We start from the raw sequence: 144,179 nt of genomic DNA on the forward strand, positions 1-144,179 counted from the left end.
TCTTGCAACTGATCTTTTAATTCTGCCAACTCTGCTGGCGCTATTCGGTAAGGTGCTTTAGAAATCAACGTTGTACCTAGAAGCAAATCAATGGGAAAATCTACCTCACAATCAGGTAGCAAACCCAATAATTCATCTGGAAACACATTTGTAAACTCCTTTACTAATAGCGTACTAGTGAGCTTCACTTCATTCCTCGGTTTCCTTCATAGAGGCCACAAATCCCTGACAACCACTCAGGAGCAGTTTCCTCACCTGCATAGCTGAAACTATATGAGGTAAAGATTGCACTCGTGATCCTATAAATCTAAATTCTGGTCTTCCTGGGGGTCTGAATATCACTTCTCTTGAACGGCAATCTATACTGGCAAAGTTAGCTGCTAGCCAAACCATGATGAATATGACATCAAACACGTACATGTTCAGCATTATCAAATCAACAGACAAAATTCTCCCCTAAATATCAACTGGGCAGCCTCGGAGCACCCTACTACACCTCACTGCTGACCCGGTCGGTGTAGTCACTAACAGTTCAATGTCTAATAATTGTGTGTCTACCCCACATAGTTTAATACACCCCAAAGACACAAACGAGTGTCTGGCACCTGAATCAAATAATGCAATGACTTTAAATGAAAACATACTAACCACACCTATCACCACATCACCGGCTACCTCAACATCACCCGGCGTCAAAGCAAAAAGTCCTGGCTAAAGCCATATTCCTCTACTGGCCTCCACGTGGCACCTGATAGCCTCCACGAGCAGGTCTAGGAGTGAGAGTAGCCCCAATTTGAGCCTGACAATCTCTTATCACATGCACTGGCTCTCCAAACCGGTAGCAAATACCTTGCCCGACACGGCACTCACCCGGGTGTTTCTTCCCCCAAGTCGGGCAAGCTGGAAGTGGCTGCACACCCTAGAAACCATGATTCCCTATCTTCTGCCTCCAATCTCTATAGTAGCCATCTCTCTTCCATGAACCACGACCAACCCCCTGTTGGGAACCATAAGGTGTGAATCTCTTCTTCTATCTCTACTCCTCGGCCTCCAATCGCTCTCCAACCTCTGCTATAGTGGCCTTATCAACCACTTTGGCAAAATCCTACAATTTCAGTATTAACACCTGCTTATATATTTCTCTCCTCATACCTCTTTCAAATTTTTATACCTTTTTCACCTCATTTGGAATAATGTACGGGGCGAAACGAGATAACTCAATAAACCTCGCCATATACTGCTGCACCAACAGTTGTCCCTGCTTCAGATTCAGTTACTCCTCAATCTTAGCTTCCCTGGACGAGGCTAGAAAATACCTATCGAAGAATATCTTCTTAAACCACTCTCATGTCATCTCCATAGGTACTGTCCTCTGCTGCTCTAAAAGTTTCACTGTCGTCCACCATCTCTCGGCCTCTCTAGTCAATTTATATGTAGCGAACAGCACTCTCTGCTCCTCAGTACACTATAACACTGCAAATACCCTCCCGATCTCCTGCACCCAGTCCTCAACAACAGTAGGGTCAGTTCCCCTTAAGAAAGTCAGAGGATTCATCTTAATAAATTTCTCAATCGAGCTGTCATAGCCTACAAACAAACCACCCAGCTCCTAAGAATTCATGACAATTTCAGCCATAACCTGTTGTGTCACACTACGTAAAACTACATCTGAACCACCACCCATAGTGCCTGAGGGCCCAGCACCCTCATTTCCACTAGCATGGGCACTACTGCCTCCAGGGTCCATCCTGAAAAGACAATAAACTTAATTTAGGACCCTATCTCCATAACATATCATCTAACTAGTATAATATATCCTTAACTATTTCATCACTCCTGATCTCAATTCAAGGTTCAATCCTGTAACTTAGATACCCCACTCAATGATAGTTTACCATGACTTTCTTGAAATCATCACCCTATGAAAATCAGACAAACCATCACGGAAGTCCTGCATCTAGACTACAAAACCAGACCTCAAATTCCCTTATCCTATACTCTGGTATTATTACTGCTGCATTCTAGAGTCTACAAAACCTAGCATCCTAGGCTCTCATACCAAACTGTAACGACCTGCTTAACTTACTACATAATAAATCACATATAATATAGTCAACCTGAACCTGTGGGTAACGGGGACACACCTGTCATGCACATTGGAAACCTAAGCAGTAGTAAATTAAATTACATCACCAAATCATATAGTGCATAATATTAGAGTTAATTACAATCCATAGTAATACTATGTTTATATACAATCTCTAAAACATCCAAATATATATCTAGGATCCCACAACAAAAATCTCTTGATCCTAGTTCAAAACTTACCCTCCTAGTGGGGTAGCACAACTAACTCAACGGCAGCCTCGATCCCCCTGTCTTTCTGGGTTTCCTGAAAATTATTTAAGTTGGGGTGAGACACCTCTCAGTAAGGGAAAATAAACTAAATACAACTATGTGGCAACATGAATATTTTATACTATAATAGATATACAGTACATTTCACATACTAGAAAACATTGATCATAACATAGCTGAGTAAACATATAATTTCATAATTCTAATAAATCATACTGTTCATGAATTGTCTGATATAACTAATAATACTAAAATTTATTCAGGATGTATAGTTAGCTGATGTCATGTATTATCCCCTATAACAGGTTGTGTGGCCCGAAGGTGGGACCCGACAATGGCCGACCAACCACTGCCGAGTTAAAAATGTCTGTAAGTATGATGGGCCCGCCACACCCTGGTCCGGACTACCAGGTGGACGTTTATAAATCTACACTAAAAGCCACATCAACTATCCATCTCCCACACTCTCCACTTGTAGGGGCGGTTTGCATAAGTCTGAACTGTAATAATTTGATTTATATAGCTACAGTATCGTGCTTCTGAAACTAAACTAAACTATCATCCGGGTTCTGATAACATATAATACATGATAATATATTTTTTAATGTAAATAAATTGATAGCATTTTCTATAATAACATACATACATACGGCCTTGCACCGTTTACTTTCATATCTGCAGCCTTGCGCCAAAATCATACATATATACGGCCTTGCACCGAAATCATACATCATACACGGCCTCGCACTAGCTATCAATCACAGCCTTGCACCGAACATTTCATACATATTAATCTGAATAAATAATTTATTTATCATGTATTTTAAAATCATAATGTGCTACATTATTTCATAATCTCTGAAAATCACTAAAATATACTTTATTTGCAAAACTACTTTGACATCATATAACCTGCGTAAAAATAATATTCATGCCACACAATGCAGAATAAAACTATACATTCAATACTAAAATCATATTTTCTGGCATTTTATACTAAAACATACACTATAGTGTAACAGTCGTATTTTCCCAAATATACATTCTCTCATTGATACTCACATATAATATATGCTTCCTGAACATAAATTTGCTAGTAATTTCATAATAATTTTCATGGAAAAATCATTGCTCCCTTACTTGATTTCTGAAAAGAAACCCCCTAAAATATACAGGTCCTACACTCGCAAGGTTTCCCGTTCAATACCCTGAAATAAACATCTCTCAGAACTAAATTTCAGTATTTCTTCGTATATAACATTTCCTATAAATATGGAAAGACTAAATTTCGAAGAAAAAGTCTTACCTTGAGTTTGGGATGAATTTCAAGGTAGCTCCACCGACGATCCACTCTAATAGATTTGTAGAGAACTTTCCCAGGAGTGTCATGGTGGCTTCAGATCATCGAATCAGCGAGAATCTAGCCTGAAATCTTAGAGAGAAGGGAGGAGGGATGAATTGAGGAGAGAGAAAGGAGTTTCTCGCATGATTTTCGGAATCTAGCCTGAAATCTTAGAGAGAAGGGAGGAGGGATGAATTGAGGAGAGAGAAAGGAGTTTCTCGCATGATTTTCGGCCGAAAATGAGATTTACACCTATTTATACACTAGCCTTCGTCGATGAGCCACGTCACTTAGTCAACGAGGTCAAGAAGGAAATTCGTCAATGAATGCTCACTTCTCGTCGATGAAATTTAGAACTGTGATACATCCCCTTGGTATCTTCTCGTCGAAGTGATGTGTCCCCGTCGACGAGCCCCTCTTGTGTTCTCATCAACGAATCCCCTATGCTCGTTGACAAATCCCCTATGCTCATTGACGAGGCCCTGAATAATTTTCTTACCCTTCTGTTATTAAATAACGATAATTATTCGGATATCTACACCTTCCCTCTTTATTCCTCACCCTTTTCCTGGCTCAATTGCTCCTCTACCTTATTTTCTATCATCCTGCCACTCTTAAGAGTGACCATCGCCTAGGTCAACTTATGAAATGATGAGGGATCAGCGTTCGGTTCACATTCCACCATGTATTGTCCCTTGGGGTTCACTAAGGGCTAATTCGACAACTTGCCCTCATCTCTCTGACTCAAGGTAGTAGCTAGTTGCCCCATGGTGGCTTCTAGCTTTGTAATAGATAGGGAGTGAGGGTGAAGGAGCTATCGATCTACTTGGCAGTCAGTCTCAATGCTCTTAAGGGCTTTTAGCATCGTTTCCTAAAATGTATCATACTTGGGCTGAGGAGGAGGTGGCTGCTGAAATGATGAAGTTCTCGAGGTAAGCATGGAATGATTCTGAGAATTATGGTATGGGTGAGGAGGTTGAGCATTAGGGACATATGGAGGTATTTGGGATTATAAACTTGGAGCTTATGGCCTCCATGATAAGTTAGGATGTTGTTTCCACTCAGGGTTGTACATATTAGAGTAGTGGTTATTTTGATAGTCTATCATACTAATTATAGATAGGGTTAACTTCTTCCTACACAAGCTCAAACTGGGATGGCACATGTGGACAATTATAGCTGGAATGGAAGGGGTCGGAACAAATCGCACACACTTTTGCACAAACCTTTGATTGTTGTTGTTGTCTTAAGTACAAGCACTGATCTAGCTTTTTCGATATGGTGTGTAAAGTGGGTGCTAGGTCATGGTCTGTGGTCAGCTCATAAACTCCCTTAGGTTTGGAGGTGGATAGGTTGGGGGGTCTACGAGTAGCAGCGGTGTGCTGCTAAGAATTCTCATATAGGTTTCAAAGAGAACCCATGCCTCATTCTCATGCTTTGTGAGGAAAGCACCTCCATATGATACATCAACCATCGACCTATCTCTCTCAGCTAACCCTTCATAAAAGGTTTGGACTAATTGCCACTTTGGGACTTGATGATGTGGGCATTTACAAAGTAAGTCCCTAAAGCACTCCCAAGTCTCAAAAAAGAGTTTCCCATCCATCTGTGTGAAACTCGTGATGACTCTTTGAAGCTAGTTCGTCTTCCCAATTAGGAAGTGTTTTTTTTTAAATTTGTGTTGCATGGTGGGCCAGTTGGCCACCGAGTTTGGCTCCAAGGACATCAGTCAATATTTGGCCTTATCCTTTAGAGAGAATGGAAAGAGCCTATGACAAAGAGCATCATCACTAAAATTGGGTATGTGGATGGTGGAGCAAATTTCCAAGAATTCATCCAGATGCTGGTAACGATTTTCAATGGAGTTCCCACAAAAAGTGGGCAACATCGAGATGATAGAAATCTTTATCTCGAATTAGGTCACTTGATCATTTGGGAACTAGATGCAAAACGGAAAAGTGTATGCATTAGGCACAAAGTAATTCCTAAGAGGCTGAAGTTATTGCCCTCCCACCACAGGTAGGCGGGGAGCTTGGTGTTCCGGGATTTGGTCAGCAGGAATTGGTGGGTTTTGTTAGGCCATGACTTTTGGCTTAGAAAATTTAGCAAACTCAGGAATCGAGGTTGGCTTCCTAAGTGACCTACAGGATTTCTCAATCTCAGGGTCTATAGGAATCATCTTTGGGTCCAAAGAACACAAACCAAACTGTTGACCTTATAGGTCATATCCCATTTTGATTATGAAAAATACTCTGGTATTTAATGGTTGATGAGTTTGTGTGCAGGATCAATTGGAAGTTTCATATGGTGCACACACATGGACTTGAAAGAAACTGAAGACCCAAAGTGTTTATTTTGTAATTTATATTTCATATTATTCAAGGTCTGTAATATTAATTATGGTCTGTAATAATTAATGTATTGCATGCATGATAGGATAGATAAGTTTAATAACCATAGTTTGACCATAGGGAACCACAGGACCGTTGGGATCACCTTCGATCAACTGACATCCGATTTTTTGGAGTTAATGCTTAAGGCTATAGATTGACTTTAGGTCACCAAAATATCACATGAAAAGTCCCTTATAACTTAGAAGTTATAATTATGTGAATAGGGGTGACTTTAAATGAAAATTTGGACTTTATTGCACAAACTTTGTGTGTTCGGTCGACCAAACCAGAACACACATAGATCTTCAGTCGACCGAACCTCCCAAAGGCCAAAAGCTTGACCAGTTGGTCAACCGTCCTTAAAATGAGCGACAATGCCCTGGTCGGCCGAACTAGAACGTGGGAAATCCCAACATCCTAGTCGACCGAACTTCCAGATGTAAAAAGGCCCAGTCGACCGAACGTTCAACTTTGGTCAACTGAACTTAGCCCGGTCGACCGAACCTTGAAAGTTAAAAAATCGCCTCATATCTAGTCGACCAACACTTCAGTTCAAAAACTCCCTAGTCGACCGAACTAAGCAATCTGGTCGATCGAACCCTCAAAATGGTCGAACGAACCTCTCGAGTTGCTCAAATTTTACCAAGATTAAAATGTGGTTAACTTTCATTAACCCTATTTAAACTTTATCAAAAATACCGAATAGGTACCGAACGGTTATAATTTTTGGGGTATCTATATATACCCCCTCATTTGGTTGGATTAGCAACCGATTAGCAAATATCATTAGCAAAATATCCTCTAAAATTCCTTAAGCCCTATTTTCACATTCAAGCTTACATACTCCACCCATTCTCATTCCTTTGTAAAAACTACTTTGGTGAGAGTATTTTTGAGATAATCTACATTGCCATTACAAGCTTACATTCTCATTGTGTTGATTGATTTTGTGTTTTTATTGAGAGTAAGCCAAAATTTTTCCCCCATGATTTAATCCATAAATATATTTCATGGGGAAACTTTCATAAGCTTGTGAGTCTTTGCATTCTAGTTGCAAGACTCAAGAGCTTGTCCTTTGTTGTGAAGAAAATATTTTTTGGCAAACTTATTTTCTAAATATCTCATGAGCTTATTTTTGAAAAATATTTAAGAGATTTTTGCTTGGGTATTTCATATCTTTGATATTGAGCATTGTGATTGATATTGTTATTTTGAATCAAAGATCCCTACACATACACTCTCATACTCTGACTGCTATACATACATTATTTTTTAGAGTAGACATTTAAATTACATTGAACTTATCATATCCTATCATATTGTAGTGTGTTGATTATACTGGTACAAATCTTCTTGTTAGAGAAGCATTCATTTTGTACACACTTTGTATTTTGAATTGGTTGTATTCTAGGCATGGCCTAAGGGGGCGTTAATCCAAATTGGAAAGATTGATTATAAAGGCTGAGGTCAGCCTTGCTTTAATTTGACCTGGTTGTATTAGGTGCCACTCCACTCATTAAGTGAGCCATAGTGGAATCCCTGTGCTTGTGAGCCAACGCGGGGACATAGGCAGTATCGTCTGAACCACGATAACATATTATGTGTCGACTCTCTACTTAATTTTTGTATTTTCAATTCCGCACATGTATGTTGTACTTGAACAACTGTGAATGTTTTAATTGCTTTAAGTAATTACATACATACTTGCTTGTAGAATTGAGTTTGTTGGGCTAACAAGGCTTTCACATATTGTTTTGATGGTAACAAATAAAGGAAAAATTTAACGTGTTTGTGCTCAAGTGATGATATTTCAGGAATTTCAAAAAACCAAGATTCAAAAGAACTTTCTGAAGATCACTAAGGCCTCAAAGACATATTCATAGTTCAAAGAGAACCTAAAGAAGCTCAAGCAACACCAAAATGTACAAAGGATGATGAAACTAAAGCTAATTCAAGCTAAAGTCCAGGGAAACACAAAGTGAACATGACATGAAGGACTTCAAGCTTAGAATATAGGGCTTTAGGACATGAAATGTAAGTACTCCATAAATGAAATATCATGAGAAAACATTTTGAAGCTTACTAGGGGTATTATAGACTTAGAGACCTTATTTTTAAAACCTCAAAAAATATTTTATAAAGTAATTAAAATAAGAGAGCAAGTTGTGTTTGGAAACAAATCCGAAAATCATATTTCTGTCTGTCCAGATGACTGAAGGTTCACTTTAGACATCTGAAGAATTTCCTCAGACGACTGAAGATTTTATTCAGACGGCTGAAGAATTTCCTGAACAAATTCTGAAGAGGGAGTATACCCTCGGACATCTGAACTGGATCCTCAGATGACTAAAGTGTCACCTCAGACATCTGAACAGGATATTCAGATGGCTAACCTTGTATAAGTTCAAATTATTCAGAGCTTTTGAACTGTTCAGACGATTAAACCCGAAGGCCCAAACAACTAAACACTGTTAACGGCTAGAAATTTTAAAAGCGTTAAAATTCTAATTTAATTTATTACAACCCAAATTTGATGAAAACTTGGAAAATACTCCAAGTAATCCTAGGCAACACGAAAACACTTTTCTTAACCTATAAATACATGTGTTTACAAGATCAAACTTACCAAGAAATTGAAAACTCTCAAAGCTCTCTAAATTCTCTCTAGCTCTCACTCTTGTTGATCTGAATTGCTGAGAATCTCAGACGTACTGATTATACATCACCTGTAGTCTAAGTGCTAATCTCTCATCTTGAGGAGATATTGGTGATATCAATTCTAAGCTTCAATCTTTACTCTTTTGATATTTGAGTTTGAAGTATATAGTGCTGAACTTGTACTAACCTACTCTTGTTTGAAAGTGTTCTTGTACACAAAAATTCTTTTTGATTCTCTTGTAGATTGTGACAAGTCCAAGGTCTTTGGATCGTTGAACCAAGCAAGGGGATATCGCTTGGAGAGGTGACTACTCTAGCTTATTGAAGGAGTGTTGAGTGTGGGGTATTGCTTGTAACGGTGTTGTTCTGCCCGGAAAGGAACTGATTTAGTAGAATTCTTTGGTGGTTTTCCAAAGGTGAGGACGTAGGCTGGGGATAAGCCGAACCTTATAAAAATCATGGTTTCACTCTCTTTCCTTACTCTCTTTAATTTTCAGCAAACATATAAACTACGTGGATGTTTTAATTTTCATGATCATATAAGCTACAAAGTTTGGAAATTAAATAAACTGAAGTTTAATTTGTTTTTGGGCTTGTGAAAACCGAAAGGGAGTACGTTGGTTGATTAATTTGAAATCTGAATTTTGGAAAGAGTGTGGAAGTTATATTGATTATTATATTGAGAAATCTAATACATTCACTGAGAATTGCGAATAGAATTGCATAGCATATCTTGATTGAATATTGAGTGGTTATTTGATTGGTTACTTATTTATGGTTGATTGATTTGATTGGTTGATTAAGTTTTGTGGTTGTGGATTGAATAAGAACTAAGCATTTGTTGTGTGATTGCTACATCAACAATAAGTTAAAGAATTCATAAAAAGAATTTAAAAGAAATTTTAATAACCCAATTCACCCCCCCCCCCTCTTGGGACTACACCTTTGTTTTCAATTGGTATTAGAGCGATGTTATAGAAAATCTTAATTAGTAGCTATTCAAAGATCTTAATGATTTAGATAGGCGTAGCTCCCTTTGGAAAGGGTCAATCCTCAACTAGGCCTCCTATCTTTTGTGGTTTAAACTACACATTTTGGAAACAACGCATGAGGATCTACCTTCAAACCATGAATTGGAAAGCATGGAGGGTTGTCACACATGGTGACCTTATCCCCACTAAACTTGTAGATGGTAAAGAAGTACCCAAAGAAAAAAAAAGAATGGACCGACCAAGACCATAAGATGTTACAAATAAATTCTAGAGCTATGAATGTTTTATATTGTGCTCTAGAAATAAATGAATTTAATAGGGTCATGGCTTGCAAATCAGCCAAGGAGATATGGGATAAATTAGAAGTAACCTATGAAGGTACTATTGATGTAAGGGACAATCGAATCGATATGCTCACTAGCGAGTATAAAGCTTTTAGGATGAACCCAGATGAAACCATCACTAGTATGTACACTAGGTTCACCTACATAATAAACTCCCTTGATGCATTAGAAAAAACTTACACCACTTATGAAATGATTATAAAAATTCTTAAAGGGCTGCCACCTATATGTGAACTAAAAGCCATAGCCATAACGGAAGGACAAAATTTGAAAAACACCTCCTTAGATGAACCTATAGGTTCTCTCCTCACATATGCAATGGCAATGAATGAAAGAAGCGGAAAATCTAAAGCCCAAGAATCTGTTGCTTTTAAAACATCAAAAGAAAACTCTAGTCATAGTGAAGAAGAGATGGATGAAAATGAATTAGCCTATATATCCAAGAAGCTAGCAAAAATTCTTAGAAGGAAGAATAAATTCAAGAGAAAAATCCAAAACTTGGAATTAGATGAAGAAGAAACCAATACAAAGAAATCAAAAAATAAAATCCCCATATGTTATAATTGCTAGAAAAATGAAACATAAAACTAGAATGTCCACTATTTAAGAAGGATTCCAAAAAAAAAAAAGCAATGAAAGCCACTACTTGGGACAATATGAGTACAAGTAGTTCCGATAATGAATCAAGTGACCAAGAAGTTGCTTATACTTGCTATTTGGCATGGGACGATGATGAAGAACAAAGCACTTCATCCAAATCGGTTAATGATTATAGTAGTGATTCATCTAATGAATCCAATGATGAAAGTATGCTATCTTATGAAGAGTTACAAAATGATTTATTCAAGGCGCATAAGATGTTAGTTAATATGACCAAACGATACACATCATTAAAAAACAAGAATGAAGAAGTTATGAAAGAGCTAGAAACGATTAAACTTTCTGAAAGAGAAAAAGATTCAAAAATCAAGAAAATAGAAAATAAGAATGAAGTTGTGATGAATGAATTAGAGTCTAAAAATCTTACTAAAAAAGAAAAGGATTTGAAAATCAAAAAATTAGAAAGCAATAATGAAAAGTTGATGAAGGAAGTAGAAGATTTGAGATCTCAATCCTCTATGGAAAATGAAAAAGATCAATATATCTCTGAATTAGAGAATAAAATCACAAAAATGTCTCAAAATCAAGAAAAGGATAAAAACATACATAATTCAAAAATCTATGATCTTAAGAAAGAAATCGAGGATCAAACCAAAATCATTCACAATTTCACAAAAGGAAAAGAAATTTTTGACAAAATGATTGGCTCACAAAGAATGTCTTTGAATAAAGAAACATGGGATTCAATGGAATTAAGAATACAAAGAAAAAGAATCTCTACATTGGACACTTTACAAAAGCCTTTAAAAATTATGCTAGTACCTCTTCGAATGCCTACACTCATACCACATGCTACCTATATAAAAAGAAGGGACATATAAAGTTTGAATGTCCATTAAAAAGAAAGGGTGTGAAAACTAAACAAGTATAGAAAGTAAAAGAAACATCCCTTGTGAAACAATCCGGACCCAAGATAGTATGGGTACCAAGATGAAATACTATGACTAAATCCTTCAATTTCAATTGATATCAAATCTATGGAAAATCATACAAGGATATTAAAAAAAATTAAGGATAAAATTTTGTTTTCAAGCTTATTAATGCTTATCTTATTGAAACTAATGAAAATTGTTGGCCTCAATTAATGAATGAATCATACAAGGCTTAAATTAGAAAGTATTAAGTTTTGAAAAGAAATATGAATATTGGGAATCCATGGGTAATAAAGAATCTGAGGATGATGATGATGAAGAAGAAAAGGATGATGATGATGATGATGATGAAGAAAAAAAGGATGATGAGAATGAAGAAGAAGAGGATGATGATGATGATGATGTTGATGATTGAGTTTCTCATTTCTAAGTTGTATTCTTAAACAATTCTATATTTTGATTTTGCTTAGTTGACTTTTGTGATAAGTTTGGTTTGTATGACTATTGACTCTTGATGCCTATCTATCTATATATCTATGTTTTATGCTCTTTGTATTACTCTTGCTTATTTCTTTTTGATTGATGTCAAAGGGGGAGAGATGTTTTAGAGAGCAAATATATACAAAAGTATGATTTTGACATAATCCATATGCATATGCTGAATTAATGAATATGAGCAATGTTACGATAGATATGACTTTTTAATGCATATAGTATAGAAGAGGATGTCAAACATATTGAATATGCAAAATTATGAGTATCCAATGATATAAGTATGTAATGATATGAGTAATGTTATGATAGATATGACTTTTTGAGTTTTGGACTAATATATGAAAAAACAACACTTTAAATTTGTTAAACAATATGCTTATTGTAATGGGGAGCCTATTTTTTTAGGTTTTCTCAATTTTTGCTCCTTATTTGTCATCATCAAAAATGGGGAAATTGTTGGCCTAACAAGGCTTTCACATCTTGTTTTGATGGTAACAAAAAAAAAAAAAAGGAAAAGTTTAACGTGTTTGTATTCAAGTGATGATATTTCAAGAACTTCAAAAAGCCAAGATTCAAAAGAACTTTCTGAATATCACTAAGGCCTCAAAGACATATTCATAGTTCAAAGAGATCCTAAAGAAGCTCAAGCAACACCGAAATGTACAAAGGATGATGAAACTAAAGCTAATTCAAGCAAAAGTCCAAGGAAACACAAAGTGAACATGACATGAAGGACTTCAAGCTTAGAATATAGGGCTTTAGGACATGAAATGTAAGTACTTCATAAATGAAATATCATGAGAAAATATTTTGAAGCTTATTAGGGGTATTATGGACTTAAAGACCTTATTTCTAAAACCCCGAAAAATATTTTATAAAGTAATTAAAATAAGAGAGCAAGTTGTGTTTGAAAAAAAATCTGAAAATCATATTTTTGTCTGTCTAGATGACTGAAGGTTCACTTTAGACGTCTGAAGAATTTCCTTAGATAGCTGAAGATTTTATTCAGATGGTTGAAGAATTTCCTGAACAGATTCTGAAGAGGCAGTATACCCTCAGACATCTAAACTAGATCCTTAGACAATTGAAGTGTCACCTTAGACGTCTGAACAGGATCTTCAAATGACTGACCCTATATCAGTTCAAATTTTTCAGAGTTTTTGAACTGTTCTGACAACTGAACCCGAAGGCCCAAATGACTAAACACTGTTAATGGCTAGAAATTTTAAAAGTTTTAAAATTCTAATTTAATTTCTTGCGTCCCAAATTTTATGAAAACTTGGAAAATACTCCAAGTAATCTTGGGAAACATGAAAACCCTTTTCTTAACCTATAAATACATATGTTTAGAATATCAAACTTACCAAGAATTGAAAACTCTCAAAGCTCTCTAAATTCTCTCTAGCTCTCACTCTTGCTTATCAGAATTGATGAGAATCTTAGACGTACTAATTATTCATCACCTATATTCTCAGTGCTAATCTCTCATCTTGAGGAGATATCGGTCATATCAATTCTAAGCTTCAATCTATACTCTTTTGATATTTGAATTTGAAGAATATAGTGCTGAACTTGTACTAACCTGCTCTTGTTTGATAGTGTTTCTTGTACACAGAAATTCTTTTTGATTCTCTTGTAGATTGTGACCATTCCAAGGTATTTGGATCGTTGAACCAAGCAAGGGAATATCGCTTGGATAGGTGACTACTCTAGCCTATTGAAGGAGTGTTGAGTGTGGGGTATCGCTTGTAACGGTGTTGTTCCGCTTGGAAATGAACTGATTTAGTAGAATCCTTTAGTGGTTTGCCAAAGGCGAGGACGTAGGCTGGGGATAAGCCGAACCTCGTAAAAATCATGGTGTCACTCTATTTCCTTACTCTCTTTAATTTTCAACAAACATATAAACTGCGTGGATGTTTTAATTTTCATGATCATATAAGCTACAAAGTTTGGAAATTAAATAAACTGAAGTTTAATTTGTTTTTGGGCTTGTGGAAACCAAAAGGGAGTACGTTGGTTGATCAATAAATTTGCAGAAACCATAAGGGAGTACGTTGATTGGTCAACACCCCAAAACCTATTAACTGAAGGTTTATTTGAAATTTGAATTTTGGAAAGAGTGTGGATGTTATATTGATTATTATATTGAGAAAGCTGATACATTCACTATAGGGCTTGAATCAAAATTCATATATACATAGGGCTATATACAACCAAGCTAAGAATTGCCAAAAGAATTGCATAGCATATCTTGATTGAATATTGAGTGGTTGTTTGATTGGTTACTTATTTGTGGTTGATTGATTTGATTGGCTGATTAAGTTTTGTGGTTGTGGATTGAATAAGAATTAAGCATTTGTTGTGTGATGGTTAAATCAACAAGAAGTTAAAGAATTCATTACTAAATAAAAAATTGGCTAACAACCGTACCCTAGTTCCCAGCAACAACGCCAAAATTTGGTAGGCTTGCAAAGGCTTGGGTCCTTAACTACCAAAAATAATATTTATACTGCCTAACAATCCCAAAGTTTAGTAGAAAGTGAGGAAGTCGGGTGTTGATCGACAGGGACTAAACCATGCAGTTATAAACCTTCTCTTAATTAGTTTATTGTTGCCTCGTGTAAAAGAAAGTGAGAAAGGTGGTATTTAGCAATGAATGTTCTAAAAGCTACTGGAAAGCATGTAAAATCTAAGTTACCCTACTTCTACAAATCGATGCTTAGATATGAATCAACCACTGGAAGCCATGCCTCTGACTACGCTCAACTAGCTATACATAAAAGTTATAACCTGAGAATCTCAGGCCAAGCAGGAGAGGGTCATTCGAGGGCACAGGGTAGCAAGGGTGCACCAACCGTCCGGAGCATGGTCAGGAACTGAATTATGCCTTATCTCAACAATCACACAAGCACCTCCATGGTTCCATAGCTAACTACTTCTAGTTGGTTGAGGTTGCAGTAGTGTTTATCCTTTCATGCAAGACTTCATCAACATCAAAGCATTAAATCAAAGCATGTAAATAAAAGCAAGAAAAATGGTTTCTTATTACAAATGGATTCGTCTGTTACTAACGATCAAAAATACAAAAGAGAACCACAACAAGAATGTAAAGGAAAGCAAGTAAATCTACTCTATGGTGGTTCTCAATCGTGTTCTAGGTCTGTCACTAACCCAGAATTGGCCAAAGAGAACCCAAATCTCATGTTCATAGTGAATATTTATAGGCTCTATGGTTCACAAGGTTTGATTTTCAATTTAGGAAAGTTTGCAGCAAATCTCGTACAGAAGATCGTCGCTGTCGACCAAGTCGCTCCCATGCTTCCCTTGTTCGCACCCTAGTCGTGACTCGTGGGAAATCAGGGATTTGAATCTTCAATACTTTCGACTAATTTGTTCTATAGGGTCTTGCTAGTCGAGTTGATGGTCGAGACTTATAGTATCTCAAACTCCAGGAACTCGACATAGTCGCCCTTCATGGTCTCTCTGGTCGAACACTTCGTCGATACTCTTGGTAGTTTTGGCTTCAAAATGCTTCAGTATCTCGACTTGGTCGCCCCTTTAGAGTCACTTGGTTGAAGACTTGGTCGATCCTTATAGCAATTCTTCTTCAGTTTGAAACCTTGGAGTCTGCAAATGATGACTTAGTCGCCCCTTGTGTTGCTAGTTGCACCACTTGGTTGAAAATAGTATTCTTTTCTATTGGTGGTCTGAGGCTTTAGGAACTTGGCTAAACATCTGAACTAAGATTTGCGGACTCCAAATTCTCCTTTTGCTTCTCGTATGCCTAACTCCTTGGTTTTAACCTATTTTTCCTAAAAAGACCAACAAACCTTACATAACTCTAAACAATGATAAAAATGAGTAATTATATAATAAAATATAGATAAATAAAGGTTGATGAGGGTCTAAAATCATGCATTTTAGGGACTCATCAATATGCTCCTAGGATTTCTTACTTAATTTTTTTTCTTCCTTACCTATCATTTATGTTTATTATTTATTATGAATAGATGGAAATCCTTTTTGACTTGTCCAACTTCAAGAGAAAAAGGCTAGACAAGCTCTAAGTCCAAGAAAAGGAAGGGGTATGGAGGGTGAGTTTTTAGAGAAATAATAAATTAAAAATATAATAAACACAATTGTACGATTGTTGGTGGAATATATACATAAATGTACCTAAACGACTTTCCATAAGTCAGTTCTTCCCTAAAATTGACTTAAGGAAAGTCCGTTTTTGTTCAAAATAATGGCACGGTTAGCGCTTCAACTGAGTTGGTACCACGTCGCTTCATGTTAGGGAGAATCGACATTCCAAAAGTCAATTTTGGGGAAGAACCAACATATGAAAAGTCAGTTCAAGTTCAAAATTTTCAAATGCTCACTGATCGTTCTACCCATTCATCTCATCGCGTCAATGCCATGTCGCTTTGTTGTTAGGGGAGCCAACTTTCCATAAGTTAGTTCTATGTACTCAAACTGACCTACAGAAAGTTGATTTCTTCTTCTTCAATATCTGCCCTCTTTTTTTTTTTCTTACTTTACATGATTTCTCCCCTTCCTCCTTCCTTCCTCCTCCGACCTCCCCCCTCTCTACCCTCTCTGCCAACTCTGTCCTCCCTCTTCATTTTCTCCTCTAATGACACTCTTCGAATGGTCACTGAGCATGCTATCATTGGACATTTTCACTAAAAGGAAGAAGCATCACTAGTATAAATCCTTTTTCATCTTCAAATCAGGTAATCCAAAAAAAATCCTCTCCTCTGTAAATTTGAAGTTGAAATTTTTTCTACTTTTGTGTTGACTGCTATAGTAGAACTGAACATTTGGAGTTTGAGCTTTGATTTCTTACATTGATTTCATTGTAATTGAGGTATTTTTATAATTATGATGTATTTGTGTTAATGTATGTTTGTGAGATTAGGGTTTATGTATGTGATTGTTATTATTATGATTTAATCATAATATTTATTATTGTGCTATAATTTTCTATTATTTGATTACATGTGAAATTATTTTTTTCAACCTTGATTATATATTATTGTGAAAATAATAGTTTTAAATGGTTTGAAAATAATGTTTTGTTGAAATTTTTGTTAGAAAGAAATTTGATTTGAAGCAAACACAAGTTATATTTGTTGAGAATTTTTTATTAAGAAATTTGTTTCAAATAGAAATTAATATTTGTTGAAAATTTTTCATTAAGATAATTGTTTTATTAAAAATTAATTTCTATTGAAAATTATTTTTTTAGATAAAAATAATTTTTAAGTTGTAGTTAAAATATGTTTTTGTAAGAAAATAATAAGTACATTAGTTTAGTTGAAATTTGGAATAATAGTTATCTAATTTGAAATTAGTTATTTAGTAAATATATTCACTTGAAAAATTAGTTGTCAAACTAAGTGGAAAATAACTTTTTAATTTTTCAAATTGAAACAATATCTAAGTTGTCATTAAATTTTTGTTTTTTTGGGAAAAAAATATTTACATTAGTTGAAAATTGTATTAATGAGCAATATTTAGGTTTGGCTAAATTAAGTATTAGGAGTTCTTAAGAAATAAAAATTAAAATGTCCCATTTTTACGGTTAAGTTTATTTACGGTACAATATAATTAATAATTAAGTTTTAGAGAGAGTAAGTATTATTTGAGTTGGTTAGATTGTTTTGGAAAAATTATTAGTGAGTGTTACAGTTAGAAAGTTATAGCTCATTAAAATTTGGACATTAGAATTGGAATATATTTATCCTTAGGATGGTAACCAATAGGATTTCGATTAGAAGAATCTATTGCATAGAATAGAAAACTGACTAAGATTTGATATTGAAATTGTAGAATGACATTAATTTCGTCCGTTAACAAAATTATGATTTTATTATACATTGACAGAGAAATTATATATTGGGTCGATTGATATTAAGTACAATACTGGGCCAACGAAGGCGATTAATTTGAGTTAGAAGGAGGATAAAGTTAGAAAGTCTCAAAGGAAACTATATGAAGGAATATGCATCAATAAGAATGATTAGAAATTATAATTGATTTTGAGATATCGGCAATGGGGGGATGTGGAAGTCTAGTGTATGCCGATGTGCCAATAAAAGATGATTTAGATGTTTTAATTGCATTGGACCCACAGAGTTCATGTTCTGACGTGTATATTGCTAATTTTTTTTGTTAAATGCATCTCTCAAAATAGAAGTATGGGAGGAGGTTCAACTAAACAGAGACAGACGTTTTTTAGCATAAATCATATAATGATTTCGATACTGCTAAGATGAATAAGTGCAATCATCTTTCACAAGTTACGACAACTCTTGGTTTTGAATGACGTGCCCTATACATTATTTTTGCCAAAAAAAATTTCAATAGAGTTTGCACCCAACGAGACAAATTTGCAAGGGTTTAATGTTGAATAGAAAATTTTATGACGAACCGTGAACATCAACTAAGTATAGATGTGGCCAAAGTTCAAATGCAGCTTTGTCCATACCAAACTTTCAAACGGTTCCATCGATTGTAATGAACGAAAGAGGGGTGTGCATGATGGAGCCAATGTGACCTGACATTGAAGGTGGCCCTGAATTAAAGGAAGAATATGATTTAAAGAGGGATTTTAAAGAAGCATAAGACATGGGTAAACAAGGTGGGTGAACCAGATGATTATGCAGTTGAGCGTGAAGAAGTTGTCATGCCTTATAAGAACACAACTGAGGGAAAGAGACGGGTACGCAATGTGTTGCCATTAGCATACATAATTGACATCGGAGCTAGTGATATCACAACCCAATTTGAGAGTTCCCTCGAGGGCACTTGATGGGTTGGTGTTTCATAATTTTGACTGGATATGATTTTTGACACAAAGGATGAGTTGATACATTCTATGCGCTTGCACTATGACCAAACACACAACAACTTCAAGGTCATGCAATTGAGACCAATAGCATGGGTTGTTAGGTGTAATGTAGACGAGAGTTTCGTTAAGATGTTGCATGCTTTTCGACGTAGGAAGTATGGGTTGTTTGAAATTACACAGTATAAACACCCCTATACTTGCATCAATAAGACTCTTTTGCAAGACTGCCCACAATTGAAGTTGTCCGTAGTTGCAGACAAAATAACAAAAATTATCAAGAGTGATGCTAGTGCTTCAATTGTCATTTTTGTAGGCACACATAAGGTCAGAGTACTAATGGCATGTATCGTATAGAAAGGTATGGTGCTGGAAGAAATTGAAAATTACAAGGATGTTTGGATATTGGGATCTTTCATATCAAATGCCCCAAATTGGATGCATGTTATACGCAAGTCAAGTCTTAGGAAAAAGGTGAAGTGGGTATAGAGAGATATTCATAATGCTAACAACTTAGCAATGTTGGGATGTGTTTTTTGGTTGTTTTTAGCCTCAATTGAGGGATTTCATCATTGTTTGCCAATTATTTGTATGGATGGAACACACTTATATGAGAAGTGCAAAGGAAAATTACTAATTGCAATGACCCTTGATGCAAACTAGCAAATATTTCCTATAATGTTTACAATAGTTAAGGAGGAGACTTTTCCAACATGGTTTACTTTGTTCAATGCATTAGGGATAAAGTGACTGGCCATGATGATTTATGTCTTATATCATAAATATATTTTGATATTATTGGTGTTGTTTGTCGTAATGTTGACTAACAACTGCCTCATGCACACCATAGGTTTTGCTTGCAACACGTCGTCAATAGCTTTAATAAAAGGGTGCAAAATAATGTATTTGTTGGCCTTACAAGACTTAAAATCTTGTTACCTTGTTTTGATGCTAACAAATAAGTGAAATTTAATGTATTTGTGTGAGTAATGATATTTTAGGGTTCATATATGTGAAAGTAAGGTCAAAGTGCCCACAAGGATCAAATATGATGGAAGCAAGGTCAAAGTGCTCACAAGGACCAAATGAAGCTTAAATGAGCCAAGACATGAATTACTTGTTGAAGAACATGAGGACATGAATAAGTTGTTGAAAGTCAAGGCATATTAGAGTCAAAAGATCCAAAGAAAGGCAAAGTAAGAAAGCTTAAAGAATATGGAAGCTTGAAGAAAAGATGGATTCAATCCAAGGACAAAGCATGAAGACTCAAGAACTTAGAATGTTAATATTTTAGAAGTCTCATGTAAGTGCTTTAATGTTTAAAATATCGTTTGAAATATTTTGAAGCTCTTAGGTTAACTTCTTAGACCTAGATACTTTTTAAAATACCTAAATAATATTTTTATAAGGTCAAAAATTATTTTAAAAAGGTTAGAATCATTTTTTAAATAAAAAGCACCAAAAAGAATTTTTCCCAAATGCTGTCAATTTTTATAAAGCCGCATTAAGGTGAATTTTTCTCTGTCAAACACTCATTATTTTAAATAGTGGTAAAAATAAAAGTTGTAGTATTTTCTCTTAGATTTCTTTTGACACTAAGAAAATATAATTTGGAGTTATATAGAAAAATTTATGGCCAAAACACTGAAATGGGGTCACTGTTGTTAGACATTTAAAAACTGTTCAATGGGCAAATTTTTAAATTTCTAATGTTTTAAATTATAGCCGTTTGAACCTTAAATATTCTAATAAATAGGGAACTTCTTTAAGAAAACTTTTGCAAGTTTGAAAGCCTATAAATACATGGTTTTGCAAAATAATAAAAAAAAATGTTAAGAATTGAAAAATCTATTTTGAGGAGCTGAAAGTACTCTTATTCTTCCTAAGTTCTCTTGCTCACTCATTGAAAAATTCTTTTGCTGAGAATTTTGAAGTGCTGATCCTTCTTCCTTTGAATTCCTACTGCTAATCCTCTTCTAAGAAGGATATTGGTGAATTCTACACTTGAGCTTCATTATATTTCCTATTGATATTTTACATTTAAGTATATAATGCTGAAATTGTACTAACTTGCTCTTTGAGAGAGTATACTTGTACGCAGATTTTATCTTATGTTTCTTGTAATTCATTGACATTCCAAGGTGTTTGGATCTTTGGCTAAGCAAGGGGATATTGCTTAGAGAGGCGGACTCTAGCCTATGTAAGGAGTGACCGAACGAGGGAATATCGTTTGGAGAAGGTAGGCTCTAGCCTTAACCAAGGAATGTTGTAATCGGTTTTATTCCACCCGTCAACAGAACAAGTTTAGTGAATCCTTTGGTGGTTTGCCAAAGGTGAGGACGTAGGCTGGGTATAAGCCGAACCTCGTAAAAATCTCCGTCTCACTCTCTCTTTTCTTATTCTTTATTTTCAGTACATATTTAAATTGCGTGGATGATTTAAATTGAAAATCAAATATATTACGCATATTTGGAAATCAAGTAAACTTAAAGATTAATTTTGATTTGGGTTTCACAAACCAAAAAGGAGTACGTTGGTGAAACCATATCTTGCGGAAACCATACGAGAGTACGTTTCTTGATTAAACACTCAAAGATAAATTAACTGAAAGTTTATTTGAGTTTTGAATATTTGGAAAGAGTGATTGAATGTTGTATTGAACATCATATTAAACAAATCCATATATACATTGCTTGATTAAAATTTATATCTAGGGCCGACTACAAAAGCTTTATTGTGTTTGTGAAAGGATTGTTGAATATTAAATTACATTCTTCACAAGGTTTTCAAATTCATAATCACGGGGCTTATATAAACAAACAAACAATCTCAAGATCTTATATTACCAAAGTGCTGAATACCTTATATCTTGGTTTGGTTGTTTAATGTTTAACTTGTACTTGGCAAATAAATTGATTGTTTGGTTTGAAGATTGTGTTTAATTGATTGGTTGTTTAATTGTGTTATTGATTGGATAAAAGAACTAAGTTCTTGTGTGATTGGTGAAATTAAACAAACAAGTTAAAGAATTGGTTAAGTGTTTAAAGAAGTTAAGGATTCTTAAAAGAAGTCAAAAGAAATTTTGAAAAGCCAATTCACCCCCCCTCTTGGGAAGCTATTCCTAATTTCAGTGTTAAAGTGGTTGGTTGAAATAGCTAGAAGGTAACACCAAGGAAATTCAATAATTTGATGGAAAGGATACTAAGTGAAGATAGGCCACCTGTGAAATCTTTTCTTAAGAATATCCCCCTTCACATGTGGATGCAATCTTATGATGGTGATCGAAGGTACGGAAACATGACCACTAATCTCATCAAATGCTTTAATGTCATCCTTAAAGAAACTCACAATTTATTAATAACTATCATTATACAGATGAAGTTTTACTGTGTTGTGCAATACATTAATGTCTGACAAGAACCATCTTGACAAGCGATGGAGTTAGGGAATGGTTACACCCCGCATTTTCTGTTGTAAGTGCAACGGAGGGAAATGGCGTATATTGGGAATGAGGTTGTAAGTTTTAATATTAAATGAGGATTGTTCAATATTTGAACTACACCATACCAGCCAAATAAGGGTCAGACTATTCAAACTATTGATATAAAGGTGTACATGTGAGAAGTGGAAAAATCTACATTACACTTGTTCACATTTGTTAGTTGTGTGTGGATCAAGGAGAGTCGGGTATAGTCGCTATGTCGACCCTTGTTTCACAATGACAAAGTGTTAGGCTACATGCACAATGCACTTCATCCTTGTCCTCTCTGAAGATTACTTTATAGATCTAGTAGCACAAATGTTGTGTGCGAATTGATATTTGATTAGGTAGAAAGTCGTCCAACAAGCTCAAGATTATGTAAGGAAATGGACATATGAGAGGGCAAGAGAAAGATGACATGCATTTTCTGCGACAAAGAAGGTCACAACTACAATCAGTGTTTAAGGAGGACTACGGGTCACGATAGAGTCGGACCATGACATTGATGTCAGTTTAATGTGTTTATTCTTATATATATATATATATATATATATATATATAGTGTACATGTTATTATCATAATATTTGTCTTCCATTTGTTATACTTGTAAATGTGATGGAGTAATCTCCTCGATGCGCTATTTTCTCAATAGTGGAACAATAACACCCCGCCTCGTGGACATAGGCTTTATAGCAGAACTACGTAATTTTTTTGTTTGTCTAATTTCTTTTTCCTTATTGTATTTATTATTGGAATCATACAAAGACGAATGATGTAAATACCAGTACATTTTGATTATAATTTTAAATTTTATAATAATATTGAATATCGAACTTTGACAGAGAATGATGAAATTCTCTAATCGAAATGGTGCACAAATTTATTATCTCTAAGGAATTGTTTATCACAAAAGCTAATAAAACCACATAGAATATCTAAAACCCTTCCTTTCTTTGTTGGTTTGGGTTCACTAGTAACTGAAAAAGTTTCATTGTTGTTTCAAAAATACCCTTCCTTCTATGTGATGTAGCTACTCATTCTTTTAACTTAACATTGAACTAACAACGAATATAATTATAAGATTATTCCATAAGATTTTAGCTTATGATTGATTTTTGGCAATATATATACCTTCTATAGGATTTGACAAAAATGCTACCTGCTTATGATTTCAAAAAATTCCATGATATTACAACATTATTTATACTATTTATCTATTGATAGAAATAAATATGAACTCAATGAAAACATTAAAAAAAAAAAAATTATTACACATAAATATGTGTGTGTGTGTGTGTGCGCGCATGTGTGTCTATATATATAATCTGAACACCTAAATTTGATATAGTTATTTACCTTTGTATGCATATGATAAACTTCTTAAATGTCATATTTGTAACGACCCGAAGAATAATGATATTTAAATAATAAAAAGAAAGGGGAAATGGAAACAGGAACAGAAGGAGGCATCGACGAGGGTTCTTCAGGATCTCATCGACGAAGTTTCGTCTCGTCGATGAGAAGATATCGAGAGAGAATTTTTGAAGTCTGAAATTTGTTGACGTGGGTTGAGGTTCATCAACGAGTCTTCTTCTTGGCCTCGTTGACATGATGATGTGGCTCGTCAACGAAAGCCACAGTTTAAATAGGCCTAAAATCCATTTTTGGCCGAAATTTTCTGTGCAGAATCTCTCTCTCTCTCTCTCTCTCTCTCTCTCTCTCTCTCTCATCCTTCAGTTCCCTACCATTCTCTCTAAGATCTCAGGCCGATTTTCTACCGGTTTCGATGATCTGAAGCCACCACGACGCTCCTGAGAAAGTTCTTTGCAAGTCTGCTAGAGCGGATCATCAGTGAGGTTGAGTTGGAAAATATCCCAAATCCAAGGTAAGGCTTTCTACTTAGTATTTGGCTATTCGACAGTTGTAGAAAGTGTAGTATGAGTAGAAATAGTGAACTTTAGTTCTGGGAAATGTTGTTTTCAGGGTGTTGAACGAGGAACCCTACGGGTGTGTGACTGTTTGTTTTAGAGGCTTTTTAGGACTCAGATAAGGGGATAAATTAAGCTAGTATTTTATGAAAAGTATGTATAATATTATAGCATTTGATTTTAGGGAAATCAATATATTTATATATGATTTATATTTGGAAAATATTGCTGAAAATGATGGTATGTTAGATATATGAAAAACCTATTTCGTGTGGCATGAGTAGGAATTACAATGAAAAACTGTTTTCTGAGAATGTGTTAATGATACAGATTTTTATAAAGGAAAACCGGTGTATAGGTTGAGATTTTGATATATTCGGCGTACGGACCGTGCTATGTATATGATTTGCCGGCGTACGGGCCAAGTTATGGATGTGATTTACCAGCGTACGGGCTGGGCTATGAACATGATTTGCCGGCGTACAGGCTAGGGTAAAATGTGAAATACCGGCGTATGGGCTGATGATTTTCATGGTATACGTATATATGCAAAATTATATGATGGATTTGATAATTAATGATATGAGATATCCATGTATCACAGTTTCATCATATATTATATGATATCAGAACCTAGTTGGCTTGGTATTAGCTAGCACTTGCACGATACCGCTGCTATGTGTCCATGGTCATCATGATCATGATATTTGTGTTAATGCCACTGTACGGAGTGGTGTGAGATTAGATGGTCGATGTGATTTTTAAGAAGTGTGTGAGCGCCCTTGGTGTACGGACCAGGTCTAGCAGACCCATCAGACTTATAGACTGTATTCTTGACTGGGCAGTGATCGGTCAACCATTGTCAAGTCCCGCCTTCGAGCCACACAACCCAGTTATGTGGGGGTAATACATGACAAAAGTTAGCTAACCTACCAGAATTGTTTTCATATTATGTTATATGAGATGAATTATAATTACGAAAATCATGTATGTTCTGCAATGATTTGAAAACATATGTTTCCCAGATATGATACAAACAGTTATACTAATATGTTTATGTATGATTTTATATAGAACACGGAAATACTTATGTTGCCACGAACTAGTGTTAGTTTATTTCCCTTACTAAGAGGTGTCTCACCCTGAATTTTATAAACATTTCACGAGCCCCTAATAGGAAAGCGGGTAAAGCCCCGCTGATCTAGTACTATTGATCTGCCCTTCCAGAAGAGTAAGTGTTTTGATAGGGTCAGATGTATTTTGTGGGATGGCCCTAAGATATCTTTTGGGTTGTGTGCTGTGTGTATATAAATACAGTGGATGTAGTAACTCTAGTATTGTGATGGATGATTTTGTATTTATGATATTATGATTGCATGTTTCCTACTGCTTAGGCTTCTGTTATGTGTTCTGATATATCCCTAGTACCCACGGGTCCAAGTGGATTATGTTCTACTGAGTTTTGTGATATTGATTTTATTATATTATGGAAAAATAAAAAAAAAATGTGGAAATTAAGCAGGTCGTCACAATATTACTAACTAGTAGTTCTTTAGACATCTAAATGTGAACAAACAATTTACATATTTCTTAAACTTGAAGAAATAGCTAATAAATGCATTAACTAAGGATGTGTTAATTTTCCCATATCTTTCGACAACATGGATCCTAGTTCGATCGATCATTTGATCCTGACATTGGGGGTTGTCTACCCCTCTCATAGGGCATGGGAGGATGATAATTTGGATGCATTTAAAGAGCGTCAGTGTGTAAAGACATTATAGATGCATTGGACTATGCTAATCATAAGATCATTCCATGGATTTGTCGAGTAGGTTTCCACCCGGTTTACCATATTCGATACATGCGAATGGATCGCCTTTTGATTTGTGCACTTATGGAGTGCTAAAGGCTGGAGACTCACACGTTTCACTTTCCCTATGGTGAAGTGACAGTGACACTGCAAGATGTCACGATGATTACTGGAATACCAATTGACGGGGACATTGTCACCATCACCATAGAGTAAAAGTAGCCCTTATACTTTGATGGACCCTCCTTTGATGCTACCACCTTGAGTTAAAGTAGACGATCTAGCTCCTCGCTGCTGATAACATGGCTAGACAACGACTTATTGAGACTCATTGATGACGAATTAAAGGACACAATGATGTAGTATGCCCAAGCGTACATATTGTGCCTTATCTGCGGCTTGTTGCTCATCAACAAGTTAATGTTCTTGCCTCTCCTCAACAACTTGGAGAGGACGTCTTGTTATAGTTAAGGTAGTGTTGCACTTACATGGTTATACAGAGAGACATACAAGACTAGTAGAGGGTAGGCACACTTAGTTGGGGGACCGTTGTTCCTTTTACTGGTTTGGGCATAGGAGCGGATGCCCTTCATTGCTCTGATTAGACTTGGTTGACCACATCTTCTTGTTGATGTCGGCATTGGATTGTAACTTGCTATCAGGTTAGTATGTATTTTAATTAGCCTACATTGAAAATTTTAATTATTTTTGCATATAGTTAAATAACCATCACTTATGTCCAATTTTACTTGAAAAATATGTAGATGGCATGATTTATTTCACGCTCCATATGTCCCCATGCATACTTTATAGTCATACCGATATGACAAAGACTTGATACGTGAGGATCAGGCAATACATTTCTATTAACATTTTTATTGTAAGATGTTTTTAATTAATATCGAGTATTGTTCTTACATGTATCACTTTTCTAGAGTTTACATTGATGTCGTATAGTATTTAAGCCGGTGGGGTAGAAGTCTTGCTCATTTGCACTCCCCTGATATGCTTTTAGATTTTGGGTGGCACCTGCTGGACGGAGTCTTGCTGCAATTCGACTTAAGGCACTAGATCTACTATCCACCTAACATAGGGTAAGACCTAGATGGTCATCACATAGATCTCCATAACCTTGATTAGCATGACCACCATAACATCGACTAACCCACATATTACAGTCATTCCTTGTAGATATGGTAGCGGTGATTAGACTATGTCGTACACTTATTAACAAGGAACTTCGTCCCTAGGACTATCCCTCTGAGGGACAAGGATGGATATAGTTAGTGGTATTAGTCCATTAGTGTTCGATTCATTAGTAGGTCTACCGATCTGCATATAACAATGGTGAGTTAATAAATTATGCAATTCATTTATTTAAGATACAACTTTTCTTAGCAACTCATTAAATTTATTATAACTTCTTGTTACAAGAGTATATTATAAGGGGCATTAAACTATTTAACTGCATCCAGGAGTGTCCAGCCAGAATGAGGGCAACTTATTGTATACAGAAAGCTCTAGAAAAGGAAGAGCAAGTCATCGTGAATGTGAGGGCATTGTCATGAGCTAGGGTGCGAACATAGCTCCTTGTTGAGGTGCCCACATGCTTGAGCCAAGAGTCCAAAAACACATAAGGAGGAAATGGGTGCAAACTTGGAGGAGGTGGGTAAAAGGCTTTCCATAGTCATGACATCTTATAAAAGTTCTCCAAAATATCAAGAAGACCTCCTGAACTTTGACTTTCAAACTTTCAAAATACTTTCAAGGACTAGTGTGAACAAGTCCTCTTGAAGTTTCTTAACTTAAATTTAAAGGATGTGAGTACAGTTGGCTATGAAAAGGGGAGGGTGAGAAAGAGGATGAGGAAGAGTGATCTTATTTTTCTTCTTCTTCTTCACCTTTGTATAACCAAAGGCCTTATCCAAAAAAGTATCAATAAAAAAGGTTGTAGGTTGTCACTTGTTTGCTAAGCTTGAGCAATTGACACACTATGTGTTGACCTTATAGGTCATTCCCGGTTTTGATAATGACAAATATCCTTTTTATTTGATGGCTTTCAAGTTTGTGTGCAGGAATATACTAACTGGATCATATTGATGGCATGCAGCAACTTGAAGAGAAGTGAAGGCCTGGCATATTTATTCATTGTATTTTCTATTTGGGTATGTAATTTTAATTAAGAAAAGGTCTGTAATAATCTTCATATCATGCATGTAGGATCTATACGCTCATGACCTTAGAAAGACCTTAGGGATCATCGACCGACGTCAGGTTTTTTGGCATACTTAAAAAGGCCTTAGAAAAGACCTTTGGTCCCTAAACAAATGCACAAATAGTCCCCATATCACTTACATAATCAGGTGAATTAATTAATTTAAAATTGGACTTAAAGGAGCAAAATATGTGAGAGGTCAGGCAACCGAACCCCAGGTGTTCAAAACACCTCGGGCGCCCGAACCGCTAGGAAGTCAGTGGGTTGACCTGGTTTCGGGCGATCGAACCAGAAATGAGCGTATCATCTCCAGGCAATCAAACTAGTGTCAGAGCACTTTTCACCAACCTGAGCGATCGAACCTCCGCATTCAAAAAGGCCTCGGGTGACCGAACTTTTTAAAATGCTTTTTAGAGCTGAGTCTATTCGGGCGACCGAACTAAAGTTCAACCACCCAAAACTACTCGAGTTGCTTATTTTTTACCGGGGTTAAAATTAAGTAAACAGGGTTAATTTTCTTAATGAGTTTTAAAACAAATTTAATAATACCCTTGGTGTCCCCAACGATCATAATTTGGCCTCTCTTTATATATAGGGGCTCATTTGCTTAGATTAGTGGGGATTAGCAAATAGGATTAGCCAAAAACTTTCTCAAATTTCCTAAACCCTATTTGTTCATTCCAACCTCATACACTCATAATACTTCCATTCCTTTGAGAAATATAGCCTTGTGAGTGTTTATTGTTTGTTATATTGTGCTAGAAACCCTCACTTGTATATTACACATTTAATTTTCATATTGAGGGTTGAGCTAGATTTTTCCCTCGATTTCATTTGATAAATCTTTGGTTGGGAAAAATCATATAGCTAAGTGAGTTTGCATTATCATTGCAATACTCATTTGGGCTTATACTTTTGTGTGCAAAAATATTTTACAAAACTACATTTCAAACAACTCTTGTGCTAGACACTTTTGAGAAAATATTTTTGAGTTCGTTTGAATATTATTGCTAGCATCTTTGAAATACTAATTTGATATTGAGATTTTATATACTTTGCTTTTAAAGATTAGCTTGTTAGAACACTCTGCATATTTGAGATTATACATCTTATTGAGTGTTGATTACACATGTAGAGCACCGAGCTTATAGTTCATACATACTTAAGGTGCATTGATTATATTGTGTGTATTATGGTACATATCTGCTTATGTAAGAAGCGTTTGTTTGTATGTAAAATGTTACATCTGTTGTATTCCAGGCATAGGCCTGAAGAGGGAGACTAGCCCTATGGAGATTGGCTTAGACTCGGTTAGGAAAGTTAGGTGCATCATCCTGGTAAGGTGTGTATTGGTTGAGGTCAGTCCCGTTAATTGACCTGGTTGTAACTGGTGCTGCTCCACCCGTTAAGTGAGCATTAGTGATAATCCTATGACTTGTGAGCTGAGGCGGGGACATAGGCACAATTGGCCGAACCCCGATAACATAGTGTGTGCACTATTTATATTTCCGCATGCATATGTTATATTGTGAATGTTGCGCATGATTTAATTTTTGCACGTTATATTTATCTACGCATATTGGAACTACATAGACAAACCCTAAGTTTGTGTAATACTGGTTCTTGGATTAGTTGAACCTAGGAAGAAAGTTTAAAATTCCAATTCACCCCCTCCCTCTTGGGAATACACCAAAGCTAACACTATGTTATATATATGCCTTTACTTTGTGAGTAAAAAAAATTGAAAATATAAGTTGTCTATGTCCAACAAGAAGTTTATATATTTTTCAATTTTAAAATGTAGAAAATGAACGAATTTGGTTGTTATATTCAATAAATTTAAATTAAGTGTTGTAGTTTGTGTAAGGGTTCATTTTGATTTGTATATATAATTATATTTAAGTTTTTACATGTTTAAAATATTTGTGGAGTGTCACTAGTTTAGACTAAACATTGAAAAAATTTTATTTATTATTATATACATAATAATGTTATTTAAATTTGTAATTTTTTAATACTGCATCCAACTTCAAGAGGATAAGTTGGACAAGCTCCAAGTCCAAGAAAAGGAAGGGATCTTGAGGGCATTCTTGTGAAGCCACTCCAGCCCAACTTGGAGCTTCTTCAAGGTCATACCTTGTCACCGATGGGACTCAAGAAGCTCCCATTTTGGTTGATGAGTCCACTTCTCTCATTCCTCCTTCTCCTCCTCCTCAAAACCTTCTTAATGTCTCTAGTTTCTAGTAGCTTGGTCTCAACAACTTGTTACTCTTTTCCTGTTGGGGCTTTTGCTCTTTATGACCCTACCATGTCCAAAAGATAGCTTGGTTGCTCTTCAATGACTACCAAGAACTGATGGGCATTCTTTTTTAGGCATTGACTGTAAAGACCCAAAAAATTATAATTATTTAAAAAATTAGGAAAAATAATAAATATAATAGATAAATAAATAATAAGGGGAAAAGGAAAAATTTTGAAAGAGAGAATAGCAGACCTCGTCGAGGAATCTCCTGTCCTTGTCGATTAGTGTTCTACTAGGAATCATCGACGAAGTTTAGTTCCTCATCAACGAAAAAATCCCGAGTGAGTGAATTTAAGATTTTAGGTTTCATCAACGAATGTATCCTCTCGTTGACGAACTCTCTTATTTGGTTCGTTAACGAACTCTCTTCTTTGGTTCGTTGATGAATCTTGTTTTCTCGTCGACGAAGCCACATGACAACACCATGTATGAAAAGGTTGGAGGAAGCTTCTCTCTTCATTTTTCTCTCTCTAAATCGTTTCCTCTACCTTCTCTGTAAGAGTTCGGTACAGATTCAACCCGAATCAACAAACGGGAACCGCTACGATGTTCTAGGGGAGATTCTCTACACATCTCGTGGAGCGGATTTCTAAATTGGGCTTTTTGGGAATCGCTCCAAAGTTGAGGTAAGGGTTAGGATTCTTAATTTTTGGGGTTTTAAACTTTTATTCGAGGTTTATAGGTTGAGAAAGTGTTGAAATAATAGATTATTTAGGGTTTATCTGATTAAACTAGGATTTTTGATTCAAGGTTTGGGTGAGTGCCATATGCATCATTTTGGGGTTCTTGTTGGCGTAGTTTAGGAAATCAAGTAAGGGGAATATATTAAATCAGGATTTTTGAGGAAATAATTGGTGAAAAATGGAAATATTAAGTATATATGTATATGATTTTCATGTGGGTTCTAAAATGTCAATCGTTTAAATTATGAATTTCTGAGCCTAGGGCTATGGTATTAGATATTATTTGTGAAAATGGAAAGTTAAATGATAGATTTTCTGGTTAATTGTGTAAGAGATTAAATGTTTATTTTCTGTATGTGAACGATGAATATGGGTTGGCTTATTTTTAGTGAATGTATGAAATATGTTGCTAAATTGTGTGGCATGTATAAAATGAAGTTTCTGTGTTAAACTATAATATATATATATATATATATATATATGTGTGTGTGTGTGTGTGTGTGTGTGTGTGTGTGTGTATGAGATGCTGGAAATACTGGAAATGTAATGAGAATTAAAAGGTGATATGAATTATTTTGCATGTGTTTGGTAATGTTAAATTACAATGTATGGTTTGAGAAATCTAGTGGACTAGGAAAAGGGCACAATACTGTTGCGGAAATGTATAGAGTGCTAATGCACCCACACATCTTAGATAGAGTGTGGAGACGGGATGGTCGATTGTGGTGGGGAAGGGTAGTGTCCCCTTGGAGTCTAGATCAGTGTGGGAACAACCAATCATACCTACAAACTGTAGAATGTGGTTGATTTGACTCTAGAGGGCCAATGAGGGTTAAGTCCAGCCTTCGGGCCTCACAACCCGTCATGGGGCAGAAGCATAATTAGGATTTATTGCCTGTATAAAGGGTTGTAAACGCATAATTGTAAGTTTAACCATAGAAAATATAAGAACAATGGATATGGAAATGGTAGTTACGGAAGTAATGGATATAAGATCAATAGACGGAAATGACATGAAAACGGAATATGTGAAAACAAACATGAATATAGAAAGAGATGAACATGTGACACATGAATATAGAATATGAAAGTGAATATAATGAATGTCACAATGATAACAACATAAAGAGTAATGTAGTAAGGTATTATTAGTATTAAATATAGTAGTATTACTTATATTTGGGGTGGGGTATACTCTTCGCTCGAGGGCTTGCTGAGAAAGGCGAGTGCTCTGATAGGTATCGGATGTAGCTATGGGCTGCATAACGTGTTAGGGCAGAAGGAAGCTACTTGTATGGGCAGGTAATCTTCCCTATTCTCAGGAACTTCTTCCAATAAACATTTGCGTAAATGTGTGAGTACAAGATAAGCTAACCACCTGAGGGCTTACTGAGTAAGGTAAGTGCCCTAATATGCTTCAATTGTGACCGTAGGTTGCTTAGAGTATCAGAGCATAGGAGTGCTACTTGTATAGGCGAGTAATCACCCCTATCCTTGGGAACTCTTGTTGGTAAAATACCTTGTTTGTGTATGAGTAGGAACAGAGAACGAATTCTTAATTGTAGTTTTATTTGAAAATAATGAATATACATATATGTTGTACTTTAACCTCATGATTGTCACACACTGATTTAATGTATTCCATCCTTACTGAGATGTGTCTCACTCGATAGTTGAATTTATCTTTTTTAAGACCTTCGCGGGATCGAGCTTAGAGAGGTCGGGTTGTTGTAATACTTTTGAGAGAGAAAAGGTATGGACTGTTGGTTTTGTATATTCTCTTTTGGGTTTGTTTATGTTTTTAGAGGTGTTTATGGATGATTTTTAATACTAGATGTTGGGTTATGTTTTTAAGATGTACATAGATGTAGAAACTCTGGTATATTATGAAGAATTGTTATTATTTCCACTGCGTAATTGATTTAGAGCTAGGTTCAAGTAAATGGAACACATGACACCTAGGGCCCACTAGGCGGGTTTGGGGCGTCATGAGAAGGTAGCGAAGATATATTTCTAATAACACTTCGGACCCTAGTTTTGGGTTCGGGGCATTACATTGACCAACTCATCCTTGCTTCTCTCCCATAACGTGATCTTTCTTCCTTTTTTTTTTTTTTTTGATTATTTGTTCTTTTGGTAAACTTATGGCTATTTTCATTCCAGTTGATGAAGTTCAACATGGTCATTGAGGAGGAGGTTCAGAGTATCCTTTATAAGGTGAACAAGTTGTATGACAAGTTGGACATTGCCTAACAAGCTCTAGAAAAGGAAGAAGCAAGTCATTGTGAATATAAGGGCATTGTCATGAGTTAGGGTGCAAACATAGATCCTTGTTAAGGTGCCCAGGTGATTGAGGCAAGGGTCCAAAGTCTGAAGGATGAACTGGGTGCAACATTGGAGGAGGTGGAAAGTTTGAAAAAGAAGAAATAAGAGGCTTATGCCATAGTCCTGGTCTCTAATCAAAATTTTCCTAAATAACAAGAAAACCTCCAAAACTATGTCTTTTAGACTTACAGATATTTTCAAGGATTAGTATGAGCAAGTCCTCTTGAAGTTTCTAGACCTAAATTTGGAGGGTGCGAGTTTGATTGGCTATGACAATGGGAAGGCGAGAAAGAGGATAAGGGAGAGTGATTTTTTTTTTGTTTTTATTTTTTATCAACTATTATATAGCCAAGGACCCCTTATCCAAAAAAGTATCAATAAAAAGGGTGTAAATGGTCAAGTGTTTTCTAGGCTAGAGCAATTGACACAATGAATTATATATGCCTTTATTTTGTTAGTAAAAAACTGTGAATATATTTTGTCTACATTCAACAAGAAGTTTATATATTTATTAATTTTAAAATATAAAAAATGAATGACTTGTTTGTTATATTTGATAAATTAAATTGAGTGTCATAGAGGTACAAATAGTTATATTTAAAATTTTAAATGTTAAAAAAATATGTGGAATGTCACAAGCATAAAGGAAAAGCTGCATTTATTATTACATACATAATAATATTATTTAAATTTCGTAATTCAATACACAAAGTTAGTCCTAAATTTCGTAATTCAATACACAAAGCTAGCCCTAAAATTAGCATACATGCTAATTTTTTGTGGCTTCATGTGTGCCATTCGCAACACCACTGATCGCGAGAGAGCCTACTAGTCGTCGTGAAGAAAGTGATACCAAGCAAGTTTCCAACTTTGTGAATTTTAGCCAAGTGAGGATGGTTGTTGCGTTTTAAATTGGAGAATGGTGTTAGAAATCAAATTCAGAATCAGATACTGTGTGGGACTAGGCTTCAATTTCAATTTCAGAATTTGAAATTGAGACTTTAGCATGGGGTTGCCTTTCCTCTCTTAATCCCCCTCCTTTTTAACCCCATCCTAAATAGTCTCTAGTTTTTGATAGCTTGGTTCATACAACTTGTTACTTTGTTCTTGTTGAGGCTTTTGCTCTTTATGACCCTACCATCTCCCATAAGATAGGTTGGCACCCCATGTTATTCAATAACTATTAGGAACTTAAGGGTATTCTTTTTTAGGCAGTGACCAACTTATCCCGATATCTCTTCTATAAGGCTATATTGCTCCTTTTTCTTTAATTGTTTATTCTTTTACTAACTTATGGTTATCTTCACCTTTAGTTGATGATGTTCAACATAGGAGAAGCTTTGGGGCATTTTCTACAAGGTGAACAAGTTGCATGACAAGCTAGACGTTGCCCAAAAAGCTTTAGAAGAGGAAGAGCATGTTATCGTGAATATGAGGGCTTTGTCATGAGCTAAGGTGCGAACATAGCTCCTTGTTGAGGTGCCCACATGCTTGAGCCAAGAGTCCAAAAACATGAGGATGAGTTGGGTGCAACCTTGGAGGAGGTGGGTACAAGGCCTACACTATAGTCATGACATCTTATAAAAGTTCTCCAAAAATCAAGAAGACCTCCAGAACTTTGACTTTCAAACTTTCAAATACTTTCAAACTTTCAAAATACTTTCAAGGACTAGTGTGAACATGTAACACCCTCAAAATTTATACCATTTTTTTTTTATAAATATATCTGTGCATTTACATCCATACCTAAGCAGCGGAAACATAAATCATATAATCATTATACATAAACTGTAGAATACCAGAATCCACAATATACAGACCATACAAAAATGCCCCTTCAGTATCATCTGTCCCAAAACATACACAACTCTATCAAAAACTCACCCTATAACTAGGGTGATCTGAGCTACACTCTATCCACGAGCCTGATCTGCTCGCCTAACTGGCTCACCTAAAAAATGTTAAAGTAATGGGGTGAGTCAACGCTCAGTGAGTGGAAATATGCTATTACTAGTGTGTGGCAACTAAGTTAAGGATACTTTTAAAATAATGACTGAACTGTAAAGCAATAAATCATCTATAAATCATATCTTTCAAACATATCTTTCTTTCTCTATTTCAAACATACTGTATAATCCGTTCTCTACTTTTCATACTGATAATATATCATACTATACTCATCATATACTGTAAAATTGTATACATATAAATATCTATGCTTTATCCCTAGGACTCGGTACGTCATGATTTGACCCCTCATGACAGGGTTGTGCGGCCCTTAAGCGGGACTCTATCTGGTCGGCCCTCTAGATAAGTCAATATACTCTACACTACCTCAGCCGGCCAAACTGCATCCTCTCTTAGGCGCGGGACTGGCTGCTACCTTATATAACCGGCCCCCTCTACCCAGCGTACTGGGGAGTTGCATCCTCTCTGAGCACGGTTAGACGATACCCACACACTATCTGAGATGTGTGGTTGCACTTTATCTGAATATAGCAAAAGTACCGTGCTCTGTAATCTGTATCTGTCTGTATATCTTTCCACAGGGGTCTGATACTATATACATATATACATACATACTCTTTTACTATTTTTATCATGTTCCAAAATTACCATAACTCTATCTTTCTGTACTGTAAATACTGTAATCTCTGTATACTATATTCGTAGCATCTTGATGCTACCTCTATATATTAGTCTATGTACACTGTACATATACTCTGTCTGTATACTCTGTATGTTATGGTAATAGGAACATGGCATGCTATAACTCTGTATAAATCTGTGATGTATATATGCTGATCTGAGTAAAACTGTATACATGTATAAGTATGTATATATATATATATATATATATATATATATCTATTTCATGAAACTATTCGTATAAAAGCTGTATATGCATGTAAATTCTCTGTATAATATCTATGAATATATGTTTGTATCTGTATAACTCTATATACTAGGAAAAACTATATAAACTACATCTATTGACTATATCTGTGTATACCATATAGTATGATACATTATAAAACTATATAAGTTTCTCTGTCACATGAAAATCTACTCAGGCCACACAAACATTTAAACTCATATACTGCAAATACTGTATAATAAACTAGTATAAAAATGTGTCTATGAAATCTCTGATAGTATTATGAAGGTTCCTAGCATAGCATATTTCCCTTACCTCAACTCTGAAAAGCCCATACAAAATTTTGGCTCTATACCCACAGGGTTCCTAGCCCAACATCCTGAAAACGCAATCCCTCAGAACAAAACATCAGTATTTCTTAGTCTACATCCTTTCCTAAAACTGTCAGGAAGTCAAAAACTGAATAAAAGACCTTACCCTAAATTTGGGATGAAATCCAACTTCATTTTCTTGACGATCCACTCCAGCAGACTTGTAGAGAATTCCGCCAGGAGCATCGTGGTAGCTTTGGATCATCGATCCAGTGACTAGTGGGGTCGGAATTGAAGAGAGAAGGGAGAGGGAGACGTAGAGAGAGAGAGGCACTGGAAAATGGATAAAAATCCCGATTTTCCTTTATTTATACTGCCAGATTCGTCGACGAGACATGTCACCTTGTCGACGAGTCCTTCATTAATTTCATCGACGAAGCCCTGTATTCATCGACGAAATTCAGGCTGCCCCAGGACTCCTCTTGGTATTTTCTAGTCAATGATGTGCTGAATTCGTCAACGAATTTCCTTATGTACTCGTCGACAAAGCTCTGTATTCGTCGACGAGTTCTGGCAATCTCTTGAAATTATTATTATCTTCAAAATGCGATGTCGTCGATGAACGCAAAGCGTTCATCGATGAAGCCTACTGCCTCCTTTTGTTTTTGTTTCCATTTTTCCTCTCTTTTTAATATTTGAATATCAATATTTTCTGGGTCATTACAGAACAAGTCCTCTTGAAGTTTCTTGACTTAAATTTAGAGGACGTGAGTTCAGTTGGCTATGAAAAGGGGAGGGTGAGAAAGAAGATGAGGAAGAGGAGTGATATTCTTTTTCTTTTTCTTCACCTTTGTATAGCCAAGGTCCTTATCCAAAAAATTATCAATAAAAAAGGCTCTAGATTGTCACTTGTTTGCCAAGCTTGAGCAATTGACACACTATGTTATATATGCCTTTACTTTGTCTGTAAAAAAAATTGAAAATATAAGTTGTCTACGTCCAACAAGAAGTTTATATATTTTTCAATTTTAAAATGTAGAAAATGAATGATTTGGTTGTTATATTCAAATAAATTTAAATTAAGTGTTGTAGTTTATGTATAGGCGTTCATTTTGATTTGTATATATAATTATATTTAAGATTTTACATGTTAAAAATATATGTGGAGTGTCACTAGTGTAGATGAAACATTGAAAAAAAATTTGTTGACTTTTTGGGTCTGATTCCTGGTTTTGATTATGACAAACTACATATTACTAATGTGTGTGCCTAAATACTTGAATATGTTAATCATTCAAATCACACACATAAAAGTGAAGTGGAAGCCAGAAAGGACTTAAAGCACATTATCCTAGCTGATTCCATTAAAAGTCAAAAGCAAAAGAAGAAGATATTTGTCTTAATTGTATATGTATTTTTGTTTAATTATTTGGTTTGTAATAATTTATGGTCTGTAGTAACTACATCATATGTATAATAGGTATTTATACTCAACATGACCGTAGATGGACCATAGGGAATCAAATGATCGTAAGGCAGTCGATCGACGCCAGATTTTTAGGGTTAGCTCTCAATGACCATGGATTGTCTTTAGGTCCCTAAACTTCACATGAAAAGTCCCCCATAACTTAAAAGTTATACTCATATGAACAGTTGTGATTTCTGATAAAAATCAATACTTAAATGCACGCCTTAAGTGTGTTTGGTTGACCGAACCTGAACCAACATAGAAGCCTTGGTTAGCCGAACATACCAGGGTCAAAAGGTTGACTATTCGGTGACCATTTTTGAAATGAACTTGAACTGCTCGGTTGACCGAATTGACAAGCGGGTGATTCCCAATAACCTGGTTGACTGAACCTCTAGTTAAAATCTGATCCGATCGACCAAACCTTTGAATTTGCTCAACCAAACTTTCCCTGGTCGATCGAACCTCGGAGGGTTCAAAATCACCCTATTATAGTTGACCAAAACCTCAGTTCAAAAATGTCACGGTTGACCGAACTTGGTGATATGGTCGACCGAACCTCAAATATGGTCGACCAAAACTCTCGGGTTGCTCGATTTTTACCGAGGTTAAAATGAGATTATTTTTTATTAACCTTACTTAAACTTTTTCAAAAATACCGAATGAGTCCCAAACGGTTATATTTTTTGGAGTGTCTATATATACTCCCTCATTTGGTTTAATTAGCACTGATTAGGAAAATCATTAGCCATAAAATTCTCTGAAATTCTTTTTGCTCATACTACTCATTTTGAACAAATTTTTTCAATCTTTCAAAATATATTTGCTTACTCTCCTCACTCTTTGATTTGAAAAACTATTTTTGAGGAGAATCATTTGTTCATACTCCTTGTTTTGCAAATAGATTTCAACTTGAAAGGGAGTTTGAACTTTTGAGTACGGTGCATATTTCCATCCATTTTCAAGCAGACAACTCTCATCTTACATAATCTTTTGAAAACTATTTTTGAGAGTTAGCTTAGAGAGTTTTTCCCATAGTATTTTATATTGATAAATATTGATTGGGAAAACTCTAGATTTGCTTAAGGTCTTGCATCTTGATTGCAGGTATCTAAAGCTTGCATATTTTTATCGATATATATATATATATATATATATATATATATATATATCATATCATATTTTTGCAAGTTTTTATCTTAATCTTTATTGGGCATTATATTGAAAAATATTTGTTGAGAATATTTGATTAGGTTTCCCAAGTTCCTTTGATTATTTGTTAATTATAATATCTTGAATTAAAGGTCTTACTCACACACACACGTTGATATACACAAATTGTTGTGAGTTGATATTTTTACTTGACCAATCTCACATGAGCATAAATACTATTATCTATGAGTGCATTGGTTATTGTTTGAGCACATCGGTACATATCTGCTTATTATAAAAGTATTGTAATTGTACATGTTGATTGTGCTCAAATTGTTATGTCTGTTGTATTCTCGACGTCTGGTTGGAAAAGGGATACTTGTCCTGTGAAAAGTCTCGAATTGACTTTGATTTGGTTAGGAAAGTTAGGTGCACCATCCTATTAAGGTGTTGTATTAGGTGTCACTCCATCTGTTAAGTGAGTCATAGTAAAATCCTCTTACTTGTGAGCTTGAGGCGGGGATGTAGGCAGCATTGACCGAACCTCGATAACATATCTGATGATAGTTTTATTTTTCGCAATTTACTTTTTGTACCTGTATATTTATGTTTATTGTTTGAATATATGATTGAGTTTGTGATTACATAAAAAGATCCGATGTTTGTGTAATACTGCTTGTGGAATTTGGTTTAACCTAAGAAGAATTTTTAAATACTCAATTCACCCCCCTTTTGGGAATACACCAATTCCAACAATTTTATTTATTATTATACACATAATAATATTATTTAAATTTGTAATTTTGTAATTCAGTATCCAACTTCAAGAGGATAAGTTGGAGAAGCTCCAAATCCAAGAAAAGGAAGGGATCTTGAGGGCATTCTTGTGAGGCCACTCTGGCCCAACTTGGAGCTTCTCCAAGGTCATACCTTGTTGCCGATGGGACTCAATAAGCTCCCATTTTGGTTGATGAGTCCACTTCTCTCATTCCTCCTCCTCATCCTCCTTCTCCTTCTCCTCAACACCTTCTTAAATAGTCTCTAGTTTCTAGTAGTTTGGTCCAGACAACTTGTTACTCTTTTCCTATTGGGGCTTTTGCTCTTTATGACCCTACCATGTCCACAAGATAGCTTGGTTGTTCTTTAATAACTACCAAGAGCTGAAGGGTATTCTTTTTTAGGCATTGGCCAACTCATCACTGCATCTCTCCCATAAACGTGATCTTTCTTCCTTTTGTTGGTTGTTTGTTCTTTTGGTAAACTTATGGCTATTTTCAACCCTAGTTGATGATGTTAAACATGGTCATTGAGGGGAAGGTTAAGAGCATCCTCGACAAGGTGAACAAGTTGTAAGTTCTAGAAGAGGAAGAAACAAGTCAGTGTGAATATAAGGGCATTATCATGAGCTAGAGTGCAAACATATCTCCTTGTTAAGATGCCTAGGTGCTTAAGGCATAGGTCCACAAACTAAAGGATGAATTGGGTGCAACCTTAGAGGAGGTGGAAAGTTTGAAAAAGAAGCAAGAGGCTTATGCCATTAATCCTAATCTCTAATCAAAATTTTCCCAAGTATCAAGAAAACCTCGAAAATTATAACTTTTAGACTTACAGATACTTTCAAGGACTAGTATAAGCAAGTCCTCTTGAAGTTTTTAAACCTAAATTTGGAGAGTGTGAGTTTGATTAGCTAAGACAATGAGAGGGCGAGAAAGAGGATAAGGGAGAGTCGTCTTTTTTCTTTTTAAATTATTTTTTTTATTTCATCAACTATTATATAGTCAAGAGCCTTATCCAAAAAATATTCAATAAAAAAGGGTGTAAATTGTCAAGTGTTTGCTAGGCTTGACACAATGAATTATATATGCCTTTATTTTGTTAGTAAAAAATTGTGAATATAGTTTGTTTCACAAAAGCTGCCAAAAATTTATTATTACATACATAATAACCATTACACAAAGTAAGCCCTAAAATGTAATGGTTTTATCTTAAACTAAGTCAGATTATAGCATACATGCTAATTTGGTGCGGCTTGATGCGTGCCATTCGCTGATCGCGAGAGAGTCTACTGGTCGTCGTCAAGCAGGTTTCCTGCTCTGTGAATTTTCGCCCAGAGAGGATGGTGGCTGCGTTTTAAATTGGAGAATGGTGTTAGAAATCAGATTCACAATCGGATACTGTGTGGGACTGGGATTCAATTTCAATTTCACAATTTGAAATTGAGACTTGTAGCATGGGGTTGCCTTTCCTCTCTTCTCCCGCCATTGTCACCTGATTTAAAAGCAACAGTTCCAAAACTTCCCAGCAGTTTCACAGCTTCAGGTTTCAGCGCGCGAAAATACAAGCTTGGGTATTCCCCACGTCTCTCTCTCTCTCTCTCTCTCTCTCTCTCTCTCTCTCTCTCTCTCTCTCTCTACCGCTTTCTTGAATATCTCTGTCTAGGCTTCTTTGTGTGTGCTTGTTTCTTTATCTATTTGTCTTTCTTTTATCCATTTTTTTCATTTCCCCCGACATCTTGGAAAAGACCTAGATGTCAGAATGCTGCACTTCTTCTTGTTTAATTGGCGTTTTTTTAATAAATAATTTTTTTAACGTGGGAGAAGCTATGGCCGCCGATCGTTAGAGCTGAACTTTGTGTAATGGCTGGATTGAGTGGTTCCAATGACGTGCTGGGTAAGGCCCGGGGCGAAATTCATGGTAGTGTATGGTCAGACGAGCTTGAGGAGCTTCCATTGAAATTACGGTTGAAAGCTTTGCTTGCAAGTAAGCGTCCTTCGGCTGCCAGTGATGCTAGGCTGGGGGTTCTTGGGGGAGGAAATAATTCAGAAACGATGTGAGTTCACATTCTTCCATTTGCTTATTTTAATTTTTTTCTGGACTAATTCTATGGCGGCGTTTGATGTTAGAGGTCTTGTTCTGAGATTTTATGCAGGCCCTATGAGGATATCCTTGTTAGAAAGGAAGATCACCCCCCTGATTCTCAGGTAACAATGCTTTATCTCTTTCTTTCAGCTCATAACTAGGCAGTTTTGCTATTTACGCTATCCGGTTGTATATAACTTACTGGACGTGTGTTTGGGTTTGATACTGATCTCATATATTAATTAGCTTGAAACTGGCAGAAAAAACTTGCAGATGAAAGAAAACAAAACGACTTGAAACAACAGCTACAAAGAAACTCCTTTCAGACAACAGAAAAACAAACCTGTTCACCCTTTATCTGAAAAACCTTCATCTTCACAAGCTCCAATTATACAGGAAGTCAAAATATTTTTGACCTGAGCAAACTGATTTAACATCATTAACAACTTGATATGCAAAGAAGTCAGAATTCACAGTAGAACCTTCAAAAACCACTAAGTTTTTTACTCTCCAAGAATGCTAAATTGCAGCAGCCCACAACAGCTTATCAACTATTTCGGTTTTATAATTTCTCATAGCTGAAAGTCTTGCCAAGTTTTCATCCTATTTCAAAAAGCCCCTCTCAACTTGAAATTCTGATTAGCTTTTAGATAAGCTTGTCCAAGAGGAGGGCATTCGAAAAAAAAGATAATTTCTAGATTCAATAATTTCTTCACAAATAAAACATGTAACCCCATTGCGTTTTCTCCAATCAACAATTCTATTTTTAGTATTTGATCTATTCAGAACTGCCAACCACGTTATGAAAAGTGCTTTAAAATACTGACCTTCAGCCAAACAACATTTGCCCATAACACTGGCCTCTTTTTTCCCTAAAACAATCCCAAGCTGAATGGAAAGAAAAACTACCATTTGCTGTCAGATTCCAGGTAATTTCATCAGCTCTGTCACTAGGAAGGATATTTAAAGATGCCCTGAAGTCAGCAACCTTTTCCAATATCCTTCTTGGCCAAATCCGAGCATTATTCTCAGTACTATCAAACACTGTTGAATTGCTCTGAATTCCCAGTTCCATAGCAAAGTGAGCACCATAATGTTCAATTAATGGGCTATGAATATGCTGGTTATCATATAATAGGTTTACTTTTTTGCCATCTCCAATTTTGCATTTGATATGAAGGTAAACCTAAACCCTTGCTCTTAGAATTTTCTTCCATATCCATGAATTATCAGGAAATTCCCTAATAGCCCCTATACTTTTACCTTTCAGCTTATTAGTATGTACCCATACAATCCATAGAAAACTCTTTGTGGAGCATATATACTAAAGCATTTTAGCTGCTGCTACAATACTCCAGTCATTAAGAAGCTTAACAACAAGGCCACCTTCAGATACAGTTTTACATACATCCTTCCAATTGACGTTGGAACTTTGAGTATCACTTTGATTACCCCTCCACAGAAAAGATTTGAGTTTCTCTTCAAAAGGACTAAACAGATTTAGGAAGAAACAAAGCTGATGCCCAATAGTCATAAATGCTTTGTAAGATGGAATTAATCAGTTCTAACCTTCCATGAATGGATTTTGCTTGAAATCCCATCAGCAAGAAGTTCATAATCTGCTCTCCTTATTCTTTTTGTAACCAAGGGCAAACCCAAGTATTTCACAGGCAAATATCCTATTAATATTTGAATCTCTTCAGAGATAGCTCTAGCCACATCCTGATGTAAACCAGAAGTGAAAAGCTCAGGCTTGGCTTTATTGCGTTTAAGCCCAGTCATTTTATAGAAGATATCCAGGATATTTTTAATGGCTTTGGCAGACTTTAAATCACCTCTTGCAAAGATAAGCAGGTCATCAACAAAACATAAACTAAGTTTAATTTCTTAAATTTTGGATGGAAAGACAAAAGTACTATTAACAGCAGCATATTGTAACACCTTAGTCAAAATCTCCATACAACAACAAAACAACAACAACAACAACAACCACAAGACTTAGTCAAAACCTACATATCCTTCACAAATAAGTATGGAGAGAGTGAGTCTCCTTGCCTTATTCCTTTCTTCCCCTGGAAAAACTCTTCAAGAGATCCATGAATCATAATGGAAAAATAAGGGACAGAGATACATTCTTTTAACCAGCTCACATAGTTCCTTGGAGTTATCAATGCATTCCAAAGAAGAATTAAAAATTTTTAGTCAACTGAATCAAATGTCTTCATCAAGTCTACCTTATTAGCCATTCTTGGAGACTTTCCACCAATATGATAGCCATGAAGAAGCTCCTGAGCCATAAAAATATTATCTTGAATGTTTCTTCCTTTTATATAAGAATCTGATTAGGACTAACAAAAGAACCAATATAGCTCTGGAGTCTATTAGCCAAGATCTATGTAATACGCTTACAGACCAAATTGTGACAAGCAGTGGGTCTAAATTATTTTGGATGAGTAGGAGCTTCACTTTAGGAACCAGAACTAACAAGGTAGCATTAACCTGCTTAAGCAAATGTGAATCTTCAAAGAAAGAAATGATAGCATCAGTCGCATCCTTTCCAACTGTCTGCCAATACTTTTTAAAAAAAACAGCATTGAACCCATCAGGTCCAGGAGACTTATCATCAGAAAATGAGAATATTGCTTTCTCAATTTCAGTTTCATCAACTTTCTTGCTAAAGATCCCTTTTTCAGCATCAGACCAATTGAATTTTAGCAGCTTTTTCAAGAAATCAGAACTACGGGATTGAAGCTCAATATCCTTTTTCCCCAATAAAGTGACACAGTAATTAATCATTTCATTAGCTATCTCCACTGAAGAAGTCACAACTTTATCGCTATCAACTACTAGGGAGCTAATCTGATTAACAACTCTTTTATGATTGACCATCATTGTGAAAAACTTGTTATTCCTATCCCCAAGTTTAAGCCAATTCACCCTTGCTTTTTTGCTAAAGAATCTGCTTCTCTGTATTCAGGAGTGACATATATTTACTTAATTTTCCTTTAGCCTCATCAGGATCACCTTCCTTCGTAAGCGTCTCTGATGGAGCTAGCTGCAACTTCTGTTCAGCCTCCAGAACTTTATCTTGAATATTGGCATAATACTTTTTATGAAACAGCTTTAAGTTGTTCTTCCAAATTTTCAACCTTCTGTAGCTCAAACATAGGAGTTCCATTGATAACAATATTCCATGAATCTGCAACCATTTTCTGAAACTTCTCATTTGTACTCCAGCAATATAAAAATCTGAAAGGGGAATTCCTTCTCCTATCTTATTGATTTTCACCAAAACTAACTGAAGCAGGACAATGATCTGATATTGCAAGTAGCAGAAAGTCCACTTTCATATTCTGAAGAATACTGAAACAGTTATGAGAAACAAGCACCCTGTCCAGCTTTCTGAGGATTTGATCACCTGATCTTTTATTAGACCAAGTAAATATTGGTCCATTGAATGGGAAATCTTCAAGTCCAGTACAAAAAAGAAATTCATTGAAAACTCATTCATGCTAGTCAAACCATTACCCTGAATTGCATTATTACTTTCAGAGAAACTTTTAATAGTGTTAAAGTCTCCCATGACTGATAATCCTTTTAAGAAATATATCGTTAATCGTGGGCCGCCAATGGCTCTCTTGTGAAACCCTCCTCTCTCTCTCTCTCTCTCTCTCACGCACTGAGATATGGCTTCGAAAGAAGTAGATGATGAAAAATCGTTCGATTCAGATTGAAGGGAAGACCTTCGATCTGAGAATTGATAAGGTGGGGGAAGCCCCTTACTTTGTTCTCAAGATCAATATTTCTTGTACTAGATGGGTAAGATTCTCCATAGAGGCTGTAAGTTGGTTTACTGATGCTCTATCAATTTTTGGTCCGATGGAAAGTGGTTTTTGAAGGGTTCATCTTGGAAACATACAGTGCTGGCTGTCAATTCGATGGATTAAGGTAGGAAAATTTACGGAGTTAGGACTGGGGTGGAAAGGTAAGCAGTATTCGGTAGTCGTCCCTGGCGGCGCTAACTATGAAGGATGGTGAAGCTTTGCAAAGGGTTTCTGTGAGATAGCTGAGGAATTTTGTCATGAATCTGAAGGTAGAGGTGAAGCAAGCCCTTCAGCTCCCAGATCGGGGAGTCGAGTGTTGTTGGAAGGGAAGAGAGGATCAGGCGAAGGAAAAGACAATGGTTGTTGAAGTTGTATCCAAACATGGAAGCAGAGCGTGGAGTATGGGAAAGGCATGATTTGTTTTTGGTGTGGGTTTGAGTTGCAATTGAAGGAACCTGTGGTTTCGTTGCTGGGAATTACAGCTGATTGATCGGAGAATGTCCACAGAGTCAGGGCACCTAGGGTTTCAAAAGAAGCTGCAAAGATGGCAGAGGCGGCTTGGGTTGTGCTTGGAGAAGATGAGGCAAAGAACGTTGGGCCGGGATGTTTGGTTTTCAGCGGTTCAAGTCCGCTTATCTCCAACTCATGAACATTTTGGACCTGGGCTAGGTAATTGATAAAAGGAGGAGCTTTTTTTTAACCAAGCTGGGTCAATTAATTGAACAGGCCCATAGTCTTGATAAAAAAGGATTTGGGCCATTTTTGGAAACATAGGAGGTTTCATCTCAGATGGGTCATTCTCAGTTGGGCCATTCTTTTAAACAGGCCCATTGTTTGAATAATGCTGATGGAGCCCAACAGGCTGAAACTAATATTCTAGATGTTCAGTTTTCAAATAAGGCCCAAGAGGACTCTTCTGCTGGTATTTTTAAAGACCAAGGCTGTGTATCTGGGAGTGAAGGATTGAAAGAGCACTCTTGTGAGAAGATGTAATACAAGGAAATTCACAGTTGGAGCAGCAACTAACAGAAATTGGAGTACAAATTGAAGGAGTTCAATAGCAGCCTTACATTTCAAATCCAGTTTTCTCTCATTAATGGGTGTAGACAGCCAGGGGATTTAACAGATATGTTGTCTTCTAAGCAGAATTCAGGTACAAATCCTATCTTGCAATGCTCATTTCCTAAGCAGAATCATGATGATCAAGATGGTTCTCATTCTTCATTAGTAAGAAGTAAGGTCTTAAATTTCAATTTCGACTCAAATTTCGAAGCTCCAAAAGTACGGAAATTTTGATTTGGATGTCAATTTCGATTTCAATTTGAAAAAATAACGGAAATTAGTAGTAAAACATGGAATTCTTTGTGAAAGTTTAGAAATGGTTAACAAACATAATAATTTAAGTTTTAGGTCTAATATATTATAAATTAAATACATCTATGTTTTGTATGAAGTGGAAAAGTTGTAAAATAGTATGTGTATCAAACATATTTGTAAGATAATATACATTAAACATATTTAGTTAATACAAATGAAATTCATAAATTATTTAAATATTATTTATTATACAAATAATGATAATTTAGACATGAATGGATAAATAAAATGTTCTGTAAGTTTATTTTTTCATATAATTTCAAAAGCACTTGTAATAATCTTTTGTTTCAATAATATAAATAAAACAAATTAAGATAGAAATTTCACTTCACTCCTAAATTTCTCAGTTGAATTCTGACGAAATTTCATCATATAGTTAAAATTTTGACAAGCTTCACTAAAATTTCGAGATTTCGATAAATTTCGGATGATTTGTTGAGATTTCGATGGAAATTATCCAAGACGAAAATCAACTACTATTTCAATTTTGAGGGTGACGGACATTGAAAATTTTGACGGAAATTTCGACAATTTTGTGGAAATTTAAGACCATGGTAAGAAGCAAGAGTGCTGAAAGGATTAGAGGGAAAATGGAGGTAAAGGAAAGCCTTGTTCCAAGGAATTCTGGAATTTTTGTTGATGATTCTATTCTTTTAGTGGGACGAGATTCCAGTAGTAGAAAAGACCTCCAGTGGGTCTTCTAGTTCTTTAACAAAGGGAAGGGTTCCATTAAAAATCATGATTATTGTGAGGCCGACAGTCAGGGGAAGGGAACAATGTTGGTTTGGGTGCGCAGAGGAATCAAATAGTGAAAAGGAAAATTTGGATAGTTCAGTGTTTACACTCGTCGGAAAGCAGAACTAATGGGTGCTGAAATGAGGAAAAATTTTGAAGAAAAGCGAGCTACTTCTGCTGAGATAACAAGAAATGTGTTGAGAAGAGATGCAGGAGGTAATTTTAGCATAATGGAAGAATCACTTGGCCAGAAGGGTGGGACCAATGAGGGGTTGACTACCTGCAAGGGAAAAAAGTTGGGGAGATTTTTCAGATAATGACAGTGTGGGCATCAGTGATTTTGATTGTGATGGGGGTTTGCTTTTAGATGAAATTCGGGAACAGTATGGTTATATTTCTGATTCATCTGTTAAACTTGGGGATTTAACATATGTGCCACCTTAGTATTTTTGAAAATGATGGTACAGAAGAAAAGCAATTGCGGAAAGATGGAATTTTGCCCTTACCTATAGAGGAGGTCTCTGAGGAAAATCTTCAAACTCTGCATTTGTTGGATGAATTGGGTCTACACATGTCAGATTACGGAGAAAATGAAATTTGGATGTATGCTGGTAAATCTAAGGTTAGGAAGGGTCAGAGGGAATTAGCAAAATTGAAGTGTTCGGTGAATTATGATGGGAAGGGTTTGAAGAGAGGTTTTCTCGCATAATGTTTATGTAGTTTTTTTTTTGTTAATGTTTTTGTTTTTGTTTTTGTTTTATCTGCTTTATTGAGGAATTCTTGTCCTCACATATGATGTAATTTCTCTCTCTCTCTCTCTCTCTCTCTCTCTCTCTCTCTTAATACATCTTCTTCTTTTATAAAAAAAAGGTCTCCTGCCAGCCAGGAAGGTCACCTACTTTGTGTGATATTTCCTTTGAATAATTCCGTAACTCTCTTCTTTTAATCATATCATTAGATGCATGGACAAATGACATCCATAAAGTCATCTCTTCCACATAGCACTGTAAAGAAATAAGTTGCTTCTTAGTAATAACATCTCTAATATTGAAAATCTTAGGATTTAAACTCACCCAAATTCTGCTTGGAGCTTGTCCATTCTCATAATTGTGAATAAGAATCCAATCTCTTTTTGCAGCTTACTGAATACCTTATTGTAATTCTTAGGTTTGACTTTTGTTTCATATAAACTCAAATTAGCAGAGATGAATTTATTAATCTCCCTTTTATTTATAGGGTCATTTAACCCTCTAAAATTCCAGCTTCCAATAGAAACCATTAAGAGGAAGGAATTGGATTTTCTTCAGGCAATATCTGTTTCCTTGGGGCCTTGCCCTTTTTCCTTTTAGTCTCCTCCATTTGCACAACAGGGATACTCTTGCTGCCATTACTTGATTCTTTAACTGGCATTTTATCAGTGGTTTAGACTGATTATTCAGCTTAACTGTAATATCAGAAAGAGAACCACTTCCTTTCGGCCTGTTTCTTCTGAATCAACCAATTGTTTATCTCTCTGGACTGAAGCGTTCTTTTTCCTTACCTTAGAAACCACCACTTCATCAGCTATCATACTGCCATTACTCGACTCTTATTCAATAGACAGATTAGTCAACTGGTCAACAATAGAATCACTTTCTTTCACCTTATTGATTACTTCAGAAACATCCAATAGTTTAGCCTGAGCTGGATAATTCTTTTTCCTTACTTTAGGATTGATCACAAAATCAGAAGCTTCCTCAGCAATCTTACCAAGGGCTTCAAAAGAATTAAGTCGTATTACATCAGTTTTTCTTATCTCGTTATTCTTTTAGCATTCAGCTTTCTCCACGTCCTTCCGATCCACAACAACATTAGTCTTATCAGATATGCTGGTTTTTCCATGTTTTGGAAGCCATTTTTTTTTAGTATTACAACTTATGGTAGAATGGCCAAAAGCTTTACAACTCTCACACTTTACAGGTTTCCACACATACTCCAAATCTGTGGACAATTGTACCTCCATTGGGAATCCTTATATCAACAGAATGGGCAAGTTCAACATTAATATCAATCTCAATACAGATTCTAGCAAAAGATAGATTCCTCATTTGCTTAGTAATAGAATCAAGATACAAAGGCTTGCCAACTGCACTTGCAATATAGCTCAGATCTTCGTCCGATACACTGAAGGAATGTTTTAAAACTTTACCCACAAAGGGATACACTCCACATTAAGCTTATTCAGTTTAGTCAAAGTATTCCAAGTAGGAAGGAACATAGGATGATTCCCAATAACCAAGGACCATTTTCAATGATTCAGTTTTTATCCTCTATAGAACCAAATTTGAACGGAAAAAAAGTTCAGAAGATAGAGAAAAAATATCAACCTTATGCACCTTCTTCCAAATCTTGTCAATAATTGAACGAACATATGTAAATGGAGGAGCCTTGCCAATAAACTTTCCAGTTAGTGAGTCATTCTATTCAGAGGAACCAGTAGGGAATACTTCTTTAGGAGGATCAACAAGAATTCGTCCATTCACATTTTGAGGTTTGTAAAATTGCAATTCCTTTGAAACAGTGTCTTCTTCTTTGAACAAATCTTTCCAAAAGAGCTTACTAGTCTTTGATAGATCAACCTTGTTTTGAGAAATCATCTTGTCTGTCGAACAATCAAAAATCTCATTCATATCATTTCCAGTTGAAATTTTGATTCAGCTGAACTCTCAGTAAAAATGAATCAAGAAGTTGTAATACCTTTCCCAGATTAATCTGTGACCACTTTCAAGATAGCTTCTTAATTCAACTAGAAAATCTTTCTGAAAAAGGTCATTAACTATTTACAATTACTGAAGCTTCAATCAGACTCACAGAGAATTTGCAAATAATCCCCAGATTGAATACATAATCCAGAAATCCTGAAATTCAGACAATGAGTGGACTAAACTTCATAGTTGCTAACATGTGCTGAGAGAAAACCCACTTAGCTTCTTGCACCCTATTTCATATGTTTTATTTCATTTCATTAGCTCTTTTTTGCTAGAATAATCTATTGTGCTAAGGAAGTAGAAAAAAAATTATCTACTACTTTAAGACTTTTACAGATAATTTTTTATATTTCTTCCAAATGCAAAGTGCTTGAATTTTAAGTGGAAGGTTCAAAAACTTGTTGACTGGGGTGTATATTTTGGATATGGATTTCATGAAAGTTGTGGATTTTTTGTACCTAATTTGAATTATATTGTGCCTTTTGACATCGAATTTTTATTGTTTAGAAAGTTGTCTTTATTTTTTTACTCCTAAGGAGTATTTTTTTAAACCTTCTAATTGTTACCGTTCTTCCCACATTCTAATTCCTCATTTGGTTTTCCTCCAAAGGATTGTCGTTTTCTTTTAAGTTTTAACTGTTATCTTTTTTCCGCATTTTCTAGTTCCTTATTTTGGTCTTTCTAAATCACCATATGGAATTATTGACAGCTACTATACTAAATTAGGATGCTAGAATTTCTGATGGAAAATTATTTACAAAGCTGGCTTTATTGGGGACTTAACCAGTTGAGCATCTATCTGTAATGTGATGCAGTAACAGCAGCTACGGTACTGCCCGGAGGGGAAATAGGGAGAGAAGACAAAGAAAAATACAAGGTGATTTTGGGGGGGGGGGGGAATTTACGTTAACTCCCACTTTGAATTCACAAAAGCTACTTCTTACACGTCTTATAATCCCTAAAGATACAAGAATTTACAAATAAAATCCTAAAAGACACATCTATTATGGTCACACCCCTAAATACACACTTTATTTATTTATTTAAATCAGCAAAGAAAATTCATTGCAAGGAATCAAGGAGATGCTACACATTTAATAACGAACAAGGGGAATGTTCCGGGAAGTCCCATGATCTATGAGCTTGAGATGGTTGCTAACAAGGGATTTTTTGTTATAGGCCAGACTGAAGATGGAAGGGTGTATTGTGCTGATTGGAAACTTGACACACCAAGTATCACGGAACAAGTTCAATCCCAAAACTCAATGAGACGGAGTAGTGATGATGACTAGCCTCTCAGACTTAGCTCCGACGAAGCAGCTCTCTTGCCCTCCTTCAAACAAATACGAAATAGCCTCGATGACGAAACTTTTATGCTCTTCTCAGTCAAACGTTACAAGATCGACAAAAGGACATTGTCAAAAATGGGCGAACAGGAAGAAGTTGAGTCAAAAACTATGGTGGAGTCAACGTTGGCATGGGGAGGCCACTGGACTTTCAAGGTGGAGCATAGAACCTTGGGAAAATCACCTTGACCCCTTAGCCGCTTGGATATTGGAGTTCTATAGGAGACACTTTTCATACATCTTGCTGAAGAGCGGGATCTCATGGATCATCAAGGCTTTGAGGGTGACTTGCGATGGTATAGGAGACGTCAAAGAGCTAATTCGAGGAGGTCTTGGAGGTGGGGGTGCATAGTTCACCATCGAGCTGTCACTAAGTGGGAAGGGAAGATTCCTATGCATGGAGAAGGGTACAGAAGGAGGAAAGAGCCAAACTCTATGTATTCTTGAAGGCAAGAACAACGAAGGGTGAAGAAGTTTTTTCAAAGCTCTTCTGAAGCTTATGACTGAACTTGTTGGTGAAGCTACTTTCCAGTGCACAGAGTATGGCTCTTTGAACCTCATCGGTCATGGGTTGCACTCGAAGAAGTGGAGTGGGGAATTGGAGAATTATCCTTTACAGACGTTGTCAGAGCAATGCTGTCAAGGTGGAGTGGAGCGGTAGAGGGAGAAAAATACCTTGATTCCTAGGAGGACAACTTTCCATCCTAGATTGACTTTCAAATTTGTTTTCTATTCTAATTTATGGTTTGGGAAGGTGAAGAGTGGTCCTGGCTACAGTGGGCCACCCAAAACAGTGGTGAAATGGGTTGTTAGATAAAAAATAGAAACTGGGCCCATTCCAACTCATAAGAAAACTCTGCCTCTTATTGTACTTAAAGAGAGGGGCCCATTCATGAGCCCAGTGAGAGCTAGTTTGATGGAAGGAGATAGAAGTGTTCTCCCTAATCCCTTGATTGCTGCAGACAAGGAAGGAGATGGTCCTTTGAACACTTCTCAGAAGGACCCTCCACCTAAAGATAAGTTTGGCATCTCAAACAATTGGCGTTCAAATTCTTGGGGGAGAGGGATTCTGAAGCTAAAAACGATGCGAAGCTCTTTTTAGAAGGCAACTAAGAGAGATAGTATTGACATCTTCAACTATAAATCTCCTAATCAAAAGTATATTTGCAACCAGTTGGAAGATGTTTCGAGCAATAAGGGATTTGAGTGTTGTACTGCTACGGGTCCCCTCCAATGTCATTCAATTACGAGGCAACAAAAGGAGATGGGAATGATGAAGATGAGGCAAAGCTCTTAATTTTCGAAGATGACCTAAGTAGTTTCTACGACTTTGAAATTGGTTTGTTGGTCGAGCAGCTGCGAGCCGATTTAGTTATGGAAGGAGAATGTGATTGAGACCAACTCGTAGAGAAAACTCTTGCTAATGAAAATGAGGAGATACCAAAGCAAAGTTTAATTCCCTCACAAGATACTCAACATTTAGGAGAAAAAAATTTTCAATTGTCTTCTAACATTGAACAAATAGATGATGATACTATAAAGCACAACTCAGTCTAGAGTAAAGAATTGGTTAAAAAGGGGCCTTTGTCCCCTTTTCCTGAGCCTACCCTCGTAAATGTGGGCCTCGTTGATATTCCTTTTGATTAGGGGTGTAATCAGTTTTATCTGGTTCAATAATTAAGAAAACCGAACATCGAACCACAATTTTTGATTTTAAATATTCATAAAATGTGGTTAATTATTCAATGATTTCAATTCCTAGGAAGGATCTTGGTGTAGCTTTGAATTTTGTTGAGCTTAATGGAGGAAATCGAGCCTCCTGGGAAAAGATTAACCTCCAGCACTTTTGGGCGGAGTTTAAGAGTCTGATCGGAAAGTGGTCCCTTTGGTTCTTTATGTGAAGGATTGATTAGTTTTGAAGATGGTGCATTCTGAAGCGAGCGGTAAAGCTGCTTCGGTTACCAAAGATTTGATGTTGTAGTGGTTTTGGATGTTGCTCTGGTTTTGAAGGAGCAAAATCTCACATTTTGGAATCAGAGGATGAATCGGTTGCCTCTGAGTACAGTAGGCTCTGATGAATCCTTTGTAGAGTCTGTCAGGTAGGGGAAAGGCAATTGACGATTTGGAGTCATTTTTGGATGATTCTGATAGGAAATTGTGTGTCATCTGCTGTTTGTTTCAAAATGATGTGGGGTTGGTTAAAGCGGAACCAATGAAATCGGCTCCTCATAACAGATCTATGGAGGTTGAGGCTGATGTTGGTGGCGAAGACCCAAATCAGTATGAACAAACGGGTGATTTATTGATTTCAAAATTGAAGATTCAGCGTTTGATGGCGTTGGATGCTCTTTGGGTCATCTGATGAGGGGTGGATGATTCATATGAGTTCCAGCTCCAATTTGTTGATGGAGATGAAGTAAGTTGTCTTCCGTGAGGATGACGGTGATTTCTCCATCTCAGATTTCCTGGTTTTGATTCCGTTGGGGTTTAAAGCTATGAGTACGATGGAGGTGTGTGCACCATGTGTTCGACCATTTGCAGCTTAGAGTTTTGCAGATGTTTCAGTTTCTTTTCCGGGTGGATTTTTTCATGTCTGATTGGTTGTTGCACTATTTTTATGGTTGCTCTGTCTTTGTTTCCGATCGAAGGCTTTTTCTAGTTGGATTTCCCCTGATTCCAGTTGGTTTTTCAGTTGCCTCAATTTCTGTTCGGCGATTGATACTGTTTACATCTACAGTACACAGTTCATAGTCAAATGCAGTGTCGGTTTCCTGAACAGTGGTTGGAGCGTAGATGGTATGTTTGGCACTGTTGACATGCAGTGCTTTGATTTCAAATTTGAATTTCAAATTCGTCTTGATGGTTTCCACTTTTGGACTTTGACTGAAAGTAATGGTGGAATTAGGTTCCCCACTTCTGGAGTGGGTTAGAATTAATTGTTTTGTGTTGGTGTGGTTGTCTTGTCGGCTACCCAACATCATCACATGGGCGGTTTTGATTCTGCAGCTGCTAGTTTTATTACAAGCTGTCCTTGGTTACAGTAGTGGTTTTCCTGCAGGCTGTTGATCTGGATTTTCTGTACTCCTGCATCTTTGGTGCAGTGTATTTTGATTGTAATGTTGCTTGGTTTATCCTTGTTTTGAGTTGGCGTTGAGCCCCTGGGTATGCCCAGGTTTTGGGTAATTTTTTTTACTTTGATTCGTTTGGATTGGGAGCTTTGGTCTCCCTGTTTGGTTTATGTCTGAAGTTTTCTGTACATATTCCATTTTGATCAATATAATTTATCATTTACTGATCAAACCGCCGGTTCTCCGATTCGGTTTGGTTAAACTTAAGTTTTTTAAATTGTAAATTATAATAATCTTTGAATCAACCAAATAAGAACCATTAGCCTATGTGGGCCTAACATCAGCCAACTGAGGACCATCGGTTGACATGGGCCTGCAGCCCAAGCCCAATATTGTAAAGTTGAAGCTAGAAGGGAGAGTGGGGGTGGAGTTGGTATTTATAGGAAGGGAAACTAATTCCCTTCCCATGTGCCACCAATGTGGGACGAGAGATGGTGTAGGATTCTGGAAGGCGGGGTAGGCGCCAGGCAGGCAGCGGGCTAGCAGTAGTGCAAGTGCAGCCAACCTTTCCATTTTGTTTGAAAAATTCAGATTGCCCCACATTGACAAATCTTACAACTGGGGGTTGGGGCAGCCTCACATATAATCCCACATTGCCACCCCATGATCCTTATAAACTGATGGCGCTGAATTATTTCATTATTGAGGGTATTAGCCGTTTTGATTTATAATTAAAATATTAAATAATGATAAATATGAGTAATGAGTGTACAACAACACTAAATGTTAATATTATATAAAATTATACAATTATAATTTATTAATTTGGTTTTTGGTTTTTCCAAATCGGTTTTGGAACAAAACCGAAATCGAAACTGAAACTGAAATTTTTTATCTTTCAAAACTAAAACCGAAACCAGAAACCGAAAGATCGAACCGAAATGTGTTTTGATTTGGTTTCAGTCTGATTTTCGGTTTTTCGGGAATTTTTGTAAACCCCTACTTCTGATGCTGGGAGGGGTATCAATGAAGAGACAGTTATTCCTTGAGGCGAACTGAATTCATCCAAATTTGGAAAAGGTATTCTTCCCCTTCCTGTTCAGTCCGCTTTTTCTTTGATGCTTTATGCCACAAGGAAGGTCTTGCTAGGGGTAGTGCCTCTATTCTTAGGGGGTGGTGAGAGAGACTGTAGAGATCCACATGAACTCCTAAATGCCTTAGGTTTAAAACTTATGAGCCTTGCAGGAGTTGAGGTGAGATTGGGATTGAGTCCAAAACATATGCGAGGAGAAAGAAGAAGGTTCAGAAAGAGTTAAATTCTTCCATCAATTATGGGGGTAGAAATGGCAAAGGGAGAGGGGGTAAAAGAGTTAGATTATGAAGATTGTCAGTTGGAACTTAGGGGTCTTGGGGATGTTAGGAAGAGAAGTTCGGTTGGGGAGGTTTTGCTTTGGAGTTCTCTTGATATTGTTTTGATTCAAGAGATTAAGCTTGATTTAGTTGATGGAGAGGTTGTTAGGGGGATTATGGAAGGGTGTAATAAGGATTGGATCTTTGTACCTTCTTGAGGGTCTGGCAAGGGGCATTCTTGTGTTATGGGACACTCGTATTATCTCCAAAGTGGACAACCTAGTGGGTTTCTTTTCTCTTTCTGTCTTGTTAGAGGTGACAAACCGGGGTCAACAGTGGGTTTCTTCGGTTTATTGTCCTTCTAGGCCTACTCTAAGGAGCTTTTTTTGGGATGAGCTTTACTCAGTTTTTGGCTTTTGCTCCCTTAAGTGGATCGTGGAGGGTGACTTCAATGTGGTGAGATTTCCTTGGAAAAAGAAAAAAAGGGGGGGGGGGGGGGGGAAGGGGGAGGTTAATCCAACAATGCAGAAATTTGATTTATTTACTAGGAAAGAGTGGGAAGGGGAGCTTAGGCGCAATGGTAAGGTTGTCGCTATGTGACCTGGAGGTCATGGGTTTGAGGCGTAGAAACAGCCTTTTGCAAAAATGCAAGGTAAGACTGCGTATTACAAACACATTGGGTCCGTCCCATCCCTGGACCCTGCATATGTGGGAGCTTTGTGCACTAGGCTGCCTTTTGAGTGGGAAGAGGAGTCTAGGATAAGTACAATGGTAAAGTTGTTGCCGTTTGACCTAGACGTCACAGGTTTGAGGCGTGGAAACAACGTTTTGCAAGAAATGCAAGATAAGGTTGAGTACTATAGACCAATCGTGGTTCGCCCCTTCTTGGACCTCACATATGCGGAAGCTTTGTGCACCAAGATGCCTTTTAATTTTTTTTATTTTTTTTTTAAATTAAGAAGAGTGGAGGGATATTTCTTTAAGTAACGCAAACTTTTCATGGTCAATGGGTAGGGCTAGGGCTATGGCTAGTAGACTTGATAAATTCCTATTCTCTAGCGAGTGGGAGGATCCCTAATCTTGTCACTCTTCCTAGAGCCACCTCTAGCCACTTCCTTATTCTATTGGAATCTAGGAAGGTGTCTTGGGATCCTACCCCCTTTAGGTTTGAAAATATGTGGTTGGAACACAAAATTTTCAGAATTTGGTGAGGGAGTCTTGGAGTGAGGGTGTGGATAGGGCTAGGAAGGTTTTTGATTCATGAAGAAATTGAAGAGGCTGCAAGAAAAATTGAAAGAGTGGAATAGGGAGGTTTTGGAGACATTAAGCTCAAAAAGACCTGTATTTTAGGTGAGTTGGCTGAATTAGATAGTAGGAAATAAGTTACTAATCTCATGAGGGAGGAGGACCTGAAAAGAATATCTCTAAAGAATGAAATGGAAGAGGTGATTTTTAAGGAAATGAGAAGTTGGAGGTAGAAGATGAAGATCAAATGGGTTAAAGAAGGTGATCGTAATACTAAACTTTTTCATAGGATAGCAAGTGGGAAAATTAGGAAAAATTTGGTCGGGGAGCTGAAGTTGGGTTGGGGGGATATTATCTTGAAAAATAGTAGGATAGCCTTGGTGATCTCTAATTTTTACTATAATTTGTTTTCTGAGGAAGCCGAATATAGACCAATGGTGGAAGGGTTAGAGTGGGATCCTTTGCCTGATGATAAGATAGCTTGGCTAGAGAAACCTTTTCAAGAAGAGGAAGTGAGATCTACTATCTTTGGGATGGAAAGGGATAAAGTTGTAGGGCCGGATGGTTTCAATTCGGCTTCTTTTTAAGAATGTTGGGTGGTGGTTCAGGATGGCTTGATGAAGGTTTTTAACGAATTTTATTGGAATGGAATTTTATATGAGAATATTAATTCTATCTTCATAAATTTGGTGCCTAAGAAAAGCTAGTTCTGTTATGATATATGATTATAGACCTATTAGTTTAGTTTCCATTGTTTATAAAATAATCATAAAAGTACTAGCTAGAAGGTTGAATGTGGTACTTGATAAGACTATTACTAAGGCCCGAAGTGCTTTTATGAGGGGGAGACAGATCGTGGATGTGATTTTGATTGCGAGTGAAGTTGTTGAGAACATTAGGAGAAGGAAGAGGAAGGGGCTTATTTTTAAGTTGGATTTTGAGAAAGCCTATGATTGGGTGAGTTGGAACTTCTCAGATAGATTTTTATGAAGAAGAGTTCTGGAGAGAGATGGCAAAGTTGGATGGAAGGTTGTATGTCTAATGTGTTTTATTCGGTGTTAGTGAAAGAATGTCTGAGTGTTTAGATGGTTGGAAGGGTGCTCTCTTTTCCTTAGGAGGTAGGATTACTCTTATTCAAGCTTGTCTTTCTAGTATCTTGTTGTATTTCTTTCTATTTTCAAAATTCCTTTGGGGGTGACTAGTAAAATTGAGAGAATCTTGAGAGATTTCCTTTGGCTAGGGATGGGGCGGGTATTAGGGATCATTTAGTGAGGTGGGAGGTGGTTTGTAGTTCTAAACGGGAGGTTGGCTTGGGTCTCGGTAATTTAGTGCCTAAAAACACTACTCTCTTGACCAAATGGCTTTGGCAGTTCCTTTTAGAGGTTTCTTTCTCATGGCATAAAGTTTTAAAATGCAAATATGGACTTGATGGGAATGGTTAGGATACTAATTCAGTTTTTAGATGTTCTTTAGAAAGTTCGTGGAAAGCCATTTCTCAGATTTATTCTCTTTATTCCCTGTACTAAATTTTTGTTGGGTAGGGGTTGCAATATTCACTTTTGGAAAGACCTTTGGTTGGGGGGGAATGTTGTTTTGTCCACCTCTTTGCCTCCCCTTTTTCATTTGAGCTCAGACAGGATGGATCTATTTCTTCTTTTATTGTGGAGTTGGGTGGTCCTTTTCCTTGGGATTTTCACTTTAGGAGACCCTTGAATGCTAGGGAGATGGAGGACTTATCCTCCTTATTAGTCTTGTTGAATAATTATCGAGTCTCTTTGGAAGCTGATAGCCGCTCTTGGTCTTTGGACCCGTCGGGGCTTTATTCCTGCAAATCTTTTTGTGAGTTCTAGACTAGATTTGATTTTCTTTCCTCTCTATAGAACTATTTGGAAGGCCAAAGTCCCCCATAAAATCAAAGGTTTTCTCTGGCGTGTTGTGCTTAATAGGATTAATACCAATAACTTGTTATAGATTAGGAGATCGATTAAGGCTCTCTCTCTGGATGTATGTGTGCTTTGTTTTGACTGCTCTGAAACTGCTGCAGATTTTTTCTTGCATTTTGACTTCACTTGGAGGATTTGGGACAAGCTATTTAATTACGTTTGGGAATGTTGGGCTTGTCTAGAGACAGTGGAGGAGTTTTTGGCAATTCATTCTGTCAGTTTTGGCAAGAAAAAGAATGGTAAAGAGTTATGGAGTTGTGCCGCTTCTGCTGTATTTTGGGGTCTCCGGATGGAACAAAATGTGCATATTTTTTCAGGGAAGAAGTTGCCATTTTTCTTGGTTTGGAAGAAGATTCACTATTTGGCTTCTCTTTGGCGTGTCGGTAATGGGAACTTTAGGGTGATGTGTTTTCCGGATATTCAGCGTGATTGGCTTTCCTTGTTGAATAGATCGGGCATGCTGATTATTTTGGGTCGTTTTTAGGTCTTTTTTCTTTTTTACTTTTCCTGGGGTAAGCCAGAGTTTTGAAAGGAGATGACTTATTCTCCCATCGGTACATTGCTACTCTATCAATGAGCATCATTTTTTTACCAACCCCCCCCCCCCCCCCCCCCCCCCCCCAACCAAAAAAAAAGTATATGAGAGGAAAAAATATGATGTTCTAATTTTAAATCTCTCTTTCCCTCTCTACTGTTTCTTCTTCCTCCTTCTTGTCTTCTTCTTTCTCTATTTCTTTTCATTCTCTCTCTCTGGTTCTTCTCTGCGCAGACATTTCAGTCAAAAAAGAAAATCAGTTCTGAACAATTATCAGTTCTCCGCTTTTTCTGGTTCTTTTCCCCTAAAGTTGCGATCAAGAAAATTCTTCAGATTTTTCACTCTTTCAATATTTTCACGTGATTGTCGAGGTGAGGAGTTTCAACATGCTTGCATGCATGTATGTAGCACTAGGAACAGATTCCCAAATTTCATCCTTCCTGCTATTCCTGTGACTCGGTGAGGGTCCATGCACCACCTGAAGATTTCCAGCTCTCAACGCCTTTAGTTTCCCACCTTGCCAGAGTTGTTTTGGCACAATGTGAACAATAGACTCACCACATCCTGATCTACAATCAGCAGGAATACCATCCCCAAAGGCCCCTTGCTGGCAGTGCATGCACCCCACATGTCAGCTATGTGTGTGTGAAGAATGTCCAGAATCTCCTGCAGCTTCCAGATTTTATAATTTCCATTTCTGAGATTTGAATTTTGAAAGTCGTCCAAAAATAGATAAATTCGTCACCAACTAAATTCCTCTTCTTTTTCTTTCTTTTACTTCTACTTATAAACGTTTCTTTTCTTTTTCTTTTCTTTCATTTGCCATTATTCTATTATTTCTTTTTGCTTTTGTTTCTCACCAACCAAACAGATACCTTCTCTAAACTTCTTTTCTTTACTTTCTTTTCTCCTAAAGACCCAAGAAAATCCAAGGACTCTTGTTTCTTCAGTCCTAAAATCATGAACAAGCAATAAAGATTTCATAGGTTGAGGAATCTTATTTCTTCAATATTCTTGGATTTGAATCTTGAATTTATATTTGAAGAATTCTTGCAACCCCTTGTTGCATAAATATTCTCCGATTGATTTTTTTGTTAGCAACATCAAATTTATTGTGTTAAAGGTACTTACGGCAGCATTTTTCAAGCGGTTGTCATTACCTTTTTAGTTTCAGTCACCGGTGAGAGATGATCTTTCTTGTTGTTTCTTTTCTTATTACTATTATTAATAATTTTTCCAATGGTTGGTTAGTAGTGGAGATTTTGTGTTTATGATTTGTAGGCTTAGTATATGCATTTTTGTGTTTTTGTGTTTTCAATTCGCAAGTTTTAGATATACAAAATTTTTTAATAAGTACCATTGCATGGTTTTTTAAAAATTTTAGTGTAGCTTGGATTCATGCCCAAAATTGTATGCCTTAAATTTTTTTTTAATGCATTGTATTGTGTATGGTTATTACTAGTTGTAGGGTGATTTAGAAAATTGTCTATGTGAATAAGTTTGCTAAAAAGAATAAAAAAAAAAATGCAAACGTGCACTTTGCTTGTGTAACACAAATTCTTTGTACACAGCCAATTTCTAGCCCGGTTAAAGGAACAGGGTTGTGTTAGGTAGCTGACTGCCAACATTAAACTTTGTTAGATCTTACTATCATGAATTATTTGTTGTTTTTTGTCCCACATTAGTAGAAAAGTTGTTTTGAACTTTTTTTTGTTTGTCCCACATTGGTGAAAAGTGTTTTTTGGACTTGAGATTGAAGCTATATAAAGAGCTCAGCTCTCTATTTGTAAAATTCACCTCAAAGTTGTACTTTGTTAAGAAGTAGTGGATTGATCGTCGACGCTTGAGGACGTAGGTAATTCTGTACTGAATTTCGTTAAATTCTTGTCTTGTTTTTTTTTTACTGTCTTTTATTATTAGTTTCTGCATTGCTTTAGTTTTTTATATATTCAATAACATTAGTTATAGTATTGGTGTTTGACACAAGTGGGGTACCCAACATAACAATTGGTATCAGAGTTAGGTTGAATAGTGTCGATACGGAGGTGTACCTTTGTTAGGATCCTTGATTCCACGTTTGATGTCTAAAAAAGACCTTATTTAATCGAGTGCTTAGAGACCATTGCGGCTCAGTCGCTCCTTGGAGGTCCGCCTGGTTAATGTGGAATTTCATAGGATAAAACAGAGTAGACACTATTGGCAAGTACTATTCATCTTAGGTCTTTTACTTTGTTGGTTGCTATTGAATATATAGAAGATGGTAGAAACTGCAGTAGAAGAAACTCTGTCCACACGAACTCCAACCCCAACAACTTCGATATGAGGGAGACATCTGTAAAGAAATTATGGAAGACATTGGAAGATATATTTATGACTAAAAGTCTGGAAAATCATTCTATTTGAAAAAGAAATTGTTTCGCTTCGAATATCAACTAGGTATTTCGATTAATGATCATATAAATGCTTTCAATAAAATTTTGGTCGATTTGTTAAATTTGGATGAAAAGGTGAAAGATGAGGATAAAGCTATATTGTTACTAAATTCTCTTCCTGATGATTATGAACATCTGACCACCACTTTATTGTATGGGAAAGATAAAGTTACTTTTGATGCTGTTTGTACTGCATTGATTAGTACTGAATGCAGAAAGAAGGATCAGGGGTTCATAAGGAAACAGCAGAAACACTAACAATAAGGGGACGTTCTCAGAGTTGTAAGCCTGGAAGGAGGAGTAAATCTCATGGGAGGAGTAAATCACATGGGAGACTTGCTAAAGATGAATGCGCCTTTTGTCATGAGAGAGGGCATTGGAAGAAAATTGCCCTAAATTACAGCAAAAGAATAAAAGTAAAGCATATTCTAATGCCAATATAGCCAATGATGATGGAAGTGAGTTAGATTTTTCTTGTTGGAACATCTTCGTCACATTATTTTGGTGAGTAGATTTTGGATTATGGTTGTTCCTATCACATGTGTCCCAATAGGGAATAATTTTCTAATTTTGAAGAATTAGATGGTGGAGTTGTTTTTATGGGAAATGATAATACTTGTAAAATAACTGGAATAGGATCAATACATTTGAAATGTCAAGATGGAACTGTTAAAACCTTGACTAAAGTTAGGTATGTTCTAAGCCTAAAGAAAAATCTGATTTCATTGGGTGCCTTGGAATCTAAAGGGTTCACTATCACTTTGAAAGATGGAACCTTAAAGATTAAATCAGGTGCGCTGGTGGTGATGAAAGGAATAAGGAAAAATAACTTATATTATTTACAAGGTAGTACAGTTATTGGTTCAGCATCCGTTGTTTCTGAGAAAATTGTAGGTTCAGATACAACCAAGGTCTTAAATTTCGATTTTGACTCAAATTTCGAAGCTCCAAAAGTACGGAAATTTAGACGGAAATTTCGATTTCGATTTGAAAAAATAACGGAAACTAGTAGTAAAGCATGGAATTCTTTGTGAAACTTTAGAAATGGTTAACAAACATAAAAATATAAGTTTTAAGACTAATATATTACAAATTCAATACATCTATGTTTTGTATGGGGTGGAAAAGTTGTAAAATAGTATGTGTATCAAACATGTTTGTAAGATAATGTACATTAAACATATTGAGTTAATGCAAATGAAATTCATAAATCATTTAAATATTATTTATTATACAAATATTGATAATTTAGACATGAATAATTAAATGAAATTATTACTATAAGTTTATTTCTTCATATAATTTCAAAAGCACTTGTGATAACCTTTTGTTTCAATAAAATAAATTAAAAGAGAAATTTCACTTCACTCTTGAGGTTTCGATAAATTTCGACCAATTTCGCTAAAATTTTGAGGTTTCGATAAATTTCGGATGATTCATTGAGATTTCGATGGAAATTATGCAAGACGGAAATCGACTGCCATTTCGATTTCGAAGGTGATGGAAATCGGAAATTTCGACAATTTCGTGGAAATTTAAGACCATGGATACAACCAGGTTATGACATATGCAATTGACACATGCAGGAGAAAAATCTTTGTAACAATTAGCTAAGCGAGGTTTGTTGAAGGGTGCAAAGGTGTGTAAACTTGAATTTTGTGAGCATTGCATTCTGGAAAAACAGACTAGAGTGAAATTTGGCACCACAATCCACCAGACTGAAGGTATTTTAGACTACATCCACACAGATGTATGGGGGCCCAGCAAAACGGCTTCATTGGGTGATATGCATTATTTTGTCACTTTTTTTGTTGATTTTTCTAGAAGAGTTTGGGTGTATTCTATGAAGCATAAAAATGAAGTGTGATATTTTCCTTAAGTGGAAAAAATTAGCTGAAACTCAAACTGGCAGAAACATTAAACGACTCAGTTCAGATAATGGTGGAGAATACACGAGTAACCCATTTATGAATGTATGTTAGGATGAAGTTATTGCTCGACACTTCATAGTTAGAGATACACCACAGTAGAATGGGGTGACAGAGGGCATGAATCGGACCTTGGTGGAGAAAGTTCGATGTATGTTGTGTAATGCTGGGTTAGACAAAAGGTTTTGGATTGAGGCTGTTAGATATGCATGTCATCTTATCAACTGTCTACCATCATCTGCAATAGGGGGGAAAACACCCTATGAGGTATGGTCTGAAAAGTCTGCTAGTGATTATGATTCTTTACATATATTTGGTACTAGGACTTATTGTCATGTTAAAGAATCTAAGTTGGATCCAAGAGCCAAGAAAGCAATATTCTTAGGGATTAGTGCAGCAGTCAAAGGATACCATCTTTGGTGTTTAAATACGAAAAAAATGATTTTGAGTAGGGATGTGACTTTTGATGAATTTGCGAAGGCATTGATTATAATGAGGTATTTTCTCTAGTTGTTAAACATTCTTCCATTCAAAATTTGTTGGCTTTGGTAGCACAATTTGATCTTGAACTAGTTCAGCTCGATGTAAAAACTGCATTTTTACATAGTGATTTGGAAGATGAAATCTATATGACTTAGTCAGATGGATTTTAGGTTGTTGGAAAAGAAAATTGGGTATGTAAATTGGGCAAATCGTTGTATGGTTTAAAATAATCTCCAAGAAAGTGGTACAAACGATTTCATCAGTTTATGATGTGTCACAAGTACATCAGAAATAAACATGATCATTGTGTTTATTTTCGCAGACTACAAAATGGATGTTTTTATATATTTACTCTTGTATGTTGATGATATGTTGATAGCTTCAAAATACAGGGAAGAAATCAACAAGTTGAAAAGCTAGTTAGATCAATAGTTTGAGATGAAAGATCTTGGTGAAGCAAAGAAGATGCTTGACATGGAGATTTGCAGAGATAGAATGAGAGGAAGAGTTAGTTTGTCTCAGAAACAGTATTTGAAGAAGGTAGTGCAAAGTTTTGACATGTTTGAGCAGTCAAAACCAGTAAGCACTCCTCTTGTTCCTCATTTCAAACTTAGTGCAGTTTAATCTCCTAAATCAGATGAGAAACGTAAGTATATGTCACAGGTTCCTTATGCAAGTGCTGTTGGTAGTCTAATGTATGCAATGGTTTGTACTAGACCTGATATTTCACAAGCTGTTAGTATGGTGAGCAGGTGTATGCATGATATGGGTAAAGGACATTGGCAAACTGTGAAATAGATTTTGAGATATATTATGAATACGATTGATGTTGGTATAGTATTTGAGAAAAATAATACTATTGATCAATGAGTTATTGGATATGTGAATTTTGATTTTGCAGGTGATCTGGATAAACGTCGATCAACTACTGGATATGTTTTTATATTTGCTAATGGTCCAGTGAGTTGGAGGTCTACCTTACAGTCTACCATTGCCTTGTTTACAACAGAAGTAGAGTACATGACAGCTTCAGAGGCTGTTAAGGAAGCTATTTGGTTGCAAGGTTTACTTGAAAGTTTGGGAGTTGTTCAGAAGCACTTTGTTGTGTTCTGTAATAGCTAGAGTGCTATTCATTTGGCAAAGAACCAAGTCTACCATGTACGAACGAAGCACATCGATGTTCGGTTTCATTTTATGCAGGATATTATTGATGGAGCCAAAATACTTATTCAAAAGATTGCTACAGCTGAAAATCCCGCAGATATTTTGTCCAAGATTGTGACAACAATCAAGTTCAAACATTGTTTGGACTTGATCAATATCCTGCAAGTTTGAATATTTTTGGGAGGCGCTGATGATGTGGAACTCCAGAGAATGTTGGTGACTGAAAAATTTGTTGAATTTATCGTCAATGTGGAGATTTGTTGTTTTTTGTCCCATATTGGTAGAAAAGTTGTTTTGAACATTTTTTTTGTTTGTCCCACATTGGTGAAAAGTGTTTTTTGGACTTGAGGTTGAAGCTATATAAAGAGCTCAACTCTCCATTTGTAAAACACACCTCAAAGTTGTACTTTGTTAAGAAGTAGTGGATTGATCATCGGTGCCCGAGGACATAGGTAATTCTGTACTGAATCTCGTTAATTTCTTGTCTTGTTTTTTTACTGTCTTTTATTATTAGTTTCTGCATTGCTTTAGTTTTTTATATATTCAATAGCATTAGAGTATTGGTGTTTGGCACAAGTGGGGTGCCCGACACAACATTATTACCAAATTCACCTAAATCAAGGGAATAGATCAGGTTAGTATAAAAGGGAGAGAGTTTATAAGTTAGCACAAGAAACTAAGATAAGATTAGAAACTTGGAATATAGGGACTCCTATGGGAAAAAGTATGGAAATAGTGGAAATAATGTTTAGAAGGAAAATTAACATAATTTGCCTTCAAGAGATGTAATGGGTGGGAGAGAAAGCTAGAGAAATTGAAAATTAGGATTTAAACTTTGGTACATTGGTAAAGAGAAATATAAAAATGGGGTGGGTATTGTTGTAGATAAAGACCTAAATAGTAGATGTCAAAAGAATAGGGGATAGGATCATTAAAATTAGGATCACTTTAGGTCTGGAGATATGGTGAATGTCATTAGTGCGTATGTTTTCCAAATAGGCTTAGCAGAAAATCTAAAAAGACAATTTTGGGAAGATATGGATAATATTTTACGAGTGATACCAATGCCTAAAAAGATATTCGTAGGAGTTGATTTGAATGGTCACATTGTCAAGGATAATATAAGATATAAAGAGGATACATGGAGACCATGGATATGAAGATCAAAATGAGGCCGGTGATACAATCTTAGATTTTTCCATGTCTTAAAATTTGGTTATATACTTATATTAAATACTTGCTTTATAAAAAGAGAAGAACACTTAATAACTGTCGAGAGTGGGTATAATAAAAGCCAAATAGATTTCTTCTTAACTAAGAACGAGGATCATCTATCTTGTAAGGATTGTAAAGTTATTCCTGGTGAAAATTTGACTACACAATATACATATTGAAAAATGGAAGAGAAGTAACATAATTCAACACAAGTGGACTAGATGGTTGAACTTGAAGGGAGATAATATAGTAAAATTCGAAATAAAATGAACAAAGAGTGTGATTGGACAGTAAGAGATAAGGTTGATGCAAATACTGTTTAGAATAAAATGACAAATTCTATCGAAAGATAGCAAAAGAGGTTTTAGGTGAGTCCAAAGGAAGATACTCGGGTAATAAAGAAAGTTGATGGTGGGATCAAGAAGTACAAAAAGCCGTTAAGACAAAAAGAAATTGGTATAAAATATTGCACAATTGTAGAAATATAGAAAATCTTGAAAAATGTAAAGAAGCAAGAAAAAATGCAAAACAAACTATCAATGAAGCTAAACATAGATCTTATGATACTTTATATACTAAACTAGATACAAAAGAAGGAGAAAAAGACATTTATAGACTTGCTATAGCTAAAGAAAGAAAATGCAAAGGTTTAAGTGATGTAAAATGTTTAAAGGACGAGAAAGCTAGTCTTAATAAAAGAAGAAGACATAAAAGAGAGGTGGCGGAGATACTTTGATAAGTTGTTTAATGAAAATCAAAATGAAAGGTTAAACTTGAAAGTGACAGATGAGGATAAGATTAAAAATAGGAGAGATTGATTTGCAAAATTAGAGGCCTTGAAGTTAAGGTGGCATTAAAAAAAGATGAAAGTGGGAAATCTATAGGATTAGATAAAATACCAAATGAAGTTTGGAAATGTTTAGCGGATAAATAAATTATTTGGTTAACTAATCTATTCAACACTATTATAAAAACGAAGAAAATGCCAGAAGAATGGAGGAAAAGTATGTTAGTACCTTTGTAAAAAAAACAAAGGCGATATTCAAAATTGTAATAATTATTGTGGAATTAAGATTATGAGTCATACGATGAAATTATGGGAGAGGGTAATTAAACATAGAATAAGATTAGAAATGAAGATTTTAGAAAATTAATTTGGTTTTATGCCTGGGAGGTCAACAACAGAAGCTATTTATCTTTTAAGAAGTTTAATGGAAAAGTTTAGGGAAAAGAAGGATTTGCATGTGGTTTTTATTGACCTAGAGAAAGCTTATGATAGAATACCTAGGGAAGTTCTTTGGTGGGCACTAGAAAATAAAGGAGTTTGCAGTAGATATACAGAGATCATTAAGGATATATATGATAGAGTAATGACAAGTGTTAGGACTATAGGAGGACATTCTAGAGAGTTTCCAATGTCAATAGATGTACATCAAGGTTCTACTTTGAGTTCTTATCTTTTTACTTCAATAATTGATGAACTAACTAGGAATATCAAAAATGTGATCCCTTGGTGTATGTTGTTTGCAAATGATATCATGTTGATTGGTGATAGTAGGAGTAGAGTGGAATCTAAGCTAGAACTTTGGAGAGTTACATTAGGGTCTAAAGGGTTTAGGATGAGAACGAATAAGATTATATGAAATGTAATTTCAGTAATGTATGGAGTAGCAACAGAGCGAAGATTAAAGTGGATATTCAAAAGATTAGTAGCACTGATAGATTTAGATATCTTGGATCCATTATGCAAGGTAAAGGGAAAATTGAAGAAGATGTAGACATGTAGTACATAGAATTAAGGCAGGTTGGGTGAAATGAAGGAGTGCATTAAGTGTGTTGTGTGATCTTAGAATACCCTTAAATTAAAAGAAAAGTTTTATTAGACAGCTACAAGGCCAACTATGCTTTATGGTTTAGAATGTTGGGCAACAAAGAAAAATGTACAAAAAATGAAAGTTGTTGAGATGCACATGATAAGGTGGATGAGTGATTTAACATTAAAAGATAAAGTAAGAAATAAGCATATACGCAATAATTTAGGCGTAGCACCCGTTGAAAACAAGATAAGGGAGGAGCAGCTTAGATGGTTTGGGCATTTGAAACGCAGGCCTAGTAGAGCACTTGTGAGGAGGAGTTAGATAGTTATTGTTTCTAGCATGAAAAGGGGTAGGGCTAGGCCTAAAATAACTTGGAATGAGGTAGTGTAGAAGATTTAATAGCCCTTAACTTAATAGAGGAAAATGCTTTGGATCGCGTGAATCATCGGAAAAGGATTCATATAGCCAACCCCACCTAGTGGAACTTAAGGCTTCTTCTTGTTGTTGTTGTAAAGGAAAAAATATCCTATCCTTTATGAATTTACAAACACCAACTCCATAAGCTCAGGTCATCTCTTTAGAGGCCCAATCATTATGGTGTGTAGACAATACTTAGAGGTGATGACTTCCCTCTGGAAATAATTGTTCTCCTACATCCATTTCCTACTTATTGGAAGTAGCAATTGAACTAAAGAGAGGAAAGGGAGACATAAAATAGACTAGGAGGCTTGATAAGGTGCCTTTGATGAGGTTAAGTCATCCCCATTTGAGGTGATTCCTTTACCAATCATCGAGTTTCCTCTCAAGTCTTTCAAAAAGTAGGTCCTAATCAAAACCCATTATCTGTCTAAATGGGGGATTTATCCTTGTAAAGAGCACTCTATTTGACCTCTCCATCTATTATATGTCCCACTTCCCTATCCCTTGCTTAGGTGCCAAGGTTAGAGTGAATTGAAAGGAGACTCTAGTTTATTTATTGTTTTTTTTTTTTTTTTTTGTTTTTTGGGGAGGGTGGGGGGGTGGTGTGGTGGGGAAGGGGATTTAAGTACCGTTGTAAAAAGGGAAGTTATCAAACAACCTCTCAGTTGTGGAGGTTTAGGGTTGACCCCATCTTCCAATAAAGCTCTCCCTTGAAAACAACTTTGGAAATTCGTCAAGAAGAAAGATGATCTTTGGATGGAAGTAATTGCTTCAAAGTATGGGCTTTTGCATTATGATTGGACCACTAAAGCCGGGAGAGGGTCATATGGTGTTAGAGTTTGGAAATTCATTAGAAAAGGTTGGGTGGATTTTTTTTCCCCCTTCAACTTCTGAGTGGGGGAATGGGGATAGTATTTTCTTCTGGTATAAAATATAGTGTGGTCAATCTCTCCTAAGTACCAAATTTCCTTCTATCTTTAGTTTGGCTCGTGACAAGGACTCTCATTAGTAATCATCTCCAAATTTCAGACCAAGGGAATATTGAGAACATTTGTTTCATTAGGAATGCTTTAGATCAAGAAATGGAGCAACTTACTTTTTTTTTTTAATTGCTTACACAAAATGCACTCTGTAAAACCATAAATGATCCCAAGCAGACCTTGGAAAGTTACGACATGTTCATTGTTAGATCCTTCTGTAGGAGACGCGAACTATGGATAACTTTCCTTTGAAGCTCATTTGGAAGACGGCAGCCCCTACTAGAGTTGCTTTGTTTGTGTGGGAAGGAACTCATGGTAAAATTCTTACTGTGGACAACCTTTAGAAAAAGGGGGCTACCCTTGTCAATAGGTATTTCTTGTGCTTAGAAAGTGTGAAAACTAGTGATCATGTCCTCTTGCAATGTGCCCTATGGGGCTTGGCCATTTCCTCAATTAGACTTTAGTGGGTTTTTTCTAGAACAGTGAAGCATTATGGGTGTGGAAAGTAATTTGTGCTAGTAAGGAGAGGGAAAAGGTCTTGTCCCTTATTCCCCTTGCCATATCTTTTGATTGGTGTGGAGGGAAAGAAGTGAGAGAGCGTTTGAAGGAATTGCAACACGCCTGCATGTTTTTAAAGACCATGTAACCACTTTTGTTACTGGGTGGAATAGTGGTTTGTCTTTAGTTGACTCACTTGTAAATCTTGGGTTTCCTTGAAAGCAGTTTAGTGTGTTGATGTTTGTCATGGGTGGCATCCCCTTAATGACCTTTAATGAATCTCTGTTTTGCTTGTAAAAAGAAATGATAGGGTCCCAAACTCCTTTATCTTTAAAGTCTCTAACATACACTAACAGTACCACCTCTTCCCCCCCCGGGTGGGTGCCTCCACGAATGTGCTGATTCTTACTAGAATACCCAAGTTCACCTTCAAGCCTGAAACAGCTTTAAAACCTGAGGAGAATGAACCTGGGTTTGAGTATTTGCTGAGGTCATCTTCGTGAAAAATGATGGTGTCATTTGCAAAGAGAAGATGTGCAAGTTCCAGTTTTCTACTTATCTTTCTGATATCAAGCCCTTTGAGGAGGCTTCCTCTGGTAGCTTTATTAATCAAGAAGCTCAAACACGTCCAGAACCATGGTAAACAATAAGGGGGAGAAGAGAAGGGGGGGGGGGGGGGGAGGGGTGAGAAGATTATAATGAGTATGAATGTATGATAAAAAAGGGCAGCCCGGTGCACAAAGCTCCTGCATATGCGGGGTCCGGGGAAGGGGTGGATAATGATACCAAAATTATTTCTTTTTATTAATATTCACAAGAAATGCATTAAATAACAATTTGTATGAACACTGTTTCGTTAAGAGAAAAATTATTTTGAAAATATTAGTAATTTGATATTTCTTTTGTATATTTTCTAGCTTCAGCCATTTCTTTTTCTCTAGTTTTTGTCATGTTCTAGTTGTAAGTACATTTACTCAGTCATAAAAGGTTATATATTATAATTCTAAAGTTTTGGTTATATTTTTACACTATAACTTGTTGGTCAAAGACTCTAACTTTATTAGATTTGACTACTTTAACAAATAAAATAACTTATTTAATTTTTTGCATTATTTCTATGTTTTATTTGTCAGATAGATTAATGGAGTGTACAATGTATTTTGTTTCATTATTGATTTATCACATGTATGATGAATGAAAAGTGAGAAAATATATAATTTTTCTATCAATAGCGGCTTAAAAAAATGTAAAATTTATTGTCGTTATTAACAATGATAATCAGTTGAACTAAAGGATCCACAATGTACTAAAATTCATGTCAAGAACAGTTAAGAGCCTGACATTCATTAACAATGATAGATTTACAACAAAGAATTTCTTAACAATTAGTTTAGTTGGAGATAATTGGAGAGGAGAAAAGAAACTTATAGGAGAGAAGAGGAGAGATGAGAAAAGAAACCAGTTTCTCTCCTCATTGCATGGTTTAATTAGAGAGAGAGAGTGGAGAGAAACATGGGCCAAGAAATAAAAAAATCAATTTTCATTTACAAGAATATCTCTCCATACAGCTATTATTTTATAACCAAGAGTGTTGTGGTCTTTCTGAGTAGTTTCTCTCCATTCCTCTTTGATTTGGGGGAGACAAAAGTGGCTCTATTTCTCATTCTTCTCTTTCCACATCTTTTCTCTTCTCTCCATCTTATGTGAATCAAATGAGAGAAGTAGGGAGAGAGATTTTTCACTAAGAAGACCTAAAGTTATTTCTTTGTTCATAAGAAGTACTGTGTTTGTTGTGTGGCCAACATACAACTATCAAGTTGAACATAGAAATTTATAAGATTGCAGGAAGATACAGCTAACGATATATTTCAAAGAGAACTTAAGATGTTGTATGTGGTTACTAGTTTCAGATTGTGAAAATATTTCAAGAACGTGACTCAACTAAAATAGTACAATAACCTTGGGAGGGTAAAAAGAGTTAAATACATGAGCTATTTGTTCTTTAGTTGATAGTATAGGTTTTGCATTGCATGATGCCTTTACTCTTTTAGAATTTTTACATTTCACTTCCATCTTGTGCTCCCTTGTGTGCAGGACCTTGATTATCTGCTGAACTGCTTTCTACTCTTATGAGCTGTTATATATTATAATGCCATTCTGATATTGTTAATCAGCATTAAATAATCTCCCTCTCAAAATATAAAAGGAATGTTTATGCAGGGTGTTCTCTCTTTCCATTCAGCTTGTTTCACTACCGAAGGGAAGAGCCGAAGATTGTTACCAGAACAAAGTCATGCTGACATACCTCTTGAAGGAATCATTTCTGAAGTTCCGAACTGTAAAAAGTCTGTAGATTCAGATGCAATTGGTCCATGCTTGCAAAATGTCCTTTCCATCAAAGATGTGGGTAAGCTTGGGGTTCCTAATTTTCAAGGGAATCAAGTAAATTCATGTATTTGCTCAAACCAGACTGCTTCTAATGAAGTTAATGCTGATACTATTGGAGTGGAGGAAGACACTGTCAATGTTGGCACTTCGCTGCAGTCAATTCTTCCAAAGATTCCTGCCAAAATAGAGGTTGAGTCTTGCAACAACATGGTGAGTTCATTGGGAGATGGTATTTTTGGCCCTGCTGGTTCTGATTTGCAAGCTGTTAAGTTTGGAAATGGGATTACTAATGACCTTGTGAACGAACTTGATCATGTTATACTGAAAGAACGGCGAAGGATGCTGCTATCAAGGTGCTTTTCTCTCTTTGATGAATTTGTATTTATTTCAAGTGGTGGACCATTCTGTTAAAATCATGTATGCATGGGCAATGTGTGTCGTGGCTTGCATGGGTGCAGTCATATTATAGTTAAACGTTCTGCAGGTTTGTTTAATCTAAGGGAGCATTATCTGCATATTAAAGCATGCCTCTGTTATTAATTTTTCTGCACTTGTGCTGCCAATTTTTGTAAATTTTTGCAAGGGACTGAAACTGTTGAATCTCATTTCTCTTTATTGCATTGCAGGAAATTGTTGGGAACAGTGAAACCAACTCTGGAGGTAAAGCAGTGTCTTGTATTTGTTGGGCTACATTATAATATGCAGAGCACTCTATGTACATGTGTGAAAAGGGTATTGTTGAAAAAATTGCAATGACTGGAGAACCTACTGGATGGGTAGGTCTCCTTTTCTATTAATAAAATATTCTATGTACGGTAAATAACATGCTAATCTGTAACACTACCCTTCAAGGTGGAGCTTATAATTATATGCTCCTAGCTTGTTACAGATGATTTTAGCATCCGGCTGGAAGCACTTATAAAAAGTACTTATAGCATTTATCACTTAAATAAGCATTTTAATAAAAAAGTTGTGTTGGGCTTGTATTGCAACAAGTACTTATTGCAAAATGTTCTTTTCCAAAATGTCTTTTTTGAGAATTGTTTAAGTGAATTTTGAGAAACAATCTAAGATAGCTTTTTGGTTACATATAAGTGACACTATTCGTATGCGGGGTCAATTTAGTAAATATAAGAAAATTTAATGGCTATTTTGTAATTTTAAAAATATATTAAAAGATAACCATATATTATTTTATGATGTATTATAACATATTAAATATTGATGAAACATAATTCAATTTTAGAATGAAGAAGAAAAACAATCTATTAAACTAAAATAATATTAAAAAACTAAAAATACTAATTTAATTAATAATGTTATTTAACATAAATTAATATGATAATAAGATGTTATAAATATACATTAAAAACAAGATTATCGTTAATTAAAAAAATAATATTTTATTATTTTGACTTAATAAAAATATTTAAATGTTAACTAAAAATAACAATTAACATAATTATTAATTAAATTGTTAATTAAAAATGTTTAATTTTTAATTTAAAATTTTTTAGAAAATAATCATATATTATTTTACTATGTATTATAACATGTTAAAGAGAGATAACCATAACATTCCAAAGTTCATTGTACCCATGATCTTTGATGCAACTCCTGATTGTTTTGTATAGGCTTAGGTTCAAGATTTCTAGCAATATTCTCAAATTGGATCATTTCTTCTGTATGAACTTCAAGTTAAATTTTATAGCCAAATATAACTTAAATTCACACACCTAGAAAGTGTAGCTCTCAACAAAAAAGCCACAAAAGGGTGACCTTTGATACAAATGCGTTGGCCTCATTGTATAATGCATTTGCCTTTTTGGAGTTTGGTATTTTAGATCATGCCTTGAAGCCTTTTGCACATGCCTTGTGTTGAGGCATGCCTTTATTAACACTTTAATAACATTGATCATCCCTTGATTAAACAAAATAATTTTTTAAAATGATTTTTAGCTTGTTTTTCCCTACATGTTTTTCTCATTCCATGTGTCTTCCTTAAGTCCTTCCACTTTGAACCAATGATTGTTGCTTTTTTGAATTTGATGTTTTTATTGAGGTTAAGTTTGAGTGAATTTTCATTTTTTCTTTATGGTTTTAGTTGTTACTAAAAAAAAAAAGGGCAGTTCGGTGCACAAAGCTCTCGCATATGCTGGGTCCGGGAAAGGGGCCGACTACAATGGATCTATAGTACGCAACCTTGCCTTGCGTTTTTGCAAGAGGCTGTTTCCACGCCTCGAACTTGTGACCTCCAGATCACATGGCGACAACCTTACCGTTGCACTTGTGCTCCCCTTCAGTTTTAGGTGTTACTTTTAGTCTAAAATATGCAGCCAGTTGGTCCGAGCATCTTGATCAAAAAGCCCTTTCTTCATGGATGGAAATCTAGTCTAATGGTTTTGCTTGTGGTTCTTTTAGTGCGAGTCTTGAGGAACAAAGGTTCCATTTACAATGTCAAAGAATAATAAATAATGAACAAGGTTTGTACGAAAAAATATCCTTCCATTATTCCTGGACCCATTCTATATCAAGTAGTTTTTATTTTTCTTGTTGGAATAATCAAGCATAAATCAAATATACAAATGTATTAAAATTGAAGTTAGAAATATTTCAGTTGAAAAGCTGTCTCAACTTTCAACTTTTATTTGTATTCCTCAGAAGTCCCATTTCCTCTTACTAAAAATTGGAGACAGGAACCATTTGTGTCCATCTTAGAGTTAGAAGGCAGATCCAAGGGAAACTCCTTCCGATTTCTGGTTGAATTGAGCTGGTTGAGTGACTGCCTTCATGTGTTATGGGCCTTAAAAATTATATTACAATTTTGTGCATCTGCATTTCAATATGTTTTTCATTTTAATTTTATGCATGAAGGTGCTGCGCGGAGGAAAGGCCATTATTTCCACTTCTCCTTCTGTGATGTTTTTGTGTATGAGAATTTATTTTATCAGCTGTCTAGTTGCAATAGCACTTTCTTTTGGTGTATGATGCTTGGTTTAGATGCCTATTTTTTTGATTAAAATTAGAAGGCAGTGAATGAAGTTCCTTAAGAAAACAAGGAATTACATGATTCTGGGCAATGGTGCTTTTCTACCTCTCCAATTTTTATGTTTATCGTTCTAGACACCATGAATTACATATCTGGACCTTCAATGATTAATGAGCAGCATAAATTTGGCTGGCACCCCTTGGTGCCCTTATATAATTTTCTACTTATTAAAAAAATTAATTAAAAAGTTACTAGGGAGCACAAATTCATACCATGAATATGAATAAATTTCTCGAAATGTGAGCTTACCAAAAGAATCTTGGTAAATGCTGGAAATATGCCCCAGTTTAAACTTGAGAAATGTCATGAATTTGAGTCTTTGGCAAGTAAAGCTGTCAAAGCCAATTGCAATGGTGGTTATGTGGCTTTCTGTATTTCACAATGAACTGGATTTTTAAAATGGGGTCTGAAAGCATTGTTGACTTGTAGTTATTCGAGAGTTGATGGCATTCTGGTTCGACGAAGGTCAACATCCAGATTGCTAAAAGTAGCGACCCAAATTTGTGAGAGAAGAACTCTGCAAAGCATGCAATGGTGAGATAGGTGGGCTCAAAGCCTGCGGCAATGATGAGAGGAAGGTTTTGAAGCCTGAAATGGGGAGAGGAGGGCTGCCTGCTGCAGGGTGAGACTCTGGTGAGGGTTTCATGTGACTTGGCAATGATTTCCTTCTGTGCAGTGGATGGAGACTCCATTAGGGTTTCCTACTGCATAATGCTGGGTCGATTCTAGTGCATGGAGAGCTAGCTGTTTGACCGAGAAGTATCCCCACCACCTTTTCTTGTGTGGAGAGAATGACTGACCAAGAAGTTTACCCCTCCACACCCCTTTTCTTTGTGCGGATTATTATTGAAAATTAACATATTAATTTTGTTAAAAGATATAAATTAATTTACTAATTAATTGTTTTTTATTTATATATATATCATATAATTAACAGTAATGGGATGTTTTTCTATACCCTATATTGCATTCTCAGTAAATCATTCAAAACTCACCCCGCATTCCAGTTGACTGTTTGCTAAGTGAGATGCCCTTTTCGTCCTTTCCTGGTCCTTCTCTTTTCTGTTTGCCCCTTTGATGTTGGAAATTATAATTTAAGCAAATTGTGTTCTTTTTCCTGTTTATTGCTTTCTGTATAATTGTATAATGCACGTAAGGGTTATTATTAAAAGTTCTTCAATATATTGTTAGGTGTTGACTGCTTACTTTATACATGCAGGGAGATTCTGAAAAGTTATCTAGCTGTGTTATCGAAGATTATGCTGGTTTAATAGCAGGGGAAAGTCATTCTAATAATGGGGGATCTTCAGTGGCTGGAAATCAGGTTTTCTGCATTTCAGAAGGGAGTGCTTATGATCATTGCAGAACTTCAAGGTTTGGTTCATTAAACAGTGTTACAGCTGGTAGAATCCATCAATGTTCACCTTCTGTTTGTGTTTGTCAAGGGATTGAATCAGTTAGATCAAGAAATCACATGGTGATTCAAGAAAGTGACAGGATGTGCTCATCCGAGTCAAGTTTCACTCAAGTCAAGTCATGTGGCTTACAGGATTTTATACCTGCTGCCTCGGATAGTACTCTTACTTCAGCTTTGTCAACCTCTGTAAAAGTTAAGAATGAACCCTTGGATAACAGTGATTTACCTGGCACCGATATGAAGAATGTTGGTGATTTCTATGGCGTAGATAAGAATGCTGTTGGTGATTTGTCTGTGCCTGCTTTTCCAGATGGTATTTTTAGCTCACCTTTGTTATCCTCTATAAAAGTGAAGGACGATTTGTTGGATGATAATGATTTGCACAGCCCAGACAAGAATGCTGTGGACAATTTCTTATTTGGTGATTCATTAATAGTAAAGAGTGAACTGCAAATCCCTGACGAAACTCTTGGAGATCAGGTAGACCATATACCTTTGCAAGATCGGATTAAGTCTCTGATGTCAGGAGAGGTTCCTAATTTGAATACATCCAGTAACCTGGAATGCTTGCCAAACATTGTTCCTTCTGTCCTTGGGAGCAATCCTGTTGTGCCGGAATCTGCTAAACCAGTTAGAATTAGGCGCTCACAGAAAAGGAAGAAGACTTCTACGTAAACTCTCTTCTGAATGTGTCTCTCTCTGTGTGTGGTTTGTGTCTGTACGTGTGTATGTCATACATGTGTGCGTCTTTCAGTGTGTGTACATGTGCATATATATATATATATATATGTATATGTATATGTATATGTATATGTATATATTATATGTGCATATTGACATACATGTGTTGGCATGCATGTAATGTGTGTATGGATGTATTTATGTGTTTTTAAATTTTCTTTTTGCCAGCTACTGCTAGTCTTAGGGTTTTTCTTTTTTCTGATAAATATACTGCAGGGATTCTGTTGAAACAGCATTGGAGGAAGATGCTCCTGGACTCCTTCAGGTAACACATGTTAATGTTGCGTGGACATGTATGGTTGAACTCTTTATATGAAATTGGGTTAAGTTCAATGAAAATGTCAACATGCAGGCATTAGTTGACAAAGGGGTGTTGGTGGATGAGATTAAGCTTTATGGGGAAACGGTGAATGATGATGCCTTGGATGATTCATTCAGTGAGGATAGCTTTGCAGAGCTTGAATCTATTATTTCAAAGGTTTGCAACAGATCTGCACTTGTTTGGTTTTTGGAATCCCATTTCTTATTTTGTTAAACTCTTCAAATATTTTGCTTTAGGAGTAAATATCAATATAGATTCTGTGCGCAAAGTAACAGCAGAATATGGTAGAAGTAAAAGAAAGAACAACTTAAAATATTGTGTTGGATTATTTGCTGATGGGGAAAAATGGCCAGGCATTTTTGGGATCTTGGCAATGTGGGAACCTTTTCCTTGAGAGTTTATGGTTCAAATTGAATTATGTTAATAGCCTTCATGTTCTTGGTCCATGGTCCTTATTTAGTATCTTAGTATTTTTGCTATCTTTTCGAGGATCAGAAGACTTATCTGAATTTGCTTTAGGAGAAAGCTACTTTTCCTGCTTCTTTCTAGGTTCATTCTTTTGGCAATTATGTGGGGTTATCACTTATCCCTGCTGGTTCTTCAAAGGGATTGGAAGGCAGCATTATTGTAATTTTCTTTTGCAGAGGATGCCTCATCCTCCATCTCTTGTACTGTTTTTGTCTTTAATGGATTTTTTAGCATCTAAAAAAGGTTTTATTTGTGAAGTTTAAATAAACAGTAAAAGGACCACATTGAATTTGAGAAAATAGCCCTAGTAATCTAGCTTCTTACTTTAGTTGCTTTGGTTTTTTATTATTATTTTTAATTAATCTAATTTTATTTGCAAAGTTTGAATAATTTTTTTGAAAGAAAAATAATATTTTATTAGAATAAGAAAGAGAATGTACAATGAAGAGGACATGAAAATGAAATGCACATACAAAAATGAAAGACGAAAATAAAATACAATCAGCTTAATAAAGCCTTCCAATCAAGCTTATCTTCAAACAAGTACCTTAAAACAATCTGGACTAAAAGCCGCAAAATGGTGCTGAATACCATATGGTGTCCCTATGCAAAGGTAAATACATATTCTTTCTGGAGAAGATATGCGCACTTTGCTCCAATCAAACCCGACAAAACAGCAAATATAACACTCTTCTGTGAACTACCGGCATCCTTACTCTTCCTGAATCTGTAAAATAGTCCTTCCACCATAATTTGACATACCCAAACCTTACCATATGAACCAAAAATAATCTATTCCATGTGCCCCAATTAAATGGACAGTGCAAAAATAAAAGATAAAGTCTCTGAATTGCTACAACACAAAAACACACATTGGGAACAATGCCTAGCCTCCTACTCTTTAGCATATTTTTGCTGCTAGCTCTATTAAGGTTTTCCAACCAAACAAACACTAATCTTAGAAGGGGCTTTGGTCTCCCAAACACAACAATGAAGGGGTAGAAGAAAAAAGTGACCTGATAAGGTGACAAAAGAAGGATTTATTTTTTGGGGGATGGAAAAAGAAATTCATTTGTGTTTAGGAAAGAGAATTACATAGAAAGGAGGATAAAATATCTTCCTAATGCAAAAGTAGGCAAAAAAACAACAACAATAACAACAACAAGCTTTAAGTCCCACTAGGTGCGTTCGACTACATGAATCCTTTTTCGCCAATTCACATGATCGAGGGCATTTTGCTCAACTAGCATAAGAGCTATTAAATCTTTCCTTACTATCTCATTGCATGTTATTTTAAGTCTATCCCTACCCCTTATAATATCAAGAATATCTAGCTTAACCCTACTCATTGGTGCACCATTTGGCTTGCATTGAAATTCCTAAATCATCTAAGCCACCCCTCCCTTATGGGCCTTATCTTAACTTCTACAGGTGCTATGGTTAACTTATTGCGAATATGTCCGTTCCTTAATTTATCCTTTAATTTTATACCACTCATCGACCTTAACATTCACATTTCTGCTACTTTTACTTTTTGGATATGTTGTTTCTTAGTTGGCCAACATTCTAATCCATAGAGCATGGCTGGTATTTTAGCCATCCTATAGAACTTTATTTTTAATTTTAAGGGTATTCTATGATCACACAACATGCCTGAAGCACTCCTCCATTTTACCCCATATGCCTTAACTCTATGTATTACATCTTGTTCAATTTCTCCTTCCGATTGCATAATAGATGCAAGAAATCGAAATCTATTAGTGATATTAATTTCTTGATTATCAAGTTTAATATTATTTCCAATATTCCTCCTTACATGGCCGAAATTACATTTCATATATTCTGTCGTATTTTTACTCATCTTAAAACCTATAGACTCTAAAGCTGTTTACTCTAGTTCTAACCTAGATTCTACTCCACTCCTACTCTTTCAATCAAAACAATATCATTTACAAACAACATACACCATGGGATCTTGTTTTGGATATTTCAAGTGCGTTCATCAATCCCTAAAGTGAAAAGATAAAGTTTGCTACTACTCAATTTGTGCTGAAAGTGCGTTCTCCTTTCATATTATTTCATTTTATTACATTATAACAAATGGTGGGAAGATATAGTCTTTGTTGTGTTTGTTGGAGGGCTGTTGTCTTTCCATTATGGAGAATGTGCGGAAGTAGGTGTTGGATTCGTAAGTTTGACTTGATTAAAACCTCAATTTTTTGGTTCCTCTCTCTCTCTCTCTCTCTCTCTCTCTCTCTCTCCCCATCATGTGAGGCGATGAAAGGAAGACGATCTTCATCAAGAGAAAGTTCCTCAACCTAGTGCTTGATTGCAAGCTTGTTGAAATTCTTAGATTCACATAATATCAAGGTAGGAGGATCTCCATCTTTTAGGAGGTGGAGGAAATTGCGTGGCTCCTTGCTACCGTGGAAGATTTTTGGAGTCGTGACAAGGAGAGGAAGTTATTCGCTTTGCGATTGCATTGTAGGAGGACTGAGGAAAAAATCTGCTTCAACTCAAGGAGAATAGTTCCGGCAAGATCTTTCCCCTAATAGTGATCAACGCTGGTGGACGGAGGTACATGGCCTTCCCAAAGGGGGTTCGATTCGAAGTATTGGAGCCAAAATTTTACCACTATGGCTGAGCTAGGAAACGAATAATTCCTAATTAGAGGTCAAGCCCAAAGTCTTTGTCGAAGACGGCAACGTCCTTAAATTGAATAGTACCAGTTAAAAATCAGGTCAATATCAAAGCAGCAACATCGTCAACTCATTTGGAATTTGTGTGCCCTTGCCCTCATTTTGGTTGCATCATCTACCTCTCTCTCAAGAAGTTGTAGAAGATGGAGCTGAAGAAGGAGAGTGAAGACATGCGATCCTTCACACATGTCGCTCGATAAGAGTGCAATGTCTCCAAGGCTCTAAACAACCTTATTTTTGAATGTTCTTGGCTAGGATTTTTTGGCCCAATTTCTCTGTTGGCTTCAAGGAATTAGGGGCAGGCCTTTGTTTCGGCCCCTCTAGCCTTAGCCCAAGTAACTTTCTTTCAAGCTCTCACGATTTCAACCCTTTCCTCCTGCACCACATTAGCAGTCCAATGCTTTCACCCCCTTCTCTTCTTGTGAAGGCCCAACTTGTGTTGAGGAATCTCAGATGTGCTTTGGAGCTTTTGTACCACAATAGATTCATATTGAGTCATCTGATAAGGCTGGTGGGCAATTCAATGTGGGGTCCTTGAAGTCCTTGGATGAGGAGGATGTACTGGCACTAATTTCTACTTCCTTCCCAGACTTGAAGAGCTTGCAGGCTGCCCATGCTCTCCTTTGTTTAAAGGAGCTTAAAGGGCTAAATATTGGCAGCAGCACCAGCTTCAACAAGCCGGTGCCTGACTGGGCTCTTTGCTTAATGTAGTAATTAATTATGCTACTGGAGTATCTTATGAAGGTTTGGGGACAAAGCAATGTGTTGATTTGAAGAAATACAGAAGAAGAGAATAGAGGGTAGAATCACTCGTAAAAAATCTCGAAGTAGAAGCCAAAAGAAGGGTGCAAATAGAGAAGAGATTGGATGCTCTTTAAATTAGTAAATTAGGATAATGTTGGAGGTAATCCGGATCTGGTGGAGGCAGGAAGCAGCCAGGTTATTGATATGAAGCTATGGTGAGGAAATTGATTTCATGGAATGTAAGGGGCCTTAATGGCAAGGCTAAGAGGGGTAGTTGGGTCTTGGTAATTTGGTTTCTAAAAGCACCTCACTTTTAGCTAAATGGTCATTGTGTTTCCTCTTAGAAGATACTACCCTGTGGCATAGAGTCATAAGAAGTAAGTTTGGGTTGGATGAGAATGGGTGGGATGCCAACGCTAGTTTGAGGTGTTCTTTGGGGAGTTTGTGGAGGTCTATTTCTCAAATATATTCTCTCTTCACTCCTCACACTAAATTTGAGGTGGGAAAAAAGGTTCTCAGATTCATTTCTGAAAAGACTCATGGCTTGGGAATGCTTCTTTTCCACTTCTTTTCCTTGTATTTTTAGATTGTGCTCTGAGTTGAATAGAGTTATTTCTTTCTTTGTTGGCAATTTAAGTAGCTCTTCTTGGAATCTCCACTTCAGGAGACCTCTAAATGATAGGGAGATGGAGTTATCATCCTTGTTGTCCTTATTGAATTACTGCAACCTGTCTTTGGATAGGGATGTTTGTCCTTTTGGTCTTTGCATCATTTGATGATGTTTACTTGCAAGTCATTCTTTAATGTCTTGATCCTCCAACTCTTCTTTTCCTCTCTATCCTTTTATTTGGAAGTTTAAAGTTTCCCCAAAAATCAAAGCTTTTACATGATTGGTTGTGCTTAACAAAATTGATACCAATAGCTTGCTGCAGATAGGAGACTTTTGAAGGCTCTCTCTTTTGGTGTTTGCGTGCTCTGTTATAGAAATTCCTAGACAGCACCCCATCTTTTGCATTGCGTTTTTTCGTGGAGGATTTGTAACAAACCGTCTGGCAAAATGGAAGCAAGTTGGGTTTCTCCTCCTGTGGTTGAAGATTTGTTAGCCACCTCATTTGCAAGTTCTGGAAGAAGGAAGGTTAGGACAGCTTTGTGGAAGTTCCTTGATAGCACCCCATCTTTTGCATTGCGGTTTTTCTTGGAGGATTTGGATCAAACTGTTCGGTATAATGGAAGCAAGTTGGGTTTGTCCTTCTTTGGCAGAAGATTTGTTAGCCATCTCCTTCGGAAGTTTTGGAAGAAGGATGGAAGGTTAGGACAGCTTTGTGGAAGTGTGGCATCTTTGCAGTCTTACGGGGTCTATGGATGGAGCGTAATGCACCGATATATTTTGGGAAGAAGTTAAATTGGAAACTGGTGTGGGAAAAGATTCAGTACATGGCTTCTCTATGGTGTGACTGTGTAGGTATCTTTAGGGGAGCTAGTTTTCTGCTGGATTTACAAAGGGATTGAAGGAACTTACTGGTTTAATGTTTCTTCCTTTTTGTTATTCTTAATTCATTTTTCTGGTTTGTCCTAGATTATTATGGGGAGATATCTTATTCACCCTCCTTGTAAACTCTTTCCCCATTAATGAATTTTCTTTTGCTATTAAAAAAATGACAAGGCTAAGAGGGCTGTAATTTGGTCTTTTCTTGAAGATTGTAAAGGAGATATTATTATATTTTTCTTTTATGAAACTAAGGTGAAAGAACTGTATGGTCTGCACCTATGGGGGATCAAGATCTACAAGTGGATTGCTATTGGAGTTGTTGGTAATGTAGGAGGAATTCTCATATGTGGAATGATAATCTGGTGGAAATGATGGACCATTCTCTCATGCTTTCTTGGTTTCATGCTTGTTTGGAAACTTGGAAGACAACTTTGTCTAGGTCTTCTAGGCATTTTTGTGGAATGAGCTATTGGAAGTTGGAGGTAAATGGACGCCCCTCGGGTGATTGGAGAAGATTTTAACTTGGTTTTATATTCACATGAAAGGGGCAGGAGAACCTCAGAGATAACTAGCATGTAGGAGTTCCGTGACTTCATAAATAGTTGTTCCATCATTGACCTTCGCCTCACTGGTGGATTTTTTACGTGCCAAATTTTGATTCCCTCGTACTCGAGAGTTGACATTCTTAATTTCCAGAGACAGTAAACAGCAGTTCTCTAAAGTTACCCAGCTATTGCTCCCAAGACCCATCTCGGACCACCTTCCCATTTTTCTTGGCACGTGAGGAATTAAGTGGGGGCCAACTCCTTTCTGTTTTGAGAATATGTGGCTCAAGTATGACAGATTTGACGATTAGGTCAAGCAATGGTGGCTTGAGCTGCATTTTGAAGGGAAAGCAAGCTTTGTGGTTCCTTAAAATTGAAGGATCTGAAAAAGAAACTGAAATGGTGGAACATAAATACTTTTGGCAACATAAACTTGAGAAAGCATGTGATCCTCAATAGCATTAAGGAACTGGATGAAAAAGAGCTTAGATAGTGCCTCAGTGTTTAGAGTAGCTCAAGGAGATCCGCACTCTGAAAAGATCTTGCTGAAGTCATCAAAATGGAAGACATCGTTTGGGGGAAAAATTTCATGGGCTCTTTGGTTGAAAGAGGGGGATGGGAATACTAGTTTCTTCCACCAAACTACTAATGCCCGCCAAAGGTTTTTCAATGTGTTAACACAAGTTGAAGACGAGGGGGAGATTCTAGTTGATGAAGGGGATAGCAAAAGGATCATTTGCAGCTTTTTACAGAAACCTTTATATCAAGCAAGACACATGGCATTATTTTCAGAAACTTGTGCCTTTCCACTGTGCAGTGGCTTGAAAGGTCCTTTGAAGAAGAGGAAATTTTTCGATCTCTCAAGGGCTGCAATTGTGATAAAAAGTTCCTAGACTTAGGAGCTTTACTTTGCATTTTTTCCAACTCAACAGGATATAATCTGTGTTTTTGAAGATTTTCCCTGAACAGATAAATTTGTGAATAGTATCAACTCAACTTTTGTCTCTTTGATTCTCAAGAAATAGGTAGCTTGCTACATAAAAAATTTCTGCCCTATTTGCCTGGTTGGTGGCTTGTATAAGCTCCTTTCCAAAGTCTTTGCAGCAAGGCTTAAAATCACAATGTCGAAAGTAATCAGGAAACACCACCATGCCTCTCTAGCAGGTAGGAAATTCATGGATGCATCCTTGATCACCAATGAAGTTGTGGATGTCTATATTAAGGAAAGGAAAAGAGGAGCAGTTCACAAGCTGCACATGGAGAAGGCATTTGACCATGTGAGTTGGAATTTTCTGCAGTATATTCTCAGAAGAATAGGTTTTGGGGAACTCTGGTGTAGCTAGATCCATTGTTTTTTTGCATCATTCTTAGTGCTCATTAATGGCTACCCTACAGAATTTTTTCGTTCATCTCGAGGTTTGAAGCAAGCGGGCCCTTTCTCCCCCTTATTGTTTATCATGGTTATGGAAGTATTGAGCCTTATGATAAATAGAGCCAATGAAGGTGGTCTTCTCAAGGAGCGTAGCATTAGAAAGAACAATGGAAATCCGGTCATATCTCATTTGTAGATGATACTATCATTTCTTGTGAGGATTGTCTGAGCAAAGTCTCAATCTCAGGTGCATTTACCTTGGGTTCGAAATGATTTTAAGCTTGAAAATGGATCCTGACAAAATTGAAATTATTCTAGTGGGAACTTGCAAATATGAGCCTCTACTTGCAGTTCTTTTTAGTGTGCAAGCTGGGGCCTTTTCCTATTACCTATCTTAATCTCCCTTTGTGAGCCAAGTTTGAAGATAAGGGAGTTTGGGACCCCATAGTTGAAGATTTGAAAGAAAACTCATTGGTTGGAAAAAGAGACTAATTGCCAAAAGGTTGAAGACTCACTTATTCAAAGCACTTTGCCCAACTGCCCAGTCTATTTGATGTCTCTTTTTCCCTATCCCTATAATAGTGAGGAAGGTATTCAAAGAGATTTCTTTGGGGCGAACATGGATGAGGGTTTTCAATATCATCTAGTTAAACCCGACCAGGGGGGTTAGTAGGCAAACAACTTATGCAAAAAGGAGGTTAGGTCTAATAAAATCTCTTCCCACAGTCAATAAGGCCATCCTGGGGAAATTACTATGGAGATTCAAGAAGGAGAACACCATTTTTAGAGGAAAGTCATTGCTATTTGTAACGCTCTTGGGCCTAACTCCGGTGAGGTGTTGTCCGCTTTGGCCAACTAGCCTCATGGGTTTGTAATATAAAAGGCGTCTCCCTTAGTTGGAGCCTAATCCTCCTATAAGCCCAAGATCTCCCTAGTACACATTCGATGTGGGACCGTGATAGATTTTCCCGTCCAATCTTTAACGTTCTCGTTAGTGTGATTTTCCTAGTACACATCTGATGTGAGTTCGTGATAGACTCTCCCGTCCGATTTTTTACATCCTTGTCATCGTGATCTCTCTAGTACACATCCGAGGTGAGACCGCGATAGACCCTCTCGTCCGATCTCTGACGTTTCCGTCAAAGTGACTTACACCTCTGTATAGGATCCACTCACATGATAGTACCCCTAAGATAGATCCACTCACATGATAGTACCCCAAGGGTGGATCCACTCACATGATAATACCCCTAAGGACGCTCTAATACCAAATGTAACAGCCCCGGGCCCAACCTTGGTGAGGAATTGTTCGCTATGACCCACTGGCTTCACCAGTTTGTCCTATAAAAGGTGCCACCCTTATTTGGAGCCTAAACCCTCCTTATAAGCCCAAGATCTCCCTAGTATGCATTCGATGTGGGACTGTGACATTATTAAATGCAGTCTACGTCATAATGGATGGGCCTTAAAGGAGATGAATGGATCTGTTTGTGTTGGTATTTGGAAATTCATTAGGTGAGGATGGGATAAACTCTTCTCGCATTCTTTATAGTTTTTAAAGTGGGGAATGTGGAGAATGTGTTCTTTTGGCTTGGTATCTGGTGCGTAGAGTCCCTGGTTTGCATTAATACCCTTATATCTTGGGGTTGGCCTATGACAAAGATGCCCTTATTAGCTGGCACCTTGAGCTCACTGATCATGGGATGTTTTGGAATGTTCCCTGGTCAGGAATGTCTTTGATTGGAGATAATCTGGTAGAATAAATCTACCGCTAGAACACAACCAATGTGCTGAAGTGGACCTTGGATAAAGATGGCAACTTTACAATCAGATCCTATTGAGAAAATCTCATCTCTCCAGCAGAAAACAACCGCAAATTTCCTTGGAAACTCATTTGGAAAACTATAGCCTCCACAAGAGTTGCTTTTCTTCACGCAGGAGGCAAATCTCAGGAATATTCTCACCGTTAACAACCTCCAGAAAAGGGGCTTGCCTCTCGTTAATAGGTTATTTTTATGTTGGAGCATGCTGAATCACTTGAGCGCATTCTCTTGCACTGCTCCTGGACTATTAAGTTACTGGAAGCATTTCCCTGATCAAGCAAAAGTGGGTCATTGCTAAAACTGTGGAGGGTAAGAGGCTTGGAAAGATATTCAGTCCAGTATGATAGAGGGTAGGCTCTTTCCCTTAACCCCTATGCCATTTTTTGGTTGGCATGGAGGGAAAGAAACAGGAGAGGTTTTGAAGGATTGTTTGCCCATTCTTTTAATCAAAGATTGTTGGATAACTATTTATATCTAGTTGACATGGTGGGCTGGTTCTGAAGAATATTAATTTAATCCCTGATTTCTTTGACATCCTCCAGTGAGGATTGTTTTTGGATTTTTTGTTGTCTTTCATTGTAATTGGGTGGCATCCCCTTGATGCCTTTTAATAAACTTTTTTTGCTGATAGAAAAAAAATTAGTGGGAAATTTCACAACTTATGCCCAATTTACTCAGCAACATTAGTCTAATTTACTTGTCTGGTTATTGATGAATTGTGTTCATATTCATATTTTTAAGTTGAAGAATTGAAATTTTCGAGTGGATTTTACATGAAATAACTCTTAGTTGTAATAATTACTGTTAGCATTGGTTCTAACTGATAATGGCTACAATTGATGGTAAGGATCCTTACTGCTTCCATGTTGATTTTTCTTTTTTTTTTAAAATTTAAATTTGGTTTTCCATCTTACATCTAACTTTTAAATGGGTTGTCTTTCAGTGTAATCAGTGTTTGAGCAGGACATTGTTTTTGGTTAACTGTTGTGTTTAACCGTATGTGTTAATGAACTTTCAGTTCGAAGTAAAAAGTAGTGATTGCATTTTGGGTATATTTTTCTCTTATTCTGATGTCATTGCTTTTTGAGGCATGCGTTGCATTGGATATTTTTCTTCATATGGTTTCTGGTGTTGAAATGATCTAAATGTTTGGGAACAGATATTTTCTCAGCGCCACTCATTATTAAAGTTCACTCCTATACGCAGCGCAAAGTTTGCGAAAGCTAGTTATTGTTTGGCTTGTCTAATTTCCTTGGTGGAACAGGTAAGAAGTTCTGTGATCATCATGATGGTTCACAGTTGCATTTTTTTTCCCCTTTTGTGTCCATTTATTTTCTTGAAAAGCAGATTTCATGTTACTTTTATCATCCTTTATTTATATCTTTATTGTTAATATTTTTTTATAGACACGATATCTACAGTTCAGAAAGTGGCCTGTTGAGTGGGGATGGTGCCGAGACCTTCAATCATTTATATTTGTATTTAAAAGACATAACAGGTGCATTATTAGTTGCAGTCTTCAATCCTTGGTCTTCTTGTTGTACTGAATGATGGGGTCCTTCCATCTTTGCTTGAATGCAGAATAGTGTTGGAACGCCCAGAATATGGCTATGCAACATATTTTTTTGAGCTAGTGGATTCCTTACCCATTGGCTGGCAAATTATGCGGTTGGTGACTGCCATGAAGCTCACTCACTGTAGCAGAGTTACCCTAATTGAGAACAAAGCTCTTACGGTAACAAGTCCTTCAATGCCTGCTTCTGCTGGCTTTTCCCAATTGAGTTTAATTGGCTAGGGCGCTCACTCAATTTTCTCAAATATCTTTCGATTTTATGAGAGCATGTTTTTTGATGGATTTTGGATCTCATGCCTTGATATCTTTGCTATCAAGGTTGGAGAAGACTTGACTGAAGGTGAAGCGAAGGTGTTGATGGAGTATGGTTGGGTGCCAAATAGTGGCTTAGCAACAATGCTTAACTACTGCGATAGAGTTGTTCATGACTGGAAGAAAGAGAACAGCTCAGAGTGGAGGTCAAAAATCGGGAAGTTGTTGATGAATGGTTATAATGGTGGGACTGTTGTCTCAACTGATATCCCAAAGAAGGTTATGGAAATCAGCGGCAGCGTGAGCCCTCAAATAAAGATGGAGCTTTAATTTGAGATTAGAGGTCAGAAAACTTTGTTGATGATTGTTGCAAAAGAAAAAGCATTGGAAGTCTTCTGGTCCTGTGGGCATTAGGGTGTAGTTATGAAGGTGATACCAATGTCCAATACCACCCTCAATACCTTCCTGTTCATAATATACCTACTGTTCAATTGCTTGTAGGCAGGATGTCAAGTTCATGTTTATGATGTTAGCTTAGGGAATTTGGTAAAGCTGAATGTAAAGAATTCTGTCAGTTAAGCTGAATGTAAAGAATTCTGTCAGTTAAGTACCAAAATTTATTGTTTCTACTCGATTTTGATTTGTCCTCACTCATTTTTTTTTTTATCTGATAAATTTTTTCTTTTAATTTCATTTGCTGGATAATAATTTGCATTTTGAGTCTGGTTACCACTCCAAAAATATATGCTGGGTGCTTCAATTTTTGTCAGTTTAGGTGTAGTGATCCATGAGCTTTTTATTTTCAGGGTTCCTCCAATTTAGGCGCCTTAAAGAACTATAATAGACACTAGAGAGGAGTTGCCTTTTATTGGACTCGTAAATGATACGACTAATGGTAACTTGGTCTTTGACCCAGTGGTCTTGGTCCTCCAATGGGAGGTTCAGGGGTTAAATTCCCTTGAACAGGATTCCTCCCAGGGGAGGGACTTTTGGGGGGTGATTTGTTTTGTCTTTACTATTCCGAAAAAAGAGAAAAAAAGAAAAGGAAAGAAATGATATAACTAATGGGTTATCTAAATGAGCTAGTTAACAAACGTGACTTAAATATGAATTAGATAAGGCTTGACTCTTGCAGTTTTCAAGTTTTAAATCCAAGTTTGAGATTTACTCATTTCAGTGAATGAATTTGAATGAGTAATTATTGAATTAATTCCGAGCAATTTAATTGTAAATCTCTTGATTCTTTTGCAATCCTAGGTTCTAGTTGACTAAATTGTATGTACTTTTCAGTTAAGAATTGTTCACTTCCATGATTTGATTTGGGGTTGAGACACAAGTACACATTTGTGCACACCAATGATGTGCATATCAAAGGTAATATTAAAATTAATATTTTTTAGTTTTTATCATTTAAATTTTGCTTCATAATCAATTTTATGGGTTTTCAAAATCTTTCATTTATGAATTCTATTTTTTAGTTTTTATCATTTAAATTTTGCTTCATAATCAAATTTATGGGTTTTCAAAATCTTTCATTTATGAATTCTCTAAAGCATTGAGAAGTATTTAATGCTATGTGGGTTTGTCCCATATTGGAAAGAGTGGAAAAGGAAAAGTCATTAATAAATGATAAGGTAAAATAATCTCTTGAAGTTAGTTAGGAGATAGTGCTAGTGTGTACATTAGTGTACCCATGCGCACACTTGCTTGTTTGAAATTAATCTTATATTTTCTATAAGATCAAGTGGTGCGATCTGAACAGTATAAATAATCTAACGGTCAGAATAATTAATTTCTCAGAATGTCTTGACTAAGGCGTGACCAGGAGACCTTGGAAGTGCAACCAGGTCTATTGAACATGAAGAAAGAATTAGATATATTCTAAACTATGTCGACCAAGTCTTGACTAGGGCGTGACCAGGTTGATGCTTGTGCGACCAGGTCAATGCCTAGCTAGTCGACTTCAGAAATTTGCTTCGCGAATGACTGTTAATGAAACAAATTTGAACAGATGCAACCTTTCAAGAAATGTATAATTATGTCTATTTAAAGACAGAGTTTACTCCATGAATATATAGAAAAATTCAATACTTCTCTTTTTCTCTTTTTATCATAAGACTTTCACAAGTTATATTTTCTTCAATCCTGGGTACTGTTTTCTGCAGAAATAGAATTATGGAAATTTGTTCAGATTTCTCTAAGGGTGTTTGTGATCATTTTTCATTTGTATATAACTCAAATTGATATCAGATTATATTTGGACTTCATTGTATCCTGAAAACGTATTTGTTGACTCAATACATATTGATCTGGTGGGGGCAAGTAACATTTTAAGGAAAACGATATTTTAACGTGTCTTGAATCGTTTTCTATTCTGCAACATTTTATATATTTATTTATTCTATGGTAGATCCATACACACTCTAGCTTAATATTTTTCTAGTCACTTTAAAAAATAAAATTATATAATAAACTTACCTACATATGTAAAACTTGATTATTTAAATTTTGTTTGATTCATATGCGAAATAGATATTATGGAAAATAATAAAAATATTTCAAGTCAAAAGTAGAGTTCTATTTCTGTACTTATTTTAAGCGCAACAATAAGGTTGTCGTTGTGTGTCATGGATTCGAGGTGTAAAAAGAACCTCTTATAAAAATAGAAGGTAAGACTACGTAATATAAATCTATTGTGGTCTGCCCCTTTCCGGGACCCTACATATACGGAAACTTGTGCATGACCTTTTTTTTTTGTTTTTCGTTTTTAAAATGTTAGTGTCCGTATGCACATATCACATATTTTATTTGAACTTTTATCTTTTCTCATATTCACTATTTGTTCTTTTCATCTTATAAAACTTTATAGAGTAGAATTAACAAATGCTTAATCAGCTTTGCAGGGACGTTTGATTAATTTTTCAAACATACCTAACTGCACTGAACTTTTCTCTGAAAAATTAAGCAAGCCAAGCTCCAAAAGGCACCTCTCTAAGCTGACATGTCGAAAGGCAATTGGTCCAGGTAGCATGTCGGAAAGTCCCATTGATAGCCCTAAAGACCAAACAGAAGGAGCAGAAACTAGAAAGAGTTGTTATGCGTCTCACTGCCACTCATCAGTCAGCACCACTGATCACACCGCATATATCCGACCATACATTCAAAAAAGTAGCAGTGAGAAAGAAAAAACGAGTAGTTTGTGGGCATTTGTGGCTCTCCAAAACAGAATGTCTCCTTCCTGCAACCCTCATAATCTTTATATATTTATATTGTAATTCTGAAGATCAGAAAAGCGGATTATAGATGGCACAAAATCCTCAGAAGAATGTAGAAGATGGCAAAGTGCAGTGTGGTTGGCAGCTAGGTACAAGATAAGGTAGGGCAGTAGTGCCCCGCCATGAACATATGAGAGAGAGAGAGAGAGAGAGAGAGAGAGCTACTAGCCTGTATGCATACTATGATACTATACAAATTAAGGAGCAGAAGGGTAAGGGTAGATGGGTAGGCAGGTAGGGTTGAAGACATTATGGGCATGCGAGGGAAAAGTGCAGGCTGGTTTTGCATATAAAATTGGAAAAAGGAATATAATATGCATGTGTGGGGCTAGCTAGCTCTTGGTGTGAAGCCTCTTTTAGCAGTTGTTATCATATATAGATCCATAGTGGGTTTTGGACCCAAGACCACATCTCAAAGTCCACACGTCTCAGTTAAGTTTCTAACCCGCCGCATGCAAATGCGCGTCCTAGCTTAGCTGCCTGCCTCCACGGGGTGGACCAACTCTGACCTTTCCTCTGTAACTCTCATTTTAATGGTCCATATTTGAAAACTTTTATAGGCATAAAGATCAACACCATGCACGTCACATTATAGTAGAGTAGAACAGAAAATTTGTAAATACTTATTATTTTATTTTAGTTTTTAAACTAGGTTATATTTGGCTGTGGGCATGGATAACGTGGCACCATCTTGGTACTAAATATTTTATTGAGTAATGGTCTTGATATAAAAGGTATGTTCCCACTCGGGTATGACTATGTATGTAAAATTTTCTTTGGAAGTAAAGTGTAATGATTAATAGGAATATGTACGTAACGGTTGTTTAGTTAAAAAAATTTGGAGAAGAAATTAGTAAGGAGAATAAAGATAGTAGAGGAGAAAGACTAGAAAGAAACAATTGTGCCTCGTAAAATTAATTTAGATTAAAATATAATATATATTAATTATGGGTCTCGCACGGCTTTAATATATTTGAACATTAATATAATAATTTTACAAATATTTTAGTGTAGGTGAGATGGGGAAGGTGGAGGCCACTGCCTGCATGCCTAAATGCCTATGTCAGGGTTATGTCATTTTACTCTTCGTCTCCTCATTTTTGTGTTCTTTCTCACTTCAGCCAAAACTAAAAGTAATCATAATCATTATATTCTGTGACGACTAATATATCCCAATTTCAGAATGAAGTCGGCATAGTTTATTGCGTTGGGGGTTTCATCTGATTTCACTTATTTGTTTTTACACATGTGAGAGTTTGAAAATTTCGAAGGGAATAAATATAAACTGGAGGGGCTGAGCACTCATTGGGGCATTGATTCAGCTGGACTCATAATGAGATGCGAGCGGGTGTGTGTGGGGGCCCAAAATGCACTTAGAAAGTCCAATGGGAATGGGGGGATGCGCGTGGGCCCATGGGCCTCTGATTCGGTAACCGCCCCAGTAGCCTCCCTCCCTCCTTCCCTCCATGCTCCACCCTCTCTCTCTCTCTCAAAAAAAAAAAAAAAAAAAACCAAAACAGCAGCTAGGTGTGGTCATCTTCTTCTTCTTCTTCTTCATGCTTTCCGACAAATCCATTCCTTCAGTCTTCCACTACCTCTCTCTCTCTCTCTCCCCCCCCCCCACTCTATATATATATATATATATATATATATATATATATATATATACTTTTGCCTTATTTATATGATTTCAAGCACTTTATGGTGCTCTTAACTGCAAATCATAATGATAATAATTTTTCTAAGCTATCCCAATTATTAATTATCTTTCTTATGTTGTATGTATTCGCTCATTCATTCCACTGTTTGATGGTTCTTTTCTCTTTTGCTCTTTTTTACTTTTAATCATTATAAATAATCTTCTTTTGGACATAAACTCCACGCCTCTCTCTATTTTTTTTTTTTTTTTAAATTATAAAAGAATAGACAATACTTAAAGATATTTTAATTTAATTAAAAAGTAGTTATTGGGAAGTTATAGTAGTGTTATAGGGAGTTACAAAACAATTGGGGCAATTATAGACGTATTTCAAGGATTTGAAAAACCAAACAAAATATAGAAAAAAGTATGTTAGGGGTTGAAAGGTATTTAAATTTGATTAGAACAATTATAATTTGACAATTGATAAGGTGTTTTGGACATTCAAAAAATAAATCATAACAAATATATATGAACACAGGTGGGTTTCTTTCTCGCTATGGCATACTGTATGTTTTTCCTTTTGTTTTTGCAAGGGACTAAGTTGAGCTTTGTTGATTTTGGTCCACTTCAACTATGATCAAGTCAACATCAGTTCTTGTTATTTTCATATTTTGTAAAGTTCATTGCATAATCTAATCATTATGATCAAATTGGCCAGTCTAATTTGAATTTTAAAATTGTATACACACATAAATACAAGTCAATGCATGATTCTACACATGATGTTGACAAAAAGAGTTAGCATGACAATTATAAATAAGAAAACAATAGAAAGGAGGGAGTAGAAAAACATAACAAACACAGAAAACACAAGTCACGTTTTTCTTTTCTTTGGAAAAAAACATAAAAATCCTAAAAGTTCATGAAAATTTGAGATTAGGTTCGAGAGTACAATTGTATGTAAAGAATATGATTGAAAATAACCATCCCATAGGGGGGTTGGCCAACTTTCGCTTGACCTATTCCCAAAATATGCATTTGCGTGCCTTTAAAAAAAATGTAAATGAAAGAAATAGAAAGGAAGAGACCCTTTTGATCCTCCAATAATGATTTTTTTTTGGTTCAAAACTACTTAAACATGGTTTTAGAAAGTATAGAGTACTGCTTGTTAAAAGGAGTTAGCCTCAATAACCCTTTGAAAAATATGGGTTGGATGGTTGGGATAAAAAGAGTTGGTTTGAAAAATATCAAACTCGTATTGCTTGTGAATTTCAGTATTATCCAGAGAGAGGGGGGGGGGGGGGGGGGAAGAAATGGCTATTTTAAAAATTAAGTCTTTCAAAATCTAATTTTGAAAACTATCAATTACAAACTTGCAAACTACTTACAACTATCTCAATGTTTTTCAATTAATCAACCTAATAAGTGATTTTGTCAATCAATCTAATTTACCCAATTACTTTATAGACCTACTATATAATTAAAATAATTACAATATTCATCCAAATAAGATTACACGAAAATCAAATAGAGGTAAGGGTAAGAGAGATGCAAACTCGATTTTTACAAGGTTCAGCCTACCCTAGGCTACGTCCTCGCCTTGAGCAACCCACTTAAAAATTCCACTAAAAATTCGCTTCTTTAATTGGGACGGAACTTCCCTTACAATCTGTTGCTTACAAGAGACATAGTTTCCTCCTCAATCTCGATTCACAGCCCGAATCGTGAATACAATATAAAGATTAAAATTTTTGCAAAACTCAAAATGTTTCTAACCAAACTAGAGAGTACAAGATAAATCATAGCACATAATCATATGATAAAACATGAAACTCAATGAGGTGTAAGATGTTTTCAATGATATTTGTGTATCAACAAATATATGATCTTTGTGTATATATATAAAATAAAATTTCTTCAAAGATCTGAACACAAGTCATTATTCGGGATTGTCATGACATGGTAAAAGTAGCCTTTTCAAGTTATTTTGGCAATGGTACGAATAATAGTGCGAAATTAAAAGCAATCAGGGAAGGAATTCGTTTGTGCAAACGTTTGCATTATTTTAATGTGATTATTGAAAGTGACTCGCGAATTGTAGTTGATTAGTTGTGGAAATGTAGATGTACTTTGTGGTATCTTTGGAAATTTTGGGAGGAGCTCGTGGTGGAGATAGAAGGAGTGAACGCCATGGTGATGCATCAATATCAGGAAGACAATAGTGCGGCTGATTTTCTTACTAAAGAAGGAGAAATGAGAAATAATGTAATCTACGAATAACAACAGTTTCTACCATGTTATCTAAAAGGTATTTTTCTGATGGATAGGCGGTGTCTCGTTTCCGTTCGTCGTTAGTTCAACTCTAGAGTTTCGTTGGGTGTATTTTGATTTGATTTTGGTTGTTTTTATGTTTTTATGTTCTTTGTTAGTTATGTTTAGTTTTTGTTGTCCTAATTTGGTTTGGTTGCTAGTGTTGGTTTTTTTTTTTTGGGAGGGTTTTTTCTGTACTCTCTCTTTTGTTTTATCTTGTAACCACGGTATTCCTCCGCCATAAGTGAGAGTATATTAATAAATAAATGGAGGTTCTGTCTTCTTCTTCTTCTTTTTTTAAAGTCATTATTCTTCAACAATATTTCTCAAAACTATGTATTTTAAAATCTTTAGGATTTGCTTATAAAATTTTTTGTAATAATATCATAAGATGAAATCTTTGTGTAAAATATAAACTTGAATATCTGCAAAGATTCATATTTTAGCAAAAACCTTTCTCAAATAAACTTTTCAAGTACTAAAACAAGGATTTTTCTTCTCAATAAAAATATTAGATATATGAGTTTGAGAGATGGAAAAACCTTTTATATATATATATATATATATATATATATATATATATATATTGAATCCACAAATAAATCACTTATTGATCAAATCTCAATCACCACGAATTGCTTGCAAGATGTGTAGATGAATGCTCTTTAAAGAAAAACTAAGATGATTTGCCCAAAGAATATGAATGCAGTAGAGTGTTGGCAAAGTCTTTGGAATGGAGGCACACTTAGCGCAAGATAACAAGATTAGTCTCTTTAAAGTGTTTCTTCTTGTGTCTCTAGGGTTTAGGGTATGTTTAAATAGTGTTCTCGCTATCAGATTAAGTTTTGGCTGTTGGATCATGAAGATTAAATATTAATCTGTCCGTATTTGTACTGGAACGTCGTTCTGTGCCACGACCTTCGTTGACAAATGGGTACGTTCGTTAACGAGGGTACAACACTTGTTCATCGACGAGGTCATGAGTTCATCGATGAGAGCACTGTCTGAACTTTTTGGGCTCTCAGTATTTTTTTGTCGACGAGAGAAAACTGTTTATCGTCGAGTGGCCTTCATGCATTCGTCGATGAGGCCATGGGGTTCGTTGACGAGGCCTCTAAAATTTTGCCTTAAAAAATTTTTCAACCTAAAACTAATGTAAATGTATTTTTCATGAAATGCATGAGTCCTAAGGTCTGCTTAGGGTATATTTGAGCTTCGAATTATATCATATGACATATGTAAATACATTCAATTCTAAATATCCATTCCTATTGAAAATCTTGAACTCGAAGCTTGCTTCTTAATCCTTTTATTCTACTAGTTCCATGGATTGAGCCAAGTGATATGTACTTTAGATTCCTCGTGAGTTCCATATCAAGTTTACCATTCATGCATTCTAAATTATAATCCTATTCACAAACTCAATTGCATAGGTCAAATGCCAAGTGATTTGTCATTATCAAAATAGGTTTGGACTCATAGAGTCAACAATCTCTCCCTTTTTGATGATGACAAACACACGAGTAAAAATGGGTTACACCTAATAAGGCTCCCCCTAAGATAATGCATAATTTAGAATTCAGTAATGTAATGTAACAATATAGTTTATACACAATGAAGTTTATACGCATTGTAGAATATGCAATATTTTGGCTAGTATATACTTCTATATACTTCTCTTCCTTTATTTATTTACTTTTTAAAAAAAAATTATTTTTGCTTACTAACTTCTTCCCCTTTTTGACATCAACAAAAAGGTATAAAAAAAATTGTTCTGACATAAATAAAGCATTTCTTTGCAATCAAAATATAATGCAACCTTAACGTTTCAAAATTATGTTGCAGAATATAGCTTCCTGTGTTACTTAATTTACTTCTCCCCCTTTCTAATGTATAGCCATGTTGTTGAATCAAATTTTAATGTGAACATACATAGTATTTCAATTTACATAGACATGGATAAGCAAATTTGTCCATTAAAGTCCAAGAGTTTATGTGAGCATCAACATGTGTCATGTATCCATAAAAAAATTAACATGCAATAACCATTCTTTAAGTTTAATACCAAATGAAAATTTTTTTTTTTCCAAATGTGAAAATTTTAACCAAATGTTAATTTTAATGTAAGTTGCTCCCACTTAATTATGTAGTCTAATGTAACTCTAGGCAACTTCTCGACTATGCATCAGACCTAATTTCCGTCTAATTTGGATAAACTTATCCTCCGGAAGTGGTTTCGTGAATATGTCTGCCCATTGTTCATCTGTGCATACAAACTCAAGTGTCATGTCTCCTTTTTGCACATGATCATGAAGAAAATGATGTATGATTTCTATGTGTTTAGTTCTTGAATGTGATATCGGATTCTTTGAGATGTTTATTGCACTCATATTATCGCATTTTATAGGAACTATGTCGTAGTGTAATCCAAAATCCATAAGTTGTTATTTCATGTAAAGCGTTTGAGCACAACAACTTCCACTCGCTATATATTCTGCCTCGGCTATGGAAAGAGCAACTGAATTTTGCTTCTTTGAAAACCAAGATACTAAAGAATGTCTTAAGAAGTGGCATGTGCCGCTCATACTTTTTCTATCCACTTTACTACCGGAAAAATCAACATCCGAATAGCTAATAATCTCAAAGGAGGTATACTTAGGATACCATAATCCAAATTCAATGGTTCCAATAAGGTATCTAAGTATTCTTTTGATAACTAATAAATGGGACTCTTTAGGTGCAACCTGAAATCTTACACACAAACATACGCTAAACATTATGTCAGGCCTGCTGACAGTCATATATAGTAAGTTGCCAATTATCCCATGATAGAGCTTAACATCTGCTGGTATACCTTTGATTACGCGTCAAAACTGCGTAATTAGGCATTGTTATCCGATATTTACAACTTATATTTTTAATTAAGTGTCCAAATTTGTCCAATATTTTAATAAAGTGCCAAATTTATCATTCTTGAGTTTTATTGCACAATTTATGAATTTTTGGTAATATTTTATCGTAGGAAATTCTCGAGAACCAAAATCAACACCTGTTCGTATTTTATGCATAACTTTTCCATCCGAGCTCCGATCCAAACGATTCAAATTTTTGGAGAAAGAGGAAAGGATTATCTAAAACTTTTGTGTTTTGAGTTTTGCAAGAAACGGATTCCAAAAGGGTCAAATTTGGTGATGATCAGAGAATGAAAAAAAAATGAAAAAAAAATATATATGAGGTTATGTGATGTGACCCGGCCATGCAAGCCGGGTCGGGTTGGCTAGGGTTCAATTTTTATTCTTTATAAGCTTCTTCCCCGCACAGCTGCTGCATCCTTTTTTTGCTCTCATTCTCCTTCTCTTCTTCTTCTTCTTTAATCTTTTTCCATCTTGTCTCTCTTCTCAGCTCTCTCTATATCTTTCTCCTTCTCGTTTCCTCTTCTCCTTCCCCTGTATTCCTCTGTTCTCCTTATCTCCAGCACTCTGCCAGTCACCGGAGCAACCTCCTCTACTGCAAGCTCCGCTCCAGCTGCACATACCAGTCTCCACCGCAGCACAACCTGCAGCAGTCCTCAGCCAGCAACTCCACCCGAGTCCCTGCTCCACGAAACTACTACACCAGCAACCCAGGTCTTTTCTCCAGCAGCTACATAGCAGAGTAGCCTCTGCAACTCCATGCCAAAGCCTGCAACTCCAGCATCAACCATCTTCAGCACAGCTCCGCTGTACCAGAACCAACCCAGCCACACCAGCAGCAGATCCAAACAGAGCTCCTCAAGCCTCCTTCTATTGCAGCACCTGAGAGCTCCACCATAAGCAACTGCTGAGTTTTCCACGGCCTACCATGGCCGCCTCTCTCTCTCCTTTTATTGCAATTGAATAATGTTTATTTATTTATTACAGTTTATTAAAAAGTTAGAGTTTGGATACTTGTTAAGTGATTTTAATTTTTTTTTCTATTTACTTATCTTGTATTTAATTCAAGTTGTTATTAGATTTAATTTAGTAGTTTTTATTTATCATTCGTTTAATTTAAATCCCGTTTTAATTTAGTTGATCTTTTCAAATTTAAATTTTTTGTTGAAACTTGTTTTAATTTAGGGTCAAGTCGTATTAAAGTTTTCATTTTTATTGTATTCAGTCTAGTTTAGGTTGTTAGGGGTAATTTTTGTCTGAGTTCTTGGTTGCCCTTGAAGTTTGGTTTTGATCCAATTTCTTAATTTTGTTAAAGGTTTGATTTTTATTGTTTGTGAGTGTGTTTAATTTTGATTGCATCTCCATTGTGTGTTTTATTCCATATTCTAAGTTGCCATCTTTAATTAGCGTGTGTTCCGAAGTTTCCTTGAGTTGATTAGGGTTTCCATTAGTGTTCTTTAGTTTAATGCTCGTTAGGTTTAGTTTTTTTAAAATTACGTGTTATTTAATTTGTTAAAAGTAGAATTAACCACCCTTCAAATCCCGAATCTGAACCAAGCTCAGTGCAATTTAATTTTGATTGGAAGAACGTTAAATCTGAGATTAAACGCATTCCCTGAGGAGACGATCTAACCCTTGGGCTTAATATTACACGACATAACTCCTATACTTGGGATAGCTTCCAAGCTGCTCATTTTTCGAGTGAGTCAAGTTTTTGGCGCCGTTGCCGGGGATTGCTAGTTTTAATTTCGAATTTTACGTTTTTCCAATTACTATTTTTTTTTAATTTTTTTTCAAATAAATAGAAAAAATTAAAAAAAATTGAAAATTGAAAAATTGGAAAAAAAATTTGTCTAGTTGCCGTGTTAGTGGATTTCTGCTGGCCATTGTGATGTTTGATGCCCTGGGTTCGAGATAATTCGAATCGATTGTGTAGAGTTTAACCTAGCACTAGTAGGGATACACATAGCACTGAGTCCGACTGTTCACCTGTTAGTCCTGCGAGTGATTCTGAATTTGAGCTGAATAATCTGTTTGGCCATTATTTTGAAGAAGCTATGGTTGCACATGCACCACGTACACTTGAAGATTTTCTACAGCCTGCACGCACATCTACACCTTCATACATTGTGTTGCCACAAGATGCACCGAATTTCACTCTTAAGCATGGCATGTTATCTGTGATTCTGCAATTTCACGGGATGGACTCTGAGAGTCTGTACCAACACTTGACAAACTTTGAGATGGTTTGCACCACTTTCATTAATAGGGCTGGGATTGATGAATACATTAAACTACGTTTGTTTCCCTTTTCTCTAAAAGACAGGGCAAAAATCTAATTTAATTCTTTGCGCCCTAACTCTATTACTAGCTGGGTTGAAATGCAGCATGAGTTCTTACATAAGTTCTTTCCTCTTTAGAGAACTCAGTACCTGCAGGAGCAGATCAGTCAGTTCATGCAAAAAGATGGCGAGACATTCCAGGCATGTTGGGAGAGATTCAAGGACCTGATGAATATATGCCTGCACCATGGTTTCGAATCGTGGAGGTTAGTGAACTATTTTTTTACTGCTTTAACCCTTGTGTGCAAACAATTTGTCCAGTCTATGTGCAATGGGATGTTCTTCCGTAAGGAACCAGACGAGGGCTTATCATTTTTAGACTATCTCGCTGAGAGTGCCCAGCAGTGGAACGCACGACCTGAACGGGTGTCGATAGCTGCCCAACCTATCCGAGCAATTAGTGACGGGGGCAGATATGAGGTCAAAGAGGACACTAGCTTACAGGCCCTTGTAGCTGCATTATCTAAGAAATTGGAAGTCATGGAATCCCAAAAGTCGAAAGCTAAGATTTGCATGATTTGTGAGACTTCAGACCACAAACCTCAGGATTGTCAATTCTTACCTGTGTTGCAAGAGAGCAGATTTGATCAGGTGTCATCGGCAAATTGGGTCAACAAGACGCAGAATCAGTCGCTCTCAAACACTTACAACCCGGGGTGGTGGAATCATCCAAACCTTCAATGGAGAAATGATCAGCCTGGTCCATCATCTTCACGGTATCAGCAGGCACCTTAATCATATGCACCGCCTCCGCAACCGACATACAATCCAGTCGTAGCTCCTTAACTGCAGTATCAACCGCAATAGTTTTCTCAGAGCTACACACCACCAGGATTCCAACCAGCGTTAGTCCTCATTCCAGTAAAGAAAGCTTCTGATGATAGTGTAGTGCAAGTGGCAACCATGCTCCAGCAATTCATGCAAATGCAAGTTACAACCAATGGAGAACTGAAAGATGCCGTAAGCAAGATGAGTACACAGCTTAATACCCTGAAAAAAGGAAAATTCTCTGCACAGCCTCAGCCTAATCCCCAGGTATACAGACAACAACAACAGTCAGTGCATAATGTTTTAGGGGATGCGTATGAGTCAGCAAAAGCAGTTATTACTTTGCGAAGTGGAAAAGAAGTTTCCCGTCCTGAATTACCTACTGATCAACAGCCAGCCGCGCCGACACTTGAGGCAGTAGATGAGAAAGATAAAGGAAAGAAAAAATCATATGAGGCTAGCTCGAGTTCTACAACGCCCAATAATAAGGAAGATGAGCCAGTTAAGGAATACTAGCCGGTGGTCCCATACCCTCAACATTTGACATTTGGACAAAAGAACAAGTATCATACGGAGATTCAAGAGATATTCAAGCAGGTAAAAATCAACATCCTACTCTTAGATGCCATACAGCAGATCCCTGCATATGCAAAATTCCTGAAAGACCTCTGCACCATAAAAAGGAAACTGAACGTGAAGAAAAAGGCTTTATTAACTGAGCAAGTCAATGCATTGATTCTTAGTCAGACTCCACAGAAACTTAGAGATCCTGGGTCCCCTATGATACCAATCATGATCGGTGAATCTCATATTGGGAGAGCTCTACTTGACCTTGGGAGTAGTGTGAATCTGCTTCCGTCTTCGTTATATGACCAGCTAGGTTTAGGTGAATTGAAGAGAACTACTATGATGCTACAGTTAGCAGACAAATCTGTAAAGGCTCCACGAGGTATTGTTGAGGATTTTTTGGTTCAGGTTGACAAATTTTACTATCCCGTGGATTTCGTTGTTTTGGATATGCAGCAGCCTGTTTCCACCATTTATCAGGCTCCTGTCATTTTGGGGCGACCATTCCTTGCTACTTCAAACGCCCTGATTAACTATCGGAGCGGAGTCCTCAAACTCACATTTGGGAACATGACACTGGAAATGAATGTTTTTAATGCTCACAGGATGTCAAGTGGGTGTGACGATGCAGATACTCATGCAGTTGATGTGATAGATGACTTAGACACTTCAGAGCTATTGTCGGTACTCAACGTCGATGCCGCACTTGAAAATGACTCTTTTGCGCAGTTTGAAGGGATTGATGAATTATTGCTAAAATCAGAGGAGCAGATCCCAGATAGTGTTCCTTATATGTTTGATGCGAGTTATACAAGTAGTTGGTGTAAGCCTACATTTGAGGCCATTGACCTACTAAAAATTCTGAAGTCATCCGCAGAAGAAATTCCAACACTTGAGTTGAAACCATTGCCTGCCGAACTGAAATATGCTTTCTTGGGTCCAGTAGATGGCACATTCCCTGTGGTAATTTCTTTACACCTTACTCTTGAATAGGAAACTAAATTATTGCAGGTACTTCAAGAGCATCGAGGAGCGATTGGATGGACTATTGCTAACATCAAGGGTATCGACCCTTCCATTTGCACTCATAACATTTTCCTCGAAGGAAACGCTAAACCAGTTCGAGATGCGCAAAGGAGGCTAAATCCATCCATGAAAGAGGTGGTAAAAAACGAAGTGCTAAAATTGTTAGTTGCTGATATCATCTATCCGATCTCCGACAGCAAATGGGTAAGCCCGACACAGGTAGTTCCAAAAAAATCTGGTTTGACTGTCATTGAAAATGCTAATGGAGAATTGATCCCATCTAGGAAAGTAACGGGTTGGAGAATGTGCATTGATTATCGTAAATTGAATTCGGCTAGCCGAAAAGATTATTTCCCGTTACCTTTCCTAGATCAGATATTAGAGAAAGTAGCTGGTAATTCTTTTTATTGTTTCTTGGATGGATTTTTTGGTTACTATCAAATTGCCGTAGCACCTAAGGACCAAGAGAAGACTACCTTCACTTGTCCCTTTGGTACCTTTGCTTTCCGCAGAATGCCATTCGGTCTATGCAATGCCCCTGCTACTTTCTAACGCTGTATGATGAGTATTTTCTCTGATATGTTAGATGATATGTGCGAAATTTTTATGGATGACTTTTCTATGTTCGGTAAGTCTTTTGATAATTGTTTGACACATTTAATTGCGATTTTGAAAAGATGCGAGGAAAAGAATTTACTTCTAAGCTGGGAAAAATGTCAATTTATGGTACGTAGTGGTTTAGTACTTGGACATTTGGTTTCTGAGCGTGGTATAGAAGTTGATAGGGCCAAGGTAGAGCTGATTTCTCAGTTACCTATCCCTAAGACAGTCCAGGATATTCGCTCCTTCCTTGGTCATGCCGGTTTCTATAGACGTTTTATTGAGGGTTTCAGTAGTATTGCTAAACCATTATATACCTTGTTACAAAATGAAACTGAATTTTTGTGGACTGATGATTGTCAATAGGCCTTTGAAACACTAAAGCAACATTTGACTATTGCGCCTATCATGCAACCTCCTCGGTGGGATTTGCCATTTGAGATCATGACCGACGCTAGCGACTACGCTCTTGGTGCCGTTCTAGGTCAACGAATTGATAACAAGCCGTTGGTTATTTATTATACCAGTCGAACTTTGAATGATGCTTAAAGAAATTATACCACCACTGAGAAGGAGTTGTTAACTGTTGTTTTTGCTTTAGAAAAATTTCGTTCTTATGTCATTGGTGCACCTGTCATTATTTTTACTGACCACTCTACTTTGAAATATTTACAAGCAAAGAAGAATGCCAAGCCCAGGTTGATCAGGTGGATTCTACTCCTCCAGGAATTCAATATCACCATACGCGATAAAAAGGGCGTGAAAAACGTTGTAGCTGACCATCTTTCTCGGTTGTAGCTACCCGAGGTACTGGTGTCCCCTCCCTTGAATGATGACTTTCCTGATGAATGTCTCTTTGTTGTGTCACGCGCTCCATGGTTTGCCGACATTGTGGATTATCTCGTCACCGACTGATTGCCAGACCATTGGCTCACCTAGGACAAGCGTAAGTTCCTAGCTGAGGTAAGACATTATTATTTTGATAATCCATACCTGTTCAAATATTGTTCTAACCAATTGGTGCGTAGATGTGTTCCAGATAATGAATTTAATTCCGTTATGCATTTTTGCCATGGTGGGACATGTGGAGGCCACTTTGCTGCTAAGAAAACTGTTTCAAAAATATTACAAAGTGGACTCTACTGGCCCACCATGTTTAAAGATGTTGAAAATTTTTGTAAAGCATGTGAGGCCTGTCAAAAAGTAGGAAATATTACTGCCAAGAATGAAATGCCTATGTCCCCCATATTGACTCTTGAGATTTTTGATTGTTGGGGTAAGATTTTATGGGACCTTTCCCCATTTCTTTCGGGCATTCTTACATTTTGGTCGCTGTGGACTATGTTTCTAAATGGGTGGAGGCCATACCTTGTCGAACTAATGACCACAAGGTTGTCATACGTTTTCTCAAAGAGTTATTTGCATGCTTTGGCATGCCCAAGGCAATCATTAGTGATGGAGGGTCCCATTTCTGTAACAAACCTTTTGACAAACTTATGCAAAAATATGGTATAACCCACAAAGTCTCTGCCCCTTACCACCCTCAGACCAATGGTCAAGCTGAATTGGCCAATAAAGAGATCAAAACCATACTTGAGAAAACCGTGCATCCTAATCGTAAGGACTGGTCAGAAAAACTTGTTGATGCACTTTGGGCCTACCGAACAGCTTTCAAGACAAACTTAGGGATGTCTCCCTACAGGTTAGTATACGGTAAGGCATGTCATTTACCTGCTGAAATTCAGCATCGTGCTTTATGGGCTATCAAACAGATTAACCTTTCACTTGATGATGCCACTGGTTTAAGAAAATTGCAGGTATGCGAGCTTGAAGAATCTCGAAGGGATGCGTATGATAATGCTTGTTTGGCTAAGGAGCGGATGAAGTTGCTACATGATAGGAACATCAAAGAAAAATAACTTTTTGCTTCTCAACAAGTGCTACTCTATAACTCCCGACTGCATGTGTTTCCTGAGAAATTGAAATCCCGGTGGGGTGGTCTGTATATTGTTGAAAAAGTTCATTCTCATGGTGCGGTAGAGATTGTAGATCCGAAGAATGGCAACCGCTTCACAGTCAATGGACAGTGCCTAAAGCCTTTCATGACCCCATTCGATGCCGACAAAGAGTTCTTGCTTTTGCAAGACCCTAGGGGAGTCCTCTGATCTTTCTATGCTACTGTTTTCTTTTTATTTTTATTTTTATTTTTTTTTCATTTATTTGTTTTAGTTGTGTTTTTCCCTTTTCGTTCTTGTTACATTAGTCAGTAGTACTTTTCTATTAGTTGTTTACCGTGCACAATTTTATTTCCCCTGCGCTTTCACATTGAGGACAATGTTCCACTTTAGTTGGGGGGGGGGGGGTGAGCATTCGCATGTGACAGTGTGTACGTACACGTATCGAGTTTCATATTATTAAAAAAAAAAAAAAAAAAAAGAACGAGAGAAAGAAGGAGAAGCATTGAGGAATTACATTGCACTATGCTATGCTTAACATTGCATATACCTTTCACATACTTGCGTATAACTTAAGAATGACACACTTGAGTCAATCATGCGTAGTTTCTCTTTATATGATTTTATGACTCCATGAAGAATTGATTGGTAGTACATTCGTGTTAATTTGGCTATATAATTTCCTGTATTTACACGACATCTCACGAGGCTGAATAAACACATTCACGTGATTCATTGCACTTAGGGTTTCCTGTGAGCACTGAGAGAGCACCCGTGGCGACTATGACCCCTTGTGAGATATCCTTGAGCTATTTATCGTCCTTTTGAGCGTTAATATCAAATCAAAGTTCATGGAACTCAATTCTCTTTTTCTGGATGATTCCTTGTACACTAGTCTTTGTTTTTGATTTGCTAGCCTAGAGGTGACACCTAGTGGGGAGATAGAAACCTAGGTCTTGTAGCCTACTCAAAATGTGAAGGCTGAGCCACCCCTAGAGATAGACTTAATTCATGGACCCTTATTCGAACTCAATTCCCATTGATGGTATGAAGATTACAAAAGAAGTGTTATGATTGTCCTAATTGATCAAGAAAAGACAGAAAATGAAAAATGAGCAGAAGGAATAATAAGCAATACACATGCGCATTAAATGAAATGTTAGTGCCGGTCCACGTACATATCACAAAAAGTCAAGGACACGACACATATTTTCCACGTATGAAGATTCTTCAACCGGTTAATGCCTCAGATGTATTCATGACAAGTTTGTGAATAAGTTGATCTAGGGTGGTCTCAGTTGGATATGGCGAGTAGGTGAGAAGATGCTAGGGTGAAGGACCCGACACCTCATAGATAGGCTAGATCCTTTCTAGACTAGTCCACTCCATATACTTAGCGTTTGTTCCTTTTAGTATGTGGGATGTTTGATCGCGACACTCCTCCTCACATATGATGAGTGAACCCATTTTCTTTGAGTGTTTTTGAGGGTACACCAGTTAGGCCGAGTCAAAGCGACTGTTCTATAGGTGTCCACTGGTATCCTAGGTGTACTGAGTCATACACATCACACACACCTCGAGAGTCTACCTGTTTATACTCAAACTTATATGACTGCATTAACTCTGAATGTGTCACTGATTAACTTCATGTGAGTATACTGCTCTTAAATGACATATAAACGATGAAACTTGCATGAATGATGTGCTTTGAAGTTGTGTGTACTGAATATGAACAAGTCTGTGTGAAATTCAATGGTATTCTCGTATGTGAAACGGTATGTTTGTGTCGCATGTGCATTGATTTCATGATCACTGGAGTTTGTAATCGTAGGCACTACCCTGAAATTCATTCACCTCATTTGCTAGAGACTAGCAAAACGTTAGTTGGGGAGTGTGATTACGCGTCAAAACTGCGTAATTGGGCATTGTTATCGAGGACTTACGGCTTATATTTTTAATTAAGTGTCCAAATTTGTCCAATATTTTAATAAATTGCCGAATTTATCATTCTTGAGTTTTATTGCACAATTTATGAATTTTTGGTAATATTTTATCGCAGGAAAATTCTCGGGAACCAAAATCGATACCTGTTCGTATTTTATGTATAACTTTTCCATCCAAGCTCCGATTGAGACGATTCAAATTTATAGAGAAAGAGAAAAGGATTATCTAAAACTTCTATGTTTTAAGTTTTATGAGAAATGGATTTCAGAAGGGTCAAATTTGGCGATGATCAGAGAATGAAAAAAAAAATGAAATATATATATATATATATATATATGAGGTCATGTGATGTGACCCGGCCATGCAAGCCGGGTCGGGTTAGCTAAACCGGGTAGAGTTCAATTTTTATTCTTTATAAGCTTCTTCCCCGCACAGCTACTGTATCCTTTTTTTGCTCTCATTCTCCTTCTCTTCTTCTTCTTTTTCTTCCTCTTCTTCTTCTTCTTCTTCTTTAATCTTTTTCCATCTTGTCTCTCTTCTCAACTCTCTCTCTATCTTTCTCCTTCTCGTTTCCCCTTCTCCTTCCCCTCTATTCCTCTGTTCTCCTTATCTCCAAAACTTTGTTGGCCACCATAGCAACCTCCTCTGTTGCAAGCTCCGCTCCAGCTGCACATACCAGTCTCCACTGCAGCACAACCTGCAGCAGTCCTCAGCCAGCAACTCCACCCGAGTCCCTGCTCCATGAAACTGCTACACCAGCAACCCAGGTCTTTTCTCCAGCAGCTACACAGCAGAGCAACCTCTGCAACTCCATGCCAAAGCCTGCAACTCCAGCATCAACCATCTTCAGCACAGCTCCGCTGTACCAGAACTACCCCAGCCACACCAGCAGCAGATCCGAACAGAGCTCCTCAAGCCTCCTTCTATTGCAGCACCTGAGAGATCCACCATAAGCAGCTGCTGAGTTTTCCATGGCCTGCCATGGCCGCCTCTATCTCTCTCTCTCTCTCTCTCTCTCTCTCTCTCTCTCTCTCTCTCTCTCCTTTTATTGCAATTGAATAATGTTTTTATTTATTTATTTATTACAATTTATTGAAAAGTTAGAGTTTGGATACTTGTTAAGTGATTTTAATTTTTTTTTTCTATTTACTTATCTTGTATTTAATTCAAGTTGTTATTAGATTTAATTTAGTAGTTTTTATTTATCATTCGTTTAATTTTAATCCCATTTTAATTTAGTTGATCTTTTCAAATTTAAATTTTTTGTCGAAACTTGTTTTAATTTAGGGTCAAGTCGTATTAAAGTTTTCATTTTTATTGTATTCAGTCTAGTTTAGGTTGTTAGGGGTAATTTCTGTCTGAGTTCTTGGTTGCCCTTGAAGTTTGGTTTTGATCCAATTTCTTAATTTTGTTAAAGGTTTGATTTTTACTGTTTGTGAGTGTGTTTAATTTTGATTGCATCTCCATTGCCTGTTTAATTCCATATTCTAAGTTGCCATCTTTAATTAGCGCATGTTCCGAAGTTTCCTTGAATTGATTAGGGTTTCCATTAGTGTTCTTTAGTTTAATGCTTGTTAGGTTTAGTTTTTTTAAAATTACGTGTTATTTAATTTGTTAAAAGTAGAATTAACCACCCTTCAAATCCCGAATCTGAACCAAGTTCAGTGCAATTTAATTTTGATTGGAAGAACGTTAAATCTGAGATTAAACGCATTCCCTAAGGAGACGATTTAGCCCTTGGGTTTAATATTACACGACATAACTCCTATACTTGGGATAGCTTCCGAGCTGCTCATTTTTCGAGTGAGTCAACCTTGTTTGTCTTTGTCTATTTTTAAAAGAAGAACTCATAGGTGTTCCTAGAATTTTACCATCTTCCATATTAAGCCTTTTGAGCAAGTCTCTAATATACTTCGATTGATTTATAAAGATTCCATGTTTTTCTTATTTGATATGAAGTCTTAGGAAGAAGTTAAGTTCTCCCATCATGCTCATCTCAAATTCATTTTGCATACACTTTGCAAACTCATTGGATAACTCTTCATTTGTTGCTCCACATATGATATCATCTACGTATATTTGTACTATGAGAAAATTTTTATTTTAAGCTTTTATGAAGAGTGTCATGTCAATCTTTCCTCTAGTAAATCTATTTTCTAGTAAAAAACCGCTTAGCCTTTCATACCAAGCTCTAGGAGCTTGCTTTAAACCATACAAGGCTTTAGTTAGTCTATAAACGTGATTTGAATGCTTATGATTTTCAAAACCTGGGTGTTGTTCTACATATACTTCTTCACTTATGTAGCCATTTAAAAATGTGCTTTTGACATCCATTTGATATAGTTTGAAATTCTTAAAAGCAGCATAAGCTAACAGCATTCAAATGACTTCCAGTCTAGCTATAGGTGCAAAGGTTTCCTCAAAATCTATTCCTTCCTCCTGGTTATATCCCTGAGCTCCTAGTCTTACCTTATTTCTAACAACTATTCCATGTTCATCTTTCTTATTCTTATATATCCATTTTGTTCCAATAAATGTCTTATCCTTAGGTCTAGGAACTAATGTCCAAACTTTATTTCTCTCAAACTGGTTTAATTCTTCTTACATAGATATTACCCATGATTCATCCTCAATTGCTTCACTCACATTCTTAGGTTCTCCTTGTGATAAGAAAACAAAATGACTAATCATATTTCTAAGTGAGGATCATGTAGTTACTCCACGATATGGTTCTCCTATAATTTGATCTATTGGATGATTCTTTACGTACTTCAATTTTCTAGGTATTTCAGTAACCTATTTTTCCTACTTGATTATTTTCATAAGATGTTTCCTTAACTTCATGTCTTTTTTCTAGATTATCTTCAATAGATAATTTTTCAAATCCCTTATTAATTTCAATTTCATCCTCCTCAGTCTTTTGAGTAAATGGATTGGACTCATTGAATACTATGTGATGGATTCTACAATGGTTAATGTTCGTTTATCATATACCCTATAGGCTTTACTATCTAAAGCATATCCTAGAAAAATTCCTTCATCAGATTTCACATCAAACTTTCCTAAATGTTCATGGTCTCTAAATACAAAGCATTTGCAGCCAAAAACATGGAAATATGAGATGTTTGGTTTATGGCCATTCCATAATTCATATGGAGTCTTATTTAGAGATGGTCTAATCAGGACTCTATTTAGAACATAACAGACAGTGTTTACTGCCTTAGCCCAGAAGTACTTAGGCAGTTAATGTTCGTTAAGCATAGTTCTAGCCATTTCTTGTATATACCTATTCTTTCTTTCTACTACACCATTCTGTTGTGATGTTATAGGAGATAAAAAGTTATGAGATATTCCTAATGAATCACAGTATTCTTCCATACCTTAATTTTTAAATTCTCCACCTCTATCACTTCAGATTTTAGTGATAGTATATCCCTTTTCATTTTGAATTTTCTTGCACAGTTTAATGAATTGTTCACACGCTTCATCTTTGTGACCTAAAAATAGTACCAAAGTAAATCTAGAGTAATCAACAACGATAACAAATGCGTATGTTTTTCCTCCTAAACTCTGAATTGGGTTTGGACCAAATAAATCTTAGAGTAGCATTTGAAGTGGTCTAGTAGTAGAGATTTCTTTCTTCTTTTTAAAACTAGATCTTACTTTTTTTTCCTAATTGACATGCATCACAGATTTTATCTTTCATGAATTTTGTCTTAGGCAATCCCTTAACTAAGTCTCCCTTAACTAGTTTAGATATCAAGTCCATGTTTGCGTGACCTAGTCTCCTGTGCCAAATCCAACTAATCTCTTTTATATCAGAGAAACATGTCACTCGTTGAGAAGTTAAGTTATCAAAACTGGTGGTATATACATTTTCATGATGGTTAGCAGTAAATATAATTTTTTTATCAGTTTTATATTCAAAAATGCACTTGTCATGTTCAAAAGATACTTTATAACCTTTATCACACAGTTGACTTATACTTAATAAATTATGTTTTAAACCATCAAACAATAAAACATCATCTATAATAAGTGATGGATCGTTAACAACTTTACCTACTCCTATGATCTTCCCTTTTGCATTGTCCCCAAAAGTGACAAATCCTTCGTCCTTTGGTGTGATGGATGTGAATTTAGTTTTATCCCCAGTCATATGTCGTGAACACCACTGTCCATATACCATCTATCTTTTGAGGAGGATGATCTCAAGCACACCTACAATAGACATTTAAGTAATTGTTTTTGGTACCCATTTTTTCTTGGGTCCATGGGGGTTAGTGCTTGAATCTCCTTTAACTCTCCATACCTTTTTCATTTTAACATCTTTGTTCTTAAAAGGGCAATCAAATTTTATATGACCCATCCTTTTACATTTAAAGCATGTAGTATATTTACAAGAGTCTTTTGATGGAGCATAAGCTTTTGATTCTCTTTCAAAGTTACCCACGTAAAGATGTTTTTGTTTCAAAATTTCCTTTCCATTAAAACGAAGTCCTTCTTTATCTAGGGAATTTATTTGTGCCCCAAGAAGTCTTTCAAAGTTACTCTGGCCCTCTATGAATTTAAAAATAATTTTAGAATTGTCTTCCAAATTTCTTTCCAATTCGTCAATTTCTAAATCCTTTTCTTTTATCACAGATGTATGGGACTCATTCTGTTTTTTAATAAACTTTGAGAGTTCTTTTACTTTAAATTTCAAATTAGAAATTTTCTTAGTTTTCTTCTCAAGCATTTTAAGAGTGTACAAATATTCTTGCTACAATTCATTATAAGAAAGCATGCTATTTTCGTTTTTAGAATCACTAGAATAATAAGAAGATGCTGAAAAAGATGATTGTACCTCAAGGTCATCATGTGCCATTAGACACAAAAAGAAGGTGCATGACTTCAGGCCAATTTCATGTTGCAATGTGGTTTACAAAGTCATTGCTAAATCTTGGCTAATAGGATTACGCTATGGCTCAAACCCAGCTTAGTCTGGTTTTGTGAGTCAAAGAAGTATGATAAAAACTATCAATCTGGTCCAAGAATTGGTAAGAAAGTATGCAAGGAAGAGGATTTCTCCGAGATGCATGTTGAAAATTGATTTAAAAAAGGCATATAATTTAGTACCTTGGGGATTTCTTAAGGAAATTCCCAATTCCTTTGTTAATTGAGTAATGGAATATGAGTCAACCACTTCATTTTTATTATCCTTGAATAGGGGGTTTCATGGTTTTTTTGAAGGAAGGAAGGGTCTTAGACAAGGGGATCCCTTTTCTCTTTTACTTTTTGTGGTTTTTTTGGAGTATCTTTCAAGTCTTCTTATGGCCCTTGCAGATAATTCAAATTTCAACTTCCATCCAAAATGTTGTGAGTTGAAGATTGCACACTTGGATTTTGCTGATGATCTTATTCTTTTCTCTAGAGGCGACTTAAGATCAGTTGAACTTGTAATGGATTGTATTGGTAAATTTTTTGATTGCTTAGGGCTTAATGTTAATAGCCTTAAGTCTAATTTATTTCATGCTAGCATTAGGGATCTTGACTTGACTGATATTAAAAGTGCTACAGGGTTTTCTGGAGTTTCCCTTTCGGTACTTGGGTATTCCCTTGGCCTCAATTAGGCCGAACTCTATGCAATTTTCCCCTCTGATTAACAAGATTATAGGTCTCTTTGCCTCATGGCCTGGTAAGACAATTTTGTTTGCTAGTAAATTGGAGTTGATCAACTCAGTGGTTCAGCGTGTTGAAAGTTTTTGGCTTGCCATTTTTCCTATCCCTAAAGCTATTTTGAATCATATCATTAAACTATGTCAAGCTTTCCTTTGGAGTGGTAAAAGGAGACCCCCTGTAGCTTGGAAAAAGGTCTATTTGCCAAAGAAAGAAGGAGGGCTGGGTGGTTTTTATTTAAATATCTGGAGCAGGGCCTTGCTCTCTAAAGCACTATGGAATGTACATGAAAAAAATGACTCCCTGTGGTCCAAATGGGTGAATCATTTTTACTTGAGGGGTGAGGGAATTTGGGAGGCTTGTCCTAAACATGAAGACTCCCCTCTCTTTAAAAAGATCCTGGAAATTAAGGATTTGTTACTTCAACAGTGTAGTGATCAAAGGGATGTTGAGAATCGGCTTAAACAGTGGGCTTCAGGTGATTAGTAGAACTGCTGAATGGCCTATCAGTTCTGGAGGGTTAAAAGTGGGGAGGTTCCCTAGTACTTTGTGGTTTGGAAAGCTAGGTGTACAAGTACTCCTTTATTTTGTGGCTAAGTGCTATAGCCAATGTTTTCACATTTTCACCCATCATTATGATATATATATATATATATATATATATATATATATATATATTTATATATGTATGTATATATATATATATATATATATATATTTATATGTATGTATGTATTGGATTCAAATTGGATATGTAGCTTGAATATTTTTATTGACTTGATTTCCTGATGATCTAAGTATTCAATATAGTGTATAGTGAATGCATATATTGAGATTTGACACATTTAACCAAAACCACTTCTCAAGCCTTTAGAAATCACTACTCCTCAACCTAGGAACTAAGGGAAGATTAAAATATTTATATAATTTCTATTGGAATCTGATCTTCCTTTGGTCCTATAGGGTTTACTTTCATGATTACCCACATCATTTATTTTTCTAAGCCTCTGACTCTTTTGAAAGAGCAAGTAAATCGACTGTGTCATTTTCTTTTATAATGTAAGCAAGTTTTGTAAATACGTCAAAGATTATACTTACAATTCCTATGATTACTTGTTGAGGCATGACAGTGGGAATCATATGATAATCCTAAATCCTTTTTGAAAAGATTTTTATTTTTAATTTTTAAGGATTTATTATGATTATTCTTTTCATTTATAACTTTGAGTGTAGTTCTAGAATAATCATCCATTTCTTCTTCTAAATAGATAGTTTTTAATATCTTCTTAATTTTTCTCTTTTCTAAGGTGGTATGATAATCTTTTAATTCACCTAATTGCTTTGCCACCCTTTTATTTTCCTTTTTCAAGATCATTTTCTACTTAGACATCCTAACTAGAACCTTATGCATTTTCAATAAGGTATTTTCCAGTTTTTTAGGAAAGGACATGCTTTCATTATAAATTTCAACAATTGATTCATCACAAGATATATCAAAATAAATATCACATGAATCAATGCATGCATTATAGACAAACTTATCATAGAGGTCATCAGATGATTCTTTATAAGATATATTGCAACATTGAGCACACAAATCATCAAACGATATAAAGTGAGAATTATATACCTCGTGTTCTATTAATGCACTATCCATGTGATTTATGACTTCTAGATCATTTGAGCTTGACACTTTCGACGTGGTGGTCTCCTTTTCCTGAGTCTCTTTATACTTCTTTTCGAGCTCAACCCAGATCTCCCTCGCATTTGTACATGCCATAATTTCAAGCAAAATATTAGAATCCAAAGGGCAAAACAGTAGATCCATGGCCTGTGAATTTGCATGCATTAAATTAATATCATTTTCATTTATGGGCATACAAATTCCTTTGACAATCACCTGCTAGGCTCTCCAGTCCATTGATTTTATAAATATGCTCATTCTAATTTTTCAAGTGGTGCAATCAACACCACAAATTAATGGAGGACTGGAAGGTGATCGTCCCTCTCCTAATGAGGATACACCAAGAGTTGAACCCAATTTTGCCACGAGCCCGTTTGCAAAAACATTTAAATCTAGTGCAACGAGACTCTAGTACCAATTGTTGAAATTGGTGTATTCCCAAGAGGGGAGGTGAATTAGAAATTTAAAACTTTCCTAGGTCAAATTCAAAGCACAATCAGTATTTCCTAAGTTAGGGTCTTTCTAAACATTAACCAATTCAGCATAAATCAAACAGAGCAAAAATGTAAAGCAATTGAAGCAATCTCAGTATTTCTGATGTAACGACATGAAATTTTCATCCATTTTTTTTTCTATATTAATATAATTCCTAATACCTTGCACGAGCATAACTATCATCATCACGGCTCGGAGTGGGATTGTGGTATCCTATGCATTTCATATAACACCTAAGCAGCAGAAGTACATACATATCCATCATAATCCAAAATACAATATACATCAAGCAAGCATCAGTATAATAACACATGCCTATGTCATTTAGGATATGAAAATTCCAGAGTTATCTATTCGAAAGTACTTCTATTTATAATAAATAATATTTGTTTTCTGTGTACACCATATATCTATATATTCATAAATCTATAAATTTTCCCTTGGATGGCTATATGTCATGACTTACACCCTCATAATTGAGTTGTGCGGTCTGTAAGCGGGACTAAACACCGGTTGGCCCTCTAGTGCTAGCCTAACTGTATGCATATTTGGATGCCTATAGCACGAAAGGCCCGCTCCACTTGATCTGGACGCCAACGAGCTCACAACTCTACTAGAAGCACAATCAGCTATACCATACTCTATCTAAGATGTATGGTTGCGCTATCTATAATGTATAGCAACAGTACCATGCTCTGTAAAATGCTATGTTCCATCGGGGTTTGATAATATTTCTATATAAATCTAGCAGTTTTACCATGATTATGTATTTCTATAATAGCCATGGTTCTGTATCAACTGAATAGCCATGATGTTGTAATAACTATATATCTGTATATTCTGCAGCTGTAATTCTGTATGTCATGGCTCTATACTCTATATAATCTGTATTTTCTATATATCACGATTCTATGTTCTGTATATCATGGTTCTATAGAATTTTGTATTATCATGGTTGTATATATTTATGTATAATCATGGTAATAAAAACACCGTATAATCAACTCTGTAAAACACTGTACAATCATGTTCTAAAACACACTTCGTAATCATAATTCTGTAACCAACTGTATAAGCATGATTCTATAAAATACTGTATATCATATAAACTATATTTCTGTATAATTTTGTGTAGCCGTAGCTCTGTATATAAAACCATATAAGTTATGTTTCATTACTTTGTAGGCTATATAATCATATTTTTGTAAAACTGTATAACATATTTATGTAGAAACTATATGTAAGCATAATTCTATACTCTTTTTGAATAATGAATAATATTTTAGTAATTCTCATGCCACGCAACTAAATAAAAGTCATATAAATATATTCCGTAAAGCTGTATAATTTTCATGCTCTGATCAAATACTATGTTATACTGGTAAAATTTCTAATAAAGCTAGCATAACATGTATTCCCCTTAACTAACTATCTAGTTCTAGATACTATTTTATAATCTCATGCATGCGGCGTTCACAATTTTCAACACCCTGAAATAACACCCATATAATTTCCAGGCACACAACTGAATTTACTATAATAATTATCACATCCATATTTTTCCCAACTCCACATATTCAAAATTTCTAAACTATAATTTACCTAGGCTCTTGAAAAGACACCCACTGGGGTCCTCAACCCATACCTACAGGGTCCCAAAAGCATCCTAATCCTAAAAATACAACACTCCAATGTTACTTCACAAAACTCCAGTATATCCTTATACCATACAAAATCTAGGCTCGCATAAACCTGGTAATACTAAAAATACCCAAATAATCTACTTACCTTGGTTTTAGGATGGTGCCCAAGTTGACCTAACCAACAATCTACTCTAGCAGACTTGAAGAGAATCTTCCCAGAAGTAATGTGGTGGCTTCTAATCATCGAACCTGCGAAGAACGAAGCCGAAATTTTAGAGAGAAAGAGAGGAGAATGAATTTGAGAGAGAGAGAGAGAGAGAGAGAGAGAGAGAGAGAGAGAGAGAGAGAGAGAGAGAGAGAGAGAAAACCTGGCATGCAATCCTCACAGAAATGTGATTTTTGGCCTTATATAGAGCGCTTGTCCACACGGCCTTGTCGACAAGTCACGTCATCTCGTTGATGAGTCCAAGCAAAGGGTTCCTCAATGAGCTCCTAACCCTCGTCGACAAGTTTCAAGCCCTGAAATCAGCCTTCTCGGTAAGTTCTCGTCGACAAGACATGAGTCCACGTCAACGAGACCTTGTTGAGTCCCTCTTGAAATTTTCCTTTTCTCCTTTTTCTTTTATTATTTAATTTCTATAATTCTTTGGGTCTCTACATCTAAAACATTTACAATAATTAAAATAACAACATTCAAGTGCGTAAATTTAAGTGCGAAAATTAAAGTCGACACAAAAAATGTTATCGGGGTTCGCCCAAACTTGCCTACGTCCCCACCTCAGCTCGCAAGCCTGAGGATTCCACTAATGCTTGCTTTCAGGGTGGAGCGACACCATTTACAATACCAGGTCAAATTACCAGGGCTGACATCAACCTTTACAACCTCTCTTTAAAGAGGCGGAGAAGACCCACCTCAGGCAACACCTGAATTACAATCAATAAAGCTTTTCATACAATTATAAGTGTTTCTAACACAAATAGTTTTGTACTACAATTTAGCACAGTAAAAAATGCACTCACGTATGATAAAGAATTAATGCTCAAGTGAGATTTTAAAATTTTAATTCAAGATAATATATTCAACAAGAGAATATTCAAGGTTACCTCAAAACCCTAATCAAGTATCAAACAAATATTTTACCAAATATAATCACAGCAGATACTTAAGGTTTAAGCTTGCAGATTTATCAAATGAAGTATGCAAGCTTTCAAATTTGGAAGTAAGGGTGCCAAGAATGAGAAGCCAAAAACATGATTTTCCCAAACAAGTATTTATATGTGAAATATTGTGGGAAAATCACACAAGCAAGTACTCTCAAAAAGATTTTCAAGATGTATGGTATTGTGAGAGTATTTTGCCAAGGAAAATGATTTTGAATGATGCACAATAACACAATCAACTCTCCCTATATCTTGCAATTGATTTGCAAGTAAGGAGAACAATAAAATTACACTCACTAATTCAAAATAATTTTTAAAAGTATGTGTATAAGAGAGTATATGAAAATAAGCTTGGAAGATATAGTAAAAGAGTATAAAAAAATTTGAGAGAATTTTGACTAATCACTTTTGCTAATAACGTTGCTAATCAATAAGGCAAATGAGGGGATATATATATATATAGATATCTCTCAAATTTTGACCGTTGGGGACCTATTGGGGATTTTGAAAAAGTTTAGTTAAAAGTTAACCCCTGTTTAGTGTTTATTACAACGGTTAAAAATATGGCAACAAGAGAGTTCCGGTCGCCGATCCTTAGGGCCGGTCGCCCGAACAGACACAAATAGAAAAGTTAACATTTTGACTTTGGGCGCCCGAGGATGAGTCCAGGTGGCTATGCCAAGGCGATTTTCCAAGCGATCAAGGTTGGGTTGCATGGTGAGAAGTTTGGTTTGCCGAACCTCACAATTCGATCGACTGAGCCTATTTTGAACTAAGCATTCGGTCGCCCAGGAATAGTGGAAAAGTACCCTTTAAACATTCGGCTGAATAGAGACAGTTAGTTCAATTTAAGTTTGGTCGCCTGGGCTTTAGTCAACTATGTTGACTCTTACATTCGGTTGATCGAGGCGTTTGTAACGCCTTAAGTTAAGTCGGCCGAAGCCCTTTCAAAATTAAGGATAGGTCCTGTTTAAGATTAATATTCACCCCTATTTGCATAGATATGATTTCTGAGATAAAGGAGACTTTTCAAGTGATGTTTAAGGACCTAAGGTCGTTCTATGGTCATTTGAGCTAACCCAAAAAATTTAGAGCATTAATCCCTATCATGCATGAGATGCAATTATTATAAACCATAAAAAAACTTATTACAATTACAATATAACTTGAAACGAAAAGAAAAGAACTTCATGTTCTGCTCCTTTGCAATATCATGGATTGCGCCGAATGATGCGCTCATTTAAGTGCTTCTCGGCTTCCATTTCTCATTTGTCATTCGTGTTAAGAAAAATAAATCTGTTCATACACTTATCACACAAATGAGATATTGTGGTTTGTCATAATCAAAATAGGGATCAGACTTAAAAAGTCAACAACAAACTACCTACTAATGGTAAGTTGTAGGTGGAAGGTATGAACTAGCTTTGTTGCTTTTAAATGAAACTCTAGACCACCTACTATTTGAATGCAGCATGTCTAATGCTATTTGGAGTTCCTTGAAGGCCTGGTTGGGAATGACTAGGGTGATGAAAACAATCAAAGCAGCTCGTAAATGGTTGCACAAAGAGGCTAAGGGTACTGGAATACAAGCGATTGCCAAGCGGGTATGCCTTGCTACTATGGTGTACTTCATTTGTAATTTTTGAAACAAAAGGAAATTTGAAGATTGTGCTGTCTCTTCAGAAGCTATAGTTAAACTTAGCCAGACTCATACGTTCAGGATTCTCCATGATAAATTCCCCCATCTTTTGCAGTTAAGTGAATGTTGAGTTGGGTGGGTATAATGTGGCAATGGACTACTTCAATCTTGCTTTCTTAAAATTTTCATTTGTTAATGATCTTCTGTATTGACACGTACTGCCATTCTCTAACTGTTGTAGTCTGTTAGCTTTACCGTGATCCCAAGAGGGGGGGGGATCAATTGGTATTTTTAAAATTTAACCCCTAGGTATTTCTCCTAACACCAGTATATTCACAACCCTATGGTCAATCTAGTGCAAGTAAAGTAAATGTATACCAGAAAGTAAATAAAGCAATTTAATCAATCATACAAGCACTAGAAAGCAGTAAAGAGAGGGTAACACGTAGATATGTTGTCGAGGTTCGGCTAATTGCCTACGTCCCCACCTTGGCTAACAAGCACAAGGATTACCACTATAACTTGCTCACTTAAACGGATGGAGCGACACCTATACAAACCAAGTCAATTAGCACAGGGCTGACCTCAACCTTTACACCAATCCTTACCGGGCTGGATTACTACCCCCTCAGGCTATGTCTGGAATCACTCAGATTTACAATCAAATGGTATAATGAAATAGTGCTTTCACGTAAAGCAGATTTGTATCCAAATAATACGCTCAATCACATATGCATCAAAAGCAAGGATATAGTGTAAGCTCAGTGATGCAAGGTTTGTTCTATCAATACTCAACACAGTATAGTCAATATAAAGCTCAAGAGTATTCAACACAATACAATCATTATGATGCTCAAGAATAATCAGCACAAGCAATGACTTGGAATCTAAACAAAATATTTCAACAACACATCAATATTCCAAGTATACTATGTAGATAATCAAACTAGTTTCTGAATGATTTTCTTCATTGAAATCAGCACAAAGCTAGTTTGAAAAGGTTGCTTGCTTGTTTAAAAAATATTTGCACACCAAAAGCAAAGCTATTGGATACTTGCAACGAAGTACAAATATCCTAAGCTTTCTTGGTTTAGTCCCACATGAGATTTATAAATGAGAAATGCGTGGGATAAACCTAAGCTATGCTCCCAACAAAATAAATCTCAAGCACACACAACAATGGGAGTATTAGCTCTGAGCAACAATCAAATAAACACAAATGAAACTCTCACAATCTTGGATTTGATCAAGAGGATGCAAGTTTGAGAGTATTGGGAAAAAATTGGATTTTCAAGAGAGAGAGAATTTTTGCTAATCACTTTTGCTAATCATAGTCTATTCATGCAAATGAAGGCTCCCCCTATAAGGTCAACATTCTCCCCCTTTTTGATGATGACAAATACAACTAACAAAAATATAGGTTAAGCTTAAGAAGACTCCCCCATTCAATATGCATCCTAACCAAATTATTTGACCTATTATTTTTGCCCCTTTTTCCATCTCCCCCTTTTGGCAACAGCAAAAAGGGCCAATTAAAGTAAACCAGGCAATGGGTAAATGTTACGAATATACAAGAAAAGTTGGAAAGATTTATAAAAATTTCAGTAGAGTGCCATTTGTAAATCGGACTTTCCAAAATAAACCTATATAAACAGTAACTTGTTTGAGATTATATATCTTAGAAGTTTATCCACAACTACTCAAACAGTCCAATAATGTCCAATCAAGCAAATAAAATTTCAATACGATAATGAAATGGACAAGTTGTACATTACAAATGATAATCATTATTCATTTCATTCAATACGATTATGCAATAGATAAATATTTGACATGTGCACACAATCAATAATCAACTTTCACAAAGTTTAAAGCAAGAAGATAAGTCAAAAATAATATTAGTTTCTATGACTTGGAAAGTTCCCATTATTGAGCTCCCCCTCAATTTATGCAAGTTATGAATATATAAGCCTAAGAAGCTTCTCTACAATGCATTAAGCCTAACTCACATCTAATATATATGAACCTATCCTCGGGTAGTGGTTTAGTCAATATATATGCTCATTGTTCATTAGTGCATACAAACTCAAGAGCCACATCTCCTTTTTGCACATGATCACGAAGAAAGTGGTGTCTAATTTCAATGTGCTTAGTTCATGAATGTGAGATAGGATTTTTAGAGATGTTGATTGCACTAGTATTATCACATTTAATCGGTATGATTTCATAGTGCAATCCAAGGTCCACAAGTTGTTGTTTCATATAAAGAGTTTGGGCACAACAACTTCCAGCCGCAATATATTCAGCTTCGGCTGTGGATAAGGCAATTGAGTTTTGTTTCTTAAAGAACCAAGAAACAAGAGATTGTCCTAAGTAATGACAAGTGCCGCTAGTGCTTTTTCTATCAACCTTACTACCGACAAAGTCAGCATCAATGTAACTAACAATCTCAAAGGTAGTATGCTTAGGATAATACAAGCCTAATTCTATAGTCCCAACAAGATACCTAAGGATTTGTTTGACAGCTTTTAAGTGAGATTCCTTAGGAGCAGCCTAGAACCTAGCACACATACATACACTAAACATAATATTAGACCTACTAGCAGTGAGATATAGGAGACTTCCAATCATGCCATGATACAATTTTATGTCAACATGGATTCCTTGCTTATCTTTATCAAACTTAATGGAAGGGTTCATAGGTGTACCAAGAATTTTGCAATCTTCCATATTAAATTTCTTTAGCAAATCTTGATATATTTAGATTGGCATATGAAAGTTCCATAATTGGCTTATTTAATTTGTAGCCATAAGAAGAAAGTAAGTTCACCCATCATGCTCATTTCAAATTCACTTTGCATGCATTTGGCAAACTCATTACACAACTCGTCATTAGTTGCTCCAAAAATGATATCGTCCACATAAATTTGAACAATGAGCATATCATCATTTTTGGATTTGATGAAGAGTGTAGTGTCAATCTTGCCACGGGTAAACCCATTTTCTAGTAGAAAGCCACTAAGCCTCTCATACCAAACTCTAGGAGCTTATTTCAATTCATACAAGTCTTTAAATAACCGGTAAACATGATTAAGATATTTATGATTTTCAAAATCGGGTGGTTGTTCTACGCATACCTCTCCATTAATGTAGCCATTTAGAAAAGCACTTTTAACATCCATTTGAAATAATTTAAAATTTTTAAAAGCAGCAAAGGCAAGTAGCATACGAATGGCTTCTAACCTAGCAACAGGAATATATGTTTCATCAAAGTCAATCCCTTCCTGTTGGTTATACCCTTGGGCAACTAGTCTAGCTTTATTCCTAGTTACTACCTCATTCTCATCTTTCTTATTTCTATATACCCATTTAGTTCCAATGATGATGTGCTCATTAGGCCTAGGAACTAGAGTCCACACTTTTCTTCTTTCAAATTGCTTAAGTTCTTCTTGCATGGACATTACCCAAGACTCATCTTCTATTGCTTTTTCAATATTTTTAGGTTCTTCTTGGGATAAGAAGGTGGAATGATTCACTATATTTCTCAAAGAGGATCTTGTAGCTACTTCACGGGATGGTTCGCCTATGATTTGATCTATAGGATAACTTCTAAAAAATTTCCAATCTCTAGGCAACACCTGATTTCCATTTTCATTATCTTCAAGTGATTTTTCATTTGCTTATTGATTTTCACTTGCATTGTTTTCAATATACATTTTCTCTAAGCATTCTCTAATATCAATATCATCTTCATCATCTTTATTAGAAAATGGATTAGACTCATCAAATACTACATGAATAGATTCAATGACAGTTAAAGTTTTTTTTTTTTTTTTTTTTGAAAACCCTATATGCTTTGCTATTTAATGCATATCCTAGGAAAATACCTTCATCAGATTTTAAGTCGAACTTTCCTAGATGTTCATTATCTCTAAGCACAAAACATTTACAACCAAACACATGAAAATAGGAAATATTAGGCTTATGGTTGTTCCACAATTCATAAGGGGTTTTATTAATTGATGGTCTAATCAACACTCTATTCATAACATAGCATGCAGTATTAATGGCTTTGGCCTAAAAGTATTTAGGTAAGTTATGCTCATTCAATATGGTTCTACCCATTTCTTGCAATGACCTATTCTTTCTTTCTACTACACCATTTTGTTGAGGTGTCCTAGGTGCAAAGAAGTTATGTGATATGCCCTCTATCACAATATTTTTCCATGCTTTCATTTTTGAATTTCGTGCCTCTATTACTTCTTATATGAGTGATTTTATATCCTTTTTCATTTTGAATTCTCCTACAAAGTTTGGTGAATTGTTCACATGATTCATTTTTATGTGCAAGAAACAACACCCATATGAATCTAGAAAAGTCATCCACAATTACAAAAGCATAAGATTTACCATCAAGACTTTGCACTGAATTAGGTCCAAATAGATCTAGGTGAAGCATCTCCAAAGGTCTAGTAGTAGATATGAATTTCTTTTTCTTAAAACTAGATTTTGTTTGCTTACCCATTTGACATGCATCACATATATTATCCTTTACAAAAGACATCTTAGGCAAGCCTTTAACTAATTCTTTTCTAACAAGTTTAGACAGTAAATCCATGCTAGCATGTCCTAAACGCCTATGCCATAAACAACTAGTTTCATTTATAGCAGAAAAGCATGTTACTTGTTGTGAAGCTAGATTATCAAGAGAGGTAGTATAAACATTTTCATGTCTATCAACAATAAAAAGCACTTTGTGATCTTTTTTATTTTCTACTATGCATTTGTCATTTTCAAAGGATACTTTATATCCTATGTCACACAACTGACTTATGCTAAGTATATTATGTTTTAGTCCATCAACCAGCAAAACATTATCAACAGAAAGAGACGAATCCTTGCCAACCTTACCTACCCCGATGATACGTCCTTTGGCATTGTCCCCAAATGTTACATAGCCTCCATCCTTGGGAGCAATTGATGTGAATTTTCCCTTGTCGTCGGTCATGTGTCGTGAACACCCACTATGCAAGTACCATTTGTCTTTGGAGGATGATGATCTTAGGCATACCTGCAAAATAAGCTAAGTGACTGATGGTGGTCCCCAAATCTTGTTGGGTCCACGGGGGTTAGTAGCAGGATCTCCCTTAACTACCCATACCTTCCTAATTCTAGCATGCTTATTCCTAAGTAGACAATCAAATTGAATGTGACCAACCTGTTTACATTTAAAACATCTTAATCTACACTTAGGTTCTTTAGGAGGAATATGAGATTTTGACTCACGTGTAAAGTGTCCTAGGTAAAGATTATGTCGTCTAACATTTTTCAGTACCATTAAAACCAAGACCCTCTTTACTTAAGGAGTTTCTTTGGGCACTAAGTAATTTTTCAAAATTTTATTTGCCCTTAGTGAATTTAAAAATGATTTTGGAGCTATCCTCCAATTTCCTCTCAAACTCAATAATAGTAGCATTCTTTTCTTTTAAAATAGAGACATGAGAGGTTTTTGTCATATTAAATAATTTTGACCAATTTTCACATTTCTTTTTCAAATTATTATTCTTTTTGATCATTTTGCCTAACAATTTTGAAACACGAATATATTCAAACTGTAATTCTCTAAATGTAGGCATGCTGTCAGACTCACAATCATAAGATGAATAATAAGAAGATGATGAACTAGAAGACAATACCTTATCCTCGTGTGCCATCAAGCACAGAGTAGCGACCTCCGTGTCACTATGATCTGAATCTGAGTCGCTGCTGCTGTATTGGTCCCATAAAGTCCCAACCTTTATGGCTTTCCTCTTTTTCTTAGCCTCCTTTTTCAGTAGTGGGCAGTCGGGTTTGATGTGCCCCATCTTGTTGCAGTTATAGCACGTAGGGGCATTTGATTTCTCTTTTCTTTTGCTGGACTCTCCATTCTCATTAGTAGAGTCTCTATATTTTTTAAATGACTTCCTGTTCTTCCTGAAAAATCTTCTAAACTTTCTGGTTATCATGGTCATTTCATCATCAGTGTCAGACTCACTGCACTCACTAGATGTGTTATTAGATGCTTTCAGTGCAGTCACTTTCTTAGCCCTATTATGCTCATTAAGTGTTTCATTTTTGGACAATTCATAAGTAATCAAGGAACCTAAAAATTCATCTAAGGTCATGGCCTTAAGGTCTCTACCCTCAGCAATGGTCGTAGCCTTGGCTTCCCAAACAGGAGGTAAGCCTCTAAGGATCTTCCTAAAATCTCATATATGGGATAGGTCTTTCCTAATGGATGTAGTGAGTTTATGATGTGTGTCAATCTAGTGTACATGCTCTGAATGGACTCACCTACATTCATCCTAAAGGCCTTATACTCACTAGTCAACATATCTATCCTACTGTCTTCACATCTCTAGTACCCTCATATGTGACCTCTAACTTATCCCATATTTCTTTTGCAGTAGAACATGCCATAATCTTGTTAAATTCATTTACATCGAGACTACAGTATAAAATATTCATGGCAGTGGTATTAAGACTAACAACTTTCATATCATTATCATCATATTCATCCTCAGTCTTAGGAACCCTAGCTGCACCCTCAGTTTTCATAGGGACATAGTTTCCCTTAGAGACAATCCTCCACACCTTCCAATCAGTATTCTGAAGGTAGATGCGCATCCTCTGTTTCCAAAAGGTGTAATTAATACCACTGAAAATAGGAGGTCGTATGGAAGATGGTCCCTCAGGGAAAGGGGCCACGGAGCTATGAGCCATATGTGATCTTTTTGAAAAATAACAACTAGTCTATGCTACGTGACTCTGATACCAATTGTTAGCTTTACCGTGATCCCAAGAGGGGGGGTGAATTGGTATTTTTAAAATATAACCCCTAGGTATTCCTCCTAACACCAGTATATTCACAACCCTATGGTTAATCTAGTGCAAGCAAAGTAAATGTACACCAGAAAGTAAATAAAGCAATTTAATCAATCATACAAGCACCAGAAAGCAGTAAAGAGAGGGTGACATGCAGATATGTTATCGAGGTTTGGCCAATTGCCTACGTCCCAGCCTTGGCTAACAAGCACAAGGATTACCACTATAACTTGTTCACTTAAACAGGTGGAGCGACACCTATACAAACCAGGTCAATTAGCACAGGGCTGACCTCAACCTTTACACCAATCCTTACCAAACTGGATTATCGCCCCCTCAGGCCACGTTTGGAATCACTCAGATTTACAATCAAATGATACAATGAAATAGTGCTTTCACGTAAAGCAGATTTGTACCCAAATAATACGCTCAATCACATACGCATCAAAAGCAAGGATATAGTGTAAGCTCAGTGATGCAAGGTTTGTTCTATCAATACTCAACACAGTATAGTCAATATGAAGCTCAAGAGTATTCAACACAATACAATCAGTATGATGCTCAAGAATAATCAGCACAAGCAATGACTTGGAATTTAAACAAAATATTTCAACAACACATCAATATTCTAAGTATACTATCTAGATAATCAAACTAATTTCTGAATGATTTTCTTCATTGAAATCAGCACAAAGCTAGTTTGAAAAGGTTGCTTGCTTGTTTAAAAAATATTTGCACACCAAAAGCAAAGCTATTGGATACTTGCAATGAAGTGTAAATATCCTAAGCTTTCTTGGTTTAGTCCCACACGAGATTTATAAATGAGAAATCCGTGGGATAAACCTAAGCTATGCTCCCAACAAAATAAATCTCAAGCACACACAACAATGGGAGTATTAGCTCTGAGCAACAATCAAATAAACACAAATGAAACTCTCACAATCTTGGATTTGATCAAGAGGATGCAAGTTTGAGAGTATTAGGGCAAAAATTGGATTTTCAAGAGAGAGAGAATTTTTACTACTCACTTTTGCTAATCATAGTCTAATCATGCAAATGAAGGCCTATTTATAGGCTGGTAAAAATTTTAACCGTTTGGGATACAATGGGAATAATTAAGAAAGTCCTAAATAATTAAAATTCACTTAGCTCGTGTAAACCCAGTTTTACCGCGGTTAATTTAATTTTAACTGGCTGGAATTCTGGTGGCTGAATCGAGGTTCGGTCACCCGAGAAGACACAGCAATAAAAGGTCTTCTACATGATTCGGTCGCCCGTGTCTTAGTTCGGCAGCCTGAATTAAAGTTAGTAGCAAAGTTATGTGACTTCGGGTGCCTCATACATGGTTTGGGTGCCCGAACTCTTGTGTTCGGTTGCCCGGGTCTTTTTCTGAACTAAAATGCTCGGTCGTCCGAGTTGGTAAGTTGTCCCTTTCGAGGCTTTTGGGTGGCTGAGGAATATGTGCACACTTTCAGTTCGGTCGCTCGAATACAGGTCAACATATTGACCTCCAAGGTTCCGTCGCCCGAGGCAGTTTGAACTGCCAGGGTTCGGGCGCCCAACTCCCCTTGGTTTGCTTAGATATATTCAATTTTAAGCACAGTTATTTCACACTCATATTTTATGCAATGTGTCTGTGTGTGTGTGTGAGCCTAGGGTCTTACTATGGTTAGGTTGAGCTTACACTATATCTTTTGTGCATGATGTGCAGGTTATAAACATACAAGTCATAACCTAGATTACTATTACAGACCTTATTACAAATATGACTAATATACTACAATGTAAAATTACAAAGTTTCATGGTCTTCTTGTTTCTTCAAGTGCCATCAAGGAAGTTTGATTTGAACCTGCACAAACACTTGACAAACATCAAATATCAATATTTGTCATTATCAAAATCGGGTGCGACCTATAAGGTCAACACAGTCTATTTCCACAACCACTCCTTTCCTGTGGGGAAGCACCAGTTTGATTTTCATTGCATTAGATGATCTCTCTATCTCCACCACGTGTTGTTTCTCTTTACAAATATCTTCTTAAAGTACTTTTTCTTATTTTTCGGTGTTTCGATGCTTCATCGATTTGGATTTTCGAAATGAGAATTTGAATGAATCTTTTAAAAATCCACATTAAAACCTATAACTAGTCATCTAGACACATACTTTCCTAGAAATACGGCATTGTATCTTCATTTCAGGACAGAAAAGAGATTTTGGTATATTTCTAACTTAATTCTCTTCTCTATTACCTCTCCAATGCATAGACCTAACACTGATCGAGATCCCTAATTATGATTTGAGTTCCTTGTCGTACAGGCTTGGCTCACTTCTAATCCATGCACTCAAAGGCAAATCATGAGGACTCCTTTAGCCTTTTTGATGAAGATGTGATTCTTCCCGATGGGCAGAATTGACCCTTCGCTGCAAGCAAGATCCTAGCATTAATGGTGGATTCCTCCTTTCCCATCGATCTGTTTTGCAATAAGGCAATTGATGAAAGTGAAGTTTTGCGGGCTAATTTGCTTCCCACTATTTTCTCTCTCCCTTATGAAGTCTAGTCTTTCTTGGAGAAGCTGAGTTATATGTTTATAGATAGATATAATATATGCGTATATATGTATTTATGTATGTATGTATTGCTGTTTAGTTTTGGATAAAATTCAACAATACATATTTCTTGAGTTTTCTGAAAATGATACTGCGTTTCGTATGTTTTTAAAAATTATTAAATAATTTTTTGAGGTTTAATATTATTGACAAAATAACCATTAGTAAATGGGTATGCATACAAGGAAAAAATTCATTATAACCCTAATAAAATGATCTTTTTAAAATGACACCTATTTAATACATCAAATTAAAAAAAATTAGTCAATATAATGTCTTGAAGACTAACTAAACAACTCAAAGATCAATTAATTCTTAAGTTCACCGATCAATCCAGCCGAAGCACTTTAGATCAACCAATTGACATCATCATAATAAAAAAATTATGATTTTAAATTTTTTTAAAAAATACAAAAACTAAAATTTCAAATAAATTATAAAAATATCTAGTAATTATGATTTATTAGATGTATTTTTCATAAAATTTAATGACTAAGCATATCATAAAACATAATTCAATATTTTTAAATTTAAGTAACTTATCAAGCATAGGATTAAAAAATAAAATAAAAATTTAAAATTCATTATTTATAAATTAAAATTTTAAGTGGATTGTTAGTTCTTCTGTATGTAAAATATGAATGTTAAATGGATAAAAAAAAAACTAAAATTTATATTAATTGGTTGACAATTGTTTGAGGCAATTCACCTAACTTTTCTTGATCTTATACAAGTTATTATGTTATTAAATATGATATTCAATTAGACCTGAAAAGTAAACCACACTTCGAACCAACCGTCTGATCCAAATCATTTTTTTTCAAAAACAATATTGCATTTGCTAAAGATGTATTTAGTCATTTAATTTTCACGAAATGTATATAGTAAATATTTTATAATGATATAATTATTTACGTATATATTTTTTGAATTATTTGTATTATTTATTTATTTTTAATAATTTTTAATTTTTAAAATAATAATTTAATTACATTTTCGTGCTTATGTAAGCTAATTGACTTAACTTAGTCGTTAGGCGTTTAATTCACTTATAAGTTTAATTTTCAAAATATCTTATAATTAATTGATAAGCTTTTCCAACTTAATTTGTTAAATTAATGTCATTTTCTCGATTCTTCTTATCAAAATTGAGTGGAGGGATAAAAATGCCAGTCTGCTAAGGATAAAATTTAACTCCTTTTATAAACAACTTAATGGTTGACTAAGGGTTGACCGAAGGAAGATTCATGTTGTCAATAAAATTAAATTTCAGGGCTTTTGCTAGAATTTACGATAACAATACATTTTCCGAGGCATCAAATTCATCATATTACAATAATTTTTATTTTCAATAGTAAACATTTTAGAAACAGATCAAACATAACTTAAATGGTGTCAACCCACATTCTCAATCCTACTATATATTTTTATTTCTCAGGAGAACAATTTATAAGATATAACTAAGATGGATTTTGAGTCTTCCAAAAATATAAAGGCAGCGAGCACTGTTTATAAAGAACTACCTGGCTTCTTCTCCATGTTTGAACGAATTTAGATCCAGTAGTTTGGTCCCAAAGCACAATCACTTGCAAAATAGAGGGGTGCCATAGCGAGAGGTGCCTATCTCCAATAGGTGTGTTCAAATGATCCATATATATATATATAAATAAACTTTATGAGAGTGGATGATATATGTTGGTAATGGATGTCGATTGTTTGGGATTGAAACTTGAAAGTGATGATGAACAGATAGATGTGTGATTAGGCAGAGATACTGAATTTGCGTTTAAGCTGATCTCTCCATGGATGTATGTAATTTGCAGACTAGTAATGCACAGACCAGATCAGAAAAGTGAGTTTTGATCGACCACGTTTTCATTCGGAAGAAGTAAGGCGGATGGTGATGGGTGATATTGACATGTTATCTTCATGCCGAATTGATTAGATGATTCTGTGACGACCTGCTTAATTTATCATAACTTTTTTTAAGTATAATAACATTTAATATAATAATCCTGATATCCTGTTAATTGATCAATCATGTTCAACTTGGACTTATGTGTACCAGGAATATACCTAAAACCCAACTCTGATACGTAAGCAGCGGAAAACATAAATTACATTCATACCTTCCAACAGTTACAATACCAAAGTACTATTAATCTGTCAAATATATATATATACATCTCAAAAGACCAAAAAAATAAATCCATGATCATAATCCAAAAACCATCTGACCCTAACTCAGTAACTCACCCTCCCACCAGGGTAGCATATACTGGCTATACTGACGCGAAGTTCGGTCCGCCTGTTTAGTTGGATTCCCTGAAATGTTTTGTAAACTAAGATGAGACACCTGTCAATAAAGGAAATAAACGATCACCAGTGTATGACAACATGAGTAATTTCGTGTTATATATAATATCAGTACATAAATCATATATAGTAAAAGTTGTTGATATCATATCTGAATAAAACATGATACCTCATAACATGATATAACAAACTAAATTACTATACATAAAAATCATCTTATATAACTGTACAATACATGAATAATACTCAGGATGGATAGCTAATTGATGTCATGTATTACCCCCACATGACTGGGTTGTGCGGTCTGAAAGCGGGACCTAGCAATGGCTGACCGACCACACTAAGTCAAATATGAATTTGTAAGTATGATGAACTTGCTCTACCTGGTTCGGACTGCCAGGGGAGCGCCTGCACTACCATGAAACTACATCGACTGCCATCTCTCACACTCCACATAAGATGTATGGTAGCACTATCATGAACTTGTACTTGAACTTGAACTTGTAGTTACGGTACCGTGTTTGTGAAATCTAAATTAAACCATTTGGGTTTTGATAACATATAGTACATTTCATATACTAGTACATAACTGTTTCATAATCATAATAATGTTTGACATGTTAATATTTCATGAAATCATTCATATCATACATAATAACGGCATCTGTGCCGGCATATCATAACATAAAAATCACAGCATCTGCGCCAACATATCATAACATACTGAACATAAAATTCTTGTACTAATTTACATAATATCTGTAGAACATGGTTTCTGTACTGTTTAATAATTTTCCTAAAAACTGAGAAAAACATGCTTATTTTGGGGAAATCATAATATTTTGATATAACATAATTTCATGAAAATTTTACTCATACCACACAAATAATGTTTCAAGCATAAAACCTGATATGAAATCATATTTCCTGATAAATAACATTAAATTTATGTTCTTGTTCGACTGCAGTATTCCCAAACAATGTGCTAATACATACATAATTTATGAAAATAAATGCTGTAATATGGTAAATAATTTCATGAAAAAAATGACTTAGTTTATCTCCTTACCTGACCTACTAAGAAGCCCACCAATTACACCAAAGTTACACCCATGGTGTTCCCAACTCAACACCTCGAAATTACATTTCCCCCAACAAAACTTCAATATAAACTCATGTAATACCTTTCCTCAGCCTAGAAATACCAAATACCTTAATAAATATTAAAATAACTAACTTACACAAGTTTTGGGATGGTGCCCAAGTTGGCCTAACTAACAAATCACTCTAACAGATTTGTAGAGAATCTTCCCAGCAGTAACATGGCAGCTTCAGATCATCAAATCGGCGTTGATTAGGGCTAGAATTCTAGAGAGAAGGAGGAGGGGATGAGTTTTTAGAGAGAGAAAGGGGGTTATGCATGATTCTCCTGCAGAAATGTGATTTTTGGCCTTTTATAGAATGCTGGTCCTCGTGGCCTAGTCGACGAGACACGTCGCCTTGTCAACGAGTCAATGAAAGGAGCTCGTTGACAAACACCCTCTCCTTGTCGATGAGTTTCAGGCTTTGAAAATAGCCCTTGGTAATTTCTCATCGACGAGACACACGTCCCCGTCAACAAGTCTAAGAGCCCTGCTCGTCGACGAGCACTTCTTCGCTCGTCGACGAGACCCTAGTGAATTCCCTTTTAAAAATTCATTTTCTCCATTTTCTTTTATTATTTAATTACTTTAATCTTTGGATCTCTACATTCTCCCCTCCTTATAAAAATTTTATTCTCGAAATTTACTATCTATATTAACACCATCCTTTAAAGAAAACAAACTACTTATTTTATTACTTACCCTCACTTGTGGCGGAGGAATATCGTGGTTACATTCAGGGTTCTAGGAGATTACAAATACATAAATAAAATTCTCCCAGAACCAAAATACTACCTATTATATAATCTACAATACTACTCACACATATATCAACTTGCTTTTCATAAAATTAAACCATACTACATTTGCTTACTCATATACTTAATGTTGATCTCCACTGAATAAGTGCGGGTATTTCTGCCATATCTACTACCCGATCTCCAATGAGACTTCTTCCAGCGCATGATTTCTCCACAGAACTTTTACTAAAGGAATTTTCTTACTGTGCAAATCCTATTCTTTTCTATCCAAAACCTGCACTAGTATCTCCTCATAAGCTAGTGAATCTCTAAGCTCTAACTCTACATAAGTAACCACGTAGGAGGGATCTAGGACGTATTTCCTCAGCATGGAAACATGAAATATGTCATGTATTTTGAACAAAACTAGTGGTAAAGCTAGCCAGTAGGCAACTAACCCCACTCTTTCAAGTATCTCGAAAGGGCCAATGAACATAGGGCTCAACTTACATTTTCTCCCAAATCTCATAACTCTCTTCAACAGCACTATCTTCAAAAACACATGGTCCCCAACTTCAAATTCCAACTTTTGGCAGTGAGTATTGGTGTAGCTCTTCTGCCGATTCTGAGCTGCACAAATTCTTTCTTTAATGAGCCAGACTTTGTCATAGGCTTGCTGCATTATGTCTGGTCCCAATACTCGCCTCTCACCTATCTCATTCCAGTATAGAGGAGAACAACACCTCCTACCATAGAGCATCTCATAAGGTGTCATGCCAATGCTGGCCTAATAGCTGTTATTGTATGCAAACTCTACCAATGACATATACTGGGTCCAACTACCCCCAAAATCCAACACGCACGCCCACAACATATCTTCTAATATTTGAATCACCCTCTCAGTCTAGCCATCTATCTGAGGATGAAACGTCATGCTAAAAGACAATTGAGACCCCAGAGCCTGCTATAAGCTCCTCCAAAACTGTGACGTGAAATGTGGGTCTTGGTTTGATACTATAGACATTGGCACACCATGTGATCTTACTATCTCCTAAAAATATAATTTCGTCAGTCTATCCACAGAGTAGTTGACTTTAATAGGAATGAAGTGAGCGGTCTTTGTTAGTCTATCAACGACCACCCAAATAGCATTCTAATCATGTGGTGCTGGTGGTAAACCCATCACAAAGTCCATAGATACATGATCCCATTTCCACTCTGGGATGTAAAGCGGCTACAACTGGCCCGCCAGCCTCTAGTGCTCAGCCTTTACCTACTAACATGTCAAACACTGTTACACAAACTCAGCAATTTTCCTCTTTATGCTGCTCCACCAGTAAGACTCTCGTAGATCCCTATACATTTTAGTACTACCTGGATGAACCATGTACAAGGACCTATGAGCCTCCCGTAAGATCGTCCTCCTGATGTTCATTTCTGCAGGCACGCACAACCTAGAACGGAACCTTAAGGGCCCATCATCAGAAATACTAAATTCCTCTCTCTCTCTCTCTCCATCCTGCACCTTAGCTATCAGCTCTGCTAATTCAGCGTCATCTCTTTGAGTGGTCTTAATCCTTTCTTGTAGAGTAGGCTGCACTACCAGGTTGGAAATAAATGTTTGAGGATCACTCTCTACCAACTCTACACTGAGTCTCTCCAAATCCATCTAGATTGGATGCTGAACCTCCATAGCTACCAATGATGGTCCCATTGATTTCCTACTCAGAGCATCAGCTACCACGTTTGCTTTCTTTGGGTGGTAACTAATAGTGCAGTCATAATCTTTAATAAGCTCCAACCACCTCCTCTGTCTCATTTTTAGTTCCTTTTGAGTGAAAAAATATTTCAAACTTTTGTGATCAGAGAATATCTTGCATCTCTCACCATACAAGTAATGTAACGAATTGCTTAATTTACTACATAATCAACCATATTAAATACCTTGATACCATTAACTTAAAACATAACAAAGTCAATTCGAACTCGTGGGTAGCGAGGACACACCTGTCATACACAGTGGACACCTAAGCAGTAGTAAATATAAATATCATTCACCCAACCATAGAATACAATACCAGAGATACTTACATTCCACTATATTTCTGTAGATGTATATATACAATCCTTAAAACACCAAAAGTTAAAATTAGGATCTTACATCAAAAACCTACCGACTCTAGTTCAAAAACTCACCCTCCTAGTGGGGTAGTAAAAACTGCCTCAACGGCGGGCTCGGTCTGCCTGTCTTTCTAGGTTCCTTGAAATGGTTTAAGTTGGGGTGAGACACCTCTCAGTAAGGAAAATAAACTAAATACAGTTGTGTGACAACATGAATATTTACGTGCTATAATAAATATACAGTACATATTGCATGTTTGAAAACACTGATAATATCATAACTGATTAAACATACAATTTCATAATCATACCGAATCATACTGTATCTCACTGTTCATAAAATCGTATGATATAACTAGTAGTTCTAAATTTACCCAAGATGAATAGCTAGCTGATGTCATGTATTACCCCCTTGACGGGTTGTGTAACCCAAAGACGGGACTCGACAATGGCTGACTGACCACTGCCGAGTCAAAAATGTTTGTAAGTATGAAGGGCCCACCACACCCTGGTCCAAACTGCCAGGTGGACTTCTATAACTCTACACTGAAAGCCACATCAACTATCCATCTCCCATCCCCTCTACTGGCAGCGACGATTAGCACAAGTCTGAACTGAACTGAACTGTATAGCTACGGTACTATGCTCCTGATAACTGATCTGAACTATCATCCGGGTTCTAATAACATATAGTACATGATAACATACTATTTTAACATAAATAGATTGACAGCATTTCCTGAATTTTGCAATAACATACATAATCACGGCCTTGCACCGAATACATATATAACTGTGGTCCTGTGTCGGCTATCAATCACAGCCTTGCGTCAAACATTTCATAAATACTGAATTGAGCATATGTGTTGTTTATCATATATTTTGAAATCATAATTTCGTGTTTTATCATGTTATTCCTAAAAATAACTGTAAACATGTTTTTTCTATAAATCTAACTTAACATAATATAATATACGTAAAATAATATTCATGCCACACAAACTGAATGAAACCATAAATTCTGTTATGAAATCACATTTCCTGACATTTCATGCTAGAAATATATAATCTCGTGTAACGGCAATATTTTCCCAAATATGTATACATTTTCCCAAATATACTCATACATAATACATGCTTTCTAAAATTAATCTTCTATTTAAATAATAATAATTTTCATGAAAAATTACTGCTTTAGTTTATTCCCTTACCTGACTACTGAAAAGCCTTTAAAATGACTAGTCCTGCACCTGCAGGGTTCCCCGTTCAACACCATGAAAACAACATCTCCCTGAACAAAACTTCAATATTTCTTCGAGTTCCACTTATTCTACAACTGTAGGAAAGCCAAATACTAAACATAAAACCTTACCTTGAATTTGGGATTGAGTCCAAGTTAACCCCACCAACGATCTACTCTAGCAAACTTGAAGAGAACTTCCTCAGGAGTATCGTGGTGGCTTTGGATCATCGATCTGGCGAACAATGGACCCAGAATCTTAGAGAGAAGGGAGGAAAACCGAAGAGGAGTGAGAGCAAGGAGTTGTGCGCATGATTTCTGTTGCAAAATCGAGTTTAAGCTATTTATACACCTGTGCTCGTCGACGAGACACATCACCTCATCGACGAAGTCACGAAGGGAGTTCATCAACGAATGCTTATTCCTCGTTGATGAAATTTAGAACTCGAGATTGCCTCTCGGTATCTTCTCATCGACGAGACACGTGTCCTCGTCGATGATCCCACCAAGCGTGTTCGTCGACGAACGTGATGCGTTCATCGACGAGACCCTATTTAAATTCCAATTACAATTTCCTTTTTCTCTCCTCCTCCTATTCTTTAATTAATATAATTCACCGGGTCTCTACATTCTCCCCTCCTTATAAAAATTTCATCTCCTCGAAATTTACTGTTCATGATTCACCATCCCTTAAAGATAAACAGTTTACTTATTTTATTACTTATCCTCACTTATGGCATAGGAATACTGTGGTTACATTCAGAATTCTGGGAGATTACATATACCAAATAAAATTCTCCCAAAACCAAAATACTACTTACTAACTAAACTATTACATGTATTGACTAACCTGCAAAAGAAACATACATAATTACATACACTTTACTTGGTTATAACTGAACCCCACTGAACAATTGCGGGTATTTCTGCTTTATCTGTTCTTTGAGCCCCCAAGAAACTTCTTCTATTGTGTGATTTCTCCATAGGACTTTTACTAGAGAAATCTTCTTATTACGTAATTCTTGTTCTTTCCTGTCCAGAATCTGTATTGACACCTCCTCATAAGCTAGTGAATCGCTGAGCTCTAATTCACCATAACTGATTACGTGCGAAGGGTTTGGGACGTATTTCCTCAATATGGAGGCATGGAATACGTCGTGTATCCTGGACAACATAGGTGGTAAAGCTAACTTATAGGCAACCGGTCCCACTTTTTCTAGAATCTCGAACGGGCCAATGAACCTAGGGCTAAGTTTACCTTTTCCTCCTAATCTCATAACCCCTTTTAACAAAGCTATTTTCAAAAACACATGATCATCGATATCAAATTCCAATTTCCTACAGCGGGTATTGGCGTAACTCTTTTGTCGACTCTGAGCTACATTGATTCTATCTCTGATAAGCCAAACCTTACCATACACTTGCTACACTAACTCTGGTCCCACAACTCATTGTTCACCCATCTCATTCCAATATAGAGGAGAACGACATCTTCTACCGTAAAGTGTCTCAAATGGTATCGTGCCAATGCTGGCCTGATAACTATTATTATACGCAAACTCTACCAGTAACATGAATTGAGTCCAACTACCCCCAAAGTCCAGCATGCATGCTTGAAGCATATCTTCTAATATATGAATCATCCTTTCAGTCTGCCCATCTGACTAAGGATGAAACGTCGTGCTGAAAGATAACTGAGACCCTAGAGCCTCCTACAAACTCCCCCAAAATCGTGACGTGAAACACAGGTCTTGATATGACACTATAGACACAGGCACCCCGTGAGAACGGACTATCTCCAAAATATATATCTCTGCCAGTCTGTTAATGGAGTAGTTGATCTTGATGGGAAGGAAATAGGCGGTCTTAGTCAAACGATCTACAATCAACCAAATTGTATTCTAGCCATGCAATGCTGACGGTAGCCCTGAAACAAAATTCATAGATATATGATCTCATTTCCACTCTGGGATAAAAAGTGGATGCAACTGACCTACCGGCCTCTGGTGCTCAGCTTTTACTTGCTGGCACGTCAAACACTGTGCTATATACTCGACAATTTCCTTCTTCATACCACTCCACCAATAAAACTCTTGCAAATCCTTATATATTTTCGTGCTGTTGGGATGAACTGTGTATAAAGATCCGTGAGCCTCTTCTAGGATGGTCTTTTTGATTTTAGCACCAGCAGGAACATATAATCTATAAAGGAACCGCAAAGCTCCATCATCTGTAATACAAAATTCCTTTCCCTAACCACTCTGTACTCTGACCATTACCTCTGCTAGTTCTAGATCCTCTGTCTGAGCAGCTCTAATCCTTTCCTGTAGAGTAGGCTGTACCACTACATTGGCAATACATGCCTAAGGATCACTCTTGACTACCTCTATGCTGAGTCTCTCCAGATCTATCATGATCGGATATTGAATCTCCATAACTGCTAGTGCTGGTCCCACAGACTTCCTGCTCAGTGCATCAGCTACCACGTTTTCTTTCCCTAGATGGTAACTGATAGTACAATCAAAATCTTTAATAAGCTCCAACCACCTTCTCTACCTCATGCTCAGTTCCTTCTGAGTGAAAAAGTACTTTAAACTCTTATGGTCGGAAAAGATTTCGCATCGCTCGCCACATAGGTAATGCCTCCAAATCTTCAATGCAAGCACTACTGCAGCCAATTTAAAATCGTGAGTAGGGTAGTTTTTTTCATACTCTTTTAACTACTTGGAAGCATATGTTACCACCCTACCATACTGCATCAATACACAATCAAGTCCCTTCAAGGATGCATCACTATAGATAACATAACCCTTACCCCCTAACGGGATGATCAACACTGGTGCCATGACAAGGCTTTGCTTCAATTCTTGGAAGCTCTGCTCACAGCTGTCATCCCATTCAAGCCTGACATTCTTCCTAGTTAGTCACATCAGAGGCCCTAATAACACTTAGAATCCCTAAAAAAAATGACGGTAATAACCAGCCAGCCCCAAGAAACTCTTGATCTCTTGGACGTTCCTTGGTCTAGCCCAATTCACTATTGCATCAATTTTACTAGGATCCATAGAAATTCCATTCTCTGAGATAACATGCCCCAAAAGCACAACCTTCTCGAGCCAGAATTCACATTTGCTGAACTTGGCATACAACTTCTTTTCCCTGATCATCTGTAAGACCTGCCTTAAATGCGTCTCATGCTCCTCATAACTCTTCGAATAGACCAGTACATCATCAATAAAAATAACAACAAACTAGTCTAAATATTGGTGGAAGATTCTATTCATCAAATCCATGAATATTGCGGGAGCATTCTTCAAACCAAAAGGCATAACAAGAAACTCATAATGCCCATAATTGGTTCGAAAGGTTGTCTTCGATACATCTTCTGCCCTTACCTTTACTTGATGATAACCTGATCTGAGATCAATCTTAAAATAACTCGTGTACCCTGAAGCCGATCAAATAAATCATCTATACGGAGTAGAGAATACTTATTCTTGATTGTCACTTATTAATTTCCCTATAATCTATACACATCCTCATGGACCCGTGTTTCTTCTTCACAAATAACACTGGAGCTCCCCATGGAGATACACTGGGTCGTATAAAACACTTATCAAGTAAATCTTGCCACTGATTCTTTAATTCTACCAACTTTGTTGGCACCATTTGGTAAGGTTCTTTAGAGATCGACGCTGTACTTGGAAGCAAATCAAAATGAAAATCTACCTCACAATCACGTGGCAAGCATGGTAACTCATCTGGAAAAAAATCTGTAAACTCCTTTATTACTAGCATTCTAGTGAGCTTCAATTTATTCCCTAACATTTCCTTTACAAAGGCCACGAATCCCTGATAACCACTCAAGAGCAATCTCCTTGCCTGAATAGTTAAAACTAGATGAGGTGGGGATTGCACTCGCGACCCTATAAACCTAAATTTTGGTCTTCCCAGAGGTCTGAATATCACTTCTCTTGAATGAAAATTTATACTGGCAAAGTTAGCTGCTAGCTAATCCATGCCAAATATTACATCAAACCCGTGCATGTCTAGCACTATCAAATCAGCAGACAAAATTTTCCCCTAGATATTAACTGGATAACCTTGGAGCACCCTACCACAACTCACTACTAGCCCGGTCGGTGTAGTTACTAACAGTTCAGTGTCTAACAATTGTGTTTCTAGCCCACACAATTTAATACACCCCATAGACATAAACAAGTGTGTGGCCCTTGAATCAAATAATACAATAACTTTAAATGAAAGCATGCTAACCATACTTGTCACCACATTGTCGGCTGTCTCAGCATCACCCGACGTCAAAGCAAATACTCTAACTGGAGCCATATTCCTTTGCTGACCTCCACCAGGTACCTGATAGCCTCCCCAAGAAGGTGTAAGAGCGGAAGCAGCTCCAATATGAGCCTAACAATATCTCATCATATGCCCTAACTCCCCACATCAGTAATAGATACCTCGCCCGACACAACACTCACCTAGGTGTCTCTTCCCACAAGTCGAGCAAGTTGGAAAAGTCAACATACTCTGAACCCCACGATTCCCTAACTCCTGCCTCCAATCCCTATAGTAGCCACCTTTTTTCCATGAACCACAATTGAACCCCTGCTAGGAACTAGAAGCCATGGATCTCTTCCTCTGTTTCTACTCCTCAGCCTCCAACCACTCTCCAACTTCTACCATAGTTGCCCTGTCTACCAGCTCGGTAAAATCTTGCAATTTCAGTATCGAAACTTGCTTATATAATTCTCTCCTCAAACCTCTTTCAAACTATCTTAACTTTTTCTTTTCGTCTGGAATAATGTACAGGGCGAAGCGAGATAACTTAATGAACCTTGCCGCATACTGCTGCACTATCTACTGTCCCTACTTCAGATTCAGGAACTCCTCAATCTTGGCTTCCCTGGACGAGGCTGAAAAATATCTATCAAAAAATATCTCCTTAAATCATTCCCATGTCATCTCTATGGGCACTGTCCTCTGCTGCTCCAGAAGTTTCACTATCACCCACCATTTTCGGCCTCTTCTATTAGTTTATATGCAGTGAATTGCACCCTTTGCTCCTCAGTAAACTGTAGTACTACAAACACTTTTTTAATCTCCTACATCTAGTTTTCAGCGACTGCAACATTAGTT

At 36.2% G+C, this 144,179-nt stretch overlaps 1 protein-coding gene and 1 non-coding gene across 3 annotated transcripts; both read left to right on the forward strand.

Annotated features, from left to right (window-relative positions):
- The first annotated feature begins 5,232 nt into the window (after positions 1-5,232).
- LOC131161057 (small nucleolar RNA R71) lies at positions 5,233-5,338 on the forward strand. The gene has a single exon (XR_009138219.1). It is a non-coding gene; the product is annotated as a small nucleolar RNA R71 (small nucleolar RNA).
- Positions 5,339-41,521: 36,183 nt separating this feature from the next.
- Positions 41,522-91,022, forward strand: LOC131160508 (uncharacterized). Of its 2 annotated transcripts, XM_058116274.1 has the most exons (13): positions 41,557-41,871; positions 42,125-42,354; positions 42,454-42,505; positions 73,711-73,897; positions 73,976-74,231; positions 74,505-74,538; positions 78,147-79,015; positions 79,302-79,350; positions 79,438-79,563; positions 89,707-89,811; positions 89,954-90,045; positions 90,129-90,282; positions 90,439-91,022. In XM_058116274.1, the coding sequence occupies exons 2-13, from the start codon at positions 42,161-42,163 to the stop codon at positions 90,700-90,702; spliced, it is 2,382 nt and encodes a 793-aa protein (XP_057972257.1). In that variant the 5' UTR covers positions 41,557-41,871; positions 42,125-42,160; the 3' UTR covers positions 90,703-91,022. The 2 variants fall into 2 exon arrangements, with proteins under 2 accessions (XP_057972256.1, XP_057972257.1); XM_058116273.1 differs by having other exon boundaries at positions 41,522-41,871; positions 73,711-74,231.
- Positions 91,023-144,179: the final 53,157 nt, after the last annotated feature.

Source organism: Malania oleifera, chromosome 7 (genome assembly GCF_029873635.1).
Source record: "Malania oleifera isolate guangnan ecotype guangnan chromosome 7, ASM2987363v1, whole genome shotgun sequence".
In the NCBI taxonomy this organism is placed as follows: domain Eukaryota; kingdom Viridiplantae; phylum Streptophyta; class Magnoliopsida; order Santalales; family Ximeniaceae; genus Malania; species Malania oleifera.

Excerpts from the sequence above, each read along its gene's own strand:
- LOC131160508 (XM_058116273.1), top strand. The coding sequence starts at position 42,161 with ATGGCTGGATTGAGTGGTTCCAATGACGTGCTGGGTAAGGCCCGGGGC. Across the intron at positions 74,539-78,146 it reads CAGTGAAACCAACTCTGGAG|GGAGATTCTGAAAAGTTATC; the intron begins GTAAAGCAGTGT and ends TTATACATGCAG. Across the intron at positions 89,812-89,953 it reads TAATTTCCTTGGTGGAACAG|ACACGATATCTACAGTTCAG; the intron begins GTAAGAAGTTCT and ends ATTTTTTTATAG.